At 37.4% G+C, this 144,179-nt stretch overlaps 2 protein-coding genes and 1 pseudogene across 2 annotated transcripts; 1 reads left to right on the forward strand and 2 right to left on the reverse strand.

The window, feature by feature from the left end:
* Positions 1 to 41,546: 41,546 nt before the first annotated feature.
* On the reverse strand, positions 41,547 to 60,599 carry LOC128638987 (alpha-tectorin-like). The gene is made up of 7 exons (XM_053691127.1): positions 60,560 to 60,599; positions 60,447 to 60,476; positions 60,107 to 60,237; positions 57,656 to 57,934; positions 53,552 to 53,689; positions 52,127 to 52,286; positions 41,547 to 42,316 (listed from the first exon to the last, which is right to left on the reverse strand). Exons 1-7 carry the CDS (start codon positions 60,597 to 60,599, stop codon positions 41,784 to 41,786), a joined length of 1,311 nt encoding a protein of 436 aa, XP_053547102.1. The 3' UTR covers positions 41,547 to 41,783.
* A 9,811-nt stretch (positions 60,600 to 70,410) lies between these two features.
* On the forward strand, positions 70,411 to 77,477 carry LOC128638988 (sushi, nidogen and EGF-like domain-containing protein 1; annotated as a pseudogene).
* A 1,000-nt stretch (positions 77,478 to 78,477) lies between these two features.
* On the reverse strand, positions 78,478 to 85,559 carry LOC128638989 (sushi, nidogen and EGF-like domain-containing protein 1). The gene is made up of 5 exons (XM_053691128.1): positions 85,520 to 85,559; positions 85,407 to 85,436; positions 85,067 to 85,197; positions 82,616 to 82,894; positions 78,478 to 78,642 (listed from the first exon to the last, which is right to left on the reverse strand). Exons 1-5 carry the CDS (start codon positions 85,557 to 85,559, stop codon positions 78,478 to 78,480), a joined length of 645 nt encoding a protein of 214 aa, XP_053547103.1.
* Positions 85,560 to 144,179: the final 58,620 nt, after the last annotated feature.

A 144,179-nucleotide genomic window follows, 5' to 3' on the forward strand; every position in this document is an offset into this window, starting at 1 on the left:
GATATTAGTGAGGAGATAGAGGGCAACTGTTAGTTAGTTGGTTAGTTTGTTAATAAGTCGGGTGATAAGCTTCCCTGAACAGAAAGGTCTTTAGGGAACGTTTAAAGGAGGAGAGGTTAGTCTTATCTCTTGTTTAAACTGTGCTTTTACTTTTCGGTGTATTGTTATTTTTTTATGGATCTCAATTTCTTTGTCTCACTAATTTTAATTGTAGTAAGCAATGATTTACACATATATCTTGGAATTATAGGTGGGAAGTTGGTATATCCACATCATTAAAAATTGCTAACATCCTCCTTATAATTCTTCAGTCCCTGAAGAATAATAGAATGCTTATTTTATGTACAGTATATACATATATAAACACATACATTCACAAGTATATACACATATAGATAAATATATACAACCATACCATAGACACACACACATATATATATATATATATATATATATATTAATTAACTAAAATTATGGTGGAGATAAAAGCATGAGATTAAAATCCTCCATATTGCAAAAGTAAATCAATAGAAATTATTGCATATGAAATTAGCACATCTAGACAAGATGTGCTAATTTCCTATGCAATCATTTCTATTGATTTATATATATAAATCAATAGTTTACGCTGGGGTTAGGTTCCAGAAGGAATGGTTGTAAATCGAAACCGTTGTAAATTGAAACCCAGTTTATAATGGTCAATGGGAAGTAAGGGAGTTAGGTTCCAGGCCCCTCTCAAAATTGTCATAAGTAAGACCTAATACATTATTTTTAAAGCTTTGGAAATGAAGACTTTAAATGCTAAACAGCATTATAAACCTAATAAAATAATCACACAACACAGGACTTTACTTGCATTTTCTGCAAACAGTTCTTTATATGCTTTCCAATCTGGACTGATTTATAGACAGGAAGATCTGGTTAAACTGATTAATTTCAGCTTGCTTGGCTTGCATATCTTTGCTGCAACACAAACGGACAGCTCCACCTACTGGCTATTTTAATCAATGCACTGCTTCTCAATGCTTTTCAATAGCAGTCACATGACTGAAAATAAAAGGTTGTTATTCTGAAACGGTGCAAACTGAACGTTGTAAACCGAGGGAACATCTGTATATATATATATATATATATATATATATCAATCCAGAGAGGGAAAGCACAATCATACTAGTATCCCAGCTGCCAGGGTGTGCTTTAAATCCATATAGAGATCCAGTTCCAAAAAAGGCACTCACTGGGCTTTAATAAAACATAACATTTATTGAATAAAAATTAAAACTGACATAACGTTTTGGTGCCCATTCGCTCCTTTGTCAAATGCCAATAGATAAGTTAAACAAGGTGATCCTAAAAGTAGTTGGCAAGTTACATTATATATCGATTTAAGTACCTTCACATGCGGCCATCCAGGGCCCACGCTGCCCCACAACAGTGACGTCATCATTAGCCAATGCCACGTGACATGCCACTAATCGTAAGCAAGCGGTGCCATGGCAACTCGTAAATAAATAGACATACACAAACCGTAGGTTTTTTTAGGGATAGCGCTTATGCTAAAATAAAACTTCCTAGCCTTCCTTAGAAAGTCCTATCACCTCCAAGTTAGGATACTAAAGATAAATACTAAAATCCAAGAAAAGGAGGTGTTTCTCAAATTGAAGCTGGGAAGAGTGTGCGTGTATATAAAAATACCTTTGTAGAGACCTAGTTTTATAAACCTTGCAAAAAAGTCTGCAACAAAATTCTGGTGATACTATAAACACTCATTCTAAATGGTGGGAGCAAAGCCGTGAGTTTGTTCTTCTGTTATTTGTTTTTTCAGCACGGATATTACTCACTCATGAACTTTTTGACAACACTAGTGATATCACTTTGGCATATTGGTTGTACTAATACATCCTATACCAGCGTTAGGACCCCTTAATGCTGGTTTGGACGGCTAACGCAGAACTCTAAATCTAGGCGTTTATCTTTTATGTGAAGTGTTTTTATTGTAGTTTTTTTTTTTTTTAAAGATTTTTTATTGAAGTTTCAAAAGGTACAAAGAATACAAAAACAACATTTGCCCAATCATAACATTAATATAAGAATACAACATCAAGGTTGTGACACCTATTATATCTGTTAGGCTAGTAAAGGAGTAGCAGACCTATATATCAAGTTTAAGTCATACAGTTTAAGGGCTTAGAGAAATGTACTTAATCATAATTATACAGTAAGGCTAGCTCTAACGTATAGAAACCTATGTCATGTCTAGGGAGGTGTCAAATATATGGTTGGGCGAACTAAAAGGAAACTTCATTTTATATTTTATTAATTGTATTCTGATCTCCACATCTTTAGGATTAATAAGATGAGTATTTCTGTGATGATGTGGGGAGTTAGCTTTTAGCGTGACCCCAAGTAGGTCGCAGGACACAGGAAAGAAGAGGGATTACAGTGGACAAGAGCCACTCGAATATTGGGAGGGGGGAGGTAAGGGGGAGGAGAAAGCAAGGGGGGCGGAGCTCACTCTGGTAAGACTGCAGTATGGGTTAGTTTATAAGTCTATGCATGCCATATATGAGTACTAAAACTAAAACTGCAATGTGTAGAGTGACTATGCAGTGGTATACTTACGGCATGTTCCCTAAAAGGATAGAATAGCAGTGTAATTGTTCTACACTAAACAGCAATAAAGCTAAGTACTAGGGCTTAACATTAGCATAGGGAAAACATTCAAAGAGAAACATTCCATAAAAGCTACAACACTCTGGCAAGTATCAAATAGGAGAAGGAGAGCATATCGCCTAAGTTAAATATGAGTTAGCGGTAGCAGTTATGCAGAAATTAAACAGTTATAGAGGTCGTTAAGTAGAGTTAAAACAATACAGAGCTGACTATGAGAGCGCTTCTCAGTGATATTTAGTAGTTAGTAATAAGTTGAGGAAATCACTACATCCGCCACAAAATATTAGGGAGTGTCTAGAGCCTACTCTAAAGGTCGAATATATGTGCCAAAATAGATGATTATATAAGTAAGTGCAGATACAGCTCAGATAAAAAGTGTAAGAAGCTATATCTGAACACACATATTAGCCACAGGAGTACTATAGAGGTAGTTAATTAAAACATAGGCTAATATTAGACAATATGAGTTGTGATACAACAACAACCTAGTGTGTACAGGTGAGCAAGTTCAAGTCTTAGGCCCTGAAATATTATGAACTTTAAGCTAGTTAAAAAGATTCCAAATAATTTTGACTTAATAGTACCGTATTGTAGCGTGGTAATGAGCAATAGTATTTAAGGAGGTCAACTTCAGACTTGCAAATAGCAGAAGAGAGATTTAACCTGCAGAGTCTGAGGCATTTAACTATGTCATAACGAGGCCTTCTATGTATGTGAAGACCCACTACCTCACTAGTCTGAAGCTGAATTTTTCGGGGGGTAAAGTACATTTAACAGAAAATAATGTAACAGTGCCAGAATAATACTAGAAGTAGTAAATAACAGTGATCATTAGTAACCAGCATGGCTATGTTCTATAACAGCTTGTCAGTAACTCTATATGCATATATTTCTTATTGTGTAACAATAAAAAAAAATAATAAAAAAATAAACGTGATATATCATTAACAACATTAATTGACATAAAACTCAGCAAATATGCCTCCAAAGTGACAATAATCTGGCCCACATCAAATTTCTGCATTTGTCTAAGAGAGACTCAAACATTATAGAAGTAGGAGTCAACAGATTCTATATGCAGTTCAATCATTGCTTTCTTTGGGCTTGTTGGCCCATTGTAGGCTGTGGACAGTGTCGTTATAGATCAAGGGAGTTCACTGACATGTACAGCGACTATATATGCTGATAGTTAAAGTGTTAAATATAGGGAAACAGTATCATCTAACTACATAAAATTTAATTAGAATTCAGCTAAACTAGAAATGCTAAAAGAACTGATAGAGCGTTTAGAGGAACGAGCATGGCCTCTCTGTAAATACTAAAGTTGACCTTCAAAAGGTGGGCCAAGTCTCAGGCTTCGGTCTATCTTTAAGAGATGGGGTCTTGCTGGGGATATTATCCAATGCCTAGCCTGCTGCAGAACATGGTCAGGAAAGTTCCAATCATCTCTAGAGCAAGGGAATTTCTCTGAAACCCCAGGACCGTGAAAAAAACTGAAAACTGTGTAGCCGCCATGAGGGTCCTAAGACGCCACAGCTGCCCCATCACTGACCAAAACTTGTATGGTAGCTGAACAAGCGTGGTCGGGCTTACAGGGGGTAAAGCTAGAGATCTGCGGTGGAGTCGGTTAGATTCTGTTTCCGTGAGCCAAACACTGCATCTATCTTCACAGACGCCTGAGTGGCTTCCTGAGAGCTCAGGGTCTGTGTCTAGAGGTATGTGAGCTTTAGGGTGTAGTTTGCTTGTAGACGGATCTGGAATCCCCCAGCCGGGAGGCCAGATAAAGGCTCCATGAGATCCATGAAAAAGTCCCCGCTATCACTCAAATCCGACTTCAGAGCAGAGTAGTTTTTCACCCGGTTTTGCAGGCTGGGGCTGGTAAGCCGTTCAGTTGTGGAAGTGAGTGCTTTCATGTTTCTCAGCGTGAGCTTATCCCTTGCCAGTCTATCTTGCAGTTTAGAGGAGGCTTGTGATAATAGATACTCCGTACCTCCTGCGGGTGGCAGATTTCGTTCCTCATGGAGGATGTTCAGGAGGGAGTCAAACTGTTTCTCCATTTTATCTGTAAATAGTCGGAGCAAGGCTACCATTGAGGCTGTCATCATGGGGTATAGTAGCGTGCGCTGGTTACCAATGCGGTGTTGCGTCTCCTTGGTAAACTTGAAAGTCCAATCCTTGCCGGTGTATATGGGACTGGGGGAGGATGTGGGTCAGGTGGAGCAGATGTACTGTAGGCTTATATCTCGAACTGCCTAGTTGGGGTAATAAATTCCATATAGTCAGCAAGATGGCCGCTCCTCTTACAGGCAGTGTGAGTTGGAAATAGAAGAAAGCTCTGTGTGAGAACTTTGAGTCTTCTCAGCTCTACCAAGTCTTGTAGATCAAACCTCTATGGCTTTAAAGGCTAGTTTTGTGAATTTTGCGAGCTTTGGGGCAATACTGAGCGGTTTAGCTAATATATATAGTAAGTTTATGAGCAGAGCTCTCTCAAAGTATGACCGCTCAGCTGCCTGGCTTGCTCCGCCCCTTTATTGTAGTTTTTTATTATTTTCTCATCACATTTGAAAATGTATCTTTAGTAAACATATTGGCCTAGATTTGGAGTTCGGCGGTAAAAGGGCTGTTAACGCTCCGCGGGTTTTTTTCTGGCCGCACCATAAATTTAACTCTGGTATCGAGAGTTCAAACAAATGCTGCGTTAGGCTCCAAAAAAGGAGCGTAGAGCATATTTACCGCAAATGCAACTCTCGATACCAGAGTTGCTTACGGACGCGGCCGGCACTCAAAAAACGTGCTCGTGCACGATTCTCCCATAGGAAACAATGGGGCAGTTTGAGCTGAAAAAAAAACTAACACCTGCAAAAAAGCAGCGTTCAGCTCCTAACGCAGCCCCATTGTTTCCTATGGGGAAACACTTCCTACGTCTGCACCTAACACTCTAACATGTACCCCGAGTCTAAACACCCCTAACCTTACACTTATTAACCCCTAATCTGCCGCCCCCGCTATCGCTGACCCCTGCATTACACTTTTAACCCCTAATCTGCCGCTCCGTAAACCGCCGCCACCTACGTTATCCCTATGTACCCCTAATCTGCTGCCCTAACATCGCCGACCCCTATGTTATATTTATTAACCCCTAATCTGCCCCCCACAACGTCGCCGACACCTGCCTACACTTATTAACCCCTAATCTGCCGAGCGGACCTGAGCGCTACTATAATAAAGTTATTAACCCCTAATCCGCCTCACTAACCCTATCATAAATAGTATTAACCCCTAATCTGCCCTCCCTAACATCGCCGACACCTACCTTCAATTATTAACCCCTAATCTGCCGACCGGAGCTCACCGCTATTCTAATAAATGTATTAACCCCTAAAGCTAAGTCTAACCCTAACACTAACACCCCCCTAAGTTAAATATAATTTTTATCTAACGAAATAAATTAACTCTTATTAAATAAATGATTCCTATTTAAAGCTAAATACTTACCTGTAAAATAAATCCTAATATAGCTACAATATAAATTATAATTATATTATAGCTATTTTAGGATTAATATTTATTTTACAGGCAACTTTGTAATTATTTTAACCAGGTACAATAGCTATTAAATAGTTAAGAACTATTTAATAGTTACCTAGTTAAAATAATAACAAATTTACCTGTAAAATAAATCCTAACCTAAGATATAATTAAACCTAACACTACCCTATCAATAAAATAATTAAATAAACTACCTACAATTACCTACAATTAACCTAACACTACACTATCAATAAATTAAATAAACACAATTGCTACAAATAAATACAATTAAATAAACTATCTAAAGTACAAAAAATAAAAAAGAACTAAGTTACAGAAAATAATAAAATATTTACAAACATAAGAAAAATATTACAACAATTTTAAACTAATTACACCTACTCTAAGCCCCCTAATAAAATAACAAAGCCCCCCAAAATAAAAAATTCCCTACCCTATTCTAAAATACAAATATTACAAGCTCTTTTACCTTACCAGCCCTGAACAGGGCCCTTTGCGGGCATGCCCCAAGAATTTCAGCTCTTTTGCCTGTAAAAAAAACATACAATACCCCCCCAACATTACAACCCACCACCCACATACCCCTAATCTAACCCAAACCCCCCTTAAATAAACCTAACACTAAGCCCTGAAGATCTTCCTACCTTGTCTTCACCATGCCAGGTTCACCCGATCCGTCCTGGCTCCAAGATCTTCATCCAACCCAAGCGGGGGCTAGACATCCACTGAAGAAGTCCAGAAGAGGGTCCAAAGTCTTCCTCCTATCCGGGCAAGAAGAGGACATCCGGACCGGCAAACATCTTCTCCAAGCGGCATCTTCTATCTTCTTCCATCCGATGACGACCGGCTCCATCTTGAAGACCTCCAGCGCGGATCCATCCTCTTCTTCCGACGACTAGACGACGAATGACGGTTCCTTTAAGGGACGTCATCCAAGATGGCGTCCCTCGAATTCCGATTGGCTGATAGGATTCTATCAGCCAATCGGAATTAAGGTAGGAATTTTCTGATTGGCTGATGGAATCAGCCAATCAGAATATAGTTCAATCCGATTGGCTGATCCAATCAGCCAATCAGATTGAGCTCGCATTCTATTGGCTGATCGGAACAGCCAATAGAATGCGAGCTCAATCTGATTGGCTGATTGGATCAGCCAATCGGATTGAACTATATTCTGATTGGCTGATTCCATCAGCCAATCAGAAAATTCCTACCTTAATTCCGATTGGCTGATAGAATCCTATCAGCCAATCGGAATTCGAGGGACGCCATCTTGGATGACGTCCCTTAAAGGAACCGTCATTCGTCGTCTAGTCGTCGGAAGAAGAGGATGGATCCGCGCTGGAGGTCTTCAAGATGGAGCCGGTCGTCATCGGATGGAAGAAGATAGAAGATGCCGCTTGGAGAAGATGTTTGCCGGTCCGGATGTCCTCTTCTTGCCGGATAGGAGGAAGACTTTGGACCCTCTTCTGGACTTCTTCAGTGGATGTCTAGCCCCCGCTTGGGTTGGATGAAGATCTTGGAGCCAGGACGGATCGGTGAACCTGGCATGGTGAAGACAAGGTAGGAAGATCTTCAGGGGCTTAGTGTTAGGTTTATTTAAGGGGGGTTTGGGTTAGATTAGGGGTATGTGGGTGGTGGGTTGTAATGTTGGGGGGGTATTGTATGTTTTTTTTTACAGGCAAAAGAGCTGAAATTCTTGGGGCATGCCCCGCAAAGGGCCCTGTTCAGGGCTGGTAAGGTAAAAGAGCTTGTAATATTTGTATTTTAGAATAGGGTAGGGAATTTTTTATTTTGGGGGGCTTTGTTATTTTATTAGGGGGCTTAGAGTAGGTGTAATTAGTTTAAAATTGTTGTAATATTTTTCTTATGTTTGTAAATATTTTATTATTTTCTGTAACTTAGTTCTTTTTTATTTTTTGTACTTTAGATAGTTTATTTAATTGTATTTATTTGTAGCAATTGTGTTTATTTAATTTATTGATAGTGTAGTGTTAGGTTAATTGTAGGTAATTGTAGGTAGTTTATTTAATTATTTTATTGATAGGGTAGTGTTAGGTTTAATTATATCTTAGGTTAGGATTTATTTTACAGGTAAATTTGTTATTATTTTAACTAGGTAACTATTAAATAGTTCTTAACTATTTAATAGCTATTGTACCTGGTTAAAATAATTACAAAGTTGCCTGTAAAATAAATATTAATCCTAAAATAGCTATAATATAATTATAATTTATATTGTAGCTATATTAGGATGTATTTTACAGGTAAGTATTTAGCTTTAAATAGGAATTATTTATTTAATAAGAGTTAATTTATTTCGTTAGATAAAAATTATATTTAACTTAGGGGGGTGTTAGTGTTAGGGTTAGACTTAGCTTTTGGGGGTTAATACATTTATTAGAATAGCGGTGAGCTCCGGTCGGCAGATTAGGGGTTAATAATTGAAGGTAGGTGTCGGCGATGTTAGGGAGGGCAGATTAGGGGGTTAATACTATTTATGATAGGGTTAGTGAGGCGGATTAGGGGTTAATAACTTTATTATAGTAGCGCTCAGGTCCGCTCGGCAGATTAGGGGTTAATAAGTGTAGGTAGGTGTCGGCGACGTTGAGGGGGGGCAGATTAGGGGTTAATAAATATAACATAGGGGTCGGCGATGTTAGGGGTAGCAGATTAGGGGGTACATAGGGATAACGTAGGTGGCGGCGATTTGCGGTCGGAAGATTAGGGGTTAATTATTTTAAGTAGCTTGCGGCGACGTTGTGGGGGGCAAGTTAGGGGTTAATAGATATAATACAGGGGTCGGCGGTGTTAGGGGCAGCAGATTAGGGGTACATAAGTATAACGTAGGTGGCGGTCGGCAGATTAGGGGTTAAAAATTTTAATCGAGTGGCGGCGATGTGGGGGGACCTCGGTTTAGGGGTACATAGGTAGTTTATGGGTGTTAGTGTACTTTAGGGTACAGTAGTTAAGAGCTTTATAAACCGGCGTTAGCCAGAAAGCTCTTAACTCCTGCTATTTTCAGGCGGCTGGAATCTTGTCGTTAGAGCTCTAATGCTCACTGCAGAAACGACTCTAAATACCGGCGTTAGAAAGATCCCATTGAAAAGATAGGCTACGCAAATGGCGTAGGGGGATCTGCGGTATGGAAAAGTCGCGGCTGAAAAGTGAGCGTTAGACCCTTTAATCACTGACTCCAAATACCAGCGGGCGGCCAAAACCAGCGTTAGGAGCCTCTAACGCTGGTTTTGACGGCTACCGCCGAACTCTAAATCTAGGCCATTGTGTTTATAGAATCACCAGAATTTTGTTGCAGACTTTTTTGCAAGGTTTATAAAACTAGGGCCTAGATTTAGAATTTGGCGGTAGATGGGTTGTTAACGCTACGCGGGCTTTTTTCTGGCCGCACCATAAAATTAACTCTGGTATCGAGAGTCCAAAAAAATGCTGCGTTAGGCTCCAAAAAAGGAGCGTAGAGCATTTTTACCGCAAATGCAACTCTCGATACCAGAGTTGCTTACGGACGCGGCCAGCCTCAAAAACGTGCTTGTGCACGATTCTCCCATAGGAAACAATGGGGCTGTTTGAGCTGTAAAAAAACCTAACACCTGCAAAAAAGCAGCGTTCAGCTCCTAACGCAGCCCCATTGTTTCCTATGGGGAAAACACTTCCTACGTCTGCACCTAACACTCTAACATGTACCCCGAGTCTAAACACCCCTAACCTTACACTTATTAACCCCTAATCTGCCGCCCCCGCTATCGCTGACCCCTGCATTATATTATTAACCCCTAATCTTCCGCTCCGTAAACCGCCGCAACTTACATTATTCCTATGTACCCCTAATCTGCTGCCCCTAACACCGCCGACCCCTATATTATATTTATTAACCCCTAACCTGCCCCCCACAACGTCGCTGCCAGCTACTTACAATAATTAACCCCTAATCTGCCGACCGCAAAGCGCCGCCACCTACGTTATCCTTATGTACCCCTAATCTGCTGCCCCTAACACCGCCGACCCCTATATTATATTTATTAACCCCTAATCTGCCCCCCTCAACGTCGCCGACACCTGCCTACACTTATTAACCCCTAATCTGCCGAGCTGACCTGAGCGCTACTATAATAAAGTTATTAACCCCTAATCCGCCTCACTAACCCTATCATAAATAGTATTAACCCCTAATCTGCCCTCCCTAACATCGCCGACATCTAACTTCAATTATTAACCCCTAATCTGACGACCGGAGCTCATCGCTACTATAATAAATGGATTAACCCCTAAAGCTAAATCTAACCCTAACACTAACACCCCCCTAACTTAAATATAATTTACATCTAACGAAATTAATTAACTCTTATTAAATAAATTATTCCTATTTAAAGCTAAATACTTACCTGTAAAATAAATCCTAATATAGCTACAATTTAAATTATAATTATATTATAGCTATTTTAGGATTAATATTTATTTTACAGGTAACTTTGTATTTATTTTAACCAGGTACAATAGCTATTAAATAGTTAAGAAAAATAAAAAAGAACTAAGTTACAAAAAATAAAAAAATATTTACAAACATAAGAAAAATATTACAACAATTTTAAACTAATTACACCTACTCTAAGCCCCCTAATAAAATAACAAAGACCCCCAAAATAAAAAAATGCCCTACCCTATTCTAAATTAATAAATTTAAAAGCTCTTTTACCTTACCAGCCCTGAACAGGGCCCTTTGCGGGGCATGCCCAAGAAAATCAGCTCTTTTGCCTGTAAAAAAAAAAACATACAATACCCCCCCCCCCAACATTACAACCCACCACCCACATACCCCTAATCTAACCCAAACCCCCCTTAAATAAACCCTAACACTAAGCCCCTGAAGATCTTCCTACCTTGTCTTCACCTCAACAGGTATCACCGATCCGTCCTGGCATCCGGTGCTGAAGAGGTCCAGAAGAGGCTCCAAAGTCTTCCTCCTATCCGGCAAGAAGAGGACATCCGGACCGGCAAACATCTTCATCCAAGCGGCATCTTCGATCTTCTTCCATCCGGTGTGGAGCGGGTCCATGTTGAAGCAGCCGACGCGGATCCATCCTCTTCTTCCGGCGTCTCCCGACGAATGACGGTTCCTTTAAGGGACGTCATCCAAGATGGCGTCCCTCGAATTCCGATTGGCTGATAGGATTCTATCAGCCAATCGGAATTAAGGTAGGAATATTCTGATTGGCTGATGGAATCAGCCAATCAGAATCAAGTTCAATCCGATTGGCTGATCCAATCAGCCAATCAGATTGAGCTTGCATTCTATTGGCTGTTCCGATCAGACGCCGGAAGAAGAGGATGGATCCGCGTCGGCTGCTTCAACATGGACCCGCTCCACACCGGATGGAAGAAGATCGAAGATGCCGCTTGGATGAAGATGTTTGCCGGTCCGGATGTCCTCTTCTTGCCGGATAGGAGGAAGACTTTGGAGCCTCTTCTGGACCTCTTCAGCACCGGATGCCAGGACAGATCGGTGATACCTGTTGAGGTGAAGACAAGGTAGGAAGATCTTCAGGGGCTTAGTGTTAGGTTTATTTAAGGGGGGTTTGGGTTAGATTAGGGGTATGTGGGTGGTGGGTTGTAATGTTGGGGGGGGGGGTATTGTATGTTTTTTTTTACAGGCAAAAGAGCTGATTTTCTTGGGGCATGCCCCGCAAAGGGCCCTGTTCAGGGCTGGTAAGGTAAAAGAGCTTTTAAATTTATTAATTTAGAATAGGGTAGGGCATTTTTTTATTTTGGGGGTCTTTGTTATTTTATTAGGGGGCTTAGAGTAGGTGTAATTAGTTTAAAATTGTTGTAATATTTTTCTTATGTTTGTAAATATTTTTTTATTTTTTGTAACTTAGTTCTTTTTTATTTTTTGTACTTTAGTTAGTTTATGTAATTGTAGTTATTTGTAGAAATTGTATTTAATTTATTTATTGATAGTGTAGTGTTAGGTTTTATTGTAGGTAATTGTAGGTATTTTATTTAATTAATTTATTGATAGGGTAGTGTTAGGTTTAATTATAACTTAGGTTAGGACTTATTTTACAGGTAATTTTGTTATTATTTTAACTAGGTAACTATTAAATAGTTCTTAACTATTTAATAGCTATTGTACCTGGTTAAAATAATTACAAAGTTGCCTGTAAAATAAATATTAATCCTAAAATAGCTACAATGTAATTATAATTTATAGTGTAGCTATATTAGGGTTTATTTTACAGGTAAGTATTTAGCTTTAAATAGGAATAATTTATTTAATAAGAGTTAATTAATTTCGTTAGATTTAAATTATATTTAACTTAGGGGGGTGTTAGTGTTAGGGTTAGACTTAGCTTTAGGGGTTAATCCATTTATTATAGTAGCGGTGAGCTCCGGTCGTCAGATTAGGGGTTAATAATTGAAGTTAGGTGTCGGCGATGTTAGGGAGGGCAGATTAGGGTTAATACTATTTATGATAGGGTTAGTGAGGCGGATAGGGGTTAATAACTTTATTATAGTAGCGCTCAGGTCCGCTCGGCAGATTAGGGGTTAATAAGTGTAGTTAGGTGTCGGCGACGTTGAGGGGGGCAGATTAGGGGTTAATAAATATAATATAGGGGTCGGTGGTGTTAGGGGCAGCAGATTAGGGGTACATAAGGATAACGTAGGTGGCGGCGCTTTGTGGTCGGCAGATTAGGGGTTAATTATTGTAAGTAGCTTGCGGCGACGTTGTGGGGGGCAGGTTAGGGGTTAATAAATATAATACAGGGGTCGGCGGGGTTAGGGGCAGCAGATTAGGGGTACATAAGTATAACGTAGGTGGCGGTCGGCAGATTAGGGGTTAAAAAAATTTAATCGAGTTGCGGCTATGTGGGGGGACCTCAGTTTAGGGGTGCATAGGTAGTTTATGGGTGTTAGTGTACTTTAGGGTACAGTAGTTAAGAGCTTTATGAACCGGCGTTAGCCCAGAAAGCTCTTAACTCCTGCTTTTTTCCTGCGGCTGGAGTTTTGTCGTTAGAGCTCTAACGCTCACTTCAGAAACCACTCTAAATACCGGCGTTAGGAAGATCCCATTGAAAAGATAGGATACGCAATTTACGTAAGGGGATCTGCGGTATGGAAAAGTCGCGGCTGAAAAGTGAGCGTTCGACTCTATTTTGAGTGACTCCAAATACCGGCGGTAGCCTAAAACCAGCGTTAGGAGCCTCTAACGCTGGTTTTCACGGCTAACGCCGAACTCTAAATCTAGGCCTAGGTCTCTACAAAGGTATTTTTATATACCAGCACACTCTTCCAGCTTCAATTTGAAGCTCCTCCTTTTCTTGGTTTTTAGAATCAACCCGTAAATAAAAACATCATTACGGGCCAGGGTAGCCGATGCGAAGCTAATGAAAATGTTACAACATGTCACAACAAGCTAAAATGTACAGTTACAAGCCTACATAACAACTTATAGTAGCGGCAACAGCTCTTAACCGTGTAACGTTTTGGCCATACAATCCATACATTTACTGTGCCAAGTAACACTTCTTACAGGCTGCTAGGATATGACAGGCAATATAGATATATACAGCTGGAATAGAACTATACAATATATACAGTAATGTGATGGTATATTGTACCAATAACGACATTGGCCCAGACATTATCCCTAATCATATATATCCAATAATGTGAATAGTTACCTGTATTGGTCTTCAGTAACTCCTGTAGTATAGGTAGAAATCAGTGGGCACCCACTAGAGCGTACATTCATGTGGATCATCAAAGGATTCCATCACCTATATTATCAGACATATACTGGATCTTCATCAATATAACAACAGGAAGTTGATAGAAAGGTCTAAAGTCCAGAGAGGTGTTGAGACTTCTTGGCATTAGTGTATCCATCATATAGATCAATTTAGTCTCTAGTTGCAGTAGCCTCTTGGCTCTATTGCCTCCTCTAGCCAATGGGGGTACATGATCGATCATCATTGAGTGCAGACTATGCTTGCATTTGGCAAAATGGCACGTCCCCGGCTGTTCCGACTCTCCTTTTTCCAAGGCTTCCCTAATGGTGCATCGATGGTTGGCCATCATGTCCTTAAAGGGGGTAATCGTTTTACCAATAAAGACCAATGAGCAAGGACAAATAAGGATATAAACCACATAAGTACTCGTACACATCAGCCTGTGATGAATTTCGTACCATCTGTTACTATGTGGATGCTGGAACGATTAACCCCTTAGCATGCTGTTACAGGTTACACAATTGCCACATGGGAAGCAACCTTTTTTGGCTGACTTAAGCCAGGTATCTTTTCGATAGCATTCGACAGGGTCTGTTTTCACCAGGATGTCCCTTAAGTTGTCCATTCTGCGATACACCATTCTGGGGGGCCTCATGTGCTGAAATGTAACGATGTATCCAATTCAATTACCGGCCAATGTTGCCGCACAGATCTCGCCAAGGTATCATATGTTGGGACATATGAAGTCACAAAGTTCAGCTGATCTTTATTCACAGTAGTGTTCAAGTTCCCCTTGACTAATTTATCCTCAATAGGGTTCAACAACCTCTCTTTAATGTCTGCAATCAATTTTCTCTCATAGCTCTTGACATCAATTTCTTCTCCATTTCTGCCAGTTGAATCATCATTGTGGGGGATGTTACTTGGCACAGTAAATGTATGGATTGTATGACCAAGACGTTAAGCGGTTGAGAGTTTTTGCAACTACTATAAGTTGTTATGTAGGCTTGTGACTGTACATTTTATTTTGTTGTGACATGTAACATTTTAATTAACTTCACATCAGCTATACTGGCCCGTAATGATGTTTTTATTTACAGGTTGCCATGGCAATGCCTGCTTATGTTATAGCCCTTTCCAGCCAAATACCTTGTCATATATCATATACCTTTTAACCCTTATAAAACATTTTTATTAATATTTATATGAATATTTGTTTTATCAAAAAGTGCATGTATAAGTGTAACACTTTATTTTAATGTATTTATGTTATGTTTGGTGCATGCTTTTTTTTAACAATTACACATTACGCAAGGTCTTCAGTTGTGCTAACCAGATAAGGGCAAATTCTGCTTGCGATTGAGCGCCACAGTTTACTTTTAACTAGTAATACTATTACGTCCCTGTAATGACCCAAATAGTGAATACAGTTATTATTAGTCTTTTCACCTTTAATACAACTCTGCTGACTTCTGTTAAGTTTATTTGCAGTCCTGAATGTGATAATGTGTCACAGCAATGTTTAATATATGTGTACCTTGTCATAACCACTTATATTATGACTTGAATATAAGTATGTATAAACAAGGCATTAGTATGGTTTCCAATATAGCAGAAAACCCAATCTCTGGTATCTACTTATCATGAAACCAGAAATGAAATAACAGTAATTGAGCTCAATAAGTAGCGCTTAGGATGATGTGGTTTGTGCACATAAAAGGTATTAAATACATTGATATCGGTCAGAGAATATACACAAAGTACTCACACCAAGGAGACTGTGATTTTCAGGGCAGAGAAGTGGTCGGTGTGAACGATGAGCACACAAGGTGAGAATGCAGAGCGGAGACAGCGTCAAGCGAAGCAGGAAGCCGCTGGCGGTGACGTCACCGAGGTTCAGATGCAGCTTCACGATCCGGAGACTGTCAGCAGTTCTTAGTGACTCAGTAAGATTACGAGTCACAAGGTAGGCAAAACGAATGTCACAAGAAATTAGCAAGGTGACAAAGAAAGGAATGTGCTCTCTAGGGCCTAGATTTGGAGTTCGGCGGTAGCCGTCAAAACCAGCGTTAGAGGCTCCTAACGCTGGTTTTGGCCGCCCGCTGGTATTTGGAGTCAGTGATTAAAGGGTCTAACGCTCACTTTTCAGCCGCGACTTTTCCATACCGCAGATCCCCCTACGCCATTTGCGTAGCCTATCTTTTCAATGGGATCTTTCTAACGCTGGTATTTAGAGTCGTTTCTGAAGTGAGCGTTAGAGCTCTAACGACAAAATTCCAGCCGCCTGAAAATAGCAGGAGTTAAGAGCTTTCTGGCTAACGCCGGTTTATAAAGCTCTTAACTACTGTACCCTAAAGTACACTAACACCCATAAACTACCTATGTACCCCTAAACCGAGGTCCCCCCACATCGCCGCCACTCTATTTAAATTTTTAACCCCTAATCTGCCGACCGCCACCTACGTTATACTTATGTACCCCTAATCTGCTGCCCCTAACCCCGCCGACCCCTGTATTACATTTATTAACCCCTAACCTGCCCCCCACAACGTCGCCGCCAGCTACTTAAAATAATTAACCCCTAATCTTCCGACCGCAAAGCGCCGCCACCTACGTTATCCCTATGTACCCCTAATCTGCTGCCCCTAACACCGCCGACCCCTATATTATATTTATTAACCCCTAATCTGTCCCCCTCAACGTCGCCGACACCTGCCTACACTTATTAACCCCTAATCTGCCGAGCGGACCTGAGCGCTACTATAATAAAGTTATTAACCCCTAATCCGCATCACTAACCCTATCATAAATAGTATTAACCCCTAATCTGCCCTCCCTAACATCGCCGACAGCTACCTTCAATTATTAACCCCTAATCTGCCGAGCGGACCTCACCGCTATTCTAATAAATGGATTAACCCCTAAAGCTAAGTCTAACCCTAACACTAACACCCCCCTAAGTTAAATATAATTTACATCTAACGAAATAAATTAACTCTTATTAAATAAATTATTCCTATTTAAAGCTAAATACTTACCTGTAAAATAAATCCTAATATAGCTACAATATAAATTATAATTATATTATAGCTATTTTAGGATTAATATTTATTTTACAGGCAACTTTGTAATTATTTTAACCAGGTACAATAGCTATTAAATAGTTAAGAACTATTTAATAGTTACCTAGTTAAAATAATAACAAATTTACCTGTAAAATAAATCCTAACCTAAGTTATAATTAAACCTAACACTACCCTATCAATAAAATAATTAAATAAACTACCTACAATTACCTACAATTAACCTAACACTACACTATCAATAAATTAATTAAACACAATTCCTACAAATAAATACAATTAAATAAACTAGCTAAAGTACAAAAAATAAAAAAGAACTAAGTTACAGAAAATAAAAAAATATTTACAAACATAAGAAAAATATTACAACAATTTTAAACTAATTACACCTACTCTAAGCCCCCTAATAAAATAACAAAGCCCCCCAAAATAAAAAATTCCCTACCCTATTCTAAATTAAAAAAGTTACAAGCTCTTTTACCTTACCAGCCCTGAACAGGGCCCTTTGCGGGGCATGCCCCAAGAATTTCAGCTCTTTTGCCTGTAAAAAAAAACATACAATACCCCCCCCCCCAACATTACAACCCACCACCCACATACCCCTAATCTAACCCAACCCCCCTTAAATAAACCTAACACTAAGCCCCTGAAGATCTTCCTACCTTGTCTTCACCATCCAGGTATCACCGATCCGTCCTGGCTCCAAGATCTTCATCCAACCCAAGCGGGGGTTGGCGATCCATAATCCGGTCCAGAAGAGGCTCCAAAGTCTTCCTCCTATCCGGCAAGAAGAGGACATCCGGACCGGCAAACATCTTCTCCAAGCGGCATCTTCGATCTTCTTCCATCCGGAGCGAAGCGGCAGGATCCTGAAGACATCCAGCGCGGAACATCCATCCGGACCGACGACTGAACGACGAATGACTGTTCCTTTAAGGGACGTCATCCAAGATGGCGTCCCTCGAATTCCGATTGGCTGATAGGATTCTATCAGCCAATCGGAATTAAGGTAGGAATTTTCTGATTGGCTGATGGAATCAGCCAATCAGAATCTAGTTCAATCCGATTGGCCGATCCAATCAGCCAATCAGATTGAGCTCGCATTCTATTGGCTGATCGGAACAGCCAATAGAATGCGAGCTCAATCTGATTGGCTGATTGGATCAGCCAATCGGATTGAACTTGATTCTGATTGGCTGATTCCATCAGCCAATCAGAAAATTCCTACCTTAATTCCGATTGGCTGATAGAATCCTATCAGCCAATCGGAATTCGAGGGACGCCATCTTGGATGACGTCCCTTAAAGGAACAGTCATTCGTCGGTCCGGATGGATGTTCCGCGCTGGAGGTCTTCAGGATCCTGCCACTTTGCTCCGGATGGAAGAAGATCGAAGATGCCGCTTGGAGAAGATGTTTGCCGGTCCGGATGTCCTCTTCTTAGTTCCTCCTATCCGGCAAGAAGAGGACATCCGGACCGGCAAACATCTTCTCCAAGCGGCATCTTCGATCTTCTTCCATCCGGAGCAAAGTGGCAGGATCCTGAAGACCTCCAGCGCGGAACATCCATCCGGACCGACGAATGACTGTTCCTTTAAGGGACGTCATCCAAGATGGCGTCCCTCGAATTCCGATTGGCTGATAGGATTCTATCAGCCAATCGGAATTAAGGTAGGAATTTTCTGATTGGCTGATGGAATCAGCCAATCAGAATCAAGTTCAATCCGATTGGCTGATCCAATCAGCCAATCAGATTGAGCTCGCATTCTATTGGCTGTTCCGATCAGCCAATAGAATGCGAGCTCAATCTGATTGGCTGATTGGATCGGCCAATCGGATTGAACTAGATTCTGATTGGCTGATTCCATCAGCCAATCAGAAAATTCCTACCTTAATTCCGATTGGCTGATAGAATCCTATCAGCCAATCGGAATTCGAGGGACGCCATCTTGGATGACGTCCCTTAAAGGAACAGTCATTCGTCGTTCAGTCGTCGGTCCGGATGGATGTTCCGCGCTGGATGTCTTCAGGATCCTGCCGCTTCGCTCCGGATGGAAGAAGATCGAAGATGCCGCTTGGAGAAGATGTTTGCCGGTCCGGATGTCCTCTTCTTGCCGGATAGGAGGAAGACTTTGGAGCCTCTTCTGGACCGGATTATGGATCGCCAACCCCCGCTTGGGTTGGATGAAGATCTTGGAGCCAGGACGGATCGGTGATACCTGGATGGTGAAGACAAGGTAGGAAGATCTTCAGGGGCTTAGTGTTAGGTTTATTTAAGGGGGGTTTGGGTTAGATTAGGGGTATGTGGGTGGTGGGTTGTAATGTTGGGGGGGGGGGGTATTGTATGTTTTTTTTTACAGGCAAAAGAGCTGAAATTCTTGGGGCATGCCCCGCAAAGGGCCCTGTTCAGGGCTGGTAAGGTAAAAGAGCTTGTAACTTTTTTAATTTAGAATAGGGTAGGGAATTTTTTATTTTGGGGGGCTTTGTTATTTTATTAGGGGGCTTAGAGTAGGTGTAATTAGTTTAAAATTGTTGTAATATTTTTCTTATGTTTGTAAATATTTTTTTATTTTCTGTAACTTAGTTCTTTTTTATTTTTTGTACTTTAGCTAGTTTATTTAATTGTATTTATTTGTAGGAATTGTGTTTAATTAATTTATTGATAGTGTAGTGTTAGGTTAATTGTAGGTAATTGTAGGTAGTTTATTTAATTATTTTATTGATAGGGTAGTGTTAGGTTTAATTATAACTTAGGTTAGGATTTATTTTACAGGTAAATTTGTTATTATTTTAACTAGGTAACTATTAAATAGTTCTTAACTATTTAATAGCTATTGTACCTGGTTAAAATAATTACAAAGTTGCCTGTAAAATAAATATTAATCCTAAAATAGCTATAATATAATTATAATTTATATTGTAGCTATATTAGGATTTATTTTACAGGTAAGTATTAGCTTTAAATAGGAATAAGTTATTTAATAAGAGTTAATTAATTTCGTTAGATGTAAATTATATTTAATTTAGGGGGGTGTTAGTGTTAGGGTTAGACTTAGCTTTAGGGGTTAATCCATTTATTAGAATAGCGGTGAGCTCCGATCGGAAGATTAGGGGTTAATAATTGAAGGTAGGTGTCGGCGATGTTAGGGAGGGCAGATTAGGGGTTAATACTATTTATGATAGGGTTAGTGAGGCGGATTAGGGGTTAATAACTTTATTATAGTAGCGCTCAGGTCCGCTCGGCAGATTAGGGGTTAATAAGTGTAGGCAGGTGTCGGCGACGTTGTGGGGGGCAGGTTAGGGGTTAATAAATATAATATAGGGGTCGGCGGTGTTAGGGGTAGCAGATTAGGGGTACATAGGGAGAACGTAGGTTGCGGCGGTTTACGGAGCGGCAGATTAGGGGTTAAAAAAAATATGCAGGGGTCAGCGATAGCGGGGGCGGCAGATTAGGGGTTAATAAGTGTAAGGGTAGGGGTGTTTAGACTCGGGGTACATGTTAGGGTGTTAGGTGCAGACGTAGGAAGTGTTTCCCCATAGGAAACAATGGGGCTGCGTTAGGAGCTGAACGCTGCTTTTTTGCAGGTGTTAGGTTTTTTTTCAGCTCAAACAGTCCCATTGTTTCCTATGGGAGAATCGTGCACGAGCACGTTTTTGAGGCCGGCCGCGTCCGTAAGCAACTCTGGTATCGAGAGTTGCATTTGCGGTAAAAATTCTCTACGCTCCTTTTTTGGAGCCTAACGCAGCATTTGTTTGAACTCTCGATACCAGAGTTAATTTTATGGTGCGGCCAGAAAAAAGCCCGCGGAGCGTTAACAGCCCTTTTACCGCCGAACTCCAAATCTAGGCCTAAGTAAACCCAATCTAAGGGATAGAAAGGCAGGCAGAACACAGTGCGGTAATCAGTGGCTCAGTGAGAGGCTAATACTTTCAGGGTGTAACCAGAATACCAAGCAAAGTATTCTGGGAAACACAAGAATTTATAGAGGGATAACTAGAAAGTCTTAAAGGTACAGATGACATTACAGTCCCGCTCTAGCAATAGCCACTTCTAATCTAGCCCTAAATTTGTATATCTTTATTGAATATAAAATGTGTGTATGTATGTAAGTAAAAGTAATTCTACGCTTATACACATCTCAGATGACAATATAACAGGGATTTTTGAGGATAAGAAGAAACACATGCACACTAAACAACACACATGCACTTACACACTACACATCTTTCTACAGTGACGGAAAAAATTATTTGATCTCCGGCTGATTTTGTACATTTTCCCACTGACAAAGAAATGATCAGTCTATAATTTTAATGTTAGGTTTATTTGAACAGTGAGAGACAGAATAACAACTTAAAAATCCAGAAAAAGTTTATAAATTGATTTGCATTTTAATGAGTGAAATAAGTATTTGATCCCCTATCAATCAGCAAAATTCCTGGCTCCTAGGTGTCTTTTATACAGGTTATGAGCTGAGATTAGGAGCACTCTCTTAAAGGGAGACGGTGCTCCTAAGCTCAGCGTGTTACCTGTATAATAGATACTTGATCAAGATCAAAGAGCTATCCAAGGATGTCACAGACAAGATTGTAGACCTACACAAGGCTGGAATGGGTTACAAGACCATCGCCAAGCAGCTTGGTGAGAAGGTGACAACAGTTGGTGTGATTATTTGCAAATGGAAGAAACACAAAATAACTGTCAATCTCCCTCGGTCTGGGGCTCCATGCAAGATCTCACCTCATGGAGTTTCAATGATCATGAGAACGGTGAGGAATCAGCCCAGAATTACATGGGAGGATCTTGTCAATGATTTCAAGGCAGCTGAGACCATAGTCACCAAGAAAACAATTGACAACACACTAGGCCGTGAAGGACTGAAATCCTGCAGTGCCCGCAAGGTCCCCCTCCTCAAGGAGACACATGTACAGGCCCGTCTGATGCTTGCCAATGAACATCTGAATGATTCAGAGGAGAACTGGATGAAAGTGTTGTGGTCAGATGAGACCAAAATCGAGCTCTTTGGCATCAACTCAACTCGCCCTGTTTGGAGGAGGAGGAATGCAGCCTATGACCCCAAGAACACCATACCCAATCAAACATGGAGGTGGAAACATTATGCTTTGGGGGTGTTTTTCTGCTAAGGGGACTGGACAACTTCACAAAACACACGCGAAGGCAACAAAGGAGTGGCTCAAGAAGAAGCACATTAAGGTCCTGGAGTGGTAACAAACAAAAAAAAGGCCCTATATGAATAGCCTAGCTACCCCTGGCAAAGTGAAATCCCAATCACTTCAATGAATACAGGTCTAAGATAACAAATCAGGGGAGCGCTACAAACCAGCAGCTATATAAGAGATCAAGTAGTACACAGAGTGAATACTCTAAAAAACGTACATACCTTAAAAGACTTATGTATATATATTGTATATATATATTTAATAAAAATGAAATTAATACAAATAAAAGAAAACCACCAGTGGTGTACAATATTAATCAAAAGTAAATATGGCTCTCTAAATGGAATCAGATTAAAACTGTCTGAGGATGGGACCATACAACTTCCTTTAAGTCAAAAACAGGCAGTTCATAAAAGGTATTGGTAAACGGTAAACGGATAAATTAAAAAACAGGCAGTTAAACTTGTATGGAGGGGCAGGATAAAAAGTTCAGCTGTTATTGATTGCAATGTATGTTTGTACACTCAGCTACCATACTTTACATCACTGGTGTCTGCTTGGTCCGTGACTCACTCTTTCCCAGAATCTGAAATCCTTGCCGATTTCTCCACTTCTATGATGTGTGACTTAGCTTACCCTTAGATCCGGCGTCCAGTATAACACCTCTCGAGACTCTGACGTTCTTTTCTGTGGGTTGCTTTTTCCGGGTCATGTGTTTAGGTCACAGGTTTTAGATGAACCAATGGAAGAAGCGGATTACTGGGTTGTTAAAAGCTGGTCTTTAAATGCAGAGTAGTAAGTGTACAAAGTATCCAGAAAAGATATATCAAATACTTAATGCATGAAATTCATCAGAGCGCTCTGATCTTGAAGTTAAAAACAGCTCTCCATCATCATCTACGCGTTTCAGCTTTGCAGCCTTTCTCAAGATGGAACTTTTTGACCCATACTCCCCTATTTATCCGTTAATTCCTTAATTGATGCTCTTCCTTCAGTTCTTGCTTAAAGGTGTAGCCTTTCGTTATAGCCATACTTAGAGACTTTTTCTTGGGGCCAACATATTTGTATGCTAAAAGTTACTTGTTAGAACAACAATTCTAACAAAAATGAATCTAATATTATTCTTGTAAGATAGAAGGGATTTTAAAACCATCTATTATTAAACTATTAATACAATGGAAAAAAAAAAATATGAACTAAATGTATACACACATACCCTTAAAAAATTGTGTTAACTAGTGTTTTAAATGCTAATATTATAATGTTCCCTCTGTGAGTTATTCCATAATGATATTCAAATCTAACTAAACTTTAAAAGTCTATATATAAACTTATACATTTAACCTAAAGTTTTCTTTCATATAGTGACTGATATTAGTGCTCAATTTAAATGTTACCCTCTATATCATTCCATAATGGAATTCAAATCTAACTCTACATTTAGTCCCCTAGGGTCTAAACTTTTAAATAAGAAAATAAGTTCTGCTTCTGCCCTTAGCAATTTTTTATTTATGTCTCCCCCCCTTGGGTCTTCCTTAATTTTTCTTATGCCCCAATATTTAAAATAACTTGTGCTTTGATTATGACATTCTTTAAAATGGCGAGATAACAGTTGACCCTCAAATCCATGTTCAATGTTAAGGAGACGCTCCCTTATTCTATCTTTCAAAGGGCAGGAGGTCTCCCCATAATATTGTTTTTTTACAGGAACATTGTGCTAAGTACACCACATTCCTATCTGAGCACCTAATGCAATCTCTTATCTCATACTCTTTGTTTGTTGAGCTAGATGTTACATATTTGGTTTTATTACTAAAACTACATGCTTTACACTCTATACATGGGTAAAAACCCATAATTTTTTTATTTTTCATATCAACCTCAATATATGCATTACTTAGTTTCCTTGACACACTAGGAGCTAATATAGATTTTAAATTCTTGGCCTTTTTAAAAACTATCTCTGGTCTGTCTGAAAGTAATTCACCCATAATTAGGGTCCCTTTGGAGTATGTACCAATGTTTAACCCCAAAGGAACAAGAAGTATTAAAACAACTTAGAAACAATAAAAATGTGGTCATAAAGCAGGCGGATAAGGGGTGTGGGATCGTTATTTTAAATTCAACAGATTATTTCAAAGAAGCAGAGAGATTATTGATTGATGAAAACACATATTAAAAGATAAAACAAAATCCATTTAGTAAACAAAAAATAGAATTGGAAGTATTATTGTAGCATGAGTATAAGAAAGGTATATTAAATGGAAAAGAATTTGAATTCCTTAATGAGAAATACCCAAGAAATCCTAAGTTTTACTATTTACCCAAAATACATAAAAGTCTCACCAATCCTCCTGGGAAACCTATTATCTCAGGTATTCAATCTTTCACTTCAAATTTGTCACAGTACATCGACCATTTTTTTACAAAAATATGTAGTGAAACTGGAGGCTTATCTTAAAGATTCAACGGATCTCCTTAACCTACTATCCAATATTGAATGGAACAATGAATATTTCCTCATAACTTGTGATGTATGCTCTCTGTATAGAAGTATTAAACATGAAATAGGAGTGGAAGCAGTGAAAGAAGCTATAGATTATTTTTTACATAAAGAGGGAGATATGCGTTTGGAACAAATTGACTTCATTAAACAATGTATTGAGTTTATTTAAAAAGATAATTATTTCAATTTTAATGGTCAATTTTTCCTCCAAGTACAGGGTGCGGCGATGGGCACCACATTTGCCCCTAGCTACGCAAACCTATTTATGGGCTATCTAGAAGATAAGGTCTTGTTTAGCGAAAATTGGGGGGCAAACTTGGTGCTCTATCGCAGATTTATCAACGATATTTTTATTATTTGGAGGGGGGGTATTGAAATATTTGAGTGTTTTATGGACGATCTAAAAAACAAATATTTTGGTCTAGATTTCACCTATAAAATCAGTAAAACCCATATAAACTATTTAGATTTAGATATAGATATTATAGAAGGTAATTTATATACTAAAAATCATTTTAAAGCAGTCGATTCGAATAAATATATACATAATGACAGTTGTCATTTAAAAAGATGGATCGACAATATACCTAAAAATCAGTTCACAAGAGTGAGAAAAAACTGCTCTAGACTTATAGACTTTGAGATACAAGCTGACCAACTAGAAACCAAGTTTAATCAGAGGGGATATGACAGGAAATTAAAAAAAGAAGCCAGGGAACTAGCAAGAGGAAGGGAAAGATCTGAACTATTAAAAAGGAAACCCAAAATAGATAAAACTAAGGATACCTGTATATTATGGACACCATTCATCACTGATTATAACACAAATCACAAAGAATTACGAAATATTTTTAATAAACATTGGTAAATACTCCAAAGGGACCCTATTATGGGTGAATTACTTTTAGACAGACCAGAGAGAATTTTTAAAAAGGCCAAGAATTAAAAATCTATATTAGCCCCAAGTGTGCCAAGGAAACTAAGTAATACATATATTGAGGTTGATATGCAAAATAAAAAATTGATGGGTTTTTACCCATGTATAGGGTGTAAAGCATGTAGTTTTAGTAATAAAACCAAATATGTAACATCTAGCTCAACAAACAAAGAGTATGAGATAAGAGATTGCATTAGGTGCACAGATAGGAATGTGGTGTACTTAGCACAATGTTCCTGTAAAAAAACAATATTTAGGGGAGACCTCCCGCCCTTTGAAAGATAGAATAAGGGAGCATCTCTTTAACATTGAACATGGATTTGAGGGTCACATGTTATCTTGCCATTTTAAAGAATGTCATAATCAAAGCACAAGGGATTTTAAATATTGGGGCATAAGAAAAATTAAGGGAGACCTAAGGGGGGGGGGGAGACATAAATAAAAAAAAAATTGCTAAGGGCAGGAGCAGAACTTATTTTCTTATTTAAAAGTTTAGAACCTAGGGGATTAAATGTAGAGTTAGATTTGAATTCCATTATGGAATGATATAGAGGGTAACATTAAATTGAGCACTAAAATCAGTCACTATATGAAAGAAAACTTTAGGTTAAATGTATAAGTTTATATATAGACTTTTAAAGTATAGTTAGATTTGAATTCCATTATGGAATAACTCACAGAGGGAACATTATAATATTAGAATTTAAAACACTAGTTAACACAATTTTTTAAGGGTATGTGTGTATATATATATATATATATATATATATATATATATATATATATATACATACATCTATTTATATGATATTATGATAATTATACACATGAAACATATACACTCTGGAGAATAGATATTATTATTAACCCATTCACAAAACACACAATTTCACAATTTGAGTAAATGTATTGGAATGATTTTTGCATATAGGTTTGCATTGCAAACATTCAGTTCATATTTTGTTTTTGTTTCTATTTTATTAATATTTTTATAATAGATGGTTTTAAAATCCCTTCTATCTTACAAGAATAATATTAGATTCAATTTTGTTAGAATTGTTGTCGTTCTAACAAGTCACTTTTAGTATACAAATATGTTGGCCTCAAGAAAAAGTCTCTAAGTATGGCTATAATGAAAGGCTACACCTTTAAGCAAGAACTGAAGCAAGAGCATCAATTAAGGAATTAACAGAGAAATAGGGGAGTATGGGTAAAAAAGTTCCATCTTGAGAAAGGCTGCAAAGCTGAAATGCGTAGATGATGATGGAGAGCTGTTTTTAACTTCAAGATCAGAACGCTCTGATGAATTTCATGCATTAAGTATTTGATACATCTTTGCTGGATACTTTGTACACTTACTACTCTGCATTTAAAAACCAGCTTTCAACAACCTGGTAATCCGCTTCTTCCATTGGTTCATCTAAAACCTGTGACCTAAACACATGACCCGGAAAAAGCAACCCACAGAAAAGAACGTCAGAGTCTCAAGAGGTGTTATACTGGACGCCGGATCTAAGGGTAAGCTAAGTCACACATCATAGAAGCGGAGAAATCGACAAGGATTTCGGATTCTGAGAAAGAGTGAGTCATGGACTGTCAAGGTGCCAGGAATCAGACTGAGACGAGAAGTTAAAAAATAATCACACCTTTATTAATAGCAAAAAATAATAAAGAGCCCACAAGTCAAATAACAAGCCAGGAGTCAAAACTAGAGCTGGTAGTCAGACAACCCGAGTCAGGAGCCAAAGTGAGTAGTCAGACGAGCCGGAATCAGGAACAAGGAGAACAGCAGAGTCAGGAACAAGCCAGGGATCAGGAACCAGGAGGGACGTCACACAGCCAGGTAATACACAGGAGCTCTCACAAACAGGTCTGAGAAAACGCAAGGGCAAAGCTTACTGAATAAAGGCCCTTTAAATAATTAGTGATAACATCACCATTCTGAGACTGTATCCTGTCTCACATGGATGATGTAAACCAGTCTGGCCATAAAAGGAAGTACAGGAAGTGAGCAGCATCTCCCAGAATGCACCAAAGTCAGCAAGAGAGGTGAGTAAAATGGCTGCCAGCAGCACATGGCAAACAAGTCAGGAAAAAACCCTGACAGTACCCTCCCCTCAACGACCCCTCCCCCGCGGGAGGACAAAAGGCTTATTGGGGAAACAGGCATGGAAGGCACGGAGGAGGGCGGGAGCATGAACATCAGAGGAGGGAACCCATGAACGCTCCTCTGGACCGTAGCCCCTCCAATGAACCAAATACTGTACGCGGCCCCTGGACATACGAGAGTCAATAATGCTGCTGACCTCATACTCCTCATGGTTGTCAACAATGATAGGACGGGGACGAGGCAACACAGTGGTAAACCGATTACAAACCAATGGTTTCAAGAGGGAGACATGAAAAACATTGGAGATGTGCATTGCAGGAGGAAGGTCAGTCAGAGTATTCGAAAAGGACCAACATAACGGGGAGTCAGTTTATTGGAAGGCACATGAAGGTTCAAGTTGTGGGAGGACAGCCAAACTCTCTCACCAACCTGGTAGGAAGGTGCAGGCAGACGCCTACGATCAGCCTGGAACTTTTGGCGCTGCATAGAATGATGAAGGCAATCCTGAATCTGCACCCACGTGGAACGGAGTTGCCGGAGATGCTCCTCCAAAGCCGGAATACCCTGAGACATGAATGAATCGGGCAACAAGGATGGTTGAAACCCATAATTCTCCAAGAACGGGGATAACTTGGAGGAAGCATTAATAGCACTATTACGAGCAAACTCTGCCCAAGGAAACAGTTCAGACCAATTATTGTGGCGATCTGAGACATAGCAACGGAGGAACTGTTCCAGAGCTTGATTAGACCGCTCCGTAGCCCCATTTGATTGAGGGTGATATGCCGAGGAGAAGGAGAGCTGGATCCCCATTTGAGCACAAAAGGAACGCCAAAATCTGGAGACAGACTGGCTACCCCGGTCCGACACTATCTCTTTGGGTAACCCATGTAAACGGAAAACCCCACGGGCAAAAATTGAAGCAAGCTCCTGAGCGGTAGGCAACTTCTTCAAGGGAATGCAATGTGACATTTTAGAAAAAGGGTCAACCACCATAAGGATAACAGTATTGCCATTGGAAACAGGGAGCTCGACAATGAAGTCCATGGAAAGATGTGTCCAAGGACGCTCACCATTAGCAATAGGTTGAAGAAGACCCACAGGAAGACGTTGAGGAGTCTTATTCTGTGCACAAACTGAGCAGGAGGCAACATACGCAGCAACATCAGAACGAAGACCTGGCCACCAGAATTGTCGAGTGACAGACCAAATCATTTGGTTCTTGCCTGGGTGACCTGCGGCTTTAGGATAGTGGTAAGTGTGCAAAAGTTTAGTTCGAAGATTCTCAGGAACAAAACACTTACCACTAGGTTTCTTAGGAGGTGCATTGGTTTGTGCAGCCAGGATCTCCTCCCCCAAGGGAGAAGTCAAATTAGTACATATGGTAGCCACAATATGGTCAGGAGGTATAACTGGAGTAGGTACAGATTCCTCCTTGGACAGAGGTGAAAATTGTTGAGAGAGGGCATCAGCCCTAACATTCTAACTACCAGGCAGGTAGGAGACCACATAATTAAACAGAGACAAAAATAGCGCCCATCTGGCCTGTCGGGGCGACAAACGTTTTGCTTCAGATAGATAAGTTAAATTCTTGTGATCAGTAAGAATGAGCACTGTCACGCTAGTACCCTCGAGAAGATGCCTCCATTCCTTGAGTGCCAAAATTATAGCCAGTAATTCCCTGTCGCCAATTTCATAATTGCACTCCGCTGGAGACAATTTCTTAGAGAAGAAACCACACGGATGCAAGGAACCATCAGGTGTACGACGTTGAGACAAGAGAGCACCTACTCCAGTCTCAGACGCATCGACCTCAAGAACGAAAGGCAGGACAGGGTTAGGATGAGCCAGAACTGGAGCAGCAGCAAAGGCAGTCTTAAGACTATCAAAGGCCTTAATGGCAGTAGGTGACCAATGGAGTGGATCATTCTCTTTACGGGTCATGTCTGTGATAGGTTTGACCAAGGAAGAAAAGTTTTTAATAAACTTTCTATAGTAATTGGCGAACCCCAAAAAACGTTGAATAGACCGAAGACCAACTGGGCGAGGCCACTGCAGAACTGCAGATAACTTGTCAGGATCCATGGAGAACCCTGCAACGGGGATAACATAACCTAGAAAGGTTACTTGAGTCTGATGGAACTCACATTTCTCAAGTTTACAAAATAGGCCATTCTCACGTAGTCTCTGAAGAACCCGTGTAACATCAGAACGATGAGCCTCAAGTGTGGGTGAGTGTATGAGGATGTCGTCTAAGTACACCACAACACACTTTTGCAACATATCTCGTAGGACATCATTAATAAGTTCCTGGAAAACAGCAGGAGCATTACATAGGCCAAATGGCATAATAAGATACTCATAATGCCCGCTCCTGGTGTTAAATGCTGTTTTCCATTCGTGGCCCTCCTTGATCCTAACGAGATTGTACGCTCCTCTCAAATCAAGCTTAGTAAAGACCGTAGCTCCCTTGAGGCGGTCAAAGAGTTCTGTAATGAGCAGAATAGGGTAAGCATTCTTAATGGTAAGACGATTAAGACCCCTATAATAGATGCATGGTCTTAACTCGCCACCCTTTTTCTTCACAAAGAAGAAGCCAGCCCCTGCAGGAGAGCAGGATTTGCGGATGATACCCCGCGACAGAGCATCGGAAACATACTCTTCCATAGCACAATTCTCTGCAACAGACAGAGGGTAAATCTGGCCCCGAGGAGGAATGGCTCCGGGTTGCAGGTCTATGGCACAATCGTAAGACCGGTGAGGAGGCAATGTACCGGCACGCACCTTGTCAAAAATGTCTAGGAACTCTCGGTACTCCTCTGGCAATTGAGATACTGAAGAAGTGCACAAGACTTTAACTGGTTTCTGAAAACAAGTGGAAATATATTGCGGAGACCTCGACAAAATTTCAGACCTGCGCCAGTCGAGACTGGGATTGTGCTTTTGGAGCCAGGGATAAACCAGAACAACCGGAAAATGCGGAGAGTTTATCACCTGGAACTGGAGGGTTTCAAAATGGAGAGCCCCAACAGCCATGGACAACGGAGCGGTTTCGTGAGTAACGAGTGCGGGCTGAAGGGGCCTACCATCAATGGCCTCAATAGCAAGCGGATCAGACCGAGGCAAAACAAGAATGGAGTGCTTCAATACAAATGTACTGTCAATGAAATAGCCTGCAGCACCGGAGTCAACAAGAGCCTGGGTGACTATGGAGGAGTCCACCCAGGAAAGGACAACCGTGACCAAAGGTTTCTCCTTTAGCGGTTCCGGGGACAAGGATAAACCACCTAAGGTCTGTCCCCGACAGGACCTTAGGTGTGAGCGTTTCCCTGCCGTGTAGGACAAGACTTCAAAAGGTGGCCCTGTAACCCACAATAGAGGCAGAGCCCCTCCCTCCTCCTAAAGGCCCTCTCCGCCGCGGAGAGATGTGTGAATCCCAACTACATCGGCTCAGCAGTACCTGGTGACTCGGAACCAGGAGGCATGGGAGGAGAGGGAGGCATGGGTGGGAACGAACATGTAGGAGACAACGTTACAGGAGGCTTCCGCAAGCGCTCCTTGAAAGAAGGCCTCTCACTTAGTCTGATGTCAATTAGGATAAAATAAGACACCAATGCCTCGAGATCTTCTGGTAAATCTCTGGCAGCAACTTCGTCTTTAATCGCATCAAAGAGCCCATGAAAGAAGGCAGCAACAAGGGCTTCATTGTTCCAGCCTACCTCTGCTGCAAGCGTACGGAACTCAATGGCATACTGAGCAACATATCTTGTACCTTGCTGAATGGACATGAGTCGTTTAGCAGCAGAGGAGGAGCGAGCTGGAACATCAAATACCCTTTGAAAGGAGGCCACAAATTCAGGGTAATTTGAAATCACAGGTTTTTTAGTCTCCCACAAGGGATTAGCCTAGGCAAGAGCTGTGTCAGAGAGTAACGAGATGAGAAATCCCACCTTAGCTCTGTCAGAGGGAAACGCCTGAGGTAACATCTCAAAGTAAATGCCCACCTGGTTCAAAAACCCTCTGCACTGATTAGGATCGCCTCCATATCGCTGAGGTAGAGGTGCAGGACCAGACAAGCTCCTGGTAGGACTAGGTGCATCAGTGGAAACAGGAGCAGCCATAACTTGCGGGACACTTTGGTCCAAATGTGCAGTGCGAGTCAGCAGGGTTTGCAGGGCTAGTGCAAATTGATCCAAGCAGGGATCCTGTTCATCCATCCTGGAAATTATGGCAGGTAAAGGTGGATTATTAGCACCATCAGGATTCATGGCCCTTGCGTAATGTCAAGGTGCCAGGAATCAGACTGAGACGAGAAGTGCAAAAATAATCACACCTTTATTAATAGCAAAAAATAATAAAGAGTCCACAAGTCAAATAACAAGCCAGGAGTCAAAACTAGAGCTGGTAGTCAGACAACCCGAGTCAGGAGCCAAAGCGAGTAGTCAGACAAGCCGGAATCAGGAACAAGGAGAACAGCAGAGTCAGGAACAAGCCAGGGATCAGGAACCAGGAGTAATACACAGCCAGGTAATACACAGGAGCTCTCACAAACAGGTCTGAGACAACGCAAGGGCAAAGCATACTGAACAAAGGCCCTTTAAATAATAAGTGATGACATCACAATTCTGAGACTGCGTCCTGTCTCACATGGATGATGTAAACCAGTCTGGCCATATAAGGAAGTACAGGAAGTGAGCAGCATCTCCCAGAATGCACCAAAGTCAGCAAGAGAGGTGAGTAAAATGGCTGCCAGCAGCACATGGCAAACAAGTCAGGAAAAAACCCTGACACGGACCAAGCAGACACCAGTAATGTAAAGTATGGTAGCTGAGTGTACAAACATACATTACAATCAATAACAGCTGATCTTTTTATCATGCCCCTCCGTTTATTAATATTGTACACCACTGGTGGTTTTATTTTATTGGTATTAATTTCATTTTTATTAAATATATATATATATATATATGCAGTATATATACATAAGTCTTTTAAGGTATGTACGTTTTTTAGAGTATTCACTCTGTGTACTACTTGATCTCTTATATAGCTGCTGGTTTGTAGCGCTCCCCTGATTTGTTAGCTAAGGTCCTGGAGTGGCCTAGCCAATATCCAGACCTTAATCCCATAGAAAATCTGTGAAGGGAGCTGAAGGTTCGAGTTGCCAAATGTCAGTTTTGAAACCTTAATGACTTGGAGAGGATCTGCAAAGAGGAGTGGGACAAAATCCCTCCTGAGATGTGTGCAAACCTGGTGGCCAACTACAAGAAACGTCTGATCTCTATGATTGCCAACAAGGTTTTTGCCACCAAGTACTGAGTCATGTTTTGCAAAGGGGTCAAATACTTATTTCACTCAATAAAATGCAAATCACTTGTTGTTATTGTGTCTCTCACTGTTCAAATAAAACTACCTTTAAAATTATAGACTGATCATTTCTTTGTCAGTGGGCAAACTTACAAAATCATCAGGGGATCAAATATTTTTTCCCTCACTGTAATACACACAGAGAGAAGCACACTCTCAGTAACGAACAACCAGGACAATGTGCTTAAAGGGATATGGCTGCACCTCACTGATGCCAAAAGGAGGCTGAAACGATTGTCTTTGGTTGTCATTTCCCTTGTTCAGAGGATAATTGCCTGGTATTTTGGCGCTGGAATGACCTTGTTAGATGGGAATAGACTGATATACTTCAGGAACTTTTTCCTCTGTAAAAGCACAATTGGGCTAAAAGAAGCTACTCCCAGGTGGTAAACTGGCTATAGAACAAACCACTGAGCTGTTATTCACTCCTGGCAGATTGCTTCTCTTTCTATTTATATTCAGTGATAGAATTTGCTAAATAACATGGTAGATAATTAAATGGATGAAACAATCAATAGCCTTAAAAGGGCAACAAAGTAAAATAGTAAAATAACCAAATATGATATTCATCCCTATACTGTGAAAAAAAATTACTTATTACATAATCAAACTGAGAATTAAATGGGACAATGTTCTCAAGCAAGGACCCAAGAACAGTTGAAAGTGGCTGGGTTCTTTCTCTTCCACCCCCACTGGAAAAGTTGAGTTTTGCCCTCAAATTACACTATATGCGCAAAAGTATGTGAACACCTTTACTAATTATTTAGTTCAAGTGTTTATGCGAGTTCCACTGCAAACAGATGCATAAAATCCAATACTTGTTGTATTAAAGAACTAACGGCTAGATTTAGAGTTCTGCGGCCAAAGGGGTGCGTTAGCTACGCATGCTTTTTTTCCACCGCTGGTATTTAGAGTTCACAGAATGGCTGCGTTAGGCTCCAAAAAAGGAGCGTAGAGCATATTTACCGCCACTGCAACTCTAAATACCAGCGTTGCTTACGGACGCGGCCAGCTTAAAAAACGTGCTCGTGCACGATTCCCCCATAGAAAACAATGGGGCAGTTTGAGCTGAAAAAAAACCTAATACCTGCAAAAAAGCAGCGTTCAGTTCCTAACGCAGCCCCATTGTTTACTATGGGGAAACACTTCCTATGTCTGCACCTAACACCCTAACATGTATCCCGAGTCTAAACACCCCTAACCTTACACTTATTAACCTCTAATCTGCCGCCCCCGCTATCGCTGACCCCTGCACTTTATTATTAACCTCTAATCTGCCGCTCCGTACACCACCGCAAGCTACATTATAGCTATGTACCCCTAATCTGCTGCCCCTAACACCGCCGACCCCTATATTATATTTATTAACCCCTAATCTGCCCCCCACAACGTCGCCGCCAGCTACCTACAATAATTAACCCCTAATCTGCCGATCGGATCTCGCCGCTAGTCTAATAAATGGATTAACCCCTAAAGCTAAGTCTAACCCTAACACTAACACCCCCCTAAGTTAAATATAATTTAAATCTAACAAAATAAATTAACTCTTATTATATAAATTATTCCTATTTAAAGCTAAATACTTACCTGTAAAATAAACCCTAATATAGCTACAATATAAATTAAAATTATATTGTAGCTATTTTAGGATTAATATTTATTTTACAGGCAACTTTGTAATTACTTTAACCAGGTACAATAGCTAAAATAGTTAAAATAATTACAAAATTACCTGTAAAATAAATCCTAACCTAAGTTACAATGAAACCTAACACTACACTATCAATAAATAAATAAAATAAAATACCTACAATTATCTACAATTAAACCTAACACTACACTATCAATAAATTAATTAAATACAATACCTACAAATAACTACAATTAAATAAACTAACTAAAGTACAAAAAATAAAAAAGAACTAAGTTACAAAAAATAAAAAAATATTTACAAACATTAGAAAAATATTACAACAATTTTAAACTAATTACACCTACTCTAAGCCCCCTAATAAAATAACAAAGACCCCCAAAATAAAAAAAATGCCCTACCCTATTCTAAATTTAAAAAGTTCAAAGCTCTTTTACCTTACCAGCCCTGAAAAGGGCCATTTGCGGGGCATGCCCCAAAGAATTCAGCTGATCGGAACAGCCAATAGGATGCAAGCTCAATCTGATTGGCTGATCGGATCAGCCAATCGGATTGAACTTGAATCTGATTGGCTGATTCCATCAGCCAATCAGAATTTTCCTACCTTAATTCCGATTGGCTGATAGAATCCTATCAGCCAATCGGAATTCGAGGGACGCCATCTTGGATGACGTCCCTTAAAGGAACCTGTAGAAGATGGATGGATCCGCGCTGGAGGTCTTGAAGATCAGCCGGTTGTCATCTGATTGAAGAACATAGAAGATGCAGCTTGGAAGAAGATGTTTGCCGGTCCGGATGTCCTCTTCTGCCCGCTTGGATCAAGACTTCAGCCGGAGGATGGACGTCACTCTTCAGCCCCCGCTTGGGCTTGGATCAACACTTCGGAGGCTTGGATCAAGACTTCCGAGGACGGATCGGTGAACCTGGCATGGTGAAGATAAGGTAGGAAGATCTTCAGGGGCTTAGTGTTAGGTTTATTTAAGGGGGGTTTGGGTTAGATTAGGGGTATGTGGGTGGTGGGTTGTAATGTTGGGGGGGGTATTGTATGGTTTTTTTTACAGGCAAAAGAGCTGAATTCTTTGGGGCATGCCCCGCAAATGGCCCTTTTCAGGGCTGGTAAGGTAAAAGAGCTTTGAACTTTTTAAATTTAGAATAGGGTAGGGCATTTTTTTTATTTTGGGGGGCTTTGTTATTTTATTAGGGGGCTTAGAGTAGGTGTAATTAGTTTAAAATTGTTGTAATATTTTTCTAATGTTTGTAAATATTTTTTTATTTTTTGTAACTTAGTTCTTTTTTATTTTTTGTACTTTAGTTAGTTTATTTAATTGTAGTTATTTGTAGGTATTGTATTTAATTAATTTATTGATAGTGTAGTGTTAGGTTTAATTGTAGATAATTGTAGGTATTTTATTTAATTTATTTATTGATAATGTAGTGTTAGGTTTAATTGTAACTTAGGATAGGATTTATTTTACAGGTAATTTTGTAATTATTTTAACTATTTTAGCTATTGTACCTGGTTAAAATAATTACAAAGTTGCCTGTAAAATAAATATTAATCCTAAAATAGCTACAATATAATTTTAATTTATATTGTAGCTATATTAGGATTTATTTTACAGGTAAGTATTTAGCTTTAAATAGGAATAATTTATTTAATAAGAGTTAATTTATTTTGTTAGATAAAAATTATATTTAACTTAGGGGGGTGTTAGGGTTAGGGTTAGAATTAGCTTTAGGGGTTAAAAAATGTATTATAGTAGCGGTGAGCTCCGGTCGGCAGATTTGGGGTTAATGCTTGAAGTTAGGTGTCGGCGATGTTAGGGAGGGCAGATTAGGGGTTAATACTATTTATTATAGGGTTATTGAGGCGGGAGTGAGGCGGATTTGGGGTTAATAACTTTATTATAGTAGCGGTGCGGTCCGCTCGGCAGATTAGGGGTTAATAAGTGTAGGTAGGTGGCGGCGACGTTGGGGGGGGCAGATTAGGGGTTAATAAATATAATATAGGTGTCGGCGGTATTAGGGGCAGCAGATTAGGGGTACATAGGGATAACGTAGCTGGCGGTGGTGTACGGAGCGGCAGATTAGGGGTTAAAAAATGTAATAGAGTGGTGGCGATGTGGGGGGACCTCGGTTTAGGGGTACATAGGTAGTTTATGGGTGTTAGTGTACTTTAGAGCACAGTAATTAAGAGCTTTATAAACCGGCGTTAGCCCAGAAAGCTCTTAACTCCTGGTTTTTTTCTGCGGCTGGAGTTTTGTCGTTAGATTTCTAACGCTCACTTCAGCCACGACTCTAAATACCGGCGTTAGAAAGATCCCATTGAAAAGATAGGCGGCTAGATTTAGAGTTCTGCGGCCAAAGGGGTGCGTTAGCTATGCATGCTTTTTTTCTGAAGCTGTTCCGATCAGCCAATAGAATGGAGCTCAATCTGATTGGCTGATTGGATCAGCCAATCGGATTGAACTTGAATCTGATTGGCTGATTCCATCAGCCAATCAGAATATTCCTACCTTAATTCCGATTGGCTGATAGAATCCTATCAGCCAATCGGAATTCGAGGGACGCCATCTTGGATGACGTCATTTAAAGGAACCGTCATTCGGCGAGTAGGCGTCGGTTCAAGAGGATGGATCCGCGTCGGCTGGGAAGAAGATGGCTCCACTCCGGAAGAAAGAAGATTGAAGATGCCGCTTGATAGAAGACTTCCGACTTCAGCCCGATGATGGAGTTCTTCAGCCGCCGCTTGGATCAAGACTTCTGACCCTCTTCTGGACCGATCGCTTAACCCGGTGAGGTGAAGACAAGGTAGGGAGATCTTCAGGGGCTTAGTGTTAGGTTTATTTAAGGGGGGTTTGGGTTAGATTAGGGGTATGTGGGTGGTGGGTTGTAATGTTGGGGGGGTATTGTATGTGTTTTTTTTTACAGGCAAAAGAGCTGAATTCTTTGGGGCATGCCCCGAAAAGGGCCCTTTTCAGGGCTGGTAAGGTAAAAGAGCTTTGAACTTTTTTAATTTAGAATAGGGTAGGGCATTTTTTTATTTTGGGGGGCTTTGTTATTTTATTAGGGGGCTTAGAGTAGGTGTAATTAGTTTAACATTGTTGTAATATTTTTCTAATGTTTGTAAATATTTTTTTATTTTTTGTAACTTAGTTATTTTTTGTACTTTAGTTAGTTTATTTAATTGTATTAATTTGTAGGTATTGTATTTAATTAATTTATTGATAGTGTAGTGTTAGGTTTAATTGTAGATAATTGTAGGTATTGTATTTAATTAATTTATTGATAGTGTAGTGTTAGGTTTAATTGTAACTTAGGTTAGGATTTATTTTACAGGTAATTTTGTAATTATTTTAACTATTTTAGCTATTAAATAGTTCTTAACTATTTAATAGCTATTGTACCTGGTTAAAATAAATACAAAGTTGCCTGTAAAATAAATATTAATCCTAAAATAGCTATAATATAATTATAATTTATATTGTAGCTATATTAGGGTTTATTTTACAGGTAAGTATTTAGCTTTAAATAGGAATAATTTATTTAATAAGAGTTAATTTATTTCGTTAGATTTAAATTATATTTAATTTAGGGGGGTGTTAGTGTTAGGGTTAGACTTAGCTTTAGGGGTTAATACATTTATTACAGTAGCGGCGAGATTCGGTCGGCAGATTAGGGGTTAATAATTGAAGTTAGGTGTCGGCGATGTTAGGGAGGGCAGATTAGGGGTTAATACTATTTCTTATAGGGTTATTGAGGCGGGAGTGAGGCGGATTAGGGGTTAATAACTTTATTATAATAGCGTTGCGGTCCGGTCGGCAGATTAGGGGTTAATAAGTGTAGGTAGGTAGCGGCGACGTTGGGGGCGGCATATTAGGGGTTAATAAATATAATATAGGGGTCGGCGGTGTTAGGGGCAGCAGATTAGGGGTTCATAGGGATAACGTAGGTGGCAGCGGTGTGCGGTAGACAGATTAGGGGTTAAAAAAGTTTAATTGAGTGGCGGCGATGTGGGGGACCTCGGTTTAGGGGTACATAGGTAGTTTATGGGTGTTAGTGTACTTTAGAGCACAGTAGTTAAGAGCTTTATAAACCGGCGTTAGCCCAGAAAGCTCTTAACTACTGACTTTTTTCTGCGGCTGGAGTTTTGTCGTTAGATTTCTAACGCTCACTTCAGCCAAGACTCTAAATACCGGCGTTAGGAAGATCCCATTGAAAAGATAGGCGGCTAGATTTAGAGTTCTGCGGCCAAAGGGGTGCGTTAGCTATGCATGCTTTTTTTCTGAAGCTGTTCCGATCAGCCAATATTGAATATTGAAAAGATAGGATACGCAAATGGCGTAGGGGGATCTTCGGTATGGAAAAGTCGCGGCTGCAAAGTGAGCGTTAGACCCTTTCCTGACTGACTCCAAATACCAGAGGGCGGTAAAAACCAGCGTTAGGAGCCTCTAACGCTGGTTTTGACGGCTACTGCCCAACTCTAAATCTAGCCGAGGATACGCAAATGGCGTAGGGGGATCTGCGGTATGGAAAAGTCGCGGCTGCAAAGTGAGCGTTAGACCCTTTCCTGACTGACTCCAAATACCAGAGGGCGGTAAAAACCAGCGTTAGGAGCCTCTAACGCTGGTTTTGACGGCTACCGCCCAACTCTAAATCTAGCCGAGGATACGCAAATGGCGTAGGGGGATCTGCGGTATGGAAAAGTCGCGGCTGTAAAGTGAGCGTTAGACCCTTTCCTGACTGACTCCAAATACCAAAGGGCGGTAAAAACCAGCGTTAGGAGCCTCTAACGCTGGTTTTGACGGCTACCGGCCAACTCTAAATCTAGCCGTGTTTCAACTCAGTGCCCCAACTTTGTGACTACAATTTGGGGAAGGCTCTTTTCTTTTCCAGCATGACAGTGAACCTGTGCACTAAGTGATGACATGATTTGATGAGTTTTGTGTGGAGGAACTTGAGTAGTCTGCATAGTGCCCAGACTCAAACCCACTAAAAACCTTTGGGATGAACTAGAATACCGATTGTGAGCCAGAACTTCTAGTCCAACATCAGTGCCTGATCTCACAAATTCTCTTTCACTTAATATACTTGTGGAAAGCCTTACCAGAAGATGTCTGCTGTTATAGCTGCAAATGTGGGGCCAACTTTATACTAATCCCCATGGTTTTGGAATAGGATGTCCAACAAGCTCATATAGTGGACAGTTATTTTGGCTATATTGTGTATGTGGACGTTCCATTAGCAGTTACTGTTTTAAAATATACTTATATGGGTACTACTAATACAGATTTTATGATACATACAATTGTACATGAATGCATTTCAGTTTAAAATAGAAGTATACCTGTAGTACACATATATTAACAACATGTAAAATATATTACTGTTTCAGCTATGGCATTTAATCTGCACCGCACATGTGTCCCTGTCTCTGTGTGTGTCCCTGTCTCTGTGTGTGTGTCCCTCTGTATCCGTCTCTGAGTGTGTGTGTGTCTGTGTGTGTCTTTGGAGGTCCCTTGGTGTGATTGTGTGTGTGAGTCTCTATGTGTCTGTCAGTGTGTTCCTTTGAATCTCTGTCTGCGTCCCTGTCTCTGTCTGTGTCCCTATCTGTGTCCCTGTCTCTGCGTGTGTGTCCCTGTCTCTCTGTGTGTGTCCCTGTGTCTCTCTATGTGCACCTGTCTCTGTGGGTGTCCCTTTCTGTGTTTCCCTATCTGTGTGTTCCTGTCAGTGTGTGCCTGTCTGTGTGACTGTGTTTGTGTCCCCACTGTATGTGTCCCTGTTCACATACATGTTTGTGTACATGTTTGTGTATATTTCTAAATATTAACTTTCTAAACAGTTAAAAGATCTTTATTTTGCACCCAGGCAAATACTGTGCCATATAATTTTAGCAATAAATGTGTATTGAGATTTTTAAAGTCTTGAGATTAACCCGTTTTTACTGCCAGTCTATCTATTTTCTTTACTATTATTTTTCTGTGTGGGTAGACTGAGGGTATTGTTTCAGGGAGAGCAAGATGTTCAACTTTCAACTTTACTTATTGGTTGGGATGGCCTTGAATTTGAAAAAACATTGAGCACCCACACAAACCACTCCACACAATCTTTCTACTAGACTGGAATAGACTCCATAGTGGGACACCCCTAGTGAAGTCTAGACTTTGAGAATTGCTGCTTTGATTAAAAATAGAAATTGGGGATTCTAGTAAATGAATATAAATAAAAAAAAAAAAAAGATTGCTTCAATGTATACTAATTTTAAAGAGCATGAAACCCAAAATGTGTATTTCATAATTACCAAAGAGAGTACAATAAAAAAAAATTCTAATATACTTCTATTATAAAATTTACTTTGTCCCCTGGTATCCTTTGTTGAAGAGCAGGTGGGTAAAATCAAGAGCATGCAAATGCCACAGTGCTGCTCCTCAAATTCTAAATCTGATAATAGAAGTAAATCTTTTTATAATATTATCCTAAATAATAAATGAAAGATTTGGGTTTTATGTCCCTTTAAGAATGTTTTTCTTTTCTGTGTTGCTCTCAGTTCATTTGAAAACGGGAGAATTTGTGCACAAAATATACCTTATATTGCTGATTCTTCTTTGGTATCAGTAGATATTTATCCCTAATTTCATTTTAAAAACACAGATTAATAGCTACAGTATATAAAATAAACTTTGAGTTGGTGATTTCTTTTTGGTGCAAGGACTCGGAAAATCCTCTGAAATAGTGACTGAGAGTGGAATTAGTTATTGTTTTTATTTTTATGTTTTGATTTACTCACATCAGAGAATGACAATAAGGTTCATGGAATATACTAGAAGCAACAAACTGAAAGTTAGATATTTATATTGAAGAAATGTATTAAATTATCTCATAAACTGATCTTGATGATAAGATTTATTGCACTAGTAAGAATAGGATCTGAAAAACACATCTTCTATTTGACATTAGAAAACAAGAATTACTGGTGGGATCTATGAGCAATCGTGTTCTTTATTCTGCTCCTCCTGCTCAGTCTGCTTTTCCTGTTCATTCTGCTCCTCCTGCTCATTCTGCTCTTCCTGCTCATTCTGCTCTTCCTGCTCCTCCTGCTCATTCTGCTCTTCCTGCTCACTCTGCTCCTCCTGTTCATTCTGCTCTACCTGCTCATTCTGCTCCTCCTGTTCATTCTGCTCCTCCTGCTCATTCTGCTCTTCCTGCTCCTCCTGCTCATTCTGCTCTTCCTGCTCACTCTGCTCCTCCTGTTCATTCTGCTCTACCTGCTCCTCCTGTTCATTCTGCTCTTCCTGTTCATTCTGCTCCTCCTGTTCATTCTGCTCTTCCTGTTCATTTTGCTCATGTGTCTGTTCTTGGACTTGGCAACTAAAAAATGATCCTGAGGGTTCACAAGTGTTGGACTCAGGGCAGCCTTCCTCCAAACAGACAACCTCCCCAGTTACAATACATTTACATTTTGTGGTACACGAAGAATCCTTCCAGAAGTCTTCACCCTCTTTAGCAAAAAAAGCTGAAGTGATGAAAGAAATGTATTAGTGTTAATTACTGTATTTGCTGTGCACTGCAGCTATAATTACTAATGTAATAGATCATTACAAACATTAAAATAAAAGCATTAGCAAAATTATTTTATGTAAAAGTATAAAAAATTTGCATTAGATTTCAGTTTGGTTAAGAAAGTAAACAGCTGTGAAACATGACAAAATGTTAGGTTTACACTTTGAAAATTAATTAATTGTGCATTAACATTGCTTAAAGGGACTCTGAACCCAACATTTTTCTTTCATGATTCAGATAGAGCATGCAATTTTAAGCAACTTTCTAATTTACTCCGATTATCAAATTTTCTTCATTCTCTTGGTATGTTTATTTGAAAAGCAAGAATGTAAATTTAGATGCCGGCCCATTTTTGGTGAACAACCTGGGTTGTCCTTGCTGATTGGACAGCACTAATAAACAAGTGCTGTCTATGGTTCTCAACCAAAAATTTGCTGGCTCCTTAGCTGAGATGCCTTCTTTTTTAAAGATAGCAAGAGAACGAAGAAAAATTCATAAAAGAAGTAAATTAGAAAGTTGCTTAAAATTGCATGCTCTATCTGAATCATGAAAGAAAAATTTGGGTTCAGTGTCCCTTTAAGAGCAATCAGTAGTGCCATTATTTTCATGCTCATATTTTTTACAGCTTGAGTGACAGTCACAAAAAAAAGGGTGTCACAAAACCTTTTTTTTTTTTTTTTTAAATTGCATTTATTAATACATTGTTTCACAAGTGTTTAGTCTAAATATAAATTATTTATTTCCATAGCATTTTCATTTGTTTTCCTTTGCACACTCACAAATGGTTTGCTTCAGGTTTCAAGATACATTTTACAGCGCTATTTTGGGTTGTGCTTGAGTGCAACACTTAACTCATCACTTACAAGTATGATGAGCAAAAATGGGCCGGCATCTAAACTTACATTCTTGCTTTTCAAATAAAGATTTACCAAGAGACTGAAGAAAATTGATAATAGGAGTAAATTAGAAAGTTGCTTAAAATTGCATGCTCTATCTGAATCAGTAAAGAAAAAAAATTGGGTTCAGTGTCCCTTTAACTAAATACAAAATAACATTGCCATAAACTACAATATTATATGTATTTAATAATACAATCATTTGAGTGACATAAAAATTCCATCTTTCTTATGGAAAGCATTGTGTAAGCAGGTTACGATATGTTTTTGTAGCTTACATCTGTTTTTAATTGATTTTAACTTCAAATGCATGTTTGTATAGGTGACCTGTGTAGGATCCATTATATTTAGCATGGTAATATTCTAGGGCATATATTGTACATGTTTTTCTAATTTTGTAATAAGGCAATGATTAGATTAGACTAATACATTATTTTATTAAAAACTGTCACTCCTATTGAAAATGATCACCTATACATTTATAGCTTTGGGAAATGATATTCAGTTTAACTTTAAACTTTGCACAGTCACCGCTTTGCTTTAATTTATCTGCTAAGGGCTCAGGCAGTAAATTCAATTGTATATGCACTAAATTCCTGATGTTAGACCAGGAACCTGCAACTATACATAAACCCTGTATCTGAAATCATTGTACTAGTAAAGGAAACTCAATTTAGTTCAGTTAGATGACTCTAACTTGCTAAATAACCAACACATCTAATTTCCCAGATTGTTATAGATTAAATATGCCCCTGTATACTCCCATATATGCCCCTATCTACAGTACTCCCCTTCAATCACAAAATGTATGTGTTTGTGGGTTTGATGTAAAAGAGGTTGTGCATGACAGTGGCATTATGGGCAATTGTGTGCTTAAAGGGACATGAAAGTCAAATTTACCAATTTACTTCTAAACAACAAAAAAACACTTAACCGCCCGCAAGAAAGAAATAAAAAAACATGTAACCGCCCGCACGAAGTATAACAAAAAATACTAACCTCCCGCATGAAGTATTAACAGCCACCTAAACCGCAAACCCCCACATCGCAAAATAATAAAGTAATTAACCCCTAATCCACAAATAACATAATTAAAACATTGACCCCTAAACCGCCAACCCCCCCACATCGCAATAAACCTAATTAACCTATTATCTCCTGAACCACCAAACCCCCCACATCGCAATAAACCTAATTAACCTATTAACCCCTAAACCGACAAACCCCCACATAGCAATAAAACAAATGAACCTATTAACCCCATAACTGCCGAACCCCCATATTGCAATAAACCTAATTAACCTATTAACCCCTAAACCTCCAAACCCCCCACAATGCAAATAAATAATTTAATTACTAAGCCCCCTAACCTAACACCCCCTAAATTAACCCAATACTAAGTTACACTTAAATAAAACCTAACATTAAATTACAAAAAAATCATCTAAAATTACAAAAAATAAAAAACTCTAAAATTACAGAAAAAAACAAACAAAATTATCAAAAATAAAGAAATGAAACCTAATCCCTAAGAAAATAAAAAGCCCCCCCAAAATAAAAACACCCCCTAATCTAACCTAAACTCCCAATAGCACTTAAAAGGGCCTTTTGTAGGGCATTGTCCTAGGTTAAACAGCTCTTTTACATTTAAAAAATACTAAGTTCGGGGGCGGAGCCTGGCCAAGCAGGGAAATGGCCGCACACTAACTAGGCTCCGTAGCCAAGTTTCTCCTTAAGGGGGTAAAACCTCAAGTTCCCGGTAATTTACACTGCTCTCATCCCATCTAGAGCAACCCTGAGTATCTGGGATAGACCCGATTAAAAAAATTGGACAAAGCCGTGTGAGACGTAGGCAAGGAAGCATTGGTAACGGCCCAGATCATCTGGCCTACATGCAGTTACCCCGGATCACATAATTCTCATATGGCTTTGGCATCGCTTGCGACACGGACTACCATCCGCTGAGTAATCACCGGGCTTAGCAGCTAAGATCGACCTCTCAAATCGTACCGCAACAGGACCCAGAACTGGCGGACGCCATTACAACTTAGGCCCAAGACATATTGGTAAGACCTACTACGCAGCTTCTGCAAAGCTCCGGTCACTGACTACTACCCGACCGGATAAATACCAGGGCATTGACTTGATCTATTGTACTGGGTCACACAGCGGCAATCACCCGACACACTGGGCCCTAATTTAAGTGAGATAAAGTATCGAGTTAGTTCTGCTCCGGTGGGGGCCATCAAATCTTCACATAAAAGACAAGACAGGAATACAGGGGAGCTGGAGGTAAAATATGAAAGGCCCCTACCTTCCCTGAACATCCAAGGCCTTATAAAAATAGTAAAAGACACAAAACAGGCCTGAAAAATACTTAAACATACTTTATTTCACACCAGATACGGCCCATGCTTGGTTCAATAAGCACATTTTAAGCTAAAACATCTGAAAATTGCCCTAACTCTTACAACATGAACTATTTGGTCAGAGCAGGGCAGATTTGGAATGCCCTGTAAACGGGCACCTAGAATGGAAAAACCACAGAAAAATTCCACCCTCAATCAATACCTTAAGACAGTGGAACCTCAAAATGAAAAAGGGCCTGATTCCTCTGAGGTACAAGCTCAGGCTTCATTGCACGACACATCACACAATAATAGCCCTTTAATAACAAGAGAGGACCTAAAAAACCTGTCATCCAAAGATGATATTAAAGAAGTGCTGAAGGAGGTCAGGGGCTTATTTGGTGAACTGCGAAAAGACATTTCTCAAGTAAAGCAAAAAGTCGCCAAACTAGAAAATATACAAACAATGTTATGTGATGATGTACAGCAATCCACTAAACAGATACATAACCATGAAGAAAATATTAACTTTTTATTAGACAAAGTCGAGGACCTCGATTACCGAAACAGACGAAACAATTTGAGAATCAGAGGGATCCCTGAATCCATCATCCCATCTGCCCTTTCGGGCTGCTTGCAAGATTTATTTCGCACCATTAAGGGCACTCCGTCTGCACCAGATATGATTCTAGAAAGGGCACACAGGGCCCTCAGGCCTAAGCCAGCGGGGAAAGCACCACCACGAGATGTCATAGTCCGTTTCCTGAATTTCCTTGATAAAGAAGAAGTACTAAAGAACGCAAGAGTTAAGTCCCCCATTACACATGCAGGCATCAAGATTCAAATATTCTCCGACATAAGCCCTGCCACCCTTCAGAAGCGCTGAGATCTGAGATTTATTACCGACACACTTCGAGCAGAGGGAATCCAATACCGCTGGGGGTTCCCTGTAAGTTTAATCATCACAAAAAATGGGGAAACGATAATTTATCGTGGCCCGGACGACCTTCATAGGCTTAAGGAAAAATTGGGCCTCAAGATCTCTTTCCCAGATACAGAAGCAGATGACATGAGAATCACCCCCTCCTCTCAACCCGATGACAATCTACCTTCAGCTCCCCCGCCTAGATGAGGTATCGTATGTAGTTTAAATGAACACTTTGTCATCCATTACCACTTTTGGAAAAGACTTGACAGCTCATGCTTTAGGCAGCTGTACAATAATTAAGACTAAAATGTGAAACTTTGAGTTTTCTTTAAAGGACAATGGGGCTTACCTATATCACCCCAAATTGGACTTTTTCCTGTCAATCATCACTACAATATAGTAAATGTCAGATTACAAGCACTGTGCATGTCTTTGTTCACTTAGACATTTTCTAGATCAAAAGCAGCTTAACAAATAATTATGTTTATGTTACTAATACAATCTGTTTTAAATAGCAAGCTAACTTATGATACATAGGGGCTGTCCACTATCACAGTATGCTGTCATTCCTTATTAGAACTATGAGTTGTTGGTTCTGCAGAATACAATATTTCATGTATAACCGTTGATGATTTGATATATCCACCAGTTTGAAATAGTACATCATCTCACCATAATAGACAGCTGGAACTGTGTTTGATGAGGAATAATAAGATATATAATGATTACACAGTTTGATAATGGGAAAATATGTACGCACAGTAAATGTAAAATGTTCCAACCATTTAGTTAACTGCAAGTATACCAGAATTGTTTAATATTTTACCTTTCCCCTTTCTGTTGGTGAAACTACATGATTTTATATAATATATCGCTATATTTACTGTATGTTTACCTGTGACAAGTTCAACGGTTTTTTAAAACAAAAAGGTTATCATCTCATTTTCTTTGACGTATAACTCTACCTATACTCATCTACTCACTTGAACATGACTAGACATTGACTGAATCACTACTGATAACACATAACCAACAATTTATGCTTCCACACAACACCAGAAACACCATGACAATCAGAAAACTACACTCTTAGGCTTACACATCTAGCAGCCGGCTAACTCTTTACGCCACAAGTCAGGATAGAACTATTTCGAACTAGATTGACCCTATCCATATGGACCTTATATACCGGGAACTATACTATATATAACACAAGACTAACACTCCTCAAAGACCCCTAGGAGACAAGGCTCTTTCCTCTTCCTTTTCAATAGTAACCGTACTCCTCTCTTAGTAGTCAGGTTACAAGAACCATACTTCACTACTGATCCTGTAATAACACTCCTTTTACTCTCTTTCTCAGACACGTCTTCTACCACCTATTCCTTATTTTACTACACTCACTTACACTTAATTTCTCCTACTTTTCCTACTCGCCCTACCTACCTTTCCTAATCCCCCCCCCCCCTTTTTTTTTTTTTTTTTTTTTACATATTTCAATAATGGCATGTAAAACCCTTAAACTCATAACCATTAATGCTAAGGGTTTGAATAGCCCCATGAAACGCCGTATTGTCCTGAAAGACCTCAATAGACTGGGTGGGGATATCATCCTCCTGCAGGAGTCCCACTTCAAGAAAGGCCATGAACGAAAGTGGCACAATAAAGACTACCCCACTGCCTTTTTTGCCTCCGGCCCTAATAAAAAGAACGGCGTAGTCATTTTAATTAAACAATCTATACCATTTCAAATGATACACACAGACAAGGATCAGGAAGGCAGATTTATTATTGTCCATGGGTTGCTATACGGACGCCCTATCACAATTGTAAACACCTATTTCCCTAACAAAGGCCAAAAGACATTTATGAGACATCTATCTAATCACATATTAGACCAGAAGAAAGGTCCACTCATTTTGGGAGGGGAGTTTAACACCCCTATGGACCCTGAACTAGATACATCAGGGGGCAGTTCTACAATTCCTAAAAGAGACCTCAAGTGTATTAACCACCTCCTCAGAGACTTAGCTGTCCATGACGTATGGAGACTATCTAACCCGACCAGAAGAGACTACACCTTTTTTTCCCACCCCCACAGGGTGTATTCTCGATTAGACTACTTCTTTGCAGACCCACTAATATTATCTACAATAAAAATGTCTAAAATTCTTCCTATCACCTGGTCAGACCACGCACCAGTTCTGTGCGTAGTAGAATGGCCCGAAACACCCCTTGTCCCGTTCCAATGGCGACCAGATGATCACCTATTAGACGACCCTCTGGTCAGAGTAGACCTAGAGAAAGCAATCCCAGAATACTTTCAAATTAACAAAATAAATATGACCTCAGAGGTGAATAGATGGGAAGCACACAAATGTGTGATTAGAGGGATTCTGATTAAACACAAAGCTAGAATACGCAAATTACATAGAGAAAAATATAATGATTTATTACAAAGTTTGTCAGAGGCAGAAAGAGCTCATAAACAGAATCCAGAAAATACATCCCTTTTAGATCTTTTATCACAAGCTCGCACAAAGGTCAGGGACTTCCTACACCTAGATCAGCAAAAGCAAACTCTAGCACTCAAACAGCACTTTTATACTTATGGGAATAAAGCGGGTCGCTTACTCGCTAGATCTCTCAAGCATAAACACTTAAAATCATATATTCTCACTCTGACTGATAAAAAGGGGCACACTAAGACTGACAGCTTTAGTATTGCAGAAACCTTTAGAAAATATTACGAGACTCTTTATAACATTGTCCAACCAACAGCTGTTAATAATCAGGACCGTCAGTATCGGGGTTCCCCCGACGCATGTAAATATATCTCTGATTTGGAACTACCCCACTTAGACTCAACAGACTCAGCATTACTTGACCACCCTATCACATGCGAAGAAGTCTCAACGGCTATAAAACACACCCCATTGGGAAAAAGCCCTGGACCTGACGGCTTCGGAAGTAAATATTATAGAATGTATTCCGCTGACTTAGCACCCCATCTCACACAATTATTTAATGTCATTGACGAAGTAGGCGGCTTCTCCAAACATATGTTGGAAGCTTACATCACAGTCCTTCCCAAACCGGGTAAACCGCCTACAAAACCTGAAAATTTGAGACCAATTTCCCTGCTTAATGCAGATGTGAAAATTTACGCTAAAATCCTCGCGGACAGACTTAATAGGATACTACCCAAGTTAGTGAACCCAGACCAAGTAGGTTTTGTACCAGGCCGCGAGGCGAAAGACAATACGCTAAGGATACTCCAACTAATCTCTTACGCCCGTAACAAACAGATCCCTATGATTTTGGTCTCCACAGATGCCGAGAAGGCCTTTGACAGGGTCAATTGGGGCTTTCTCGGCTCTGTTCTACAACAAATGAACATTAGTAACAATTTGCATTATATTCTAATCCCTCGGCTAAGGTGAGAGTTAACGACATCCTGTCAGACCCCTTCCAGATCACTAACGGGACAAGACAGGGGTGCCCTTTGTCCCCAATCCTATTCGCCCTATCTGTAGAGGCATTGGCTCATAAAATTAGACAGAACTCCCAGATTAGCGGCATCAAAATCAATGACTCAGAACATAAAATGGCATTATATGCCGATGATATTTTGTTTATGCTAACCGACCCAGAGGACTCTTTGACAACATTACTAGACGAATTTGACGTATATAGTAGATTTTCTAATTTTCATCTAAATGCTTCTAAATCGGAAATCTTAAACATTAATGCATCCTCAGAAACTATACTCAAAATAAAATCTGAAAGTCCCCTGGTCGTCCAACCCCACAAAATGAAGTACCTCGGTATATATCTGACAGCAGACCCAAAAGACCTATTCACAAACAATTACAAACCACTACAAGAACAAATCACAGCTGATCTATCTAGCTGGGGCAACAAACAGATCTCATGGTTGGGCAGAATCCAGGTAGTTAAAATGACTATTCTACCTCGCATCCTGTATGTATTACAAACACTACCTACACCGTTACCCAGACACTACATTACAAACCTTCAAGAGATCATAGGACAATACATCTGGCAAAAAATCAGACCACGCATCCCAAAAGCTACTATGTTCCTCCCCAGACATAGAGGGGGGCTGGGGGTACCAAACATAGAAATCTACAGACAAGCATCAATTCTGCAACGCCTGGTGGAGTGGTGTTATAACTCAACAGATAAACGGTGGATACAACTTGACAGAACAATTCTAAATTCAGAAAATATGGGAGTATGGGCTTGGATCACTCCAAAACTAAGACCCATATAAATTTCACAATATCCACTGTGGAATGAATTGTTCCTAATTTGGGACAAACTTCTTAAAACATCCAACCACCTCTCCACCACGCCCTCCCCAATGACGCCATACAAGAGCAATCCTGACTTACCGACCACAGGTTTCCCTTCCCTAACCAGCTCCTCCCCACACATACAAGAACTCACCTTAAAAAGTATATTAGAAGGAGGCAAGCTGATACAAAGGGAGAACTTGATAGGTACTGGAGGGGGTCCCCCCCCTCCATGGTTCGCTTACACACAATTAGCACATTTTGTTCAAACACATAAGAAAAGAGAAGAATTTAACCGCCCCCTGACTAGATTCGAAAATTTATGTTCGCAGCAAACCCAACCCAGACATATTATATCTAAATTGTACAACATACTACTGACCAATAGCGGCAAAGCATACCCTTCCTTCACCCACAAATGGGCTAAAGACTTAGAAAGAGAAATTAGCCAGGAGGCATGGGACCATGCCTTACAATGCCACAAAGAAGCCACAATCTCCTCTAATATTATGGAAATGAATTTCAAATTACTGGCGAGGTGGTACCTTACACCAGCCAGAATACGACATATATACAAAAAGAGCAGCGGCAGATGCTGGAGGGGTTGTGGGGAGGAGGCAGATTTAATACACATCTGGTGGTGAAGATAGAAGATGATGGAGCCGACTGGACGAAGACCTTCACTGCCGGACTTCAGGAATGGTGAGTACTTATTTGGGGCATAGTTTTAGGATTTTTTACATTTTTACATTTTTTTTGTTTTTAAGATTATGGATTTAATGGGCAGTAAAAGAGCCGAATGCCCTTTTAAGGGAAATGCCCATACAAATGCCCCTTGAGAGGCAATGGATAGCTTAGGTTTTTTAAAAGCTAGGTTTTTTTATTTTGGAGGGGTTGGTAGGGTGGGAGGTTTTACTGTTAGGGGGTAATTGGTATTTTTTTAAGTTAAAGAGCTGTTTAACTTAGGGCAATGTCCTGCAAAAGGCCCTTTTAAGGGCTATAGTTAGTTTAGTATTAGATTAGGGGATGTTTTTATTTGGGGGGGATTTTTTTATTTTTATTGGGGTATTAGTTTAGGTTTAAAATTTTTATTTTGGATAGCTTTGTTTATTTTTTTATGTAATTTTACTTTTTTTATTTTTTATAACTTTAGCTTGGGGGTTTGTATTTTTTAAACATAGACTGCCCTCTGGGCAGGCTTATTGCCTAGTGCTATTATAACTAGAATTTGGTTCAGGCAGTTTTATTACAGCATTAAGCAACATCATTTACCTTGATATACACATCCTCCTGGCACCTTAAAATCATCTACCTGGAAGATCCATCGTCCTGGATAGTTGACATTGGATGTAGACTTAATTTTCAATACCTCATTAGTTCTGGAGCCAGGAATATTGAAGTAATTAGTATCATCACCACTGTTAAATCCAGCCTGTGAGATGCAAGAATTCATACTGGAATTATTTTATCTTTAAAGCCCAACGTGTACAAGTTTAAAATAAATAAAAATATGAAGTCTACCCAATGGAAAATCTTATAAACCAGAAACCCATATTATCTCAAGAAAACTTTACTGCAAAATAAATCAGTTTGCTATATCTTAACTTAAAGCTAACATCATCAAAATATATCACAAAATATACAGGTGCATCATAATAGCTTTAAAATATTAGTTTCATCTCATCTAGCTATGGTTATATTTATTTAATGTATCTGCATTATGTGAAATTTGTTGAAATCAGTCATGTAGATCCAAATTTAAAAACCTAATTTATAACCATTGTGTGTATGTTTATGTGTGTGTGTGGGGGGAGGGTATATATATATAGTAACAGAAATGAAAACTTGCACTCACTCGGTATATCAAAAATCAGATTTACTGTGACACTTGTCTTTTCATTTCTGTTACTATGTATATCACTAGCACCCTGGCAGATGAAGGAAGGTGAGAGTGCATATCCTGGCTATATTTTATATATATATGTATAGATAGATAGATGTGTGTGTGTGTATATATATATATATATATATATATATATATATACTGTATATGTATATAAATATATATATATTTATGTGTGTATATATATATATATATGTGTGTATGTATGTATATGTATATATATATATACATGTGTGCGTTGTTTATGTGTGTGAATATATATATATATATATATATATATTTTGCCCTGCAAGTTAGTTTATAGGGGTCAATTTATCAAGCTTGATGCCCTGTGTTTCCGGCGAGCCTTCAGCCAGAAACAGAAGTTATGAAGCAGCAGTCTAAAGACTGCTGCTCCATAACCTGTCCGCCTGCTCTGAGGCGGCGCACAAAAATCAACCAGATTGAATACGATCTGGTTGATTGACACCCCCGGCTAGTGGCCGATTGGCCGCGAATCTGCAAGGGGCGGTATTGCACCAGCAGTTCACAAGAACTGCTGGTGCAATGATAAATGCTGACAGCGTATGCTGTCAGCATTTATCGATGTGCAGCGTATATGATACGCTATATCGTATCATGTCCGCTTGCACATTAATAAATTGACCCCATAGTGTTAAGATCACTTATATTCCTTAAAAGTTTCCCTTTAAAATGTTTCTGTTTAAAGCTCACTAGAAGGTCACTTTCATTTAATTCTATGCATGACTGTTTTTTATCGAGATTGCTTATACAGTTATGTTATATTGCATTACCTGGGCTGGTGTTCCTCCTAAGCCTGTGTTAGCATCACCATCACTAGCTGTACCTGTTGTCCATTGGATATCCCCATAATTCAGGATTATAAAGTACCTGTAACCATCAGTAGTAAGGACAGCCTGGAAAGTGTTGACCTACAGAGTCATACAAAGAAAAGATTTTTTTAACAATTAAAATCATATAGAATGTCCTATTTCATACACACTAACAAGGTGGATTGTGGTTTTCTTCACTCATAACTTTAACCATAGGCTTGCACACAGGGTGTGCCTGGGAACACCCTAATCAACCCTGTGCACTCTGTAGCATTTCAAAGGTACAGTAGGGAGGTCAAAGATCTGACCAGGCCCACATCCATCACACAGCGCTCCCTCCGTTTGAGAGGTGCCCACACTGGGCTCTTATGGGATCCTGGCTCTTGTTTTTACAGGCTTTTCCCACAGGATGTTCTGGCATGCAGCAGCCAATCAGTGAGGGAAGCAGGGGATATGACTTGATTTCATATTTCCGTCCCCTTTTAAAAGTGCAATGGAATACGCATTAGGGTTAGAGTACAGAGGGGGCTTGGGGGGGGGGGGGGAAGGGACATGGAGGGAAAGAGTTAAGGGGTTTGGACATGGTAATGTTGTATTTATAATAATTAGTATGAGTGAGTGTGAAAGTGTACATATGTGTGTACATGTGTGTGTATATGTAAATATGTATACTAATGTGTTTTATTTATATATATATATATATATATATATATATATATATACCCACTCGAACAAATGCACTCTCAGGGCTTTTCAAATAATAGAATAACAAAGGTTATTTTTATTGAAACGTTTTTGGGTATATACTACCCTTCATCAGCATAACATAAAGTGAGATATATCAAATAATATATAGGCAAACAAATCAAGTTGTAATCAAAACACACACACTCCAACCTGTGTATTCCCAAAGAAGCGACAAAGTGAATGGCTAAAACAAACCTGCGTTCCACTATTTCGTGTCACCGGAAGGACTAATGTGTCATTTCCGGTTTCGCCGTCTTCCACCGGCTCTTACAAAATGTACATAAACATATCATCCAAGAAAATAAGTGTTAATACAATAGCGTGTCATAACATAACATAGTGAACTTTTAGCGATACATGCCCACATAGTAACCTGTATGGTTACTCTTAAGAGCGGGTCTTAGTTACCATGCCATGGTCTCATAGTGTATTGTCAAAAAACAAAACTTAACTTATAAGTAATCACACAAACATTATGAACTACAAGTGTCATGAGTGTATATGCAGACACAGCTAATGATCTAAACTTCTCTCATTTGACTTATCGTGACTCACACATATAGGGATGGTATATTAGAGGCTAGAAGTGGTAACCATGGGAACAAAAACAAAATACTATATGCATTACCATTAGTTATGCATATCAAACTTCTTAAGGGATAGCAGTTGCCACAACTATTCTAAGTACATTGTATTGTGGAAAATTGTTATGTACCCAAATACATGAACTCCACAATAAACTGGTACTTGCCCCTTGCTGGTATTCTCTATTACCATCCTGTTACTAGGTTTGTTAAAAATAATAAACGCTATTTACATATAAACTTGAAAAAGTAACTAAAATATATTTAAAATATAGCACTTATGGACTTCACTATCAATTGTACTGCAGATGTACAACAAATGTCCCAAGTGGACAATTAAAGAGCCAATAAGATTAATGGCCCTAATCCCCAGACAGGTTGGGGGTCATAATCGATGTGATGCCTTCTCTCATGCTTACTAGGGGTTTGGCGACTGTTGGAGAAACTACCTATAATTTGCTGGTATATTAAGATATTATCAGTTAGTAGTGATTGCACCCCTACATCGATATTACAAACTGACCAAATGAAATACTGTGAGACCACAGATTATATAGGTCTCAACACCCATACAACTTCATAGTGGACCAGATAAATACTGTAACCTGAAAGATGTCATAAACCCACGGTATAGGATATACAGTATACATATACATGTAAGAGTCCATGGCCCCTTGGACATTATTAGCACTCCCTAGTATATATATAAGTGCTGAATTACAGTGGATGCACACCCTAATGACAGATGCTGCGCACGCCTATTGCTTTAACATTTAACCTTTAACTGTATTAGAATCTAAAAGTAGTTTTTTTGTTTATGAATGGACTGAACTAATGTTTAAAAGCCTCTGATGTTTATTCATAAATAGTCATCTATCAACCTAACTTTTTTTTATTTTTAACACCTTAAGATTAATAGTCAACAAAAGCCAATTTTGCATGGCTGCTAAAACATAAACTTTGGAAATAGCTGAGTTTGCAGTCTTCTCAACTGAGTTCTGTAAACTTTCCTTTGATTTGCTGTATATTTTTTCTACTCAGTGCAACATGAAATAAATAAACAAATAAATAATATCAGCCAAAGGAAAGAGGTCCTGCCTTAACATAAATAATTTGACTGCACTACCATTCGTCATGAATATTTGTTTAGATTGGAATGCATATAATTCAGTAAATATTATAGGAGATCTATGGATATCTGTCTGATATATTTTTCACAGGTGGCTATTTTTTTTTATTTTTTTATAACTGTTTTGAACTAACTTTGGATATGCAAGTTTAAAGGGACACTGTAATATAAAATTAGTTTCCCATTAATGCGTTCCAAATGGCTTGTTGTACCCCCCGAAGAGTATTAAATGTTTGGTAAATGTTTCTTTCATGTTTATTTCTGTGATTGCAATAACTGTTTTGATTTTTTTTTCCATTAAAACCATCATTTAGGACATGCCTGTAACAATGGGCTGAGCTTGCAAGCATTTATGTTAGGTATTAATAATAATAGTTGAGAGGGTTGAATAAAGACAAACAGCTATTTCAAATGCAAAATCTCTCTCCATCATACCCCTCACTGGGAGATTAAACAGTGTTATTGTCTCCTATTTACATAGATTTTCTACAGAAAAAAATGTTTGTTACTCATATTTTCAGTGTAGGAGGGGATAAATAGGCAAAAGTGGCCATTTCAAATAACAAATAAAGGTAAATTAGTTGTTTGCAAACAATTAAATACACTCCAGAAGGTAAAATTGACAATCTGTGAACACATAAAATGGGAGACAATTTTATATCCAAGTTTGCTTGGTTTATAGTTGGTACACACTTGTACTGCTAGAAATAGGATTTTGGTTCACTTGCTCAAATAAGCACTCTATATCCAGCATTATTCTATATTTTTATTTGGTGCACTGTAAGGGAAAGCATGAAGTATAAGCCTTATGGCAATATAGATGTAGAAACACCAGAATTTCATTGAAGAGGTCAATACAAAAGAAGGTGATTTTAAGCAAAATAGAGGAGAGGGACCAGTGATCTAAAAAATAGAGTATTTTATATCAATACAAAAATGGAAACACCACATTTATAAACATTTAAATGAAAAATACAGAGAAAACATAAATGCTTCTAATCTTATTTGCTAAATTCATTTTAAACTAACTGCAAATTAACAAAGGAGGTTTAATTACTACAAAAAATGTTTTGTATTCCCAATAAACGAGGAAGAAAATCCAAACTAGGGCAATTATACAGTATTTTATGGATTTCAATTTCTTTGGGAGGCAATTGTTAGCCATTGGGCAATAGATTTAATCAATCACAAGTGCCATTTCAACAAAGCAAAATATCAAAGAAGCAGAAACCCTTTTAACTCAGACTAAATAGATTTTTACAGCTGCCATTAATACAATATTTATATATATTTACAGGTATCTATTAATTTGTGTCCATGATTACATTTTAATATACAAGAAAAACTCTAGGAACTGTAAGTGTTATTATAGTAATTAAATAACTTAAATAATATTTGAAGGAATAACAGTTGTCTCAAACTAAAGAAAATAAATGATGTTGGTTTATATGAGCAGCCTAAGTAGGTCAAGAGAATAATATAAATGTTTTACCATCAAAATCTTCATTTGATATTTTGTTTTAAGAATTCTGACATAATAGTCATCATTCCGTAGTAATGGCTAAAACTGTAAATGGCCACTTTGCTTGTATAAGAAGAACTGACCTTTTTAGATGCTGATCCATAATAGGCCACTTTGTCCCAAGTAGCAACAAAAGCCCATGTAGATAAATAATGCAAGTTAGGTAGGTGTTTATCCATGTCTTTGGAAATTCTCTCCATCAGATTAGAGTCTGTGCTCTCCCTGAAATATACCAATCCTGCAAGATCATTGTCCACATCTCCCCAGAAAGGCGTAACAAATGTTCCATTTTTTAGTGGGAATGCATCAGGGGTGTATTGTGACACGGGTGTGCTAAATGAAATTACTCCATTGTTATTCACCTAGAAAAAAAGGCAAATAAATGTAAATTAAGAATTTCTGATTTAAAAATAATGATGCAGTGATGGTTTATCAACCCTATATATCAGAAAGGGATATGGGTAGATTTAATTACACTACTAGTTGTTATAAACACTATCATGGTTTTTAGAATAGGGTAAAAGATGAAAAGATTATACCTAAAAAAAAAAGTGGAGAATCATTTTTCTTTTACTGCTGGTACCCTTAGGGGGATATTTATCAAAGGTCTGGTGGACCTGATCCGACAATGCGGATAAGGTCTGCCAGACCTCGCTGAATGTGGAGAGCAATGCGCTCTCTGTATTCAGCATTGTACCAGCCCCCTGCAGATTCACTGGCCGCCAGCAGGGAGATGTCAATCAACCCGATAGTACTCGATCGGGTTGATTTTCTGCAATGTGTGTCCGCCTGCTCAGAGCAGGCAGACAGAGTTGATAAATAGGCCCCTTGATCTTGTTAGAGTTTGGATTATTAACAGAACATGGTTACTCCTGTTTGACCAAAATAGGACACTAGTTGAGGTTTGGGTTATGTGTTTTTATTTTGTCATTAAAGGCAAATTATAAGAAGCACTCATAAAAAAATTACTTGGTTGTACACTTCTACTATAAAAACTGGATCCACAATGGAATGTGAATATACTATAATTTGCCTTTATGTTTTATAGAGAGACAAGTCATGATGTTTAACTAACTAATATGCTTCCCAAACATTAAGAATGGTTCAATGTTCTGGCACAATGTTGGTCCTAAACAAAGGTAAAATGTTTGTGGGAAAAAAGCTGTTCTGGCCCATTAGTTAGAAATAATGTTGGAAAAAAGTTATTCTGTATCATCTGATTATTAAATATAACAATCAAATGTTGATTTTCATAGATTTTAATGCAAGTCTATAGGATTCAAAATTCAAATGTAACATTTGAATGCTGCATTCAGCTGTTACACATGGCATTCAAATGTTATCATTTATTCTGTGGAAATAAAGAGATACATACCTTTGTCTATTAGGTTTTTAAAACATACTGAACACTTGTTTTTGCTCAAGTAATAACCAGTCAAATTACTCCATGGATCCCTTTTAGGTGAATATATAAATGCATATTCACTTTGCAGAACTTTAAAACCCCTCTAAAACACCATGATATTGCTACCAAAAACTGTCCACTGTTGTTCCCTTAAAGGAATAGAAAGGTCAAAATTGAAAAGCTCATGGGTCTTTTTTAAATTTAAATGCAATTTATATACTTCCATTAGCAAATATGTAGTAAAAGTTATTACTGTTTTTCAGTAGCTATGAGGATTTGAACACCAGAGAGTCTAACAATTAAGATGGATAGCACATTTAAGGGTAGTTCTATGACATGGTATATTCCTGCTCCTATTAAACTTGTATTTTTTGGAGTACAGCATTGCATTTATTTCTGTTTCTTAGTGCCTGATAATCTAAAGCTTTACACTCAGGCAAGATGGTCTAAAATGACCGGTCAGTGCTATGAAGTCCATGATGGCATGATCTAAAGACACATTTTACAATGTGATCTGTGTATCTTGCTAAGTGGTGTAACCTACATTTAAATATGAGGTCTAGAATTATAAAATTCTGAAAGTTCTGATCGGTTGCAGGCTCGATTATTTGAGACTGCAACTGACATTTATGAAGCAGCAGTTTAAACCACTGATTCATAAACTCTCTCCCCCAGCTTAAAGTTGGAGGATAAAAATTGCTGCAGTTATTGACAGGTCCTACTCTCACGCTATTGGGTGTGCAAGAGTAGGTGGTATTCTAATAAACTTCTTCATTTTTTTGTGAAGGTAAGCTTATAGGGAAGTCCTGGTTCAGACCCTTTTTCAATTAATTTTCTGAGATCTGCCCATTTGAGGGTCTTGCTGATGAATTTTAGACCTTTGGAATTAGAGAATGTTCCTAATTGAGAAACAGAACATTTTCCCTTTTTGCATTCCTCAAGGGAACCCTCAAGCCTGGCAATTCTCACTTTGCAAGCTTGTAGTCAAGGCAAGATTTAGTGCATCTAATCCAATGTATACCAGTAACTATAGTTCACTTCAATATTTACCCAACCATTTATCTATTATTATAATATATATTTTATTCAAAACTATATGATATTAGGTGATGTGGAAAGTGTTACTTACAAAGAGAGATTTGTATTTTTTACCGAAGAACTTAAAGTCAACTGAAATAGAAACTTCCCCAGATGTTCCATCATCTTCTACTGGAGTAGTTTTATCACCTTCAGATGGTCCATATGGATATAGCAAATTGTCTTTAAAAAAAATAAATATATAAATATCTATATATGTTTATATATATATATATATATATATATATAATTTTATAGATTTAAATATTTATGCATTCACACCAATACACAAAGATACACAGTAGCAATTAGAGAATAAATTATAGGTATTATGGAAAATCTTGTGTTCTTGAGAACAATGCATATTAATGCATATTACATTGTTGTTTTACCTTGGTCTTCACAAAATGCTGATTGGAGAACTGTGAAATAAAAAAAGAAAAAGAAATATTAATTTTATACAAACTATTATTTTATTTGGGTTACAGAGATATTGAATACTTACCAAGGAGAAAAAGTGGAAAACACTTCAAGAGACACTTCATTATTGTTTTAGGTTTTGGAATTCTAAGAGAGAAGAGTACAACTTTATCACATTTCGCAGTATATGATTATATTTTCAGGTGTGTGAATAATTTACCAACAGGAAAGACTCAATAAAGTTTGCCAAATAATCTAGAAAAAAAATTACCCAAAACGTACCTTAATAATATGTAAAAGTAACACAATGGCCTAGAGCGCAATCATATTAGCGCTATTGAACACTTGAACCAGTCAAGTTTAATCAATCTTATTCTAGCACTAATTTTATTCAAGTTGAAGGTAAAAAGGTTTTTGCTCGAGCGAAAACCTGGAGTCCGTGTGGCTGATTGCAAAAATCATTTGATACTCATAGTCATATAAATGGCTGCAGATGAGCCCTCATTGATGTTGCTGCGATCACAGCCAATCGTTTTCCCATGTACCTGTCCTGTTTGGTTGACTTCAATTAAAATGCTCAATAAAATTCCACAGCTAAAATGACTAGATAAATCCCAGACAACACTTTTCAAATTATGACCCCTCAAAACATTTTAAATTTATCATTAGTTCTGTGCATGCCCACTAACATCACCCAACCATATTGGATGATGTAAGCAAGAAAGGTCACCAATAGGATACAAATGCTAAGTTAATACCAATTAATAATAAGCCCTTTTATACTTATAAATTAGTGAAGCAAATGCACCAACAAAACACATTTGTCTACTAAACTGATGTCGCCCCTTTTCAAATCCCTTGGAGAGATATGCCCATATATCTATATAGTTATGGAAAACAAGTGGTTAATAGCATGCAAGCTACTTATTAGCGCCACTACATGCTATTAAAAGGGATCAATCAATATATTGACCTTTCAACATGTGATGTATTCACTAAACCCATGATGTTGCTATTTAGTTTGCCTTTAATCCTGTGCGTTTGGGTTTTGGTTTAAGAAATTGTGAGATTAACAATGCAGGTAACAATTTTGTGTTGTTTTTGTGGGGTAAAGATTTCAAGATTCTAGCGTATTAGTGGCAGAAGCATTTTGGGATTGTGACAATTTTGTTATTTCCTTTCATAATCTACTCTGGCAACTTTGTCCTCTATTTTTTTTTCCTGAAATATGTTTTCCCACTGGTCCCAGAAAGGTTGGAGTAAATCCTACAGAATAATCAATCCTAACCCTGCAACATTAAGATTAGTAATAGTTGGATCAGTGTAGGACACAGCAATTTCTGTCCCTAACTGATCTAAGCAAAAGTGCTTAGGTAAACATACTTGTGCTTTTCAAATGGTGCCAACAAATGGACCCTTCTAAATGTCTTTAGAATATCTATTTTACAGTACAGTTTCTTGGCAGTATCAAATTACCTAAATATCCCTTTATTCTATTTATGCTCTATAATTAAGCTATATCTATCTATCGATCTATCATCTATCCATCTATCTATCTATCTATCTATCTATCTATCTATCTATCTATATATTTAATACATATCAGAACAACTTGAGCAGTGTAATCAATCAGAACCATGTAACTAATAAAGGTATCTTACCTACTTACGTTCTGATTCTCCTCTGTGATATGATGGTCTGAGTCAGGCTGCTATTTTATACACACAGGGAGTGGGCAAGAGGCGTTGCCTTAGGTGTTTAAACAAAATATAATTCTTATTAATACTTCATTCTACACTAATCCATACAGATTTACATATTGCTTTGTGTAATATCTTATTTGTAAATGGCACTGAATACATTTGTTGACATTTGCTTATTTCACAGATCAATTTGTCTTCCTTTATTTTTTATATACAAGTTTTCATTAAAAAAAGCACTTGAAAAAGTGTTAATCTGTATTTAATTGTAAGAGCAATACAATTAGTAAGAATGAAATGTGGACAAAAATAGAAGAATATTCCCTGTAACCTTTTACTTACTTTGCACACAAATATTTTGTCTATGGTACATTATCAAAATAGAACTCAAATCTATCCACCATAAGGTACAGTTAAATGAGTACAAATCAGTAAATAATATCAACCAAAGTCACATGCAGTGCTGTACTGTAATGATTTTAAACATATTTATTTGTTTTCTATATTGTTGTGGAAACAACTTAACATGTTAAATGAGTATATACAATCAATATTTGTATTTATTCAAGAAACATCTGCAATATTGTTTCTATTGTACTCTGGGTTAAAAATATTACATCAAAATCTCTTTGAAAATCCCTCTGAGATATTCTTTAATGTGCATAAGATTGTAATGCAAAATATTTTCATTATCTTCATAGTTAAACATATCTGTATAATATAAATCAATGTTTCTCTATGTATGTGTATGTATGTCAATGTAATATCGTCAGCTTTTTTTTTTTCTAACACCCGAGATCTTGTATGTTTGAGCCCTTATAACTTTTGTGTGCAATATATTTTTTTAATAATTTTATTAGACGTGTTAATATGAGTGTAACTGTACTTTGTAATGTATTTTTGAAGTGTTTCGTGAAACTTTTTTGTTGAGAAAAACTGTTAACTACAGCTCTTCAAGCGCAAAAAGGTTTGTTGCGTAAAAGATCACATCACGCTGAAACCTCATAACGCGCTACTTGTAATCTTGGCCTATGTTATTACATTTCATCCTGTCCCTGCAGCTCTTTTCTAATCAGTTTTCCTGTTTTAATAGCTTAAAGGTGCCAAATACTGAAGCTCCGCCTCTTTGTACTGGGAGCTGCCATCTTGGAGCTCAGGTATTCTCACAGCCTTTGACAGATGCTGTGCATGATACAAAGCCGTAAGTTTTTGAAGCTCTTGCATTACTCTATATTATTGTTTAGCGTTTAAAAAAAATAAATTTGGTGCAACTGTAAGACTGTATAAAAAAATGCAAAAATGTAAAGCTCACATGATCTGGATATATAAAATGGCGGCACTTCCAACCTCTTTTAGAGTTTGGTGGCTTCTGGTGTGTCTCAGAAGCCAGCAAACTCTAAAGGAGAGTTGGAAGCATTGCCATTCTATATATACACATTCCAAAATCAAGTCAAAGGAGAGACTTTTTGGTGAGCAGCATCACCCTAAGGGAAGTGTTTTCATATTATATTGTTTAATTGACTGTTTGTATAAAGCTCACATGATGTATCATGCACATTAACCTGAAGCACTTTATATAGCTTTAAAATAGTGGACAATTGTACTGATCTGGAAGTGTGCACTGCTTCTGTCACAGGCTGTGATAATACGTGAGCTCCAAGGTGACAGCCCCCAGTAGAAAGAAACAAAACTTCAGTATCTGGCACCTGAAAAGAGCTGCAGGAACAGGATGAAATGTGATAATATAGTGAGTAGTTACTATTCTTTTGTAGTTGTGCACAAAAGTCTAATGTCCCTTTAAGTCTACATTTTGGTGAGAGATAGAGTTAAATCATTCTGAAAAGAGAAGACTGACCTTTTTAATAGTTTTTTTTTAAATTGTGAAAGCACCAAAGAAGATTTCTTCTCAACCCTCCAAATGTTTGTGTCCACAAATCCTTACTGTATCTACTCTAAATTGATTATGAGCAAGTCCACAGCCATCCCAGGGGTGGTACATAATGAATTCACAGTAAGCATATCTTTGGAGAGCAGTGAATAGACTGCTTCTTAAGGTATTCTTAACATATGAAGTATTAATTCATTTCAGTGTAGAAATGCCTAGCAACAAGCATATACATATATATATATATATATATATATATATATATATATAAATATATAAGTATCTATTTAAAAATAAATAGTATACTTTCTTCTATGTGTAGAACATTGGAATGTAAAATATTTATGACTACCTTTGGTTTAGCGCTGTAGGTTTAACTCCTGCCAGGTTAGCGCATGAGCGATAAGTGTTAGAATTTTTTTACAGTTTGTGTGCTTTATTAAAGTCTATGGGGAGAAGTAAGCGTGATCATCCTGAAGCTAGCACACATTGTTTTTCACTCACAAGCAAACATTTTACTTTCAACTTGTAATACACATGCTAAACCATGTGTATTAAAAGTTTACTTCTCAGACATCCCAAGTCTCCCTGAAGTTCAGGGAGTCTGCCTGATTGTATTAGTGACTCCCTGATGCCAGCAAATGGACTGCAATCTCCCTGAAACTCAAAGTACCATGATCCAATTTGGCCCAAATACGAAAAAGTGTTTCTTTAAAGAATGCCTTTAGTTGCTGGGACTTTATAGAACCCTCAAAGCATGCATCTGTAACCAAAAAGCCCCACTGTTTTTAATTAAATAAAACACAAATACATCCTTATTTACTGCACGTAATTAAACTTTGTATTCTAAAATATTTGAGCATTCAACAAGCGTACGATCACTGGAAAATAGGTTTATTGTTTGTGCAATAAAGCTACTTTTTTATGTGACTTTAGTGGGAAGCTACTTTTAGGGTTTCAAGGTGTCCAATATATAAATGGGATGGGGGGGGGCGGCGCAGTTGCAGGAGAAGCCACCTCCCTGAAATGAGTTTTTGCAGGTTGGGATGTCTGACTTCTGGAGGTGTTTGCCTGTAAGGGAAAGTGTTAAATAGTGTACCATTATAATCTGGCCATTAAAGGGACATTAAACACTAAGGTCCAGATTACAAGTGGAGCGTTATTTAACGCTCCTGCTCGAGTGTTAGTGTTAACTGTGCTAGAACTAAGCTTTTTGCGTGTAGGGTTGCGCTCATATTATGAGTTGAGAGTAAACTATTTTCATTTGCACATTAACCCAACGAGTGCAAAAAGCCAAAGGGATAACCTATTCCTCATTGTCAATGGAGCAAAAAAAGTGGAAACCCCCAAAGTGTATATATATATATAGACATATTTATGTTTGTATATATTTGTTTATGTTTGTATATATGTATCTATATATACATATACAGTATATATACACAACTATAATTACATACATACATATATATATATATATATATATATATATATATATAATATAGTACATATATACATAAAAAATACATATATACAAACATAAATATCAAACAGTCTATATATATATACACTTTGGGGGTTTCCACTTTTTTGCTCCATTGACAATGAGGAATAGGTTATCCCTTGGCTTTTTGCACTCGTTGGGTTAATGTGCAAATGAAAATAGTTTACTCTCAACTCATAATATGAGCGCAACCCTACACGCAAAAAGCTTAGTTCTAGCACAGTTAACACTAACACTCGAGCAGGAGCGTTAAATAACGCTCCACTTGTAATCTGACCTTAGTGTTTAATGTCCCTTTAATGGCCAGATTATAATGGTAACACTATTTAACACTTTCCCTTACAGGCAAACACCTCCAGAAGTCAGACATCCCAACCTGCAAAAACCATTTCAGGGAGAGTGGCTTCTCCTGCAACTGCGCCGCCCCCCCCCATCCCATTTATATATTGGACACACTTGAAACCCTAAAAGTACTTCCCACTAAAGTCACATAAAAAAGTAGCTTATTGCACAAACAATAAACTAATTTTCCAGTGATCGTACGCTTGTTGAATGCTCAAAATATTTTAGAATACAAAGTTTAATTACGTGCAGTAAATAAGATGTATTTTGTTTTTATTTAATTAAAAACAGTGGGGCTATTTTGGTTACAGATGCATGCTTTGAGGGTTCTATAAAGTCCCAGCAACTAAAGGCATTCTTTAAAGAAACACTTTTTCGTATTTGGGCCAAATTGGATCATGGTACTTTGAGTTTCAGGAGATTGCAGTCCATTTGCTGGCATCAGGAGTCACTAATACAATCAGGCAGACTCCCACTTCAGGGAGACTTGGATGTCTGAGAAGTAAAACTTTTAATACACATGGTTTAGCATGTGTATTACAAGTTGAAAGTAAAATGTTTGCTTGTGAGAGAAAAACAATGTGTGCTAGCTTCAGGATGATCACGCTTACTTCTCCCCATAGACTTTAATAAAGCACACAAACTGTAAAAAATTCTAACACTTATCGCTCATGCGCTAACCTGGCAGGAGATAAACCTACAGCGCTAAACCAAAGGTAGTCATAAATATTTTACATTCCAATGTTCTAACACATAGAAGAAAGTATACTATTTATTTTTAAATAGATACTTATATATTATATATATATATATATATATATATATATATGTATATGCTTGTTGCTAGCATTTCTACACTGAAATGAATTAATACTTCCATATGTTAAGAATACCTTAAGAAGCAGTCTATTCACTGCACTCCAAAGATATGCTTACTGTGAATTCATTATGTACCACCCCCTGGGATGGCTGTGGACTTGCTCATAATCAATTTAGAGTAGATACAGTAAGGATTTGTGGAACACAAACATTTGGAGGGTTGAGAAGAAATCTTCTTTGGTGCTTTCACAATTTAAAAAAAAAACTATTAAAAAGGTCAGTCTTCTCTTTCAGAATGATTTAACTCTATCTACTCACCAAATAGACTTAAAGGGACATTAGACTTTTGTGCACAACTACAAAAGAATAGTAACTACTCACTATATTATCACATTTCATCCTGTTCCTGCAGCTCTTTTCAGGTGCCAGATACTGAAAGTTTTGTTTCTTTTACTGGGGGCTGTCACCTTGGAGCTCACGTATTATCACAGCCTGTGACAGAAGCAGTGCACACTTCCAGATCAGTACAATTGTCCACTATTTTAAAGCTATATAAAGTGCTTCAGGTAATGTGCATGATACATCATGTGAGCTTTATACAAACAGTCAATTAAACAATATAATATGAAAACACTTCCCTTAGGGTGATGCTGCTCACCAAAAAGTCTCTCTTTGACTTGATTTTGGAATGTGTATATATAGAATGGCAATGCTTCCAACTCTCCTTTAGAGTTTGCTGGCTTCTGAGACACACCAGAACCACCAAACTCTAAAAGAGGTTGGAAGTGCCGCCATTTTATATATCCAGATCATGTGAGCTTTACATTTTTTGCATTTTTTTATACAGTCTTCAGTTGCACCAAATTATTTTTTTTAAACGCTAAACAATAATATAGAGTAATGCAAGAGCTTCAAAAACTTACGGCTTTGTATCATGCACAGCATCTGTCAAAGGCTGTGAGAATACCTGAGCTCCAAGATGGCAGCTCCCAGTACAAAGAGGCGGAGCTTCAGTATTTGGCACCTTTAAGCTATTAAAACAGGAAAACTGATTAGAAAAGAGCTGCAGGGACAGGATGAAATGTAATAACATAGGCCAAGATTACAAGTAGCGCGTTATGAGGTTTCAGCGTGATGTGATCTTTTACGCAACAAACCTTTTTGCGCTTGAAGAGCTGTAGTTAACAGTTTTCTCAACAAAAAAGTTTCACGAAACACTTCAAAAATACATTACAAAGTACAGTTACACTCATATTAACACGTCTAATAAAATTATTAAAAAAATATATTGCACACAAAAGTTATAAGGGCTCAAACATACAAGATCTCGGGTGTTAGAAAAAAAAAAAGCTGACGATATTACATTGACATACATACACATACATAGAGAAACATTGATTATATTATACAGATATGTTTAACTATGAAGATAAATGAAAAATATTTTGCATTACAATCTTATGCACATTAAAGAATACTCAGAGGGATTTTCAAAGAGATTTTGATGTAATATTTTTAACCCAGAGTACAATAAAACAATATTGCAGATGTCTTGAATAAATACAAATATTGATTGTATATACTCATTTAACATGTTAAGTTGTTTCCACAACAATATAGAAAACAAATAAATATGTTTAAAATCATTACAGTACAGCACTGCATGTGACTTTGGTTGATATTATTTACTGATTTGTACTCATTTAACTGTACCTATGGTGGATAGATTTGAGTTCTATTTTGATAATGTACCATAGACAAAATATTTGTGTGCAAAGTAAGTAAAAGGTTACAGGGAATATTCTTCTATTTTTGTCCACATTTCATTCTTACTAATTGTATTGCTCTTACAAATTAAATACAGATTAACACTTTTTCAAGTGCTTTTTTAATGAAAACTTGTATATAAAAAATAAAGGAAGACAAATTGATCTGTGAAATAAGCAAATGTCAACAAATGTATTCAGTGCCATTTACAAATAAGATATTACACAAAGCAAAGAATGTAAATCTGTATGGATTAGTGTAGAATGAAGTATTAATAAGAATTATATTTTGTTTAAACACCTAAGGCAACGCCTCTTGCCCCACTCCCTGTGTGTATAAAATAGCAGCCTGACTCAGACCATCATATCACAGAGGAGAATCAGAACGTAAGTAGGTAAGATACCTTTATTAGTTACATGGTTCTGATTGATTACACTGCTCAAGTTGTTCTGATATGTATTAAATATATAGATAGATAGATAGTTGATAGATAGATAGATGGATAGATGATAGATCGATAGATAGATATAGCTTAATTATAGAGCATAAATAGAATAAAGGGATATTTAGGTAATTTGATACTGCCAAGAAACTGTACTGTAAAATAGATATTCTAAAGACATTTAGAAGGGTCCATTTGTTGGCACCATTTGAAAAGCACAAGTATGTTTACCTAAGCACTTTTGCTTAGATCAGTTAGGGACAGAAATTGCTGTGTCCTACACTGATCCAACTATTACTAATCTTAATGTTGCAGGGTTAGGATTGATTATTCTGTAGGATTTACTCCAACCTTTCTGGGACCATGGGAAAACATATTTCAGGAAAAAAAAATAGAGGACAAAGTTGCCAGAGTAGATTATGAAAGGAAATAACAAAATTGTCACAATCCCAAAATGCTTCTGCCACTAATACGCTAGAATCTTGAAATCTTTACCCCACAAAAACAACACAAAATTGTTACCTGCATTGTTAATCTCACAATTTCTTAAACCAAAACCCAAACGCACAGGATTAAAGGCAAACTAAATAGCAACATCATGGGTTTAGTGAATACATCACATGTTGAAAGGTCAATATATTGATTGATCCCTTTTAATAGCATGTAGTGGCGCTAATAAGTAGCTTGCATGCTATTAACCACTTGTTTTCCATAACTATATAGATATATGGGCATATCTCTCCAAGGGATTTGAAAAGGGGCGACATCAGTTTAGTAGACAAATGTGTTTTGTTGGTGCATTTGCTTCACTAATTTATAAGTATAAAAGGGCTTATTATTAATTGGTATTAACTTAGCATTTGTATCCTATTGGTGACCTTTCTTGCTTACATCATCCAATATGGTTGGGTGATGTTAGTGGGCATGCACAGAACTAATGATAAATTTAAAATGTTTTGAGGGGTCATAATTTGAAAAGTGTTGTCTGGGATTTATCTAGTCATTTTAGCTGTGGAATTTTATTGAGCATTTTAATTGAAGTCAACCAAACAGGACAGGTACATGGGAAAACGATTGGCTGTGATCGCAGCAACATCAATGAGGGCTCATCTGCAGCCATTTATATGACTATGAGTATCAAATGATTTTTGCAATCAGCCACACGGACTCCAGGTTTTCGCTCGAGCAAAAACCTTTTTACCTTCAACTTGAATAAAATTAGTGCTAGAATAAGATTGATTAAACTTGACTGGTTCAAGTGTTCAATAGCGCTAAATGATTGCGCTCTAGGCCATTGTGTTACTTTTACATATTATTAAGGTACGTTTTGGGTAATTTTTTTTCTAGATTATTTGGCAAACTTTATTGAGTCTTTCCTGTTGGTAAATTATTCACACACCTGAAAATATAATCATATACTGCGAAATGTGATAAAGTTGTACTCTTCTCTCTTAGAATTCCAAAACCTAAAACAATAATGAAGTGTCTCTTGAAGTGTTTTCCACTTTTTCTCCTTGGTAAGTATTCAATATCTCTGTAACCCAAATAAAATAATAGTTTGTATAAAATTAATATTTCTTTTTCTTTTTTTATTTCACAGTTCTCCAATCAGCATTTTGTGAAGACCAAGGTAAAACAACAATGTAATATGCATTAATATGCATTGTTCTCAAGAACACAAGATTTTCCATAATACCTATAATTTATTCTCTAATTGCTACTGTGTATCTTTGTGTATTGGTGTGAATGCATAAATATTTAAATCTATAAAATTATATATATATATATATATATATATATATAGATATTTATATATTTATTTTTTTTAAAGACAATTTGCTATATCCATATGGACCATCTGAAGGTGATAAAACTACTCCAGTAGAAGATGATGGAACATCTGGGGAAGTTTCTATTTCAGTTGACTTTAAGTTCTTCGGTAAAAAATACAAATCTCTCTTTGTAAGTAACACTTTCCACATCACCTAATATCATATAGTTTTGAATAAAATATTATTATATAATAGATAAATGGTTGGGTAAATATTGAAGTGAACTATAGTTACTGGTATACATTGGATTAGATGCACTAAATCTTGCCTTGACTACAAGCTTGCAAAGTGAGAATTGCCAGGCTTGAGGGTTCCCTTGAGGAATGCAAAAAGGGAAAATGTTCTGTTTCTCAATTAGGAACATTCTCTAATTCCAAAGGTCTAAAATTCATCAGCAAGACCCTCAAATGGGCAGATCTCAGAAAATTAATTGAAAAAGGGTCTGAACCAGGACTTCCCTATAAGCTTACCTTCACAAAAAAATGAAGAAGTTTATTAGAATACCACCTACTCTTGCACACCCAATAGCGTGAGAGTAGGACCTGTCAATAACTGCAGCAATTTTTATCCTCCAACTTTAAGCTGGGGGAGAGAGTTTATGAATCAGTGGTTTAAACTGCTGCTTCATAAATGTCAGTTGCAGTCTCAAATAATCGAGCCTGCAACCGATCAGAACTTTCAGAATTTTATAATTCTAGACCTCATATTTAAATGTAGGTTACACCACTTAGCAAGATACACAGATCACATTGTAAAATGTGTCTTTAGATCATGCCATCATGGACTTCATAGCACTGACCGGTCATTTTAGACCATCTTGCCTGAGTGTAAAGCTTTAGATTATCAGGCACTAAGAAACAGAAATAAATGCAATGCTGTACTCCAAAAAATACAAGTTTAATAGGAGCAGGAATATACCATGTCATAGAACTACCCTTAAATGTGCTATCCATCTTAATTGTTAGACTCTCTGGTGTTCAAATCCTCATAGCTACTGAAAAACAGTAATAACTTTTACTACATATTTGCTAATGGAAGTATATAAATTGCATTTAAATTTAAAAAAGACCCATGAGCTTTTCAATTTTGACCTTTCTATTCCTTTAAGGGAACAACAGTGGACAGTTTTTGGTAGCAATATCATGGTGTTTTAGAGGGGTTTTAAAGTTCTGCAAAGTGAATATGCATTTATATATTCACCTAAAAGGGATCCATGGAGTAATTTGACTGGTTATTACTTGAGCAAAAACAAGTGTTCAGTATGTTTTAAAAACCTAATAGACAAAGGTATGTATCTCTTTATTTCCACAGAATAAATGATAACATTTGAATGCCATGTGTAACAGCTGAATGCAGCATTCAAATGTTACATTTGAATTTTGAATCCTATAGACTTGCATTAAAATCTATGAAAATCAACATTTGATTGTTATATTTAATAATCAGATGATACAGAATAACTTTTTTCCAACATTATTTCTAACTAATGGGCCAGAACAGCTTTTTTCCCACAAACATTTTACCTTTGTTTAGGACCAACATTGTGCCAGAACATTGAACCATTCTTAATGTTTGGGAAGCATATTAGTTAGTTAAACATCATGACTTGTCTCTCTATAAAACATAAAGGCAAATTATAGTATATTCACATTCCATTGTGGATCCAGTTTTTATAGTAGAAGTGTACAACCAAGTAATTTTTTTATGAGTGCTTCTTATAATTTGCCTTTAATGACAAAATAAAAACACATAACCCAAACCTCAACTAGTGTCCTATTTTGGTCAAACAGGAGTAACCATGTTCTGTTAATAATCCAAACTCTAACAAGATCAAGGGGCCTATTTATCAACTCTGTCTGCCTGCTCTGAGCAGGCGGACACACATTGCAGAAAATCAACCCGATCGAGTACTATCGGGTTGATTGACATCTCCCTGCTGGCGGCCAGTGAATCTGCAGGGGGCTGGTACAATGCTGAATACAGAGAGCGCATTGCTCTCCACATTCAGCGAGGTCTGGCAGACCTTATCCGCATTGTCGGATCAGGTCCACCAGACCTTTGATAAATATCCCCCTAAGGGTACCAGCAGTAAAAGAAAAATGATTCTCCACTTTTTTTTTTAGGTATAATCTTTTCATCTTTTACCCTATTCTAAAAACCATGATAGTGTTTATAACAACTAGTAGTGTAATTAAATCTACCCATATCCCTTTCTGATATATAGGGTTGATAAACCATCACTGCATCATTATTTTTAAATCAGAAATTCTTAATTTACATTTATTTGCCTTTTTTTCTAGGTGAATAACAATGGAGTAATTTCATTTAGCACACCGTGTCACAATACACCCCTGATGCATTCCCACTAAAAAATGGAACATTTGTTACGCCTTTCTGGGGAGATGTGGACAATGATCTTGCAGGATTGGTATATTTCAGGGAGAGCACAGACTCTAATCTGATGGAGAGAATTTCCAAAGACATGGATAAACACCTACCTAACTTGCATTATTTATCTACATGGGCTTTTGTTGCTACTTGGGACAAAGTGGCCTATTATGGATCAGCATCTAAAAAGGTCAGTTCTTCTTATACAAGCAAAGTGGCCATTTACAGTTTTAGCCATTACTACGGAATGATGACTATTATGTCAGAATTCTTAAAACAAAATATCAAATGAAGATTTTGATGGTAAAACATTTATATTATTCTCTTGACCTACTTAGGCTGCTCATATAAACCAACATCATTTATTTTCTTTAGTTTGAGACAACTGTTATTCCTTCAAATATTATTTAAGTTATTTAATTACTATAATAACACTTACAGTTCCTAGAGTTTTTCTTGTATATTAAAATGTAATCATGGACACAAATTAATAGATACCTGTAAATATATATAAATATTGTATTAATGGCAGCTGTAAAAATCTATTTAGTCTGAGTTAAAAGGGTTTCTGCTTCTTTGATATTTTGCTTTGTTGAAATGGCACTTGTGATTGATTAAATCTATTGCCCAATGGCTAACAATTGCCTCCCAAAGAAATTGAAATCCATAAAATACTGTATAATTGCCCTAGTTTGGATTTTCTTCCTCGTTTATTGGAATACAAAACATTTTTTGTAGTAATTAAACCTCCTTTGTTAATTTGCAGTTAGTTTAAAATGAATTTAGCAATAAGATTAGAAGCATTTATGTTTTCTCTGTATTTTTCATTTAAATGTTTATAAATGTGGTGTTTCCATTTTTGTATTGATATAAAATACTCTATTTTTTAGATCACTGGTCCCTCTCCTCTATTTTGCTTAAAATCACCTTCTTTTGTATTGACCTCTTCAATGAAATTCTGGTGTTTCTACATCTATATTGCCATAAGGCTTATACTTCATGCTTTCCCTTACAGTGCACCAAATAAAAATATAGAATAATGCTGGATATAGAGTGCTTATTTGAGCAAGTGAACCAAAATCCTTTTCTAGCAGTACAAGTGTGTACCAACTATAAACCAAGCAAACTTGGATATAAAATTGTCTCCCATTTTATGTGTTCACAGATTGTCAATTTTACCTTCTGGAGTGTATTTAATTGTTTGCAAACAACTAATTTACCTTTATTTGTTATTTGAAATGGCCACTTTTGCCTATTTATCCCCTCCTACACTGAAAATATGAGTAACAAACATTTTTTTCTGTAGAAAATCTATGTAAATAGGAGACAATAACACTGTTTAATCTCCCAGTGAGGGGTATGATGGAGAGAGATTTTGCATTTGAAATAGCTGTTTGTCTTTATTCAACCCTCTCAACTATTATTATTAATACCTAACATAAATGCTTGCAAGCTCAGCCCATTGTTACAGGCATGTCCTAAATGATGGTTTTAATGGAAAAAAAAATCAAAACAGTTATTGCAATCACAGAAATAAACATGAAAGAAACATTTACCAAACATTTAATACTCTTCGGGGGTACAACAAGCCATTTGGAACGCATTAATGGGAAACTAATTTTATATTACAGTGTCCCTTTAAACTTGCATATCCAAAGTTAGTTCAAAACAGTTATAAAAAAATAAAAAAAATAGCCACCTGTGAAAAATATATCAGACAGATATCCATAGATCTCCTATAATATTTACTGAATTATATGCATTCCAATCTAAACAAATATTCATGACGAATGGTAGTGCAGTCAAATTATTTATGTTAAGGCAGGACCTCTTTCCTTTGGCTGATATTATTTATTTGTTTATTTATTTCATGTTGCACTGAGTAGAAAAAATATACAGCAAATCAAAGGAAAGTTTACAGAACTCAGTTGAGAAGACTGCAAACTCAGCTATTTCCAAAGTTTATGTTTTAGCAGCCATGCAAAATTGGCTTTTGTTGACTATTAATCTTAAGGTGTTAAAAATAAAAAAAAGTTAGGTTGATAGATGACTATTTATGAATAAACATCAGAGGCTTTTAAACATTAGTTCAGTCCATTCATAAAAAAAAAACTACTTTTAGATTCTAATACAGTTAAAGGTTAAATGTTAAAGCAATAGGCGTGCGCAGCATCTGTCATTAGGGTGTGCATCCACTGTAATTCAGCACTTATATATATACTAGGGAGTGCTAATAATGTCCAAGGGGCCATGGACTCTTACATGTATATGTATACTGTATATCCTATACCGTGGGTTTATGACATCTTTCAGGTTACAGTATTTATCTGGTCCACTATGAAGTTGTATGGGTGTTGAGACCTATATAATCTGTGGTCTCACAGTATTTCATTTGGTCAGTTTGTAATATCGATGTAGGGGTGCAATCACTACTAACTGATAATATCTTAATATACCAGCAAATTATAGGTAGTTTCTCCAACAGTCGCCAAACCCCTAGTAAGCATGAGAGAAGGCATCACATCGATTATGACCCCCAACCTGTCTGGGGATTAGGGCCATTAATCTTATTGGCTCTTTAATTGTCCACTTGGGACATTTGTTGTACATCTGCAGTACAATTGATAGTGAAGTCCATAAGTGCTATATTTTAAATATATTTTAGTTACTTTTTCAAGTTTATATGTAAATAGCGTTTATTATTTTTAACAAACCTAGTAACAGGATGGTAATAGAGAATACCAGCAAGGGGCAAGTACCAGTTTATTGTGGAGTTCATGTATTTGGGTACATAACAATTTTCCACAATACAATGTACTTAGAATAGTTGTGGCAACTGCTATCCCTTAAGAAGTTTGATATGCATAACTAATGGTAATGCATATAGTATTTTGTTTTTGTTCCCATGGTTACCACTTCTAGCCTCTAATATACCATCCCTATATGTGTGAGTCACGATAAGTCAAATGAGAGAAGTTTAGATCATTAGCTGTGTCTGCATATACACTCATGACACTTGTAGTTCATAATGTTTGTGTGATTACTTATAAGTTAAGTTTTGTTTTTTGACAATACACTATGATGTTTAGGTCCATTGGCATGGTAACTAAGACCCGCTCTTAAGAGTAACCATACAGGTTACTATGTGGGCATGTATCGCTAAAAGTTCACTATGTTATGTTATGACACGCTATTGTATTAACACTTATTTTCTTGGATGATATGTTTATGTACATTTTGTAAGAGCCGGTGGAAGACGGCGAAACCGGAAATGACACATTAGTCCTTCCGGTGACACGAAATAGTGGAACGCAGGTTTGTTTTAGCCATTCACTTTGTCGCTTCTTTGGGAATACACAGGTTGGAGTGTGTGTGTTTTGATTACAACTTGATTTGTTTGCCTATATATTATTTGATATATCTCACTTTATGTTATGCTGATGAAGGGTAGTATATACCCAAAAACGTTTCAATAAAAATAACCTTTGTTATTCTATTATTTGAAAAGCCCTGAGAGTGCATTTGTTCGAGTGGGTATATATATATATATATATATATATATATATATATATATAAATAAAACACATTAGTATACATATTTACATATACACACACATGTACACACATATGTACACTTTCACACTCACTCATACTAATTATTTAAATACAACATTACCATGTCCAAACCCCTTAACTCTTTCCCTCCATGTCCCTTCCCCCCCCCCCCCAAGCCCCCTCTGTACTCTAACCCTAATGCGTATTCCATTGCACTTTTAAAAGGGGACGGAAATATGAAATCAAGTCATATCCCCTGCTTCCCTCACTGATTGGCTGCTGCATGCCAGAACATCCTGTGGGAAAAGCCTGTAAAAACAAGAGCCAGGATCCCATAAGAGCCCAGTGTGGCACCTCTCAAACGGAGGGAGCGCTGTGTGATGGATGTGGGCCTGGTCAGATCTTTGACCTCCCTACTGTACCTTTGAAATGCTACAGAGTGCACAGGGTTGATTAGGGTGTTCCCAGGCACACCCTGTGTGCAAGCCTATGGTTAAAGTTATGAGTGAAGAAAACCACAATCCACCTTGTTAGTGTGTATGAAATAGGACATTCTATATGATTTTAATTGTTAAAAAAATCTTTTCTTTGTATGACTCTGTAGGTCAACACTTTCCAGGCTGTCCTTACTACTGATGGTTACAGGTACTTTATAATCCTGAATTATGGGGATATCCAATGGACAACAGGTACAGCTAGTGATGGTGATGCTAACACAGGCTTAGGAGGAACACCAGCCCAGGTAATGCAATATAACATAACTGTATAAGCAATCTCGATAAAAAACAGTCATGCATAGAATTAAATGAAAGTGACCTTCTAGTGAGCTTTAAACAGAAACATTTTAAAGGGAAACTTTTAAGGAATATAAGTGATCTTAACACTATGGGGTCAATTTATTAATGTGCAAGCGGACATGATACGATATAGCGTATCATATACGCTGCACATCGATAAATGCTGACAGCATACGCTGTCAGCATTTATCATTGCACCAGCAGTTCTTGTGAACTGCTGGTGCAATACCGCCCCTTGCAGATTCGCGGCCAATCGGCCACTAGCCGGGGGTGTCAATCAACCAGATCGTATTCAATCTGGTTGATTTTTGTGCGCCGCCTCAGAGCAGGCGGACAGGTTATGGAGCAGCAGTCTTTAGACTGCTGCTTCATAACTTCTGTTTCTGGCTGAAGGCTCGCCGGAAACACAGGGCATCAAGCTTGATAAATTGACCCCTATAAACTAACTTGCAGGGCAAAATATATATATATATATATATATATATTTTGCCCTGCAAGTTAGTTTATAGGGGTCAATTTATCAAGCTTGATGCCCTGTGTTTCCGGCGAGCCTTCAGCCAGAAACAGAAGTTATGAAGCAGCAGTCTAAAGACTGCTGCTCCATAACCTGTCCGCCTGCTCTGAGGCGGCGCACAAAAATCAACCAGATTGAATACGATCTGGTTGATTGACACCCCCGGCTAGTGGCCGATTGGCCGCGAATCTGCAAGGGGCGGTATTGCACCAGCAGTTCACAAGAACTGCTGGTGCAATGATAAATGCTGACAGCGTATGCTGTCAGCATTTATCGATGTGCAGCGTATATGATACGCTATATCGTATCATGTCCGCTTGCACATTAATAAATTGACCCCATAGTGTTAAGATCACTTATATTCCTTAAAAGTTTCCCTTTAAAATGTTTCTGTTTAAAGCTCACTAGAAGGTCACTTTCATTTAATTCTATGCATGACTGTTTTTTATCGAGATTGCTTATACAGTTATGTTATATTGCATTACCTGGGCTGGTGTTCCTCCTAAGCCTGTGTTAGCATCACCATCACTAGCTGTACCTGTTGTCCATTGGATATCCCCATAATTCAGGATTATAAAGTACCTGTAACCATCAGTAGTAAGGACAGCCTGGAAAGTGTTGACCTACAGAGTCATACAAAGAAAAGATTTTTTTAACAATTAAAATCATATAGAATGTCCTATTTCATACACACTAACAAGGTGGATTGTGGTTTTCTTCACTCATAACTTTAACCATAGGCTTGCACACAGGGTGTGCCTGGGAACACCCTAATCAACCCTGTGCACTCTGTAGCATTTCAAAGGTACAGTAGGGAGGTCAAAGATCTGACCAGGCCCACATCCATCACACAGCGCTCCCTCCGTTTGAGAGGTGCCCACACTGGGCTCTTATGGGATCCTGGCTCTTGTTTTTACAGGCTTTTCCCACAGGATGTTCTGGCATGCAGCAGCCAATCAGTGAGGGAAGCAGGGGATATGACTTGATTTCATATTTCCGTCCCCTTTTAAAAGTGCAATGGAATACGCATTAGGGTTAGAGTACAGAGGGGGCTTGGGGGGGGGGGGGGGAAGGGACATGGAGGGAAAGAGTTAAGGGGTTTGGACATGGTAATGTTGTATTTATAATAATTAGTATGAGTGAGTGTGAAAGTGTACATATGTGTGTACATGTGTGTGTATATGTAAATATGTATACTAATGTGTTTTATTTATATATATATATATATATATATATATATATATATATATATACCCACTCGAACAAATGCACTCTCAGGGCTTTTCAAATAATAGAATAACAAAGGTTATTTTTATTGAAACGTTTTTGGGTATATACTACCCTTCATCAGCATAACATAAAGTGAGATATATCAAATAATATATAGGCAAACAAATCAAGTTGTAATCAAAACACACACACTCCAACCTGTGTATTCCCAAAGAAGCGACAAAGTGAATGGCTAAAACAAACCTGCGTTCCACTATTTCGTGTCACCGGAAGGACTAATGTGTCATTTCCGGTTTCGCCGTCTTCCACCGGCTCTTACAAAATGTACATAAACATATCATCCAAGAAAATAAGTGTTAATACAATAGCGTGTCATAACATAACATAGTGAACTTTTAGCGATACATGCCCACATAGTAACCTGTATGGTTACTCTTAAGAGCGGGTCTTAGTTACCATGCCATGGTCTCATAGTGTATTGTCAAAAAACAAAACTTAACTTATAAGTAATCACACAAACATTATGAACTACAAGTGTCATGAGTGTATATGCAGACACAGCTAATGATCTAAACTTCTCTCATTTGACTTATCGTGACTCACACATATAGGGATGGTATATTAGAGGCTAGAAGTGGTAACCATGGGAACAAAAACAAAATACTATATGCATTACCATTAGTTATGCATATCAAACTTCTTAAGGGATAGCAGTTGCCACAACTATTCTAAGTACATTGTATTGTGGAAAATTGTTATGTACCCAAATACATGAACTCCACAATAAACTGGTACTTGCCCCTTGCTGGTATTCTCTATTACCATCCTGTTACTAGGTTTGTTAAAAATAATAAACGCTATTTACATATAAACTTGAAAAAGTAACTAAAATATATTTAAAATATAGCACTTATGGACTTCACTATCAATTGTACTGCAGATGTACAACAAATGTCCCAAGTGGACAATTAAAGAGCCAATAAGATTAATGGCCCTAATCCCCAGACAGGTTGGGGGTCATAATCGATGTGATGCCTTCTCTCATGCTTACTAGGGGTTTGGCGACTGTTGGAGAAACTACCTATAATTTGCTGGTATATTAAGATATTATCAGTTAGTAGTGATTGCACCCCTACATCGATATTACAAACTGACCAAATGAAATACTGTGAGACCACAGATTATATAGGTCTCAACACCCATACAACTTCATAGTGGACCAGATAAATACTGTAACCTGAAAGATGTCATAAACCCACGGTATAGGATATACAGTATACATATACATGTAAGAGTCCATGGCCCCTTGGACATTATTAGCACTCCCTAGTATATATATAAGTGCTGAATTACAGTGGATGCACACCCTAATGACAGATGCTGCGCACGCCTATTGCTTTAACATTTAACCTTTAACTGTATTAGAATCTAAAAGTAGTTTTTTTGTTTATGAATGGACTGAACTAATGTTTAAAAGCCTCTGATGTTTATTCATAAATAGTCATCTATCAACCTAACTTTTTTTTATTTTTAACACCTTAAGATTAATAGTCAACAAAAGCCAATTTTGCATGGCTGCTAAAACATAAACTTTGGAAATAGCTGAGTTTGCAGTCTTCTCAACTGAGTTCTGTAAACTTTCCTTTGATTTGCTGTATATTTTTTCTACTCAGTGCAACATGAAATAAATAAACAAATAAATAATATCAGCCAAAGGAAAGAGGTCCTGCCTTAACATAAATAATTTGACTGCACTACCATTCGTCATGAATATTTGTTTAGATTGGAATGCATATAATTCAGTAAATATTATAGGAGATCTATGGATATCTGTCTGATATATTTTTCACAGGTGGCTATTTTTTTTTATTTTTTTATAACTGTTTTGAACTAACTTTGGATATGCAAGTTTAAAGGGACACTGTAATATAAAATTAGTTTCCCATTAATGCGTTCCAAATGGCTTGTTGTACCCCCCGAAGAGTATTAAATGTTTGGTAAATGTTTCTTTCATGTTTATTTCTGTGATTGCAATAACTGTTTTGATTTTTTTTTCCATTAAAACCATCATTTAGGACATGCCTGTAACAATGGGCTGAGCTTGCAAGCATTTATGTTAGGTATTAATAATAATAGTTGAGAGGGTTGAATAAAGACAAACAGCTATTTCAAATGCAAAATCTCTCTCCATCATACCCCTCACTGGGAGATTAAACAGTGTTATTGTCTCCTATTTACATAGATTTTCTACAGAAAAAAATGTTTGTTACTCATATTTTCAGTGTAGGAGGGGATAAATAGGCAAAAGTGGCCATTTCAAATAACAAATAAAGGTAAATTAGTTGTTTGCAAACAATTAAATACACTCCAGAAGGTAAAATTGACAATCTGTGAACACATAAAATGGGAGACAATTTTATATCCAAGTTTGCTTGGTTTATAGTTGGTACACACTTGTACTGCTAGAAATAGGATTTTGGTTCACTTGCTCAAATAAGCACTCTATATCCAGCATTATTCTATATTTTTATTTGGTGCACTGTAAGGGAAAGCATGAAGTATAAGCCTTATGGCAATATAGATGTAGAAACACCAGAATTTCATTGAAGAGGTCAATACAAAAGAAGGTGATTTTAAGCAAAATAGAGGAGAGGGACCAGTGATCTAAAAAATAGAGTATTTTATATCAATACAAAAATGGAAACACCACATTTATAAACATTTAAATGAAAAATACAGAGAAAACATAAATGCTTCTAATCTTATTTGCTAAATTCATTTTAAACTAACTGCAAATTAACAAAGGAGGTTTAATTACTACAAAAAATGTTTTGTATTCCCAATAAACGAGGAAGAAAATCCAAACTAGGGCAATTATACAGTATTTTATGGATTTCAATTTCTTTGGGAGGCAATTGTTAGCCATTGGGCAATAGATTTAATCAATCACAAGTGCCATTTCAACAAAGCAAAATATCAAAGAAGCAGAAACCCTTTTAACTCAGACTAAATAGATTTTTACAGCTGCCATTAATACAATATTTATATATATTTACAGGTATCTATTAATTTGTGTCCATGATTACATTTTAATATACAAGAAAAACTCTAGGAACTGTAAGTGTTATTATAGTAATTAAATAACTTAAATAATATTTGAAGGAATAACAGTTGTCTCAAACTAAAGAAAATAAATGATGTTGGTTTATATGAGCAGCCTAAGTAGGTCAAGAGAATAATATAAATGTTTTACCATCAAAATCTTCATTTGATATTTTGTTTTAAGAATTCTGACATAATAGTCATCATTCCGTAGTAATGGCTAAAACTGTAAATGGCCACTTTGCTTGTATAAGAAGAACTGACCTTTTTAGATGCTGATCCATAATAGGCCACTTTGTCCCAAGTAGCAACAAAAGCCCATGTAGATAAATAATGCAAGTTAGGTAGGTGTTTATCCATGTCTTTGGAAATTCTCTCCATCAGATTAGAGTCTGTGCTCTCCCTGAAATATACCAATCCTGCAAGATCATTGTCCACATCTCCCCAGAAAGGCGTAACAAATGTTCCATTTTTTAGTGGGAATGCATCAGGGGTGTATTGTGACACGGGTGTGCTAAATGAAATTACTCCATTGTTATTCACCTAGAAAAAAAGGCAAATAAATGTAAATTAAGAATTTCTGATTTAAAAATAATGATGCAGTGATGGTTTATCAACCCTATATATCAGAAAGGGATATGGGTAGATTTAATTACACTACTAGTTGTTATAAACACTATCATGGTTTTTAGAATAGGGTAAAAGATGAAAAGATTATACCTAAAAAAAAAAGTGGAGAATCATTTTTCTTTTACTGCTGGTACCCTTAGGGGGATATTTATCAAAGGTCTGGTGGACCTGATCCGACAATGCGGATAAGGTCTGCCAGACCTCGCTGAATGTGGAGAGCAATGCGCTCTCTGTATTCAGCATTGTACCAGCCCCCTGCAGATTCACTGGCCGCCAGCAGGGAGATGTCAATCAACCCGATAGTACTCGATCGGGTTGATTTTCTGCAATGTGTGTCCGCCTGCTCAGAGCAGGCAGACAGAGTTGATAAATAGGCCCCTTGATCTTGTTAGAGTTTGGATTATTAACAGAACATGGTTACTCCTGTTTGACCAAAATAGGACACTAGTTGAGGTTTGGGTTATGTGTTTTTATTTTGTCATTAAAGGCAAATTATAAGAAGCACTCATAAAAAAATTACTTGGTTGTACACTTCTACTATAAAAACTGGATCCACAATGGAATGTGAATATACTATAATTTGCCTTTATGTTTTATAGAGAGACAAGTCATGATGTTTAACTAACTAATATGCTTCCCAAACATTAAGAATGGTTCAATGTTCTGGCACAATGTTGGTCCTAAACAAAGGTAAAATGTTTGTGGGAAAAAAGCTGTTCTGGCCCATTAGTTAGAAATAATGTTGGAAAAAAGTTATTCTGTATCATCTGATTATTAAATATAACAATCAAATGTTGATTTTCATAGATTTTAATGCAAGTCTATAGGATTCAAAATTCAAATGTAACATTTGAATGCTGCATTCAGCTGTTACACATGGCATTCAAATGTTATCATTTATTCTGTGGAAATAAAGAGATACATACCTTTGTCTATTAGGTTTTTAAAACATACTGAACACTTGTTTTTGCTCAAGTAATAACCAGTCAAATTACTCCATGGATCCCTTTTAGGTGAATATATAAATGCATATTCACTTTGCAGAACTTTAAAACCCCTCTAAAACACCATGATATTGCTACCAAAAACTGTCCACTGTTGTTCCCTTAAAGGAATAGAAAGGTCAAAATTGAAAAGCTCATGGGTCTTTTTTAAATTTAAATGCAATTTATATACTTCCATTAGCAAATATGTAGTAAAAGTTATTACTGTTTTTCAGTAGCTATGAGGATTTGAACACCAGAGAGTCTAACAATTAAGATGGATAGCACATTTAAGGGTAGTTCTATGACATGGTATATTCCTGCTCCTATTAAACTTGTATTTTTTGGAGTACAGCATTGCATTTATTTCTGTTTCTTAGTGCCTGATAATCTAAAGCTTTACACTCAGGCAAGATGGTCTAAAATGACCGGTCAGTGCTATGAAGTCCATGATGGCATGATCTAAAGACACATTTTACAATGTGATCTGTGTATCTTGCTAAGTGGTGTAACCTACATTTAAATATGAGGTCTAGAATTATAAAATTCTGAAAGTTCTGATCGGTTGCAGGCTCGATTATTTGAGACTGCAACTGACATTTATGAAGCAGCAGTTTAAACCACTGATTCATAAACTCTCTCCCCCAGCTTAAAGTTGGAGGATAAAAATTGCTGCAGTTATTGACAGGTCCTACTCTCACGCTATTGGGTGTGCAAGAGTAGGTGGTATTCTAATAAACTTCTTCATTTTTTTGTGAAGGTAAGCTTATAGGGAAGTCCTGGTTCAGACCCTTTTTCAATTAATTTTCTGAGATCTGCCCATTTGAGGGTCTTGCTGATGAATTTTAGACCTTTGGAATTAGAGAATGTTCCTAATTGAGAAACAGAACATTTTCCCTTTTTGCATTCCTCAAGGGAACCCTCAAGCCTGGCAATTCTCACTTTGCAAGCTTGTAGTCAAGGCAAGATTTAGTGCATCTAATCCAATGTATACCAGTAACTATAGTTCACTTCAATATTTACCCAACCATTTATCTATTATTATAATATATATTTTATTCAAAACTATATGATATTAGGTGATGTGGAAAGTGTTACTTACAAAGAGAGATTTGTATTTTTTACCGAAGAACTTAAAGTCAACTGAAATAGAAACTTCCCCAGATGTTCCATCATCTTCTACTGGAGTAGTTTTATCACCTTCAGATGGTCCATATGGATATAGCAAATTGTCTTTAAAAAAAATAAATATATAAATATCTATATATGTTTATATATATATATATATATATATATATAATTTTATAGATTTAAATATTTATGCATTCACACCAATACACAAAGATACACAGTAGCAATTAGAGAATAAATTATAGGTATTATGGAAAATCTTGTGTTCTTGAGAACAATGCATATTAATGCATATTACATTGTTGTTTTACCTTGGTCTTCACAAAATGCTGATTGGAGAACTGTGAAATAAAAAAAGAAAAAGAAATATTAATTTTATACAAACTATTATTTTATTTGGGTTACAGAGATATTGAATACTTACCAAGGAGAAAAAGTGGAAAACACTTCAAGAGACACTTCATTATTGTTTTAGGTTTTGGAATTCTAAGAGAGAAGAGTACAACTTTATCACATTTCGCAGTATATGATTATATTTTCAGGTGTGTGAATAATTTACCAACAGGAAAGACTCAATAAAGTTTGCCAAATAATCTAGAAAAAAAATTACCCAAAACGTACCTTAATAATATGTAAAAGTAACACAATGGCCTAGAGCGCAATCATATTAGCGCTATTGAACACTTGAACCAGTCAAGTTTAATCAATCTTATTCTAGCACTAATTTTATTCAAGTTGAAGGTAAAAAGGTTTTTGCTCGAGCGAAAACCTGGAGTCCGTGTGGCTGATTGCAAAAATCATTTGATACTCATAGTCATATAAATGGCTGCAGATGAGCCCTCATTGATGTTGCTGCGATCACAGCCAATCGTTTTCCCATGTACCTGTCCTGTTTGGTTGACTTCAATTAAAATGCTCAATAAAATTCCACAGCTAAAATGACTAGATAAATCCCAGACAACACTTTTCAAATTATGACCCCTCAAAACATTTTAAATTTATCATTAGTTCTGTGCATGCCCACTAACATCACCCAACCATATTGGATGATGTAAGCAAGAAAGGTCACCAATAGGATACAAATGCTAAGTTAATACCAATTAATAATAAGCCCTTTTATACTTATAAATTAGTGAAGCAAATGCACCAACAAAACACATTTGTCTACTAAACTGATGTCGCCCCTTTTCAAATCCCTTGGAGAGATATGCCCATATATCTATATAGTTATGGAAAACAAGTGGTTAATAGCATGCAAGCTACTTATTAGCGCCACTACATGCTATTAAAAGGGATCAATCAATATATTGACCTTTCAACATGTGATGTATTCACTAAACCCATGATGTTGCTATTTAGTTTGCCTTTAATCCTGTGCGTTTGGGTTTTGGTTTAAGAAATTGTGAGATTAACAATGCAGGTAACAATTTTGTGTTGTTTTTGTGGGGTAAAGATTTCAAGATTCTAGCGTATTAGTGGCAGAAGCATTTTGGGATTGTGACAATTTTGTTATTTCCTTTCATAATCTACTCTGGCAACTTTGTCCTCTATTTTTTTTTCCTGAAATATGTTTTCCCACTGGTCCCAGAAAGGTTGGAGTAAATCCTACAGAATAATCAATCCTAACCCTGCAACATTAAGATTAGTAATAGTTGGATCAGTGTAGGACACAGCAATTTCTGTCCCTAACTGATCTAAGCAAAAGTGCTTAGGTAAACATACTTGTGCTTTTCAAATGGTGCCAACAAATGGACCCTTCTAAATGTCTTTAGAATATCTATTTTACAGTACAGTTTCTTGGCAGTATCAAATTACCTAAATATCCCTTTATTCTATTTATGCTCTATAATTAAGCTATATCTATCTATCGATCTATCATCTATCCATCTATCTATCTATCTATCTATCTATCTATCTATATATTTAATACATATCAGAACAACTTGAGCAGTGTAATCAATCAGAACCATGTAACTAATAAAGGTATCTTACCTACTTACGTTCTGATTCTCCTCTGTGATATGATGGTCTGAGTCAGGCTGCTATTTTATACACACAGGGAGTGGGCAAGAGGCGTTGCCTTAGGTGTTTAAACAAAATATAATTCTTATTAATACTTCATTCTACACTAATCCATACAGATTTACATATTGCTTTGTGTAATATCTTATTTGTAAATGGCACTGAATACATTTGTTGACATTTGCTTATTTCACAGATCAATTTGTCTTCCTTTATTTTTTATATACAAGTTTTCATTAAAAAAAGCACTTGAAAAAGTGTTAATCTGTATTTAATTGTAAGAGCAATACAATTAGTAAGAATGAAATGTGGACAAAAATAGAAGAATATTCCCTGTAACCTTTTACTTACTTTGCACACAAATATTTTGTCTATGGTACATTATCAAAATAGAACTCAAATCTATCCACCATAAGGTACAGTTAAATGAGTACAAATCAGTAAATAATATCAACCAAAGTCACATGCAGTGCTGTACTGTAATGATTTTAAACATATTTATTTGTTTTCTATATTGTTGTGGAAACAACTTAACATGTTAAATGAGTATATACAATCAATATTTGTATTTATTCAAGAAACATCTGCAATATTGTTTCTATTGTACTCTGGGTTAAAAATATTACATCAAAATCTCTTTGAAAATCCCTCTGAGATATTCTTTAATGTGCATAAGATTGTAATGCAAAATATTTTCATTATCTTCATAGTTAAACATATCTGTATAATATAAATCAATGTTTCTCTATGTATGTGTATGTATGTCAATGTAATATCGTCAGCTTTTTTTTTTTCTAACACCCGAGATCTTGTATGTTTGAGCCCTTATAACTTTTGTGTGCAATATATTTTTTTAATAATTTTATTAGACGTGTTAATATGAGTGTAACTGTACTTTGTAATGTATTTTTGAAGTGTTTCGTGAAACTTTTTTGTTGAGAAAAACTGTTAACTACAGCTCTTCAAGCGCAAAAAGGTTTGTTGCGTAAAAGATCACATCACGCTGAAACCTCATAACGCGCTACTTGTAATCTTGGCCTATGTTATTACATTTCATCCTGTCCCTGCAGCTCTTTTCTAATCAGTTTTCCTGTTTTAATAGCTTAAAGGTGCCAAATACTGAAGCTCCGCCTCTTTGTACTGGGAGCTGCCATCTTGGAGCTCAGGTATTCTCACAGCCTTTGACAGATGCTGTGCATGATACAAAGCCGTAAGTTTTTGAAGCTCTTGCATTACTCTATATTATTGTTTAGCGTTTAAAAAAAATAAATTTGGTGCAACTGTAAGACTGTATAAAAAAATGCAAAAATGTAAAGCTCACATGATCTGGATATATAAAATGGCGGCACTTCCAACCTCTTTTAGAGTTTGGTGGCTTCTGGTGTGTCTCAGAAGCCAGCAAACTCTAAAGGAGAGTTGGAAGCATTGCCATTCTATATATACACATTCCAAAATCAAGTCAAAGGAGAGACTTTTTGGTGAGCAGCATCACCCTAAGGGAAGTGTTTTCATATTATATTGTTTAATTGACTGTTTGTATAAAGCTCACATGATGTATCATGCACATTAACCTGAAGCACTTTATATAGCTTTAAAATAGTGGACAATTGTACTGATCTGGAAGTGTGCACTGCTTCTGTCACAGGCTGTGATAATACGTGAGCTCCAAGGTGACAGCCCCCAGTAGAAAGAAACAAAACTTCAGTATCTGGCACCTGAAAAGAGCTGCAGGAACAGGATGAAATGTGATAATATAGTGAGTAGTTACTATTCTTTTGTAGTTGTGCACAAAAGTCTAATGTCCCTTTAAGTCTACATTTTGGTGAGAGATAGAGTTAAATCATTCTGAAAAGAGAAGACTGACCTTTTTAATAGTTTTTTTTTAAATTGTGAAAGCACCAAAGAAGATTTCTTCTCAACCCTCCAAATGTTTGTGTCCACAAATCCTTACTGTATCTACTCTAAATTGATTATGAGCAAGTCCACAGCCATCCCAGGGGTGGTACATAATGAATTCACAGTAAGCATATCTTTGGAGAGCAGTGAATAGACTGCTTCTTAAGGTATTCTTAACATATGAAGTATTAATTCATTTCAGTGTAGAAATGCCTAGCAACAAGCATATACATATATATATATATATATATATATATATATATATAAATATATAAGTATCTATTTAAAAATAAATAGTATACTTTCTTCTATGTGTAGAACATTGGAATGTAAAATATTTATGACTACCTTTGGTTTAGCGCTGTAGGTTTAACTCCTGCCAGGTTAGCGCATGAGCGATAAGTGTTAGAATTTTTTTACAGTTTGTGTGCTTTATTAAAGTCTATGGGGAGAAGTAAGCGTGATCATCCTGAAGCTAGCACACATTGTTTTTCACTCACAAGCAAACATTTTACTTTCAACTTGTAATACACATGCTAAACCATGTGTATTAAAAGTTTACTTCTCAGACATCCCAAGTCTCCCTGAAGTTCAGGGAGTCTGCCTGATTGTATTAGTGACTCCCTGATGCCAGCAAATGGACTGCAATCTCCCTGAAACTCAAAGTACCATGATCCAATTTGGCCCAAATACGAAAAAGTGTTTCTTTAAAGAATGCCTTTAGTTGCTGGGACTTTATAGAACCCTCAAAGCATGCATCTGTAACCAAAAAGCCCCACTGTTTTTAATTAAATAAAACACAAATACATCCTTATTTACTGCACGTAATTAAACTTTGTATTCTAAAATATTTGAGCATTCAACAAGCGTACGATCACTGGAAAATAGGTTTATTGTTTGTGCAATAAAGCTACTTTTTTATGTGACTTTAGTGGGAAGCTACTTTTAGGGTTTCAAGGTGTCCAATATATAAATGGGATGGGGGGGGGGCGGCGCAGTTGCAGGAGAAGCCACCTCCCTGAAATGAGTTTTTGCAGGTTGGGATGTCTGACTTCTGGAGGTGTTTGCCTGTAAGGGAAAGTGTTAAATAGTGTACCATTATAATCTGGCCATTAAAGGGACATTAAACACTAAGGTCCAGATTACAAGTGGAGCGTTATTTAACGCTCCTGCTCGAGTGTTAGTGTTAACTGTGCTAGAACTAAGCTTTTTGCGTGTAGGGTTGCGCTCATATTATGAGTTGAGAGTAAACTATTTTCATTTGCACATTAACCCAACGAGTGCAAAAAGCCAAAGGGATAACCTATTCCTCATTGTCAATGGAGCAAAAAAAGTGGAAACCCCCAAAGTGTATATATATATATAGACATATTTATGTTTGTATATATTTGTTTATGTTTGTATATATGTATCTATATATACATATACAGTATATATACACAACTATAATTACATACATACATATATATATATATATATATATATATATATATATATATACAGGGAGTGCAGAATTATTAGGCAAATGAGTATTTTGACCACATCATCCTCTTTCTGCATGTTGTCTTACTCCAAGCTGTATAGGCTCGAAAGCCTACTACCAATTAAGCATATTAGGTGATGTGCATCTCTGTAATGAGAAGGGGTGTGGTCTAATGACATCAACACCCTATATCAGGTGTGCATAATTATTAGGCAACTTCCTTTCCTTTGGCAAAATGGGTCAAAAGAAGGACTTGACAGGCTCAGAAAAGTCAAAAATAGTGAGATATCTTGCAGAGGGATGCAGCAAAATAACTGCCCATGAACTGAGAAAAGTCAAGCGTGCAGCTGCCAAGATGCCACTTGCCACCAGTTTGGCCATATTTCAGAGCTGCAACATCACTGGAGTGCCCAAAAGTGCAAGGTGTGCAATACTCAGAGACATGGCCAAGGTAAGAAAGGCTGAAAGACGACCACCACTGAACAAGACACACAAGCTGAAACGTCAAGACTGGGCCAAGAAATATCTCAAGACTGATTTTTCTAAGGTTTTATGGACTGAGGAAATGAGAATGAGTCTTGATGGGCCAGATGGATGGGCCCGTGGCTGGATTGGTAAAGGGCAGAGAGCTCAAGTCCGACTCAGACGCAAGCAAGGTGGAGGTGGAGTACTGGTTTGGGCTGGTATCATCAAAGATGAGCTTGTGGGGCCTTTTCGGGTTGAGGATGGAGTCAAGCTCAACTCCCAGTCCTACTGCCAGTTTCTGGAAGACACCTTCTTCAAGCAGTGGTACAGGAAGAAGTGTGCATCCTTCAAGAAAAACATGATTTTCATGCAGGACAATGCTCCATCACACGTGTCCAAGTCCTCCACAGCGTGGCTGGCAAGAAAGGGTATAAAAGAAGAAAATCTAATGACATGGCCTCCTTGTCCACCTGATCTGAACCCCATTGAGAACCTGTGGTCCATCATCAAATGTGAGATTTACAAGGAGGGAAAACAGTACACCTCTCTGAACAGTGTCTGGGAGGCTGTGGTTGCTGCTGCACGCAATGTTGATGGTGAACAGATCAAAACACTGACAGAATCCATGGATGGCAGGCTTTTGAGTGTCCTTGCAAAGAAAGGTGGCTATATTGGTCACTGATTTGTTTTTGTTTTGTTTTTGAATGTCAGAAATGTATATTTGTGAATGTTGAGATGTTATATTGGTTTCACTGGTAAAAATAAATAATTGAAATGGATATATATTTGTTTTTTGTTAAGTTGCCTAATAATTATGCACAGTAATAGTCACCTGCACACACAGATATCCCCCTAAAATAGCTATAACTAAAAACAAACTAAAAACTACTTCCAAAACTATTCAGCTTTGATATTAATGAGTTTTTTGGGTTCATTGAAAACATGGTTGTTTTTCAATAATAAAATTAATCCTCAAAAATACAACTTGCCTAATAATTCTGCACTCCCTGTATATATATTAGCCCTTTCCAGTCAAACACCTTGTCATATACCATATACCTTTTAACCTTTATAAATATTTTTTATTAATATAAATATATTTTTTTTATAATAAACCGTATATATACAACACTTTATTTTTAAAGTGTTTGGTGCACAATTTTTATATATATATATATATATATATATATATATATATATATATATATATATATATATATATATGTATTTATTGGATTTTCAGAATAAGTATTCAACTGTACGCCTGAAAGCGTAACACATTTGATATAAAACACAAAAACATGAGCATGTAATATTTAGAAATATTCAGTACCCACACATATCCAGTGTCCAACAGGATTACATAAGAGAATGGACGAATTCTACCTGCAAGACCTGGGAGGGAAAGGGATTGGAAAGGGGAAGGGGAGGGGAAGGTAATAGCCCTCTATCATCATAAATAAATAAGTAAATGTGAAAGGGTCTGGTGTAGTGTGACTCAGAATTACCTGATGTGGTGAGGCGCAAGGGGGTCTCGCAGAAGATGAGTGGAAACCACCTCATGTGTCAATGCTAGGGAGCCAGATGGTGTTGAACATATCTTTCCAGTCAGCCCAGATCATTTCAAACAAATCTGACTTCCCTAGGCAGTAAAATATATTTTTATCCATGGAGTATATATACGCCATGGTTGTAACAATTTCCCACCAGGAGGGTGGGTTCGATATTTTCCATGCTCTCGCGATGGAGAGTTTTTCTGCAGAGAAGAGGTATTTACAGAGAAAACCCTGGTGCTTGGGCAATTTACATGAACCTAAGTGGAGTAGGGCCATCTCCGGAGTTCTGGCAAGGGTAATCCCCAATCTGGAAAGTGTGTTAAAGCAGGTGCTCCATAGTGGCTTGAGTTTCGGACAACTCCACCAGATGTGGGTCATATCACCTATGTGGTCACAATTCCTACAACACTTAGCTAACCTAGCTGGGACATAATAAGTAAGTCTCATATATGGTAAAACAGTGAAGAGCCTTTTTAGTTAGTAGGAGTGTACACTGCCAGTCTTGGGTGGGTACAGAAATCTCTAGCTTATGTTCCCACTTCAAGATGTGGATGGCTTTTTATCCACAAATGTCGCTCCTTCGATTAGGCTATAATGTAGTGACAGTGGTTTACCTAACCTAAGCCCCTGTTGTCATCTAGCTTCCCAAAGTGTTTGTTGGTGAAAGGATGAAGGTTTAAAGCCCCAACTGGATAATAAGCTAATTACTCTGGAATACTCAAACACCAGGAAAGGTGGTATTTGTACAGAATCCTTAATTTGGTCAAGTGTGACAAAGTGGCCCTGTGAGACTGTTGACCACAAGTCTGCAACCTTTTTAAAATCTAAACGAGCCCAAGTTACAGCATGGGAATCAGGCAGGCCCGTAAGTAGACCTGATATAGTAGTGATGGTGGATGGGTTGGGTGCTACCTGTTTATAGTGTCTGATCTGCTCCCAAAGGGAAAGACATTCTTTTATGATAGGGTTGTCCACTGCCAAATCTCTTCGACAGTGTGGAGGGGTCCAAATGAGATCCCTCACGGGTATGTTAAAGGGCAAGAATGCCTGTTTAAGAGCCCTCCACTTTCTATTGGAGTCCCTGACACCCCACTGAGAAATATGCGTGAGCATCGCTTCCTCAAAGTATCTAGAGATTGAAGGGGAGGCAACCCCCCCATGCATTCTGGTATACTGTAGTATTTTGTTAGCTATACGGGGCGGTTTCCCTGCCAAATATACTTACATTCACTTTGAAACTGTATGAGCATGTGTTTGGGCACTCTAATTGGGAGGCACCTAAACAGGTATGTCAACTTGGGGAGGTAACTCATTTTAAGGGCTGCAATATGTCCCAACCATGATATAGATTTGAAGTGACATTTTTGCCTTAGGGTTCTAAGTTCGGAAAGTAAGGGTCTGTTGTTATTATTGGCTATTTGGGAGAGGTTACTAGACAGCTTGATCCCCAAGTGAGATATGTAACTATCTTTGACTACAAAATTATATTTATCATGTAAGTGTTTAGGGATATCTACCGGGATCCCTCTCATGTAAATTTCAGTTGTGTTGGGGTTTTATTTGTAGAAAGAGAGGCTGCTAAATGTCTCTAAAATCTACAGAAGTCTAGAGATTGTTTGTAGTGGTTTGGTGGAAAAAATTGTGGTGTCATCGGCAAACAAGGCGACCTTGTGCGCCGTACCGTGTAGTATTATACCCTCTATCTTATTATCCTCCCTTATGGATGCGGCTAATGGCTCTATTACTAGTTCAAATAGTATGGGGGACAAGGGGCAACCCTGTTGGGAGGCCGTGGGAGTAGAGTATTGAGCCCTGACAGCCTGAATTGTTTGCTCTGGGAACTAAAAGGTCTCTAGGACCTTCCACAAATACTCCAATCTGACTCAGACGAACAACTTCTCGGCGTTGAGGGAGATAACCGCCAGGGGTTTATTCAACCTTTTGGATTCTACCAGAATGTTTAATAGCCGCCTGGTGTTGTCAGGACACTCCCTCCCCGGGATAAAGTCCACCTGATCTGGGTCAATGAGATCAGGGAGTAGCTTCGCAATCCTATTTGCAATTATTTTTGAGTATATTTTAACATCAACATTAATTAGTGAAATCGGTCTATAGTTGGTGCAGTGTGAAGGGTCCTTGTCAGGTTTTGGAATAGTTATGATAGAGGCCTCGAGAAACTCTCTCTGAAATTTACCCTCCCCATTTGCTAAAGTAAAGAACCTAGTAAGGAGGGTGACATTTCATGTAGGTAATCTTATAAAAGACTGCAGCAAACCCGTATGGACTGGGGGCTTTAAAGGGTTTTAGGTTTTTAATGACTTGTTTTACCTCTTGAATCATGATGGGGCTATCTAGGGTTTCTTTTTGGACTTCATTAAGGGTTGGTAACTTCAAAGAATGTAAGAAGGAACCTATAGCCTCTGGGGAGGCTGGTTTTATTGTCTCTTTATTGCCCCAACCCTCCAGACCAAGGTGTAGGTAAGCTCCGGTATCCATAGGCTAGGCTGATGTGCACTGTGTCCTGCCGCCCACCTATAGGCCTCACTCACTGCCTCTCACGGCCAATCGGCCACCAGCAGGGGGTGTCAATCAATTGTGGCAATCTCTGTCCGCCTGCTCTTTTTGGGAAATGAGGATTCATTACACACAATTTTACTTGAATACTATCATATTTGACTTTTTTGCTTCACGCATATCCTTTTATGATCACATTTATTATGATTCCCTGTATTGTATAAAAAAAGGTAGGCATGCTAAGATATTGACACAGAAGATAGCTGTTGCCCTAGAATTAAGACATGTATTAGACTATTGTTGCAGGAGGTTAAAGAGGGTCTGAACAATTATGCATGAAAGACAGTATTTATTTAATTGATAGGAAGTCCATATGAGTGCTAAGCCAAGACTCCTTTATGTGATCAGATTGATGAACAAAAGTAGGGCAATTGTCAATTGTGCATTTTGATGACTTCTAGACAGAAAATCTTCGACCATCTGAATGACACATCGCTTTAAAATAATTAATAAACAATATTTTAGGAAACAAGTTAGTGACATCATGCAGTTTGATTTTGAACAGGACATTCTTACTGAATAACACTGTGACTTTCTCAAACATCTAATTTGTCTCACATTTTATAAAAGTCACTATACAGCGGGGGCGCGTCCGGGCTAGGACCCAAGATGGCCACTAAACTGTGAGCTCTGTATCCAGATTTACAATCCGCCTTGTTATCTGAGAATTGTGTAGCTATCCAGCCTGAAATTGTGCTCTAAGATGTAACTGAAGATACCCTGAGCTGGATAATATATATATATATATATATATATATTGAACGTATTAGGACTTCCCAGACTGGACTGCTGAGCTCTTTTGGCGGCTCTGGCAGAGAGGGCGCTCAGCACCCCCCAGGGAACCGGGTAAGCAGTGTAAATCAAGTTTACCTGAACTGAGAGCTGATTTAAACGAGTCTCTGTGCATTCAACACAAGAAACAATCAGGCATGAGCTCATTCGCAGCTGAATCGAGAAACATTGCACCAGACTTTGAGCCAAACGCAGCTCAGGCTGTCTTCTCTCAGAAAGAACAATTGCGCTTCTACACTGATCAGACAAACGGACCGAGAGCTGCAAGAAAGATAGCTCTGTCACAGGATGGTGACTTTATGAACCCTGTTGTTGACATAGGGAGCTCTGTGCTCACTCAGATTATCAGTGAAACACCTGCTGGAGACAGTCCTGATGCGAGAGCTGGAGTGGGATGAGGGCATTATCTTGTGTCCCAGTCCCAGAATTATCTGCACTACTTGTTATGTATCTGGTCTGTGCTTAGGACATGACTGCTTTTTTTTAGTTGAATTGCCTATTATGACGATGCGTTAAAGGTATCTGATGTGCTCCTTAGCTCAGCCTATTATATGTATAAATGCACCAGCATTGTTCAATTCGAATAGTTTGCTTAGTTGTGTATACGTATAGAAGTAGACATAGCTACATATAACCAGTTTAGAATAACACATTGTCCTGTGTCATAGTCCCATAATTATATGTACTGCCTGTTGTTTATCTGGCTTGTGTTTAAGACTTTTAAATATTACTTACTTAATCTTACTTAGACTGTCTATTATAAAGATACTATGAGGGCACCAGATGTTTTCCTTAGCCCTGACTAGTTTTTATATAAATTCATCAGAAAAGTTATTTTTCTTATTTTAGATGTGTTTAAAGGGACAGTAAACCTTAAAAATAATGTTATATAATTCTGCACATGGTGCAGAATTATATAACATTATTTAAGTGCTATAGTTATAAATGCCTTTTTTACCTTTTAATATGTTAAAAATATGGCGCTTTTACAGACCCGCTCTCTGCTGAGCGGGTCTGTTATATTTAGTCAGCGCATCGGGCCAGCTGTATAGTCACAGCCCGGCCCGACCGCGCCATAAGACTAAGTGCAGCTAGCTCCTGTCACAGACCCGCTCAGCAGAGAGCAGAGAGCGGGTCTGTAAAAGCGCCATATTTTTAACATATTAAAAGGTAAAAATGGCATTTATAACTATAGCACTTAAATAATGTTATATAATTCTGCACTATGTGCAGAATTATATAACATTATTTTTAAGGTTTACTGTCCCTTTAATACTTAGGTTAAGGGGAATCTATACAGGGGTAGACACAGCTACATATGATCAGCTTAGAGTTCCTGTGCACATACTAGAAATATTATCCTCTGTATTTACTGTTTATATGTTAAGGGACAACAAATATATTGTTAACGTGTTAATTTGTATATTTTTTGTGTGTGTGGCATATACCTTTTAAATGCTCTTTTATGTTGGTGTCATGTATGTTAAGATGCTAAGATTCTGAGAGTTCTAGTCTGTTAATATTTTGCTTGTGAACCAACACTCCTACTGCTATGAGGACTGCTGGTGAATTCAGCAGCCACAATATGGTACAAAGGTTTATAGTAATTGTTCATTGCTTATATTTGATGGGAAAACATATTATCATAATCTTGGTATAACATGTGCATATAGTGTTTAAATCTGCTCCCATAGAGGTATGTGTTTTCCAAATACCCTTTGTGTAGACCTAAGTGCTGACCTAAGAGACCTATAGTACAGGAGCGTGTCTAATAGAGGCTGACTCACTGGTTTAGGATCCAAATGTTTATGACGCCATTAGTTATCTAACATTTCTTAGGGTCTGTCCCGGGCTAATGGTAATGATAATCAACCCAAATTAGTTATTCCTTACTACCTATTTCCTTTGAGCCATACATCCTACGCTACTTGTTTATATGTGATTATTAATATGCACAATATCCAATCCTTAGTACGTTGTAGTACATATGAAGCGGTTCTATCAAAAGCACTATCTATTAGTTACCCCAAAGGCCCAAAAGCGGCATAGTAGTTTATCCAATTTTGTCTCCCATTAATCTTTATGACTTTATTGCCCTCCTTTTAGACTTTGAATTTTATGGACCTATCTATGGTCCTGGTTGACATGAGAGGTGTGGTTGTATGGTATAGGTCCAAGAGTGGCCTATCTTCTTTAAAAATCCCCAACCTAGAAAGTTTCTTCCAGGCCCAAAAGTGGCCTATGTTGTTTTAGGAGGGGAAAAAAATGAGGGAAGTGTTGAGGTTTGCTCCTAACAATGTACCTTGCTCTTCTTTGTAACAAGCAATATGTTCTGTTTTATGTTAATCTTGTGTCATATGAGCAAACTGTTTGTCTGTATTTGTTAAACCTCAATAAAAATATTAAATTGAAAAAAAAAGTCACTATCAAAGTTAAATTGTCACAGCTAAGACTTTATTACAGCCTATTGGTCAATATATCAGTATCTCCCTCCAACCAGCGGTTAGACAAATATAATTTATTTTAGATACCACTGAATGGCTCATTAAACTAAATGCCTTCCCAAATTCTCAAGGGTGAATTATAGGTGAATGTTGAACGTTTGCATACTATAATGTCTTAGAAGCAATTCAATATTTTTATATTTTTCAGAAATGATTTGTGGGAGCAGCAATCAAGTAAACTATGAATGTGGTTTAGCAATGTTTTTGTAAAAATAATCTTTTACATTTTGAGAAGTCATTCTATCTGCAAGTTGACCATAGCATCAAGCAGGGCTAAACCTATGAAAACTATTTTGAGGAGATTTTTGTGCAGCGAATTAGTAAGGATAACCCCATTTTCACAACTGCTATATAAATTATGTTTTCCTTTTTTGACATGGTGGACAAGAGAAATACCATACATACTTTTAATGCAAGCTCTTAATTCAATCATTGTGGCAGTATAATCATAAAGCTATTGAATATATCTAGGCAACGGAAAACACAAAGCAAAGTCCCATGAACCTGATCTATTTGCAAATTTAAATATTTAAAAGGAATTGTTTTGCAGTTGACTATTATCTATCTATCTATCGTCTATCTAAATATGCATTCCACAGGAGAAGTCTTTGACTCTTCTAAATGTGTAAGGTAACCTATGTTCATCTAGGCTTCTTAATTGACTTTTACTATTTAAGATGTGTATCCCTGATCTGCTAGTGATTTTCAAAACTTTATAAATTATGCAAACCAAATGACAGTGTTCAATTATTTTAAAATATTTTTTCAATCCAATTCATAATTACTGGTATAAGGTATGAGTTGTATGTCCTTTTAAATAACTATTTAATGTTAAGGCACACATGTTCTCTAAGCTTATTACCCATGTTTCACACTGATGTTTTTGACCATACCCTTATGTTTACCTCAAACCTATTCTATATAATTTTTAGCGGTAGACTTTTACTCATTTAAATGTGTAGCATGGTAGCATTTCACTCTCCAGTTCACAATTTCAACCTTGAAATATTAATCTTGAAAAAGCCAGGTATTACAATAATGTAATAACTTCAATCACAAGTGAGAAAATAAATGAAAAGTACTCACAAGATAGATGAGGATTACCTGAACTTATTAAAGGGATAGTCTAGTCAAAAATAAACGTCCATGATTCAGACAGAGCATGCAATTTTAAGCAACTTTCTAATTTACGCCTATTATCAATTTTTCTTTGTTCTATTGGTATCTTTATTTAAAAAAACTGGAAAGTAAGTCTAGGAGCCAGCCCATTTTTGGTTCAGCACCTGGATAGCGCTTGCTGATTGGATGGCTACATTTAGACAACACTAATCAGCAAGCGCTATCCAGATGCTGAAACAAAAATGGGCTGGCTTCTAAACTTACATTCCAGCTTTTTAAAATAAAGATATCAAGAGAACTAAGAAAAATTGATAATAGGAGTAAATTAGAAAATTGCTTAAAATTGCATCCTCTATCTAAACAATAAACATTTAATTTTGACTATACTATCCCTTTAAAGGACCAGTCAACACAGTTGATTTGCATAATCAACAAATGCAAGATAACAAGACAATGCAATAGCACTTAGTCTGAACTTCAAATGAGTAGTAGATTTTTTTCTGACAATTTTAAAAGTTATGTCTTTTTCCACTCTCCCTGTACCATGTGACAGCCATCAGCCAATCACAAATGCATACACGTACCATGTGACAGCCATCAGCCATTCACAAATGCATACACACTTATTCTTGCACATGCTCAGTAGGAGCTGGTGACTCAAAAATTTAAATATAAAAAGACTGCGCACATTTAGTTATTTGGAATGTTGTTTAAAATAGCATGCTCTATCTGAATAATGAAAGTTTCATTTTGATTGAGTGTCCCTTTAAATCTTAACACTGAAGAACATAATCCAAACAAGAACAAAAATGATTGTATCATAAGAATAATTATTAAAAACGTATAATTAATAAAAGCTTAAAACACAGCTTCTATTTAGTGTCTCACTTGTGATTTCTGGTTTTAGATTTATGCTTCAAGGTTGGAATTGTGACATGAAGAGAAAAGAGCTACCACACTACACATTGAATTGATTTTGATACATTTCTAGGGGAGATTGATGCTGGCTGTATCCTTATAAAGGGAAGTGTTACTTTATAATATATCTATTGCTTTTCTTGTTATCTGCTCCAGACTTTTTTTTTTTTTTTTTTTTTTTTTTTTTTTTAATTTGAGGTTTAACATAAGGTATACATGGAATATGCAATACAATGACACCATAAACAAATTGGAATGAATACATCATAAGATACAATATTGTGATTGGTTATATGCATTCCATAGAAAGGTACAAAGGAACAGGGTACAATTTGTAAGTAGCATACCAAATCTTTTATATACCTCCAAAATGATATACAAGGCCACTTTTGGACCTCCACTCTAGGTAATGTAGTTATTGGAGGTAAAGACCAACTAAGGAGACCACTTTTCTGAATCTGCAATGCGCAAAGTGTAAAGGGATCTATTATGAAATATAACATCAAATACTCATAGATATTACTCTGCAACCTCAAAACCATCCCATAACTTTATTCCACTGGAGAAGCGTATGACAAATACACCACCTTACAGAGCACACTGCAGGGGCTTTCTCGCTTATGTTAGGGATATCCTGCAGGATAGAAGGACTATGTTATATTTTATAATTTTAACCTTCTCAGGTATCAGGGCGATTATACATTAGCCTGGGCTCCCTAAGAAAAAAGCTACATTTTAGGTGATTTCATATAGGACATAGGATATAGAAGGTCCCAAAGTATAGGATCCAAGGTAAAAATACCTGCCCTTATTTACATCGAATTTTAGGGATGATAGATCAATGTTTCTCTGCATATATTATATCTGACTAGATAATCCTGTTAAATAAAGAGGAGAGACACTAAGTTTGGTAGGAATCTCCCTATTTAAAATAATTCTTAGTAGTAGTTTAGTAATAAATCCTTTGTAGTCTTAGCATATCTTAATTAATAGCAAGAGAGGGTATGAACTACAGTAAGTATGTGGCAGCATAGATTTGACTTTGGAAACTTTTGTATTGGATATATAAATAGACATTCCTGCTACTGAAGTGTTTAAACATGGCACTATTAAGTAAAAAGCTAAATTTATACAACCCTCTGCACATTGTTATTCTTAAGTTTCGAGGTGATAATTATCAACTGGAACAAGCTGTGGGTAAAGTGCATATTATACTTAGACTACATGTATAAGATATAAGAATATAAACGATGTACACTGTTTGCTCTAAAAAAAAAAAAAGAAAAATAATTAAAGAGAGACAAGGGAATAGATCTATACCAGTTTCCATGTAATTCAACTGTGAATCTCAGACTAATTAGTTTTCACTTCTTTATATTTTGTAAGCCCTTTATAAGAAATTTTAGATGACAGCATAGAAATACATCAAATCCCCAAGGTGGAGTGCTGACAAGTTAGGGCAACAGCCATGTTAATTCACAGCTAAGCACCAAAGATGTAAGTTCAAACAATCCCGACTTTAGTAGAAAAAGACCTGAACCAGGGTTTACACTTAATAGAATGAATCCCAGTAGTTACACAGACGGAACATGAAACATGTAGAAACAATAAACATCCCCTTTAACACACAGATAGCAAGGAGCAGGCTGCGATCCTTCCATTGTCTAGCTAAAGAGCCTTCACAGGGGTCGATAGTAATGAAAGCTAAGTTAAGTCAACATTCATGCAAGTAAATCAACTGACTCCCAACTAGCAGGGGAATCTTGCAAATAGGTCTGTACATATGGCGTGTACTGAACGGCAGTGTGGCTGCTCTAAGCCAGTAACTAAAGAATGTCATTCCAGTGGAGCGCTGAATAAGGGTGCAATAATGTTTAAAGCCATTACTGTAGTGTCCCCTGTACAAGTTTGTTGTGATTACTGTGAGCAACATCTTAAAAATAGTATTCCTTAGCGTAGTATCACAAATGCAATGCTAAAACACATGGTATAGTAATGGAGCATAAAGCGATCTGTGCAATTAGTAGACATAAACAGTACCTTGCAGCAATCAATCGCATTCATGTCTTCTTAGTAAACACCTTCAATTACATGTCTAGCGTCGATGCTGTGTTCAAGGGGTATATGTGAGCCTCAGTTCTAATGTGGTGTGGCAATAATTAGCCTCCAGGATCAAAAGGCCAGCATGAAATGAAGCTGCCATTCTGAGTGTCGCAAGGGAGGTAGCTTGAGTGCTCTGTCACTAGTATGATAGTTAGTCCTACAGAGTCTCCCAGTCATCAGGCGGAGTCACCATCATTAGGTCAAGGCAGTCTCTATGGGGGTAAAATTGCACCCAAAAAAAAAAAAGGGAAACTGTTAGCTGTGTGAGTTTTTGGCAAGGTATTTTGATTGTACAGATTGCCGGTGTCTATGCAGTGTTGGGGCTTCAACCGATACCGGTCTTGTCGTAGTGGCTCACTTGAGAAGCATTAGCCAGGTCCCTCATGCCATGAAAGACGCCAATAGAAGGAGAAACATGACAATCCACAATTCCACCGGGCAGAGTAGCTCACAACACCAACAGTTCAGAAGATCAGCTCCCATCCAGCAAGAAAACTCTCAGAACTTGTTGTCTCTGTATCATGCCATAATGCTTCGTCTCCAGGCATGTAAGTTTGTCGCCAGACCACTGCATTTTAGTCGGTTCAGGTCGGTCTTTTGGAGATAGCAGCATTCTGTCATGATTACCTCTCTGATCGGCCCCGATGGTAAGTTTCTTGTCATTCCCCACTTGAGTTAGGCACTTGAAATGTTCGGGGGTTCTCTCTTTTTGTGCCGACCGGGTCTGTGGAATGTTTTTCCTCCGCTATCAGTGAAGAATTAGAACTGATCAAATCTTTATCGATAGCTGCACATACGTATTGGGACTCCATAAGCTGTTGATCTTCTTCATCAGCTGTATTGTAATGCAATTGCATGTTAAAGCTGTTAGAGATCAGGCGGGATAGTTTATGGTAATGCTTTTCCAGTAGGCTACAAATTGCTTCTTCTAGTGGTTGCCATTTGAGTGCCATGTTTACACTGTCGGTAAAGATATAAAAAGACAGCTTTATAAACTGTTAAACCCGGGATCATCCGGGGGGGGGGGCGGGGTGTTAGATGAAGGTCTGGCTCTTTCTAGGCCGCTACTGCGTACCTCCTCGTTCTGGTACCTTAGGACTAAGGTTGGAGTATCAAATTAGGTCTAAGTGTTAAGCAGAATCTGTATTTGTAGATTATATCACACACGGTCATATATGGCGCCATAGTTGAGTTATATGCAGCAGAAATATAAGCCCAACTCTTCAGCCTCTAAAATAAGCGACCATCATGGCCGCCGCCCGGAAGCATCCCCCCAGACTTTGTTTTAATACATTACTACACTATATATGGTTCTTTGTCAGTCTCTTGTAATTTCTGTTTGCATGAGACCATGAGAACATATATCAAAGGGTGAAAACATACAAAAAGAAAGCAATCTACCCACCTCCAGTGGTTTGGGTACATTTGGCTTCCTGTAGTTACTATTAATCAGTGGCGTCACTAGGGTTGGTGTCACCCGGTGCGGTAAGTTATGGTGTCACCCCCCCCCCGGAAAGCAGACACACACAAAAACACAGGCACACACACATACAAACACTCAGACACACTTAAAAACATACTCAGATGCACACACAAACACTCGGAAACACACTCAGACACACACACACAAAAACTCAGACACACACTTACAAAATATGTAAACTGCACTGCATTAATTATGAAGCTCATGCCTAGAGCTGCTCCCTGGCTCAGCAGAGCATCAAATGAAAAATAAACAGAGCACTCTAAAAATAAATCACTAAAGAAAAGGTTTAGGCGCAAACTATGAAAAATCTGCTCTCTGACTCTGTTCTAAGCCTGTCAGTGCACAGCCCCGGGCCGCGTGCCTACCGCTTCTTATGGCCAATCACCTCTGCACTCTGCCCACCCCCAGACCCCCGCCCGCCCTCCTACCTGTTCAGTGTGCACTTAGTGTACCGTAACCGTAATGGTCTGGTGGGCATCATACGTGGCTCCTTCACTTTAAAGACAGTGTAAAACAGTCATGCGGTCAGGTGCCAGGCATCCCCTCATGATTTGCTAATTCCCGTTTAGAGAGACAGCACAGCAGTGAGTGACTCCACTGCTCCACATGTCACTGAGCAGTGAGCACAGATAGGCAGGCAGGTTTAGGCTAGCAGCGCAACTTTGCAAGCCCCACGGCATGCCCACAACATTCATAGCGAAATTGGGCAGGGGAGAAGCAAAGTACAAACAAGCAAAAGCAGCCGGGAAAACTATTTGTTGAAATTGCAGCACTGGCTCAAGGGGCAAACAATTGTGTGTCTACAACTTCCCCAGTCCCACCAATGTTCCCAAATGCCAGACCCTCTAATAAAAAAAAAATCTATGCATCTCAACATTGTATTTCTTTCAATTTCAATAAAATTAAAAAAAAAAAAAAAAAAAAAAATTTTTTTTTTTTTTTTTTTGGTGTCACCCCCTGGAGGGTGTCACCCGGGTGCGGCCCGCCCCCCCCCGCCCCCCCCTAGTGACGCCACTGCTATTAATGACATTAGAAGGTCTACCCCTCCATTTGACTCTTCACATATCTCATTAAATGGAAAAATGTAAAAGCAAGTAAACCACACATAGGGTTAGGAACAACCACAGCTAGAATAATTATGCATAGAACTGTACAGAAAAAAAATGTTCTCCAACAATACCAGATTACAGGATACAATTGTGTTTTTTTTTTAACATATTACTATTTGATGGCCTCAGAAGGATTCTTTATGTGCTAGTATGCTTTTCTGTTTTCTATTGCCATATTTGTTGAAAAGATTGTAGCGTATTACACCCAGCCATGCAAACCTTCAAATAATCAAGATATTTAATTAAGGATATATTCAGCTTGTTTTTTTTTTTTTATCTATCTATCTATCTATCTATCTATCTATCTATCTATCATCTATCACTCTCTAGCTATCATCTATCTATCATCTATCTATCATCTATCTATCTATCTATCTATCTATCTATCTATCTATCATCTATCTATCTATCTATCTATCTATCTATCTATCCTAAAACTATTATCATATAATATGTACTCTGAAAATCTTCTGTTTTATTAACCAAAGCAGGTTCTTCACCTTTTGTAATCCTTCTTCAGCTCTAAAAAGTCAATAAGTATAATCAGGGATTAACAGTTTATAAGGCGTGTCCTAGCACAAATATAGGGATGTGATGGTACTGTTTGATCTTGTTATACAAACAGAGTAACCATCAGTTTAGGTGGAACATTTGACAAGAGTGTCAGTCATTTAAAAGTATTGGATAAATAAAGGATGTTCAGATTTAAAAGTCACTTAAAACTTTCAAACAAAAAGTAAACTTTGGAAATATATGGTAAAATATAACTCATATAATATTTTATATCATAGTCATTTTTAAATGAAACTATGAAAATAGAATCTTTAGCAGCATTTTATTTTAAGGTTCCTGTTTATTTAAACAATCCATATACACTATACGGCCAAAAGTATGTGAATACCTGACCATCATACCCATATGAGCTTGTTGAACATCTTATTCCAAAACCACTGGCAATAATGGGGATTTGCACCACCCCCTTTGCAGCTATAGCAGTTTTCCACAACATTTTAGAGTGTGTCTGTGGGAATTTGTCCCATTCAGCCAAAAGAGAATTTATGAAGTATTCATTAATTTCTTTTAAATAGTTCAAAGCCTGTTATGCGGCTGGGTCTCTGTGAATAAAGATTTGACCGAACCAAATTTTTCTTCCATGCACATGTGTGTGTGTGTATATATATATATATATATATATATATATATATATATATATATATATACACACACACACACACATTTCAAAGAAAGGGCACCTTTTACTAAATCTTCAACTGCCAGGGTGCCAACAGTTTAGCATAAAGAATGAAAGGAGGTTGTCGTGGATCCGAGGATAAAACTTGGGTCCAAATTTGTAAAACAATTGTGGGAACACACAATATAGGCACTCTGGGTTGGGTCTCAGCCAAATCCAGAATAAAAATGATAAACAATTACCCATTTCTAAGAGAATTCTTTACAAGCTGGGATCGCACCATAATAGAACACCCTCACATAACCTCAAACCCCTCGCCACTCACGCCATATTTAGACAACCCAGACTTACCCTTTACCTGCACACAACGAACACGGATTGACAGAACATCAATCTCTCAAGTGACCTTCCACCGACTTCTTTCAGAACAGAAACTCATAAATAGAACCGAGTTAGAACGTACGGGACTGGAGATGTCTTGGTATTTTTACACACAACTCAAGCACTTTCTGACGTCAGATAAAAATAGCAACCAAATAACCAGACAACCAACAGTGCTGGAGTCTTAGGCATATGATTACGATAACTTACCGATTACTTCTCTCACACAGGGATGTACCACTCCCCGGGTATGTGCGGCAATGGAACAGGGAGCTCAATCCCCCTTTAACAACCAAAGAATGGAGTAAAACATTCAGCATTCATCCGAAGACTTCTGTCTCGGCTAGAGTGTTGGAATCTAATTACAAATATCTATCTAGGTGGTATCTTACACCTGACAGGATACAAAAACTATATAAAAACACAGACGGGAAATGCTGGCGCGGCTGCGGGGAATTTGGCACTCTCATACATATTTGGTGGGGATGCAGACACATTGAACCTTACTGGCAATCGGTCTTGGATAAAATAGAGACAATAATTGGTTCCCCTTAACGAGATCACCCAATCTCTTACTAGACCATGGTCTCCCTAAGTTCAGGGACAAACCAACAAAGCAGCTCTTCCTCATTATGTTAAATAGCGCTAAATCTCTTATACCCAGGAAATGGAAGAATGTTGAAGCTCCCTTGACACAGGAGTGGTCTGCCCAAGTAGATAGGCACCTCCAGCTTGAAAGGTACAGATATCTTAGGGATGATAGGGCTGAAATACATGAATTTATGCTTGACCACTGGAAACAGGCGCTCTCCATCTCAGATGTTAGCACATAAGATGCACCTGGCCAAACGATTTGGCGCTCTCGCCTGACTTGAGGGAACTAAAGTGAACACCCTCCCTTCACTGAGAGGTTTGGTGAATTCCCCCTCTCCCTTCTCTTATGATCCCCCTCCCCTCCCTCCCCCTCCCACCCCTCCCCCCCCTTTTTTTTTCCTTCTCTCTCTTCTCTCCTCTCTACTCTTCCTCTTCTTTCTCAGGACTCCTCGTCTTTTCCGTAGGAATCCTGACTTAAGTTATATATAATAACAAAGATGTAATGTCTTTCTTTTTCATTTTTGTAATACATTAGAATATGTATGTATAGGAAATCGGAACGGCTCATGACTCTTCTGTTACTTCCATATCATTCAAGACTGATGTAGTTTTTACTGTATTGGATTGACTATTGTGACAGACAATGGGCCTAATGTTTATGTATATTATCACATTTTGATGCATGTACTGTTCTTTTCTTTAACTCTCAATAAAATCTTTTAAAACCAAAAAAAAAAAAAAAAAAAGAATGAAAGGAGGCACTTGCTGGTCATTAAAACTGTGGTATTTAATCCATGTGATGTAATTACAATTCCTGTTAGGCATACAGATATATGGGTCTATTTATTATAGTGCGGACAGATATGATACAATGTAGCGTATCATGTCCGCCACACATCGATAAATGCCGACAGCATACAGTGTCTGCATTTATAATTGCACCAGCAGTTCTTGTGAACTGCTGGTGCAATGCTGCCCCCTGCAGATTCGCGGCTCATCGGCCGCTAGCAGGGGGTGTCAATCAACCCATTCATATTCAATCAGGTTAATTTCTGTCTGCCACCTCAGAGCAGGCAAATAGGTTATGGAGCAGCTTTCTTTAGAAGGCTTGTACAGAGCTTGATAAATTGACCCCATAGACTCAATTGTTAATACTCAGAAATTATATGCTAAGTGTAATTTGTACATAATTTGTATATGATTAATGTAAGGAGGTTAGGGTGTGTGGAACTCAGAATGCAGGAACAGATCAGAACAATTAAAGTATTTTAAAAGCTTAACTGATTGATGAGCAAAAGAACATTTGGAAGTTAAAATTGAAGATCACAGAAACAGCAATTTTGAACATAGGCCCAATGCAGAACACTAAAGTCCAACACAAGGTTCAGAAAACTTAAGTAGGTTGCAGTAACAAAGTCAAATGAACACTGGTACTTAAATTGTACAGTAATGGTGAGGCTGTCACAGAATACCTGGAAGATACAGCAGGCACAGCTTGGTTTGAGGAAGGCTGTTGCTGGTATGGTAGATACAGGGTTCTCAGCAGGCATAGGATACCCAGTGGGTACTGTTGGTGAGACTGTTATGGGATACCAGATAGATACAGCAGGTACAGCTTGGTTTGAGGAAGGCTTTCTCTGGTATAGTAGACACAGGGTTCTTATCACGCTCAGGATACCCAGCGGGTACTGTTGGTGAGACTGTCACGGGAAACCAGATAGATACAGCAGGCACAGCTGGTTTGAGGAAGGCTGTCACTAGTATAGTAGTACTCAACAGACACAGGTATCAAGCAAGGCTGTTAGGCTTTCAAGAACCAGGTATATCATCAATGGGGATGGCATTAAGCCGGACCCCGTTAAAATATGTGCTATTGAACAGATGAAAAGTCCTTCTGATGTACATGAGCTGAGACAAATATTGGGCCTTGTAAATTATGTGGGCAGGTTCCTTCCAGATTTATCCACAATACTACACCCTATCACAGAGTTGCTAAAGAAAGATGTTGCCTGGGTCTGGGGACCTTCACAGGAAGAATCCTTTGTGCAGGTCAAGTCCCTGCTGGGGTCTGCCCCAGTGTTTGGGTTCTATGACCCTTCCAAAAAGACTGTGGTTAGTGCTGATGCGAGCAGTTATGGGTTAGGGGCCACCCTCCTGCAGTTGAATGAGAACAAATTACAGCCCATCGCCTACTGTTCCCGTACACTGACGGCTGCTGAGTCGAAGTACGCCCAAATTGTGAAAGAGTGTCTGGCTGCAGTTTGGGCCTGTAAGTGCTTCCAGCGTTCCCTAGAGGGTTTAGAGAAATTTAGTCTGGAGACTGACCATAAACCGCTAGTCCCTCTAATCAACTCCTATGATAAGGACAAAACACCCCTAAGATGCCAGAGACTTCTGATGAGGCTGCTCAGGTTCAATGTTCAGGCAGTGCATGTGCCAGGGAAACAACTGGTTGTGGCAGATACACTTTCCAGGCTCCCACTGACTGCTGCTGAAGAATCTTCAACGGAATCAGATGTGAAAGTGTATGTAGATTCAGTTCTGGCCTCCAAATCCATTTCTTCAGGGAAGCTAGAACAAATAAGAAAGGAGACATATTTAGATACAGACCTTCAAGAAGTTATTAAGTACATAAAAGAAGGTTGACCCGAGAGTCGGGCAGCCTGGATGTCACTAAGGTCGCAGCTCATGGAGCTGGATGGGTTGGTGCTGTTCCAGGACCACATTGTTATTCCTGTTAGCATGCGGCAGGAGATGTTAAGCAGGATTCATGATGGCCACTTGGGCATTGCAAAGTGCAGAGAAAGGGCAGCTACGGCAGTATGATGGCCTGGGATCAGCTCCAACATTGCAAGCCATGTGTCAAAATGTGCCTTTTGCCGGGAACGCCCGCCTACTCAGAGAAGGGAGCCCTTGATTTCTACTCCCCTGCCTGCAGGCCCATGGCAGAAAATAGCTGCTGATTTGTGCGAAATGCACCATAAAAAGTACCTAGTTGTGATTGACTATTATTCCAGGTATTTGGAGATTGCACCCTTGAATGAGATCAAGCCGTTTTCACTCGTCTCAAGAGCTTGTTCGCCCGGTGGGGCATACCAATGGAGTTAGTGAGTGATAACGGAATGCAGTTTTCTTCCACGTTGTTCAGTTCTTTCAGCAGTGAATATGATTTTGTCCATTCCACATTGAGTCCACATTACCTGCAGGCCAATGGAATGGCTGAAAGGGCAGTTCAAACAACAAAGTTAATTTTGAAGCAATCTGAGCCGTACCTGGCCCTCTTGTCCTATAGGGTGACTCCCATTCAAACCACAAGTTTTAGCCCAGCACAGCTGATGCTAGTACGTCACATTCACACCACCTTACCCTCTGTGGGTGTCTTCCAGTCAACTAGCTCTATTCATTGGGACGAAATCCTTAGGAGGGATGAAGAGGCAAAAAGGGGCTATGGATTCTTCTACGACAGGAGACACTCTGTGAGGCCCTTGCAGGAGCTGAATGCGGGGCAAAGTGTCAGAATTAAACTGGATGATGAGAAGAAATGGAAGATGTCTGCTACGGTAATTGGACGCTCTTCAGAACCAAGGTCTTATGTAGTCCTTACTGATGGCGGAACAGTCACACATCGAAATCGAAAACATCTTCAGCCTGTACCTGAGAGTTTGGAACTGGATGCCTCAGTACTACCGCCGGTGGGATCCCCTGTTTTAAGAGGGGTGCCTTCCCCTCAGCAAGATCACAGCGGGGATACGTCTTTGCCTCCAGCAGACTCTCAATCACCTTATTCTGTATCAGAGGACAGTTCATGTAGAATGACATCAAGTGGAAGAGTGGTGAAACTTCCAGCCCGATATCGGGATTAGCACTAGTTAGAGCAGCGACCGGATGTATGGGAAGAATAATCCCATGGTCACTGTGGACTAGGGTAGTTTACCCCGATGTTCAAGTCAGGATGTAATTCATGTTGTTTATACAGATATTCTCTTTAACGTGTTATTTGTTGTATACTAAACAAAACTGTTGTTGCATGCTTCTTGTATACCTTGTTATTTGATGTATTCAAATTAAAAAAAATGTATGCTTTGTCCTTTGAAAAGGGGAAAGATGTGATGAGAGTGGGAAGTGACATCACTGGATGGGGGCGTGGTTTGGGTCCGTTATTGTCTATGTCGCAGTTACTAAGTGAGATGTATTGTACCAGGTGTATACTTCCATGCTCTGCAATAAAATAGTGGTGTACCTTCTATGCTGTGTCCTGCATCTCATGACAATCATATTGCCACAAAATGACTAAACAAATTGTATATATATATATATATATATATATATATATATATACATATATATATGGGCTTTGCGCCTAGGCTTGCCTGTTGTTAACGGACTAAGTCCCTAAAAGCTGTTCAGCTGTCTGTGAGTGCTGGTGAGCAACTAGGGCTTTGAGTTTTTCAGGGTGATAGGAGGTATACCCAGTCCGGTTTGAGAGTGTTGTCCATTTCCGTGTTTTGTATGTGTCTAGGGAAATTGCAAAGGGCATGTGTCATCCTTGTTTGCATCTCAGTATGTTAAGTTGAGCACATGTATTGTGTGGCTGTAGTTTAGGGAGGTAGATACCTTGATGTGGTACTGGGCCTATCATCATTTGGCCAAATGCTGTAACTAACCCTTCCATTTTGCTTTTAATCTAGTTGTGTCCTTAACAGGAGAGTGCGAAACCTTCTATGTGTTAAATAGATAGATAGATGTATTGAACTTTGTTTAAAGGGATATTTTATATGTCAAGGTGTTTGACTAGGAAGGGATCAAAAGTGTATATATGTGTATATATTTGTATGTGTTTATGTATATATGCGTATATATATATATGTGTTTATATGTCTATGTATATATGTATTTATGTGTGCACATACATATGTACACATACAAGAAACACACAAACACAAATGGCAGGGCTGTATTCCCTCAGGGATATGTATCAGTCTGGTTTCTCTCCTTTGCTTCTTCTTGTGACATAGAACCTCAGGAAAGGAGAACCAACATAGTGCAGTACAGTCAGAAAATACAAATGCACTAAATGGAAAGTACTCATAGCATTATCTGTTTAATACATTAAAAAGCTCATACAATAAAAATCTCAACAGGTTTCGGGGACAAAGCACCTTTCTCAAGAGTTAAAATCAAAGAATGAAAACAGAGGCTGTGTTTTCCAAAAAAAAGGAAAGTTTGTTGATTACAGCATTTATTATTTATTTATTTTCATAACACTGTTATTTTAAATCTGGACAGTGTATAAGCCTGTATTATTGCATCTTTTCTATACACGTACAAATATGTATGTGTCAAACACCTTGACATATACCATATCCCTTTAATACATACATTTCAATACTAAACTTATATTTTATATTTATTGTATAAATATGTGTATAATACTTTATTTTAATATGTTTTTCATGTGTTTATACTTTTATTCTAGAACTAACACTTTACTTCAGGTTTCGAGTCGTTTTAACTTTTCCACGATGCAATGTTTTGTGCTCTAACAAAACACAACTTTCAACTTGTAATATGAGCAATGTTCAGCGCGGCCCGGGTATCCATTGAAAGTATAAGAAGTGCTAAAGGGGTGTCAGCTGCGCTAAAATTCAATTCTCTCGTTATTCAGTTTTACCAAGGACTTGTAATACTAGATTGCACGCTAATACTAGTGTAGCCCAGCGATATTGATTTAATGCTTTGTAAAAATGTTAAATTGTAAAATTTAAATTCTATTATGCCATCTAGCATGACACTTTCTCACCTGTACACTCCACCTGAGCCCTCCCCCATGGGAGTAGACTGACTACTCATTGGTCGGCACTTAGCATTTAGGCTCACCTGGAGTATCAGGTAACTATCTCTAATGAAGCGCATGTACGCATGCGCGAAACACACCAGATATTAGGAGCCTTACCTATCTGTTGTCTCCTATCTTAATAAACCTACGTCTGCACTGGCAACCTGGCTCCGGTATTCCTTTTCTCTTTTTTGTTAATTGTAATCTAGGCCTATATGTACATCAACATAGGTAGGAGGGCAAACTCTACACTACAGATATAATTAACCTTACAAGCTACCTGATTAACCCCTTCACTGTCGACAATTAGAAGTGTGGTGCTCAGCCACAAGTTGCGGTCTTCTAATAACCAAAAACTAATTGCCAAGCTATTTATGTCTGCTGTTTCTGAACAAAAGGGACCTAAAAGAAGCTTTACAACCTTTTGTGTTATGACTGCAATAGTTCTGTGTAAATAATTTCAGTGAGAAACTCAAAGTTTGTTGAAACGTTAACAATTTTTTTAATATCGAATTTGGCGGCCAAACCGTGGCATGAAATATACCAAAATGGGCCTGGATCAAAGCCTTGGTTTGTCTACTAAAAAAAATATATATATATATTTTTGATAGTTAAATAAAAAACTAAAACAAACATACACACAAACAAGGCTCTAATTCTGTTTAAATGGCGTCATAGCAAAATGCTAAAAATTCTCCGGTACTTTGGGCAAGTTTTTCTCTAAAATTCACGGTCCTGAAAGGGTTAGTGAATTTAGCGAACCAACACAACATAAAGCATTATTCATCAAAGACAAATATGAGTCAAACTATTTTATATGAGTCATTAGAAACTTAATTCTGAAGAGCTCTTTAAAGTCCTTAAATACTCCACTAAATAAATGACTAAAGTAGTTTTATAATATTTAAATCGTTTTCCAAATAAGTCTTTTAGTGGCTGCAAATAAGATCATTTTCCAGGCAAACCTTTTGTTTGCTTCTATCAAGTAAATAAGATTTTTTTTTTTTAGGTAAATCTTTTTGTTCATATCTATGAAGTGGCTACAAATAAGATGATTTTGCAGTTAAGACTTTATGCTCACACCTAAGTGACTACAAATAAGATTATTTTTCTGGTAAGACTTTTGCTCACACCTATTAAGTGGCTACGCATAAGATAATTTTTCAGGTAAGACGTATTCAAATATTAATTGTATTAATGTTAAAATACATAGTTTAGTGTTTGTTTCTTGTGTGAGTCTCATACATTCACCTAGCTTAGCATACCCACAGAAAGAATAAATAAGGAAAGACAGGGGTGTGCCCCATTTTCACATGAATTTGTTTTACTTGTGAAGTTGATTAGCAAATGTTTAGAAATACTAGTAATTATGGTGTTAATCACAAACCTTTTAAAAAGTTTATCTGATGATTTATATAAAAAATAATCCACATAAACTTTAATGGTGAATTTTGTTGAAAAATCAATAGATAAACTGTTTTCGAGGATTGCGATCAACCCTAATATCTGCTAAAAAAAAGTGGCTACAAACATGAACAACATTAAACTCACTGCTATATGTGTCCTTTTCAAACATACCTAGGTAGGCTCAGGTGCAACAATGCACTACTGGGAGCTAGCTCCTGATTTGTGATTCTACATACATGTCTCTTTTCAGTGGCTCATCTGATGTGTTCAGCTAGCTTCCAGAGTAGTGCATTGCTGCTCCTGAGGCTATATAGTTTTACTCATCAACAAAGAATACGAAGAGAATAAAGCAAATTTGTTAAAGGGTAAGAAACACTAAAGTGTTCTTTAATTATTCAGATAGAGCATTTGATTTTAAACAACTTTCTAATTTACTTCTATTATCACATTTTCTTTGTTCTTTTGGTATCTTTTGTTGAAAAGCAGGGACGTATTCTCCCGAGCCGGACCATTTCTGGAGCACTATATGGCAGCAGTTTTGCAAGAATGTTATCTATTTGCAAGAGCACTATATGGCAGCATTATTTCCTGCCATTCAGTGCTCTAGATGCCTACCTAGGTATCTCTTCAACACAGAATATCATGTGGGCAAAACAAATTTGATAACATAAGTAAATAGGAAACTTTTTTTAAATTGGTATATTTTGTCTGAATTTAAAGAAAACAAACATTTTTTGATTCATATCCCTTTAATAGAAGTATATTAGGAATCTGTTTAACATTAAATGCTCTCTGAATCATGAAAGTTTGATTTAGCCTCCTCCTGCTAGAGCGGCGTGGTACTCCTCTATTATAGCCTCTGCTGTTACCTTTACAGCACTGGACGGGCTCTCTACTGGATACAGCTTTTTAATTTGCTCGTGCGCTCAGTGGAGTGGGTGCTTTTCTCGGGTAATTGCATTGCACTCACATAGCCCACTGGCTAATTGTAGATACACTTCCATGTATAGCATAGTCAGGGGACTATATGTAATGCACACTTCCATATTAGTATTAACTAGGTACATTTCACGTTATGCTTTTTGCTGCATATATTTTTTGAGGGGTTTTGGTCACTCAGCTATACTTTATCTTACCTCAGGGGCAAACTTTATTTTAGGGTGCTGTAACACCTGTGACTGGTTTGCAGCCTTTTGTTTTGTCCTTGAGCCACCAGAGGGCTCCTTTTTGGGCTGATTTTCTTGGAGATCTACTGCAGTCCTCAGTATAATTAGAGCAGCATCTATGACAGCGTTATATGAGGCTACGGCTTGGAATTCTTTACACCTTTTTCCAGGGACATTTATCAGAAAATACTTTTCCTCTGGTTTCATCATATGCAGGAACTCACATACCAACAGGTGTGATACTTTCTTGATCTGGTTATTAATATACAGGTCATTTTGGAATTTTAGTTTATATTCTCTATATTTTACATTGTTCACATAATTATATACCACTTATTTCTTATGGTATTTTAATATGTTTGTTATATCTTTTGTGAAATATTTTAGGTTATAATTGAGAAGCATAGCTTATATATACTTGCTGCTTCTGCCTGCATTGGCTGTGCTCTTTGACTCCACTTACCTGTCAGCTGCAGGCAGTTATCTAATCAGCAGTACTACAAAAGGCTGCCTCTCAGACCACTCCCTGCCCTGACATTGTGGTTCATCCCATTGTCTGTGCCTCAGTTCTGCCTTCTGGTCTCCTGTTGTTTTGGTGAATCCCCTGTCTTCTGAATTAGGCTCATCTACATACCATTCTCCTGGATTTCACCTGTGTTTGGCCTATGATCGGACTGCTTCCCTAGTATACTGAACGTGTCTTTTCTTCTGACTATTCTTCTGGATTTCCCCTGTGTTTGGTAATTGATTGGACAGCTCTCTGGTATACTAATCCTCAGCTTGTCTTCAGATTATTCTTCTGTTACCAGCCTGTCACAGTAGTACCTGTGTATCCAGTGTCACCAACCTGTCATAGAAGTACCTATGTATCCATTGTCACCAACCTGACACAGCATTACTTTTTATCCATTGTCACCAACCTGTCAAAGCAGTACCTGTGTATCAAGTGTCACCCACCTGTGACAGCAGTACCTGTGCATTCAGAGTCAAAAGCATGTCACATCAGTACTTGTGTATCCAGTGTCACCAGCCAGTCACAGCAGTACCTGTGTTTCCAGTTTCACCAGCCTGTCACAGCAGTACCTGTGTCTCTAGTTCTCAACCCTAGAGTGCACACTCCAGTTCTCAGCCCTGCAGTGCACACTCCAGTCCTCAGCCCTAGAGTGGGAACCCCAGTTCTTGGCCCTAGAGTAGGCACTCCAGTCCTTGGCCCTAAACCTGACTTCACTTGTTGTTTGCCGCTTTTTGATTAGGCTGCCATTTCTCTCAACTGTGTTTTCTCCTTGCCTGAAGCAGAGTGTGTAATGCTGCTCACTACACCCAGGCTCCCTCTTATATCCAAAATGGAGAACATCATCAGTGAGAGACAGGTTGCAGACCCTTAATGATAATGTCATCACTTTTATTTAAGTGCCTCAGTTCAGACTGCCTTTGCCCTTGCATTGTCTCTGACTTCTCTGTGAGTTCTTAACTCCATGCATTACCTGGCTTATTTATGTCCCTTCTGGTTTCTGATCCCTAGCTTGTTCCTGACTTCCCTGATTTTCGTGTTCCTGACCCCAGCTTGTCTGACTACTTGCTTTGGTACCTGACACGGCTTGTCTGACTACCCGCTCTGGCTTTGACTCCTGGCTTGTTATTTTGCTTTTGGGCTTGTTATAATTTTTTGTTAATTTTTAATAAAGGTGTAATTAATTTAGCATTTCACATGGTTCATGGTACCCTGGCAGATCTATTTTAGAGGCAAGCTCTCTATCTCTCACTCCTTACCAGGAGCACTATTGAGAGTTCTGCTCCGTTTTTTGTTAACGCACAGAGCTTAACAGGGAGTGTGCTGTCATTTGTTGTGCATGGCAGAAGTGCTCTGCTGCTCTAAGTGGCTAACTTTTTCACACCAATATTTTGCACACTTTCCTCCACTCTGAAGAAATTGCAGCGCTCTGTACTAGGTATATTCATTTGTATCTCCAGCATTTCCTCACAGAGGATGTAAGTGCGCTAAATGACAAGAGCATATAGTATTTGCAACCTTTTTTTACTACTAAAAATGTTTGTACTCCACCTATGTGTTTTTGCAGGGAGCTTCTATTTAAGAATAATCTGCATTCTAGTGATGTCGCGAACATAAAAATTTGGGTTCGCGAACGGCGAACTTCCGCAAATGTTCGCGAACGGGCGAACCGGGCGAACCGCCATAGACTTCAATAGGCAGGCAAATTTTAAAACCCACAGGGACTCTTTTTGGCCACAATAGTGATGGAAAAGTTGTTTCAAGGGGACTAACACCTGGACTGTGGCATGCCGGAGGGGGATCCATGGCAAAACTCCCATGGAAAATTACATAGTTGATGCAGAGTCTGGTTTTAATCCATAAAGGGCATAAATCACCTAACATTCCTAAATTGTTTGGAATAACGTGCTTTAAAACATCAGGTATGATGTTGTATCGATCAGGTAGTGTAAGGGTTACGCCCGCTTCACAGTGACAGACCAAACTCCCGCAGCGGGTACAACATCATCATCATCACACCGTACGTCCATGTGTGTAATGCTGCCTGACTGAGACATATCCCTGTTATCTACATCCTCTGGCAATAATGGTTGCTCATCACTCATTTCTTCCAACTGATGTGTTAATAACTCCTCTGACAGATCAAGTGAAGCGGCTGTGGTGCTAGTGTTGGTGGTGGCAGCAGGCGGGCGAGTGGTAACTTGAGAGGTGCCCGAAGCTAAGCTGGAGGAGGATGGTGCGTCAAGGTTCCGAGCGGAAGCTGTAGAAGATTGGGTGTCCTGTGTTAGCCAGTCAACTATGTCCTCAGAACTTTTCGAGTTCAGGGTACGTGGCCTCTGAACACTGGGCATTATTCTAGGGCCAAAGGGAATCACAGCACCACTACCACGACGGCCCCTGCGGGGTGGCCTGCCTCTGCCTGTCATTTTTTTTCCGATTAGTGGTACTATGCGTGCAAGGTACTGTGACAACAGATATGAGTGGCACTGTGCACTGGCAGAAGTTGGCAGAGTAGACGCTGTAGGCCTGACACATACGCTTGCAGACAACTAACTGCTATTCAATCTATTACAGTCAAAATTGTATTTTTTTTTTAATGTACACTACTGTTACACCAGATATGAGTTGCACTGGTGTGACACTGTGCCCTGGCAGGCCCTGAAATGCACACGCGTGAAGGAAACTGACTGCTATTATTTCACAGTCAAATTTCTAGTTTTTTTTTTAACCCCTTAAGGACCAAGGCCATTTTTCAATTTCTTTCCCTTAAGGACCAGGGCTATTTTTACATTTCTGCGGTGTTTGTGTTTAGAAATACCCAATGTTAACATGTTCTTTGCTTTTTTGCAAGTTATAGGGAAATAAATACAAGAAGCTCTTTGCTATTTCAAAACCACTTTTTTTTAAAATGAGCGTACATTGGAACCCTGATATCTGTCAGGAATACCTGAATATCCCTTGACATGTTTATATTTTTTTTTAGAAGACATCCCAAAGTATTGATCTAGGCCCATTTTGGTATATTTCATGCCACCATTTCACCGCCAAATGCGATCAAACAAAAAAAATTGTTCACTTTTTCACAAACTTTAGGTTTCTCACAGAAATTATTTACAAACAACTTATGCAATTATGGCATAAATGGTTGTAAATGCTTCTCTGGGATCCCCTTTGTTCAGAAATAGCAGACTTATATGGCTTTGGTGTTGCTTTCTGGTAATTAGAAGGCCACTAAATGCTGCTGTGCATCACACGTGTATTATGGCTAGCAGTGAAGGGGTTAATTAGGTAGTTTGTAGGGAGCTTGCAGGGTTAATTTTAGCTTTAGTGTAGAGATCAGCCTCCCACCTGACACATCAGACCCCCTGATCCCTCCCAAACAGCTTGCTTCCCTCCCCCACCGCACAATTGTCCCCGCCATCTTAAGTACTAGCAGAAAGTCTGCCAGTACTAAAATAAAAGGTTTTTAAATTGTTTTAATTTTTTTTAGCATATTTACATATGCTGTGGTGTAGCATCCCCCCTTAGCCCCCAACCTCCCTGATCCCCCCCCAAAACATTTCTCTAACCCTCCCCATTTGGCGGCCATCTTGGGTACTGGCAGCTGTCTGCCAGTACCCAGTTTGCAAAAAAAGTATTTTTTTCTGTTTTTATTTTTTTTTTCTGTAGTGTAGCTTCCCCCCCCCACAGACCAACCCCCACCACCTGCCTGATCTTTTTTTTTTTTTTTTTTTATTCCTTTTTTTTTTTTTTTAAATTTGACACCAACATTTTCTGTAGTGTAGTGGTTCCCACCCGCTACCTCCCCGTGCACGCGCCCGCCCCCGCCCTCCCATGCACGCGCGCGTCCGTGCGCGCCCCCCGGACATCCCCGCCCACAATCCCGCCCCCCTCCACTGACTGCTATTATTTCACAGTCAAATTTCTAGGTTTTTTTTTAACCCCTTAAGGACCAAGGCCATTTTTCAATTTCTTTCCCTTAAGGACCAGGGCTATTTTTACATTTCTGCGTTGTTTGTGTTTAGCTGTAATTTTCCTCTTACTCATTTACTGTACCCACACATATTATATACCGTTTTTTTCGCCACTAAATGGACTTTCTAAAGATATCATTATTTTCATCATATCTTATAATTTATTATTAAAAATATTATAAAATATATGTTTAGAAATACCCAATGTTAACATGTTCTTTGCTTTTTTGCAAGTTATAGGGAAATAAATACAAGAAGCTCTTTGCTATTTCAAAACCACTTTTTTTTAAAATGAGCGCTAGTTACATTGGAACCCTGATATCTGTCAGGAATACCTGAATATCCCTTGACATGTATATATATTTTTTTAGAAGACATCCCAAAGTATTGATCTAGGCCCATTTTGGTATATTTCATGCCACCATTTCACTGCCAAATGCGATCAAACAAAAAAAAAATTGTTCACTTTTTCACAAACTTTAGGTTTCTCACAGAAATTATTTACAAACAACTTATGCAATTATGGCATAAATGGTTGTAAATGCTTCTCTGGGATCCCCTTTGATCAGAAATAGCAGACTTATATGGCTTTGGCGTTGCTTTTTGGTCATTAGAAGGCTGCTAAATGCCACTGCGCACCACACGTGTTTTATGCACAGCAGTGAAGGGGTTAATTAGGGAGCATGTAGGGAGTTTGTAGAGTAAATTTTAGCTTAAGTGTAGTGTAGTAGACAACCCAAAGTATTGATCTAGGCCCATTTTGGTATATTTAATGCCACCATTTCACTGCCAAATGCAATCAAATTTAAAAAAAACTTAAATTTTTTCGCAATTTTAGGTTTCTCACTGAAATTATTTACAAACAGCTTGTGCAATTATGGCACAAATGGTTGTAAATGCTTCTCTGTGATCCCCTTTGTTCAGAAATAGCAGACATATATGACTTTGGCGTTGCTTTCTGGTAATTAGAAGGCCGCTAAATGCTGCTGCGCATCACACGTGTATTATGGCTAGCAGTGAAGGGGTTAATTAGGTAGTTTGTAGGGAGCTTGCAGGGTTAATTTTAGCTTTATTGTAGAGATCAGCCTCCCACCTGACACATCAGACCCCCTGATCCCTCCCAAATAGCTTGCTTCCCTCCCCCACCCCACAATTGTCCCCGCCATCTTAAGTACTGGCAGAACGTCTGCCAGTACTAAAATAAAAGGGTTTTACATTTTTTTTAGCATATTTACATATGCTGTGGTGTAGCATCCCCCCTTAGCCCCCAACCTCCCTGATCCCCCCAAAACAGCTCTCTAACCCTCCCCATCTGCCTTATTGGCTGCCATCTTGGGTACTGGCAGCTGTCTGCTATTATTTCACAGTCAAAAAAGTGTTGTTTTTTTTAAATGTACACTACTGTTACACCAGATATGAGTGGTGGAACTGGGCAAGTGGGCACAGTATATGCTGTGAGCCTGACACACACGCTGGCAGGCAGGCAACTGCAATTAGATTATACAGGGAAAAAAAAAGCAGACTGATGTTCTAGCTCTAAAAAGGGCTTTTTGGGGTGATGTCCTTACAGCAGAGATCAGGTGAGTCCTTCAGGACTGTAGTGGACACTGAATATACTAGCCTTGCTATCGATTTCCCTATTAAATCAGCAGCAGCTACACTGTCCCTCCTCTCACTAAGAATACAGCTTCCGAATGAATCTAAAATGGATGCTGATTGGCTATAATGTGTATTCTGACTGTGAGGTACAGGGTCAAAGTTTACTCAATGATGACGAATAGGGGGCGGACCGAACAAGCTATGTTCACCGGGAACTATTCGCCGGCGAACTATTCTCGACACTACTATTCTACTATACTTGACATTTTGGTGACTACCCCCCCATCAAGTAAACGCAAACGCAATCTTGTGATACTATGCCACAAGAAGTTACAGCTCCACAGGTACCTAAACAACATGTGGAAATTCCTGACATTTTGCAGGAATCTATTTCCAGCAGTTCTGATTGTTCCTTAGATGGTGAAAAATCTTTGGGCTCTATACCCAACTTAGATTCCGATAACTCCTTTATGTTAAAGGAAAGCTGCTGATAAAAATACTGTAAATCAACGGAATTTGATTTTCAGTCTCTCTCCAAAGGCTCTAGAAGTTTTGCATGTTCCTGATTTAGTCACTAAATAATCTCTAGGGAATGGAAAAAACAGGTCTTCTTTTTGCTCCATCATCTAGGTTTAAAATGATGTACTCCTTAACAGAACAGGATTTGGACCTATGGCAGTCTATTCCAAAGGCTGGTGGAGCAATGTCTACACTCGCTAAGCATACTACTATCCCTTTAGAGGACAGAACCTCATTAAGAGATCCTATGGAATGCAAATTAGAGATTTTTCTCAGGAAGCTTTTCTCTTCAAACCTGTTAGTGGCATAACGTGTTTAGCAGGTGCCACAGCTTTGTGGTGTGATTCTTTTTCTGATCTGTTTTTTTAACCAGCCCTCTGTAGAAGATATACAGAGTCATATTAAAGTGCTGCATTCAGCTAACTCCTTTATCTGTAATGCAGTTATGGACAAGATTAAGATTAAGGTGAAAAACATTTCTTTTTCTGTCCTAGCAAGAACCTTATGGCTTAAATCTTGGTCTGTAAACATGGTTTCAGAAAAGAGACTGTTATCTCTTTCCTTTCAAGGGAAGGTGCTATTTGGATCTGGTTTGGACTCAGTCAACTCCACTGTTACTGGAGGTAAAGGAGCCTTTCTTCCTCAAGATAGGGCATTAAAAGGGAAAAATAGAGCTGGAAATCATTTTCGTTCCTTTTGCTCTTCCAAGGTTCAGAAGTCCTCCTCTTCCCAGAAGTTGGATTCTTTAAAATTATCTTAGAAACTTGGTCCCTCCTGGTCCAAATAACAGGAAAAAAAGAAATCCTTTTCCATAAACCTTTTAAAGGCGGCTGCCTTCTTTCAATTTGTTTAGGAGCTGGATCTGATGGGGGTTAATTCATTCTGTTCTGGTCTCAGAACAGGGTCAAGGGTCTATTCCAACCTCTTTATTTTTCCAAAGAAAGAGGGAACTTTTAGACCCATATCGGACTTAAAGATCTTAAACAATTTTTGGAGCTTTACACCCATTCTTCTACCTGGTACAAAAGGGTTGGTTGATGTCCACCATAGATTTGAAAGATGCATACCTTCATATTCCTATTCACAAAGATCATTATCAGTTCCTCAGGTTTGCCTTTCAGGACAAACAATTTTAGTTTGTTGCCTTCGATTTGGGTTAGCCATGCATATTCACACAATTTCTGGGCACTTTGCTGACTGTTATCAGAAATTAGGTTATTTCAGTAGCTTCTTAGCTGGAAAATATTCTTGCTCAGTTACCATCTATGTAGTGTTTATGGACCTAATAACTTGGATACAGAATTCTGGGGGAAACTACAGGCCCTTCTGTTAAATTATGTAGAGACAAATTTAATAATTGCTGGAGATTTTAATTTAACACCTAAATTTCCAATAGACAGGAAAAGTGTAAAAGGTAGAGGGAAGGACTATAGAATAACAAAGGAAATGAGAACCCTACATACATTTAAAAAAACACTTAAACTATCTGACATTTGGCGTTTACAGTATCCAGATGCTAAAGGCTTTACCTTTTTATCTAAATCATTATCTTCATTGTCTAGAATTGACTACTTCTTGGTATCTGATTCAGTTCTTAGAATGGAATCTAAAGCCGATATAAAGGATTTTGCAATTTCAGATCATGCCCCAATTACACTTGAATTAGTTTTAGACGATATAAACTCCAGAAGCTATAAGAGAAACTCCTTTTTTTTCCCTAAATATATGCTTAAAAATGCATCTTTTGTATCTATGCTCAAAGAAAAATGGCATATCTTTTTAAATTTAAATAGAGAATATGAAGATAGATTAGAAATTCTATGGGAAACAGCTAAAGCTGTACTAAGGGGAGAAGTAATAAGCTTTATGGCTATATTCAGGAAAAAAGAAGGGAGAGAGAGGAACAACTGACTAATCAGTTAACTAATATGTTTAATAGATACCTGCATTGTGCCTCAAAGAATAATTGGTCTAGGTATATTCAAGCAAAACGTGAGAGAGACTTATTTTTTTTTCGAGAAACGACAAGAGAGGATATCAAAAAGAAAGCAAAGTATATGAAATTTGGGAACAAAACATTCAGCTTTTTGGCTAGACTAGTGAAGTCTGAAAAGAAAAATAATATAATATCTACAATAAGAGTAACGGATACACCTATACATAATTCAATAGAAATTAATGAGGTTTTCTATCAGACCTATCAAAAGTTCTATAGTGCATGCAAACTAGACAATACCAGAAAATAATTATTCTGGGAAACTATCACTGTCCCTAACCTGCCAGTAGAGGAAATTGAAAAACTTAATCTACCAATTACAGAGGAGGAAGTAGAGAGAGCAATTAATAAAACTCAATTAAATAAAGCCCCCGGACCTGACCAAATTCCAGCTGAATTTTATAAAATATTAAATAAAGAAATTGTTACACATCTGACCCGCTTATTCAATTATTATTATATTGAGAATGGTGTAATGTCAAAGAATTTTACTAAAGCAGTCACAATCATGATTTTTAAAAAAGGAAGAGATCTTGAAAAGGTGGACTCATATAGGCCAATCTCCCTACTCAATGTAGACTATAAGATATTGACCACTGTAATCGCAGAAAGACTAAAAAAGGTCATGGGAAATATTATACATCCCAACCAGGTGGGCTTTATGAGTGGCAGAAGCTCAGTGGTAAATATAAGGAAAGCATGTATCATTATTGAATATTTTAAAGAAATTATGAGTCAACCTGAAAATCTGCATAGTTTGAACTATGACGCAGCAATAATTGCTCTAGATGCTGAAAAAGCTTTTGATGCAGTGCAATGGGACCACCTTTTCACGACTCTGTCTAAATTTGGTTTCTCAGGATCTTTTTTGAAGTTCATCAAGGCAATCTATAAGAATCCGGTATCTATAATCTCGGTAAATGGGGAGGAATCTGCAGAAATAATACTGGAGAGAGGCACTAGGCAGGGTTGCCCTCTATCTCCCTTTTTATTTAATCTATCTATTGAACCCTTAGCGATTAAAATCCGTCAAAGGCTCCAGGGCGTATTATGTAAGAATATAGAAGAAAATTTTTTACTATATGCAGATGACATTTTGATTTTTCTTAGAAATAGTAAACAAAATATTCCAAAACTAATGGAAATTATAGAATTATATAGTACATTTTCAGGATACAAAGTCAATGTCAATAAATCAGAGCTTCTTTGGCTAAACAAAGGATACGATCACAAGCCCATTTAAAGTTGTAGATCAATTTACATATCTTGGTATTATCTTGAGCAAGAACCCAAAATTATGGTATGACTTAAATATAATACCAATTTTACAGAAAATATATGATCAGCTTAACGCTTGGAAATATCTACCACTAGCATTATCAGGAAAGATTAGTCTAATTAAAATGATCATCTTCCCAAAAATCCTCTATAAATTGCAGAATCTTCCTCTTGTACTCAAAAAAGCTGATATTTCACTCTTTAACAAAAATATAATTAATTTTCTTTGGGGAAAAAAAAAATGAAAAATCTCATTAAAAATATTATCATACTCAAAAGAATACGGGGGCTATGCTCTCCAGAACATTTTGAATTATAATTTGGCATCTCTGATCAAGATAGCAGCTGAATGGCTGACAGATAAAGAATATTTCACAGACAAAGTATTAGAAGATATGATTGTTAAACCATATACTTTAAAAGCTCTATTACATACACAAATAAAAGATATGCCACAAAGGATTAAAAACAGTAGCTCTTTTTTTTTTGTATTATAAAAGCATGGCAACAATATTGTAAAAAACTCAAAATCAGTTATACAGTATCTAATTTTCTAACATTAACCGGATATCCCTCGTTTCCCGAAGCATTAAAATCTGCAGTATTTCATAGATGGAAGAGAAAGGGATTACTATATATTAGTCAAATGATTAACTTTATGCCAGATACAACACAGATTAAAACATTTGAAGAGCTAAAGCGTGAATTTGATCTCCCCAGCAAAGATTTTTTTGCCTATCTACAATCTAGGAACCTAGCTAATAAATTGTTACATATTGAGAATAAAGACTGGGGTTGGCCCTCACTCATACACAATCTAGAACTGTGTAAGACGGATAATTTTTCTATAAAAAAATGGTATAAGGAATCATTAAGACAGGAGGGCAAGTTAAATCTTCAATTGATTGTTAAGAAATGGCATTTAAAGGGGTTAACAGAATGTAATGAAGAATACATACAAAATAGTATTACTAGAATCAATTAGATCTTTATTTCTACAAATTTTAGAGAAGCTCATATTAATATATTAAATCACACATATCTTACTCCCGCATCTATGGCAAGGTGGAATAGTAAAACTCAAGATAAATGCGTTAAATGCGGTAGTAGAGGGGCGGATATTGTGCACTATTTCTGGGAATGTACACAAGTTAGACAATTCTGGCATAAAATGAGCTTCTGGTTATCTAGGATTCTTAAATCAGAAATGAAAATATATTGAGAGCTGGTATTCTTCTTATTCCCCATGGATAGAAAAAAGATTAAGAATAAAGAATTTATTGAAATGGTTGTTGGAATGGCCAGGTTTTCATTGTTGAAAACCTGGATTTCAAGGAAGCTACCTACTATAGCTGAAGTAAACAATCAACTATTTAAACAAATGTCGGTAGAACAATGCATGATAGAAAAAGATAAAAACAAGGAAATTGAAAGATTTTTCAAAAAATGGGAGATATTTATATATTCACAGCCAAATGAACTGCAAAAAAGAATTATCTATCCACTTAGATCTACAGAGTATGTAATGAATGCCATAATAAGGAATGAACTACCCCAAGTATATTGAGCTTGGAGCGGGGAGTGGTTGAGGACAGGACTAATTTAATTTAATCTTATATATATATATATATATATATATATATATATATATATATTCTTCTTTCTCTCTCATGTTTTCTCTCTCTCTCTCTCTCCTCTTTTTCTTTCTCTCAGTTTTTGTCGCCTACAAGGCTGTTTTGATTTGGAAAAAGAACCCAATCAGGGAGGAGTTAAGGGTTATATGTCTCTCAAAGAAATTGAAGAGTTGGGGGATAGAAATGAAAACAATTATTACTTTTATGTTTATTTCTGATTGATTGGTTTTATCATTTTCTCTTGTTAAATTTTTATTGTGTATGTATAACCCCCATGCAAGTACTTGTATTTTGATTTTCTTTTTTCTTTTTGTATCCCTGATGATTACTTAATAAAAAGATTATAAAAAAAAAAAAAAAGAACTTAGGTTATTTCAGTAGCTTCTTAGCTGGAAAATATTCTTGCTCAGTTACCATCTCTGCCTATAGTGATTTCTTACACTCACAGACTTTACATTCTTACAAGATAACAGATGGAAGATAAATGACTTAAAAAACTATTTATCCCCCAGTACCAAAGTTTGTTCTCTGGCATCCATAGATTCATTTATTCATGCACCTGTCACTAACAGAAACATGCAGGTTGAAACTTTAAAAGGCATGTGCTAATCTTCAGTGATCAACTTTGCCAACAATAGCTCAATATATGGAGGTTAACAGTCTGATGGTGATAGCTCCAGATGCAGTTTGTTTGCTCGTGTTCACTTACGTCCTCTTCAGCTGTCTATGCTTGAGCAGTGGATGAAGAATTACTATCAGTTAGACCAACATATTGTTCTAGATTCCTCAGTAAGACAATCTCTATCCTGGTGGATAGACAATCAGTTTTTGGCCCTTGGGGCTTAATTTTTTCATTCATCTTGGACAATACTAATGACAGATGCCAGTCTTTTGGGCTGGAGTGAGGTTTTGGGAGCTCAGAGAGTGCAAAGGAGTTTGGTCTCCTAAGGAGGCGAGGTCACCAATAAATATCTTGGACCTCCAAACTATTCTTTGGGCTCTCCATGGCCTGTCCTGAAACAAGAGAAGTATACTTGATTCCAGTCAGACAATGTCACGCTGTGGCATACATCAATTATCAGAAAAGGACTCAAAGTCCTTTAGGGATGGAAGAAGTATCTCAGATATTGTTCTGCTAAGAATAAACACATTGTATTCTGCCAGCATTTCACATTCCTGGGGTAATGAATTGGGAATCGGACTACCTCAGTCATCAATCCCACACCCAGGGGAGTGGTTTCTCAACAAGAAGATCTTCGATCAACTTGTCTTCAGATGGGGCCTTCCAGAAATAGACCTGATTGCCTCTAGTCTCAATTTCAAGCTTCCCAGATACTATGCCATATCCAGAGACCTGAAAGTAGAACTGATAGATGCATTGGGCAGCCTTTGGACTTTTCACCTAGTCTACATATTTCCTCCATTTGTTCTTCTGCCAAGAATTGTGGCTCAAATCAAGCAACAGAATGCCTCAGTCATTCTGATTGCTCAAGCTTGCCCTGCAGGATCTGGTATGCAGATCTGGTTCAGATGTTTAGCTCTCCTCCATGTCTGCAATGTCCTTTATTTTACTAAGATTTGAAAATCTCTTAATTTGATGATGTGAAGGTTGAATGTCTAATTTTAAAATACAAGGGGGTTTCAGATGCAATAGTTGACACTCTTCTACAGGCTAGAAAACAGGCCCCTAGAAAAATGTATCATAATATCTGGAAGTTATATTTTGCCTTGTGTGAGACTAGCGGGGTTCAATTGGCATTCCTTTAGAATTCCCAGAATTCTTAAATTTCTTCAGGACGGGTTAGTCAAGGGTTTATATGCGGGTTACTTAAAGCAGTGTTCCTCACCCACAGTCCTCAAGTACCCCTAACAGGCCAGATTTCATTATAGCTGAACTAGAGTGCAGGTGATGGTGAAATAATCAGATGATCAGTAACCATGGTTACTAACCTACTCTCATCCATAAGATGATTATTTCACCTGTGCACTGGTTCAACTGTAATGAAAACATGGCCTGCTGGGGGTACTTGACAACTTCAGTTGAGAAAAACTTATTTTACAGTGTGTTTATTAATTTTTAATAATTTATATTATTTTATTATTAATATTGTATATGTAATATTTTAATAACGCGTCTTAAGAATACTAAGTTCTCATGTTAGCTAACCCAACATCGTTAAATTGAGAAATGCGCAAATTGCATATTTTATATTCCTATGTTCTTCATATAGAAAATAATGTACTTTTTATTATTAAATATACATTTCTTTTTTTTTTTTTTTTTTAAACATACTTTTTTATTTATAAAAAGAAAGAAAAAAAAAAAGAACAACATTGTCACCAACAAGATAATAATCTTATGTCACAAATAAATCATGAGTGCACAAAAATATCACCGCCTCGCAGGGCTGTAAATCAATAATTATTTCAAATGCATTTTTTATCATACAAAAGAAAAAAAAAGAGAGAACTGTGGAGACAAACATAGGGAGATACCCCTACCTTACATAACTTAATGTCAAGTGTATCCTAGCTATCTTGCTAATTCTAATAGTGTACGTAGGAGCTTTATATCCCATCTCATACTCTTATCTGAGCCTTATCTAGGATTTTAGTACCTTCCACTAGGGGAATCTTAGTTCAATGAAAATAAAATAAATTAAAATTTACCAACACAAAGATAAAAAAAAAAAATAAATTAATAATAGTACTAATGCTCCTTTTCCGCACCAGGGCCCACCCCCTGCCAGTAAAACCCATATTAACTATCTATAATGATATTAGACCTTCTTCTCAGATGTCTGTACCTATCAGATAATACTAACTGCTGAAATAAGATAGAGTCCTGCAGATGTGATAGAATTTGACTTTGTACATTCTCTGCTAAAGTGACTAAGACTGGGTCCCATTTAAATAGAAATAATCTAAACTGATTTTCACGGTATAGCATAGGATCTTTGCTATCTATTATAAGTTGTGATATCATATTACTAGTGAAAGCAGTGAAATTCGGGGCATTTTTATCTTTCCAATTATAGAGAATCAACTGCCTGGCCACTAAGATAGCTGTGTTAATTAAGTGCTTATTATTAAATTCTTTATCTATCACCAATAATATAATTTGTTCCGCTTTCAGTTTGACTTTAACTTGTAAAAATTTGTTTAGCCAGAACTCCACTTTACACCAATATTGTTGTATCTTGGGGCATGAGTAAAACATATGAACTAAATCTGCCTCGAAAGCACTACATCTTGGACATTTCATCATTTCTTGTCTCTTCCACCTAGACATCCACCAAGGGGTCAGATAGGCTCTATTTAATAACTTTATATGTGATTCTCTAAATGAGATGACCCGAGTATATTCAAGAATTGAAATGAAGCTTCTTTTGAAACGATCAAAGGTTAAATTTCTAAGATCCCTACTCCATTTAATATGGAGCTCTGAGATTTTTCCCTTGGCTTCTGTAGCAATTAACTTTTTATATAAATATGAAATTGAATAGTTCCCTGCTTTGTAAATATTGATAATCGAGTTTAAGGTCCCAGAGATATACATGTTTGAATCTGTCAACTTATTAACATCAATAAAATGCCGTACTTGTAGATATGCAAAGAAATGGATTCTATTAAGATTAAATTCTTTCACTAACGAGTCAAACGTCTTAACCGTTTTAGATTGTGTATCTATCAATTGAATGATTCTAGTCAACCCTCTTTTGTTCCAGTCATTAAAAGCCGGTGTTTCCATAGCACTAATGAAATGGGGATTTCCCCTAATAGGCAGATACTCTGACATTTTTGATTCAGAGAGTAATATCTTACAGATTTTCTTCCATGCCAAGATAACATTATGTATTGTATAATAGAAGCTGCTTTTGACAGATATTTTTGTCATAGGGAAATGTAAAAGAGCTATAAGAGATAGTGGATACACTGCTAATTCCTCAGTTTTATAGTTAGTAATGTATTCTATCCCTGTTAGCCAGTCTAGCGCATTTTTTGCTAATGCTACCCATTTGTACAATTTCAAATTCGGTAGGGCCAGACCTACATCTATTCTCATATGTGCCAAATTTTTCATTGCTATCCTTGGTTTCCCTTTTCCCCATAAAAATTGTTGACAGTGTGTATTAAAATTACGTATATCTCTTGCCGGGATAAAGATTGGAATATTCTGCATGAGAAAGAAGATTTTGGGGAAGACCATCATTTTAATGAGAGTTACCTTTGCCGATAGAGACAGTGGTAATTTGGCCCAATTTTTTAAATGGCCTAGACATTTCTGCCACACTGGGTCAAAATTCAAGCTATACCAATCCGCTGGATTTTTTGATAGAACTATACCAAGATATCGAATTTTTGAAGATGGCTGTTTAAAGGGATTTTGGAGTAAACTATTTCTTTTTTTAATTTTCCATAAGATTTCCGATTTGTTCAAATTGATTTTGTACCCTGAAAAAGTACTAAATTCCTTAATTAATTCCAGAACACACGGTATATTTCTCCTCAAATTACTTATATAGAATAGAATGTCGTCTGCATACATTGACATAATGATTTTTCTATGACCTAACATAATCCCTTCTAATCTTTCTCTACATAAAATCGCCAAAGGTTCTAAAGAAATGTTAAATAGAAGCGGTGATAATGGAAAACCCTGTCTGGTTCCTTTCTGAAGGCTAATACAATCTGACGTTAACCCATTTAATTTTATATATGAAACCGGATTTTGATAAATTAATTGTACATAGTTAGCAAAATTTCCCGATATCCCAAATCTATTTAATGCAGTAAATAAATGATTCCAGGAAATAGAGTCGAACGCCTTTTCGGCACCGACCGTCAATAAAGCATAATCAACTTGTTTAAACCTCTCATCCTTCTGATTGGAAAGCATCTGCTCAATAAGGAACATTGCTGTCCTGATATTCTTTTGTATAGTTCTTCCGGGCATAAACCCTGTCTGATCTGTATGTATTATATGCCCTAGAACTCCTTTCAATCTGTCTGCTAAAATACTGGCAATTATTTTATAATCGACATTGAGTAGAGAGATAGGACGGTATGCATCCATTGTTTCTATATCTTTGTCTTTTTTTATATATTAAAGTAATATTAGCTTCCGTATAATACTTTGAAGGCTGTATATTCTTGATGAAATAATTGTTATATAGGCTTGCCAATGTAGTGCTAATATCTTCCTGTAGAATCTTATAGAATTCAACTGGAATTGAATCCGGTCCTGGAGCTTTACCACAGGGTGCAGTTTTAATAGTTTGCACAATTTCTTCTATTGTTATGTCTTTATTTAAAAGATCCAATTGGCTTTTTTCTATCTTAGGTATATTAATCTTTTTCCAGAAATTATCTCTTATCTCTGGGTCGATATTACCAGCAGAGTATAATGACTTATAGAAAGACTGAAACTGTCCCACTATCTCCTTAGGTGTGGTATATCTTGTACCATTAACCTTAATAGCCCCAATAAAATTGTTTTTTTTCCTACTTTTTATTAATTTTGCTAGCAATTTAGCTGTATTAGAAGTGAATTTACTAAATTTGACCTTATTATTTATATCTCTTTGCAGCATTTGTTGGTTCAAGAAGACTTCTCTTTCTGACTTTGCTGCCTGATACTTGTGCCAGTTTGCATTAGAGGGGTTCTCTAAGTATTTAACATATTTATTTTTTAATTGGTTTGACAATTGATTTTCTCTAAGGCTCAAATTTTTTTTCCTAACGCTCATATACACCTTAATCTGTCCACGGAGAAAAGCTTTCGCTGCTTCCCAAAAGATTTCAATCTTTTCCAGGTAGCTTTTGTTAAAATGAGCGAATTCTTTCCATTTAGCTTGTAGCCAATTTCTGAACTTAAAATTGGAAATGAGGAAAGATGGGAAGGAAAAGCTATTCTTTTTGTTGAATTGTGGATTCAAATTTTCGATTGCAATAGAGATGATCGCATGGTCTGAAACCAAGATACTTGATATATCCGAGGAAATCTCAGCACCCAGAAGGGATTCACTTACTAATATCATATCAATTCTCGAGAAACTTTTATATGTCTTAGATTCGCATGTATAGGCTTTCTCGTCTGGGTGCTGAATCCTCCATATATCCTTCAGTTTAAGATTTTTAGCAAAGCTATGTAGACTTTTTGGCTCTCTGATATATCTATGACACTGTGTTCTTTTTAGTCGATCAAGGTATGGGTTGAATACTCTATTAAAATCCCCTGCCAATATGATTTGGGAATCTACATGGACTATGAGTTTAGCAAACAAATTTTCCCAGAACGCTGGGCAGTACTCATTGGGTGCATATATAGTACAAATTGTTAATTTAAGTCCTTGAATGATGGCAGATACAATTAAAAATCTACCTTCTTTATCTAAATATTTTGATGTAATCTTGTATTCTAATTTTGTATTAAATAAACACGCAACCCCTCTTTTCTTACCTATTGCAGGGACTGCATACACAGAGCCAGGACTGCATACACATTGGCAAAAAGGGTGGGCGATGGGGCAGAGGAGAAGGGAAAAAAAAAAAAAGAAAACATACACAAAAAAACATATAATTACAATCTAATACCTCTTGCTTACAGATCATTCTATTTTCTTCATTATATAGCTGAAAAGAAATATTTCAATTAATTAAAGCAGATTTTTACTAACAACACTATTTTCCTTGTGCTTTCTCCATTTGTAATTTGATTTTTTTGATAAAGTGTTTTGCGTCTTCTGAGTTATCTATGAAGATGGTCTCTGCATTATACAGTATTTTTAATTTTGCAGGATAAATCATATTTGTTTTAACACCTAGTTCAATCAGTTGTGTACAATAGGGTGAAATTTCTTTCCTTTTGTTCAATGTTTCTGTTGCAAAATCCTGGAAGATCAAGATTCGTTTATTATTAAACTCAACTGGATAGTTCTTACGATATAGTGCAAGAATTTTGCACTTATCTTGATAATCCAGGAATTTTGCAATTATCGGTCTTTTTAGATTTGGCGATCCATCTTTAAGATTGACAGGCCCCAATCTATGTACCCTTTCAATTTTAATTGGGAGCTTTTCTATAGGATATCCTAATACTTTAGGGAGGTGGAGCGAAATTAGTTCCATCACATCAGTGTGTTCCTTGTCCTCATAAAAACCTATGAACCTTAAGTTGTTTCTTCTGGACCTATCTTCTAAATCATCTATGCGAAGTTGTAAATTATGCACTAATTTGGCTTGAGAGTCTAAGGAAGCCTGTTGACTAAACTGCAAGTCCTCTACATCTGATATTCTGGACTCTATCTCTGTCAATCTGTTTGAGAACTGATTAATTTCATTAGACATAGAGATTATCTCCTGTTTTATGTTATCAAATTGTGGCAAGAAGATTTCCGAAATTTGTTTTACCAAATTTTCCATTTCAATCTGGTGACTAATAATGGGAGGTTTTTCAGTAGACTCTAAATCAACTGGGCCAATACTATTTCTATGTTTCCTATCTTTTACTGGTTTTGGAGGCATTGTTTCACTGTTGTTTTTAGAATTGGTCAAAAATCTGTCCATCTATTATTTGTACCAGATTTAGGCAGTAATTCGTGACAATACTATAGTGTTGTACTGTTCGGCAAACTAAGCGCCAATATGTGCAAGAAAAAAAATAAAAAAAAAAAAAAAAAAAAATTGTGAAGATAAAGGATACTCAAGGTATCAGAATTAGAAAGTGGTATGTGGATTGAATTGTACGTGCTAATGTGTGTGCTCTTTTAGTGAGGAGTTGGGTAGAATAAATGTGAATTTAAATTTACGTGCTAATGTGTGTGTTCTTCTAGTGAGGAGTTAGGTGAGGGAGGAGGGGGAAAAAAAAAAAAAAAAGGAAGGAAGTGATACGTGAAAAACACTAGAACACTGCCTACTCTGAAGGTCTAGTCCCTTGACCTCTGTCAGTCGCCTCTTTAAAGATTGTAGAATATTATACCTATAACAATATTCTGTGTATAGTGTATCCTCCCTCACAACATGTTAGAAGCAAAGAATACCATATGAATATAAACATCACTCAACAATATCAAGTAGGTTACCGTACCCCTTCTAGACATAGTAAGCCCAAAAACTGAAAGGATATAATCCAAGCATATAATCCTTGCTATTTTCGAGCAAAGATACAATCTATGAGCTAATATTTCAATTCTTAATATATTAATTCTCTTAATGTGACCGTACAGCAAATTTTACCATATTTAGGGAAATAAGCATAGCTAGGCCTTTCCGTACACAATTGACCCCTTTTGAGTGTTAGAAGAGAAAATACTATACAGTGCTTATCTCTAATTTGCTTGGTGCACTTATTAAATAATTATGTATTTCTAGTATCAAGATCCCCACTAAGATTAGGGAAAGAACACAGGATCTTAGTTCAACATATCAAGTCCAAAATATTTGTGTCTTTGTTTTTTATAGACAGTCCCAGACCAGCCTGGAAAACTTCTTATCTGATTTTACTTGACACGCTGATTATACAGTAAATCCTATGTTGAGCCCCCGTAATGTTGCAGACATACAGCTTAACTATAGGATCAGTCTCCAACTCCTTCTCTAATCCTATAGTTTTGCCTATGAGGCTTATGGTTTTTTTTTTTTTTTTCTGTCCCTTTTTTTCTATCTTTCTTCCGTCTGTATTATCTATCAGTACTGCTGCACAGATCAAATAAAGTTAACCCTTTAGGGCAAAGTGACGCCTTTTTTTGTTTTGAGATGGCAGTTCATCAAAAGGAAAAACAAACAGTTCAGCTACTTAGTAAGGAGAATAAGAAAGTCAGCTTTGGCCTCGTGAAAAAAATATAGATGATTAAGTGATACTTATCTGTGGATACTTGACACGACGTATGTCAGCAACAGCTTTGGTGAAGCAGGATAATCCTTTAGGCTTTAGCCTTTGGTCCTCTCGTGGACCCTCTGCAGGGGTCGGTCATAAGATCTTTCTTTGGCTTTTTTTTTTTTTTTCAAGCTCTGCTGTAGTTACTGTGCCTGCAGTTTTTCAGCCGTGGTCCCCGGCAGGGAGAGCGATCAGCAATATGAAGAAAAAAACTCCTATCCCCGCTAGCTTAACACAGGGAGGAATGGTATTACCCACTCCTCACCTATGTCCGCCCGCAGGGGTCCTGGGAGCTTCCTCTGTACCAGCCACTTAATCTGCTCTCTCCGATCTTTTACAAGCCTCCTGGTGAGGGTCCCGGTGAGATCCACTGTTTGACCAGTTGTTTACCCCCTTCGTATTATCCTCCACAGGTTTTCCTTTTTTTTCCCCCAGCTTTTAGCGCGAGGCACCGACTGTAGCTCCAGCGACTGAGCCGTAATCGCTCATACGCCGATATCCAGTCTCGACTGCCGCTTATACTCCTACTCCCTTCGGCAGTTTGATCCGGTGCATCAGTTGCCCTGCACCAAGGAAATCGAGAGAAGAGGGCGGTGGAGCGGTTTCAGGTAGCGGCGTCCTCACCCGCTACTCTCGCGCTCCAGAACTTGCTCCTCCCACTTCTGGATATCACATTAAATATACATTTCTATGTAAAATACAATAGCAATATTATTTAAGAATAAAAAGGATATTATCCTGTAAGTGAAGAACATTGGAATGAGAAATATGTACAGTACATATACAGTAAAACACAGAAATACATATGTATAAAAATATAAATAAATATATTATATATATATATATATATATATATATATATATATATATATATATATATAGACATATTAAGGTATATATCTCTTTGTTAAAGCCCTTTGCAGCCTTATATCTTTTAACTTTTGAATTCAATATTTTTATATATGTTTTATTAGACAGTGTTATTATGAGCTTAAAGGAACAGTTCACCCAAAAACTTTCTCCCCTTTAAATTATTCCCAATGATGCTTTTTACCTGCTAGAGTGTATTAAATTGGTTGCAAGTAGCAACTTTACTTATATTTCAGCATTTGAAATAGCTGATTTAGCTTGTGGTTTCCCAACCTATACTGAAAGTTTTGATACTGGCGTATACGCTATTGACAAGCCTAAGTAGCCAGCAGAAGAGATTACACCCTCAGTGGGGGGCATGATAGTTAAGTAATAAAATGATAATTTTCCATTGTTCTCTCTATGTATTGAGCTTTGGTGTTCCAGACAAATATAAGATAAGGAAACAAGTCTGTGTACATAAAAGTGATAACATAATGAGATCTGATATTACCTGAAGTTCAACCCATTGTAATAGGCTGTTCAAAGCACAAACCAGCTACTTCAGATACACAAATAAACCCGAAAATGCAATTTCTCAAATATTTTATACTCTGCAGTTGGTATAACAAGTCATTTAAAATACATGTAAGGAAAAACAATTTTACAGTGTACTGGCCCTTTAACTGTACTTTGTAATTTTTTGGTTGTTGATGTTTTTGTGATATTTTTTATTCAAGCATAACAGTTAACCAGAGCTCTGAGGTTGTGATAACCCGATGCGCGTTAAATTTAATAGCACCTGCACAAACGGGTTTACTTTCCACCCGACCAGCACAAGCACCTGCAAATAAACGATAACGCTTGCGCGTAACAGTTAGCATACCACTTGTAATCTGGTCCATAGAGTGCTCAAGACATGTGTGCACTCCTGAAGTCCTATAAGCTCACCTAGGTATAGTCTTCAACAAAGTATATGATGATAAAGTCAAATTGATTGTACAAGTAAATCAGAGAGTTATTTAAAATTGCATACTTTGTGTGAATCATGAAAGTTAAGTTTTGACTTTAGTGTCCCTTTAATGCAGACTTGGGTAATGTAGTTTAGTTTTCTAACTTGTTTACTAGATATTGTAATATTCTGTCATGTGCTAAATTCCGGTTCTTCTTAATGCTGTCCATGTATGTGTGAATAGCTACATATTTTCTGTTCTGTTTGCCAATCACACAAAACAAATACAACTGGTTCTCCACCTAAGTTTCCTCCATTCTAAGCCAAGTCTTTATCAAAGCATCAAATAAAGTTCCAGTTGTGCAATTGTATTTATGAGAAACAAACAGGAGAGTGGCCTTGTGCCTCTGGGGATTAATGACATTAGTGTCTGCATTGCAGAACACATAGATTCAATAACAGAGCCAAAGAAAATGATGTTAAACAAATATCTTAACACTCTGCTCTAAATGGTATTGCTTCCTTCAACTCTTGAAGTTGATCTGTTTACAGTGTTATAGATCTGTATATATAACACACCCAAACATTAATTATTTGATTGATACATTAGACATTTAGACAATATAATTAGCAAAAGCTATCACTGTCATTATAAGAACATATAACACTATATCTGAAGAATCGTGGTTACCTACACTCCTTAGAGTTGTTAATTAATAGATGTGCATTCAGATTTGGACAAATGTAAAAAAACAAACATGTTTTTCCCTATTTGTTGTATTTGCCTGAAAAGAATACAAGAATGGTACTATAACAACAAAAAAAGAGAACAAACAAGTTCATGTGGCAAAAATATTTAGTTGATTTGTACATGCAGAGAAAAGTGTTACTCTAAAGCATTAGTTTTTACACCTGTCCTCAGACCTCCCTAACAAACCAAATAATGAGGATATCTGAACTGGAGAACAGGTGAAATAATTAGCTGATTAGTAAACATGGATAGTAACCTGCTCTCACCCAAGGTAAAACTGAAAATTTGGCATGATTAAGGGTGATTTAACCCTGAAACATCTCTTGTAATGGCCTGGAGCTGTATGTTCCAATAAAACTTTGATATATTCCATGGTGCTGTGGGAATATTCTTAGACATTTAATTTTAGTGTAATGGTGAATAGCCCTATCCCAGTTGTGCACATGTGAGAAGGAGTTGGTGAGATGCTGTATATATAAGTATTTGAATCATGAATATTTGGCCTCTTAGGGAGATTTGAGGACAAGTATGAAAAACAGTATTTTCTGCAGACGTGAAAGGCTTCAAATTTACGGTTTTGCACTATTCAATAGCAATCCAGTGAGTACCTTGCCAGTAAAAATGTATGCTTTTATTTTATTTATTTTTTGTCAATGCTTATGTTTTTGAACATGCTCCGGGATATGAAACTCACATTTTTTTCTTTCATGATTAAGATAGAACACTGGTTTTCAAACCTTTCCTCATGCCTCCCTAATAGGCCAGATTTTGAGGATATCTGAACTGAAGCACAGGTGAAATAATCAGCTGATTAGTAACCATGGTTATTTTACCTGCTCTCATTTAAGGTAATCCTGAAAATCTAGCCAGTTGGGGAGGTCTGATATCAGATTTGAAAATCAGTGAGATAGAGCATGCGACTTTATACAACTTTCTAATTTACTGGTATCATTTGTTGAAAAGCAGCAGCATATGTTTAGGAGCTGGCTCGTTTCTGGAGCACTATATGGCAGCAGTTTTACAAGAATGTTATCCATTTGCAAGAGCACTAGATGGCAGCACTATTTCCTGTCATGTAGTGTTCCAGACGCCTACCTAGGTATCTCTTCAACAAAGAATATCATGGGAACAAAGCACATTTGATACTAGACATAAATTGAAAACTTTTTTAAAATGGTTCTGTCTGAATCACAAAACCAAATGTTTGCATTTAATAACCACTATTGGGTTTGTTTAATGAAAAGTTAAAAACGTTTAATGTTAGCTTAAAGGGACAGTAAAGTCAAAACTAAACTTTCATGAGTCAGATAGGGCATGCAATATTAAACAACTTTCCAATTTACTTTTATCATTAAATTTGCTTTGCTCCCTTGGGGGTATTTTTGAAAAGCTAAACCTAGCTAGGCTCAAACTGATTTCTAAACAGTTGAAAACCGCCTCCTAGCTCAGAGCATTTTGAAAGTTTTTCACAGTTAGACTGTGCTAGTTCACATGTGTCATATAGATAACATTGTACTCACTCCCGTGGAGTTATTTAGGAGTCTTCACTGATTGACTACACTGCGTGCCTGCCAAAGGCACTTAGGTAAGGAGGCTGTCTGCAAATGCTTAGATACAAGGTAATCACAGAGGTTAAAAGTATATTAATATAACTGTGTTGGTTATGCAAAAACGGGGAATGGGTAATAAAGGGATTATCTATCTTTTTAAATAAGAAAATTTTTGATGTAGACTGTCCCTTTAATCCAGGAATGTTGTATATCTGTTTTAGCTAGACTGGGTGCATTCCTTTGGGTAACAGAATATCTCTGTAGGGTAACCTTTAATGACAAATATAGTAATGCATTCTTATAGAAATCTTCAATATACCTGACACGACACTAAACCTGTTATGTATCAAAGCAATAGTTCCAAATAAGTGTTGCATCCAAATGATCTGTCTATCCTTGTTAGGTCTCCCACAGCTACAGAAAATATTCAGAACAGTGAAATCATTAGAAACACATCAGCTCCCACCAGCTGTGTTATAGACCTATTACACATCAAATGACATCAGAATGTGGTGCATCGTTTTGCACTTGGCCTCTTGCAGACAATAATGTTGTTGCTGATGATGATGTTTAATAAGAGAATTTTGAACACCCCATAAATATAAAGCGCACCTTTTTCTCTAAATGAGTAGTGGTGCGCGTATTGTGTTCGCATTATATTTTACTGGTTAAAAGGACATGAAAAATATTGTTTTTTGTGATTCAGATAGACCATACAATTTAAACAACTCTCCAATTTACTTTTAATATCAAATTTGCTTCATTCTCTTGGTATACTTTGTTGAAAAGCAGCAATGCACCACTGAACACAATCAGGCCCATTTATCAAGCTCCGTACGGAGCTTGAAGGGCCGTGTTTCTGGCGAGTCTAACTCTGAGCAGGCGGACAGGAATCGCCGGAAATCAACCCGATCGAATACGATCGAGTTGATTGACACCTCCCTGCTGGCGGCTGATTGGCCGCGAGTCAGCAGGGTGCGGCATTGCACCAGCAGCTCTTGTGAGCTGCTGGTGCAATGTTAAATGCAGAGAGCGTATTGCTCTCCGCATTTAGCGAGGTCTTGCGGACCTGATACGCAGTGTCGGATCAGGTCCGCAAGACCTTTGATAAATTGGAGCCATTGAGTGATCCAATGACAAGAGGCATATATGTACAACCACCAATCAGAAGTTAGCTCTCAATAGTATATTGCTGCTCTTTAGCATATCTAGCTATGATTTTCAACAAAGGATTCCTAAATAATGAAGCAAATTAGTTAATAGAAGTAAATTGGAATCATAAAAGATAATATTTTACTTTACAGTCCCTTTAAGTTTTGCGCGTATGCTCAATCCGATTTACTCCTTTTGCATTTAGTGCTTTTGAAAACCTGATATTAAGTGATATTCATATAAATGCACATTAAATGCTATATACCATTAAACTAAAGGAGATGATTTAAAACTTAAAGGGACAGTAAAGTCATAATTAAACATTTATGATTCGGACAGAGCATACAGGTTTAAACAATTTTCCAATGTACTTCTATTATTTAATTTGCTTCCTTCTCTTATTAATCTTTATTGAAGGGTCTATCTAAGTATGCTCCGGAGCAGAAAAGCACATGGGTGCTAGCTGCTGATTGGTGGCTGCATATATATGCTTATTGACATTGGCTCATGCCATGTGTTCAGTTAGCAACCAGTTAGTTGTTGCTCCTTCAACAAATGATACCAAAGGAATGAAGCAAATTTGATAATAGAAGTAAAGTTGTTTAAAATTGTATGTTCTTCCTGAATCATGAAAGAAACATTTTGGGTTTCACGTCCCTTTAATAAATGTTAAACAAAAAGGGATTTGAGAAAAAAATAAATTATGGGGAAGGGTTAAAGACATAAGGTATATGACAGGGGAGAGATTGGGACAGGGCCAAGGATGTATATGTGTATGTGTGCATGTGTATGTGTGCATGTGTATGTCTGCATGTGTATGTGTGCATGTGTATGTCTGTATGTATGTGTGCATGTTTATGTGTGCATGTGTATGTGTGCATGTGTATGTCTGTATGTATGTGTGCATGTGTATGTGTGCATGTGTATGTGTGCATGTGTATGTCTGTATGTATGTGTGCATGTGTATGTGTGCATGTGTATGTGTGCATGTGTATGTCTGTATGTATGTGTTAAGCCTTATATTAGGATTGAAAATGTATAGGAAAGAAGTAGCTAAAATTAAAAACTCTTCTACTTGAGAGGAATTTTCATGCTCCAGCATTATCCGTCATGAAATATATTTTCTGAGATAAATTACTCATTCATGTTATTCGACATAAGTACTGTATTGTGCATTATACTTCTGTGCGCACTATAAATATTAACCAATGAAAAATGCCTGTGGCATGAAAGGTTGTTTGCATTTTTCCTTTCATTTTGCTCTAATCTTGGCCTGTAGTGCCAAAACTCTTGAAACATTTCTCATATAATCAAGATTGCAAATGAATGCTAAACCCATGGTTGATAAAATTACTTGATTGGTTTAGCATATTTTACATGTGCAAAATATCAAAGATCATTTAGATTTTCTTGAATAAATGTTTTATGCTAGTGATTTTATAATAAATTATTTAAGGCATTTGGTTTAATGTGATACACTATAGGCTAAATCTCGTGTAGATGTTTATAACGCAGCTACTACGTACAAATCTAGCAACAACAGATCCTCATGTCAATAACTCAATGAAACTCACACCTCAAAATCCAGACGTTTTATTACAATCATAAATGAACCGTCTGATGTTCGTAATTAAGTTATGTGCTACTTTGATCATATAAAATATGACTTGAGCTGTTAATCATTTTTATTAGCTTTGTGGAATCAATGAACTTTATCACCATGGACTTTGCAGGTCTATCATCTGTAGTCACAGTGTTCCAAGATTGTTACATACTGACAGACATTATGATGGCCTAAGGTGTCGTTAGTATGGCTTAGGTGGTCCTGAAATATGGCGCAGGCAGCGATTATAAGGGTGTATGAGCTATGGACTTCTGGCCCAAGAACACACCTATACGTTATCAGAAGAATGACTTGATATTACATCATTCTAATCACCATATAAAAGATGCAATTGCTCAACAAGGGCCCATATGACCTCAGCAAATTAGAATACTGTATTAAGCAATATCACATAATTCCAGCAGATAATTGAATTCCCATGCATCTTATCACAATACTTGTTCTACATCAAGCATCCTGAGAACATCCCTATCAATAAATAGTGCTTATATTGTTATGTACACAGGAGCCAATCTAAGGCAAATTCATTTTTATTTTTTTTGTGGCTTTTTACATTTTCTTTATTGGTATTATTGAGTACTGTAAAATAATTAATTATTCATTAACCTTCACAGTCTCATCATACCGCAAATACTTGGAGAAGTTGCGTGTTTAGTTGTTTCTACATAGAGATATGTTGCTATTTCATTTAACATAATTATATCCCATGTATATTGGGTATATAGAGGAAACGTTTCAGTCATTGTCATCCATTGTTTAAATACATCATTCCCTTGGCTTATATACATTACACAATTCATGCATTTAATTATATTATACTGCTAGGATATGGGCATATCTGATAAATGGTTATATCTGAGACGTATTGTAACTCATAGTTGATACCTAATAGGATTGTTACCCATTATGTCTCTAGTATGCTTTTAATATTGAAACTGTTAGAATTGTTCAACATGATTTATATATGGACATTTATCTATTTGTTTGTGTATCAGTGCATGTATACTTATTGGAATGATTTGCAATACTCACACTATGACTAATCAGTCCGGCATTTGAGGGGTTAATGGGGAGGTTTATTCCTCATGTTCTATTAGCCAATCACTGAGTAGTACTACCCTTTTTAAACTACCCAGCGATTATTGTAAGGCAGGTTTATGATTACGGCCACAAGCAGAAACTAGTCAAACCCTTTCATTTTTTGTCTTGTATTT

The sequence above is a fragment of the Bombina bombina genome, chromosome 8 (assembly GCF_027579735.1).
Source record: "Bombina bombina isolate aBomBom1 chromosome 8, aBomBom1.pri, whole genome shotgun sequence".
Taxonomy (NCBI): Eukaryota; Metazoa; Chordata; class Amphibia; order Anura; family Bombinatoridae; genus Bombina; species Bombina bombina.

Bases quoted from the DNA above. Each gene is read 5' to 3' on its own strand.
- LOC128638987 (XM_053691127.1), bottom strand. From the start codon at position 60,599: ATGAAGTGTCTCTTGAAGTGTTTTCCACTTTTTCTCCTTG. The intron at 57,935-60,106 runs GTAAGTAACACT...CTTTTTTTCTAG, and splicing joins AAAAATACAAATCTCTCTTT to GTGAATAACAATGGAGTAAT. The intron at 42,317-52,126 runs GTAAATGATGTT...TCATCACTTCAG, and splicing joins AGGAGGATGTGTATATCAAG to CTTTTTTTGCTAAAGAGGGT.
- LOC128638989 (XM_053691128.1), bottom strand. From the start codon at position 85,559: ATGAAGTGTCTCTTGAAGTGTTTTCCACTTTTTCTCCTTG. The intron at 85,198-85,406 runs GTAAAACAACAA...TTTTTTTTAAAG, and splicing joins AGCATTTTGTGAAGACCAAG to ACAATTTGCTATATCCATAT. The intron at 78,643-82,615 runs GTCAGTTCTTCT...ATGACTCTGTAG, and splicing joins ATGGATCAGCATCTAAAAAG to GTCAACACTTTCCAGGCTGT.